Raw genomic sequence first — 144,179 nt, forward strand, 5'->3', positions numbered from 1 at the left:
ATACTAATTTGCATGCAAACTTGAAACGGCTTGTGCTCAATCAGTTTTAATCCAAATGAGCTCAAATTTTCAGAGGACACTCAGAACATGATACAGAATCAAATGAGCGCTGTGGAGCAAAATCGATTTTTTGAACCACCCTAGTACATATATCGCCTCCACTTTGGCGAACAGCGAATTTGTGCATTAATTACGATTAAAAATGAGTTATACGTATCAAAAGTATTTTTGAATGTGATATAATTTGCTTCCATGAGTCGATACCGAGCTACATCAAGAACATCGACTCATGGAGGATTGACTGTATTCCAGGTCATCCAAACTGTCTTTTACCACATGATCTACGATCTTAAGCTTTCAAAGTAGCGTTTCTTGTCACTCAATATCTCGAAATATGTTTACATCTATTGGAAAAAATACCGCTAGACTGCTCTGAGCTAGTCACTCAGATCTAAACACAAAATTTTGATACGTGTTCAACCGCACCCATTAAATCTTATGGTAGTATAACATCCAAGCTACCCTTTGTCGTATCCTTGTGATTTTAAAATGGACGCAATATAACTTCCCGCGATAAGTGTCTGCGACTACACTCCACAAAGTTCGATTACAGAATGACGCTTGGTTGCTATGACCGGCAATACATCCTTTTCACTCTCTCTCGCTCAGTTTCTCTCTCCGTTCAGCCAATCGGAAACTCACAACGGTATGCGTTTTGCGTTCTCGTGTTTCCGGTTACGATTTTCAATCACGAACGCAAACTCTGAGAATTTCACTCAGACATGAAATGACACTGTTAACTAATATCACCATGACGTAATGATTTTTATAATCTACAACAGAATTCAATAATTAAATTTAAGCTTAATTCTTCTACCAAATGATATAAAATATCTAATGCGCGGTATCCTTTAAATATTCATCATTTTTTTGATGATCATCATTATAAATTATTACTTACTTGATACTTGATGGGCTATAGCTCTTCGATGAACCTACGCCGAATGGAGTATCCTTCTCCACTGGACTCGATCCTGGGCCAATCGCTTCCAGTCGCCCTGAACATTGAGCGCCCTCAGGTCCTCTTCAACTGCAAAAAGCCATCGTGTACGCGGCCTTCCACGAAGCCTGCGACCTCTTCCGGGTTCTCTACTAAATATGATCTTCGCTTGACGTTCTTCCGGCATACGAACAACGTGACCAGCCCACCATAGTTTGTCGTGTTGTATAAGCTTAATAATATCCAGCCCTTTATACACCTGGTACAATTCGTGATTCATGCGACGCCGCCAGATACCGTTCTCCTGTTTACCGCCGAGTATTGTCCGCAGCACCTTACGCTCAAACACTTCGAGAGCTCTCCGATCAGCCTCCTTTAACGTCCATGTCTCATGGCCGTATAAAGCCACCGGAAGAATCAGAGTAGTATACAGCGCGAGTTTTGTTTTCGTTTGCAGACTACGGGACTTAAACTGGTTACGAAGTCCGTAATAAACCCTATTTGCAGCTGCAATACGCCTTTTCACCTCGCGGGTAACATCATTATCGCACGTCACTAATGTTCCAAGATACACAAATTCTTCTACCACTTCAAATTTTCCACCATCCAGCACTATTTCGCTACCACCACCACTAATGAACCCACGTTGATTGCCAGCGACCATGTACTTCGTTTTACTGGTATTGATCGTGAGTCCAATCTTCGCTATCTTCCTTTTTAAAGGCGCAAAAGCCTCTTCCACGGCACGGCGATCAATTCCGATAATATCGATATCGTCCGCAAATCCCAGGAGCATATGCGATTTTGTGATAATGCTACCGCTTCTTTGCACACCAGCTCTCCTAATCGCTCCATCGAGCGCTATATTGAACACGAACAGTAGGCTCGAGAGTGCACCACCCTGCTTTAATCCATCTAAGGTAACAAATAATGACGATATTTCATCCGCAACCCTTACCCTTGATTTCGATCCGTCCAATGTTATACGAATCAGCCGTATCAGTTTCACCGAAAAACCATGTTCAAGCATAATTTGCCATAATTCATTCCGTTTCACTGAATCGTACGCCGCCTTGAAATCAATAAACAGATGATGTGTCTGCAAGTTGTACTCCCGGAATTTATCAAGGATTTGTCTCAGGGTAAACATTTGATCCGTCGTTGATCGGCCCTCACGAAAACATGCTTGGTATTCACCGACGAAGGACTCTTCAAGCGGTCTCAATCTGATAAGAAAATTATTTTGAGCTTTTTAGTGGAATGTCTTCACTTGTCATAAGACGAGTTAGTACAATTCAATGGGATTGTACTAACTCGTCTTATGACAAGTGGGTCTCAATCTGTTGAACAGAATACGGGACATAATTTTGTACGCCGAATTAAGGAGGGTTATTCCTCGGTAATTGGCGCACTCCAGTCTGTGCCCTTTCTTAAAGAGAGGGCAAATGAGGCCGTCCAACCAGCTAGCAGGCATTTCCTCGTCTTCCCATATTTTCGACATAATATGGTGCAGAACTTCATAAAGCTGCTCACTGCCATGTTTGAGAAGTTCAGCCGGGAGCTGGCCCTTCCAGCAGCCTTATTGTTTTTCAGCTCTTTGACAGCTTTTTTAACCTCATCTAGTGTAGGTGACTCCACAGCTTGTCCATCGTCGCTAATATTTATTCTGTTCACCGTTGCACCGTCACTTTCTCCATTCAACAAAGTCTCGAAGTGTTGCTTCCACCTGCCAGCCACTTCAGTTTTTTTCTGTCAGCAAATTCCCTTGTTGGTCGTTGCACATGACGGGAGATGGCGCTGTCTTTCTCCGCACGCCATTGACAGACTCATAAACCTCCGCATATCGTTCTGCTCAATTTTTTCCTGTGCCTCACTAATAACTTGTTCTTCGTACTCTTTTTTCTTCCTGTGGTGGGTTCGTTTTTCGGCTGCTCTTGCTTCCTTGTACCGATCTCTATTCGATAGGGTACCTGACACCAACATCCGGCTTTTGCCAACGTTCTTCTCGTCTGTCACTCTCTGACACTCCACATCGAACCAACCCGTCCTGGGTCGCCTCTGTGCAGTGCCTACCACTTCTCGTGCTGTTGTGCTCATCGCTCCATGGATCGACTCCCATAGATCGTTGATGTTGTCGCTAACGTTGATTGCACTTATCCGTTCGTCGAGCGGATGATTGCACTTATCCGATTGTAACGCATCGTTCGCTGTGATCTTTCGTTCGATACAGTTGACAACCGTGATCGAATTTTACTGACAACGAGGTAGGGATCAGAGTCAATGTTCGGACCTCTGAATGTCCGCACATCGATAACATCCGAGAAATGGCGCCCATCCACCAGAACATGGTCTATCTGGTTGCAAGTTTCACCATTTGGGTGTCTCCAGGTGTGCTTTCGTGCAAAGTAGGTGCTACTGATGGCCATCCCTCTGGCAGCAGCAAAATTTACTAGCCGTAGGCCGTTAAATTTTGCTGCTGTCATTGGTAGCGGAGTGAAGGATCTCCCTACCGATTATGGGACGGAAAAAGTCCTCTGTACCGACCTGAGCGTTAGCGTCTCCGATAACAATTTTCACGTCATGCTTTGGGCACTCTCCATAGGCTTTATCAAGACATTCATAAAACGTGTCCTTCACGTCGTCGGATTTATCGTTTGTCGGTGCGTAAACGTTGATTAGGCTGTAATTGAAGAATTTTCCCCGTATCCTCAACACACAGATTCGTTCGCTAATGGGTTTCCACCGCATCACTCGCTTCATCTGCTTGCCCATCACTACGAAACCAACTCCATGCTCTGCTTTTTCACCGCCGCTGTGATAGATGTTATACTTGAATGCAGTATTGGTCGTGGGGTCCACGGCTCGGAATTCACGTTCTCCGGATCTAGGCCATCGGACGTCTTGAATAGCAGCCACGTTCACTCCAACCTTCTGCAGTTCACGAGCCAGAAGGCTCACTCGTCCAGGTTCATTTAGGGTCCTGACATTCCAGGTACCGAGTTTCCAATCATAGTCCTTATTTCGTTGCCGGGTCGGTTGCCAAAAATAACGTTCTCTTTTTCTTCTATCTCCATTTTTCGTGGTATTGGAGAGGCTTCAGTAAGCTACCTTACCGGGGTCGCGTTACCTACATCGCAATGATGGGGCCACCTTAGGTATAGCTAACGCGATACAGCATTTCGTTAATCAGCCGCTGGGTACCAGGCAGACGCTGTTTGAGCCGCACCTCCTGGTGAACAGACGCTCGAGGCGTACCTTCTCACTCTAGCTGATGTCAGAAGGACAACAGTGCCCAGGCTGCACTACCAGCTAAGTACACAACCCTTAGCTGGCGGTCTTTTGTTATCGGACGACCCGTGGAAGCGTGAGATAGGGACTTGTGGGGACCAGAGCTCTGTTGGGCGCTCCTTCCTTGATGTCAACCCACCATTTTGCAGCCCTATTATTACCCATCATTATTTTACAATCCATATTTCAATAACTTTCGAGGAACGTGTACTTATTGTCGTATAATGCGAACATAGCGCTTAGCATCTCTTTTAGTTGTTTACACTATGCTTAGGCTACGGGATTCAAGCATCTTACAAAATTATAAACAAAGAAAATGAAATCAAGACATACGTTCAGGTAATGTAAGTCTAAATGTAGGCAAAAATAGATTGAACTCTTCTATGACTTGATTTAATCTATTCAACCGTTGAGCTAAAACCTGAACTTTTTCTAAATTCCGATTGTTTCGGTATTTCCATGTGACTTTCCTCTAAATATCCGACGGAAAACTCTTTGAATTTTCCGTGAATTTTTAAAAGAATTTTCTGTGAAAATTGTTCATGTAAAATAAGGAGAATTTCCGATAAAAATTATGAACAATTTCTTGTCTTTATTCATGAGAGTTGAAACTGGAAATTCAGTATAAAATTTCTATTTAATAATTTCTGTAAAAAAAGTTATAAAAGGAATCCTTCAAAATTTAAAAGGAAAATTCATCTCGATTTCCACAACTCCCACAATAAATCCCTTTCAATTTCTACAAGAAAATTGTCTTAATTAATTTTCATAGAAAATTCTTACGAATATCGAAAAGAAATTGAAATTGTGCTGGTGTTAAATGGATATTTCTCATAATTTTCAAGGTAAATTTCTGCAGGAAAATCTCTCTGAAAGAAATTCAGAGGAAACTTGCTACACACTTTCGTTAAATTGTTCCTTGAAATCCTTCGATTATTCTTCTAGAAATATCTTTGGACATTCTTCCAGTGTTTTCTCTGCGAATTCCTCTATGAATTTCTTCAAAAAATCGTCCTGGTATTCATTCTGTAATCCCTCCAGGAAATTGTCCAGAATTTCAGGAATTTTCCGAAAAATCCTCCAGTAATTCTTCTAGGACTTTTTTCGAAAGTTTCCCCCGGGATTGCGGCGGAATCTCCACCAGGGATTCCTCCGTATGTTCCTCCTCTGGAAGATCCTTTAAGAAAGTTGTCGAATGACTCTTCAAGAATGGCTCCGGCAGTATATTATGAAATTTATCTGGTATTTCCTCCAGGATTCCTTTCGGAAATTTCTGCAGCAATACCTCAAGAAGCTCCTCCAAGAATTCATCCAGAACTACCTCCAAGAATTTCTCCAGAAGTTTCTTCAGGAATTCAACCGGAAAATCCTTCAGTTATTCCTCAGGAATATCCTTCAGATATTCATCAGGAAAATCCTTCAGTTATTCCTCCAGAATTCATCCTGAAGTTTATACAGGAATTCCTTCTTAAGTTCCTTCAAGAATTCTTCCAGAAGTTCCTTCTGAACTTTTTCCGGAAGTTTCTTCAGTAAACCTTTTGGATGTTCCAACAGGAATTCCTCGGGAAATTTCTTCAGGAGACTTCCAGAAGTAATTAGAAGCTCCATCCACAAGGAATTAGTACAAGTTATAAGAAGCTCCATCAGGAATTTATCCGGAAAATGATCTAGAAATTTTACCAGAAGTTCCTTCAGAAAATTCTCTGGATGTTTCTTCAAGTATATTCTTTAAAAAGAAATTTGGAAGAATTCCACGTGAAAATTCAGTTTAAAAATCCGACTCAGTACAAAATCCAGGGGAAACTCGTTATAAAAATATTGAAGAATTTTAAAGACTTATTGGATTTTGAAATTTCTCGTCGATAATCATAATTTTAATATTGAAGACACTTGAAGACATTTTTAAAGGACTATGAAAATATAATCTGGCATCCCTGCCCGTAATAGTAACTAGTGATTCTACACCCTTGAGGTGCAATTAACAGTTGTAGCGGTGCTTTTTTCACTGCTCGTAGGATAGACTTGGATATTCTGGATTATCCAAACTATACTTCTATTCGTGACTACAATTCAACAGTTGTAAAGAAATATTTTCTCAAAGTTGTTATATGCATGTGATTATTACAGTTGAATATATATTGGAGTTTTTAGCGACGGGAAAATGCTGCGCTTTTTATCAAAGGAAGTGTATAATGACGTAGGGCTACGCCTACGTTTTGGATATGGAATATAGAAATAAGACACCATTACGAAATATGATAGGTTTTAGAGAATATTTTCAACGGATTTCCATGATTCTTCAATCGGTTGCAAACTTATCTAAGATTCAGTAACACCAATGAAATCTAATAATGTTTTATTGTAAAATATTGATCAGTTTTCACCCATGAATTTGGTTATTTTATGGCATTTGTTTAATTACAGAATGAATTGATGGGGTAAATGGGTAAAGGGGAAGGGTCTAGCTCAGAATTTTAATCGAAGTTGTAACGACATTTCACTTTAAGACATGTAAACATTTCTTGATTGGCTGTTCTTCTAGCTCGGTGATGAAGGTTCAAAACGATACGTAAAAAAGTCACAAAAAGTCAGTTTATTTGAGTTGAAGAATAGTATGACGATGTAACCACTCATGAAACTTTTGTTGTTAAGTACAATTAATGGGCTTTACTTAGTTCTCTCTCTAAAGTTCGTAATTATGATCAAAAGGCTGTCCGCTTATAATTTTCAGCTGGAAGAAAAGAAATTTGAAGATTTTGTTCAGTATATTTACGTAATTAATGAACTTCAAACTCAGATAATGTTATATTTGGTCTTTTTTGAACTTGCTGAAATTTTCAGAATGATTCATCTCACATTTCGATGTGAGAAATGTAACACAGCCGCGCACACAATTTTCACGCCTTGCTTCAGAGTTACGCTCAATTCGTAATCACCATCCTGGATTCGGAAATTTTCATTGAACTCGAGGTTAAGTATGTTATATTTTCTTCTTCTTATTGGGCACATGTTTGGCGGCGGAGATTCCACATGCAACCACCAAGTAGTGAGCAACTGCGCCATTAGTGGGCACAATTTATTGGACCATGCGACCTGGTAAACGGAGAAACCCTTCTTTCGAATGTTGGCTTCAACGGTCAAATTGTTAGTGAGTGGATGTTTCACCTCTACGGTGCCCATCAAGCGCGTGGTTCCATCAGATCTGGCTGGGCTCTGCACTTTCAAAGAGTCGATCGTAATCCAGCTGGAGTCGCAATACGGCCTAACCTCGAAACGTTGCAATTGGTATATGTTTTTGGACTGTTTTTGAGAGGTTTGTTAGTGGAGGCATGGTGGTCATTTAATCGGATTGACTCATTGACTTACATGAACATTCGATATGGTCACCAAAGTTGTTATTAACAGAATAATAGTTAAGCTGAGCATGTTCAAAAATAGGATTGAAGCTTCCTACTGCTAACATGCAGAATGAATAGTGGAAAAAATTTGAAAATGTTGTTAGGAATAATTTGGATAATTTACTAACCGAATGTAATGATGGTTCTGTAATCGCTTTGCATGCGGAATCACCATCAGCTAAACCATTGTTCACAACTTATTTTTGTTGAATCACGAATTGATGTGCGCGATACTTCGAAGAATAGGAAAAAATCAGATCCATGAACTTTGTTTCATGTGTATATGACACTTTTTTTCACATGCGTTTATTTGAGAGGCTCAGGCGTTTATAACTCTTGACGAAGCCGCAGTGTATGATACTGGTATATATGATCATTAATATAAGATAGATCTTATTACTAGCAATTAGTGGGACGTAGACCAACACACTAGTGGTAACCAGGGCGAAAAATCAATATAAAGGGTAAAGCCCAAAACAAAAAAAAACTAGTGGTAACTCGAGATTACAAGTTTATCTTAACTCTAGGTTAAGGGTTTAGATCTTGATTTTTTAGCATCTCATCCCGGCTTTGGATTGAGCTTGTGCGGTAAAATTTGGTTCCATAGATGTTTGACCCAAATTATCAGATTATTTAGAGAACTTTACAGAGGTCTTTACGAATGTCCGCACATAAACCTGTTGGAGATATCACAGTGTCATCTGCAAGTTGTTTGAGTGTGCATTGTCCTCCCAAACAATTGTCAATATCTTTTACAAGGTACTTAGGCATGAGCCCACGGAGCTTTGTCTGGAAGTTGTCAGAATGCAGGTTGTTCAAAATGACCGGTAGACCGCTACTGAGGAGAATGTCTGATTGTACTTCTATGGAAACGGAATCAAAAGCGCCCGAAATATCGGAGAGTACTGAAGCGAATTGCTCCTAGTGACGCTAGACAATCGTTTGTTTCTTTAACTTTACAAATAAGAGTGTTTGACAGTAGTGCGATGAAATAGAAATAGATAATTCCATCATTCAGAATGGTTCACTCAAAGAATTGACATCAGCTGGTACGGACAGAGTTTTATATCCATTGATATATCAATCGATAGAAGCATCCTTTACTATTTCGTTGTTGAAAAGCGGTTCGGTATGGTTAGCGCCGTTTTTCAAAGTGTTATGATAGTCCCTCGACAACACGTGGCTAATAGTTACGAATTTTAGCCTTGAGAAGATTTTTGAGCTCGATTTACGATTTCGGCTTATACTGGTTGGAACTTGGTGTAATTGTTGACCATCCTACCGTACACTTTAACGCAATGAAAAAAAACGAAGCCCGCAAGATCGTGGTTCTTCCCAAAGATCTATAATTTCCTATTAATCTTATCTGCATCTGCTACTGCGTATCAGTGCGCTCATCCGCACACAACGGAAGGAAAAAAAAGATTCTTTGAATATATTCACGTCATTCACTGGTATTTAGATTTAATCATTTAGTGCAAGCTTTTTAGCATTTTCAAGCATCCTCGATTCTTTTCACACCGAAGTGCAACACAGCTTCGCAGAGAGTTTGGGTGCCTTGCTTCAGAGTTAGGCTCAATTGGTTGTCGCCATCCGTATATCCAAGATTTTTATCAAATTCAAGATTCAGAACTTGGTATGTTCCCTTCTTTACTGGACATCGGCTACTCATCGGAGGGAAAACCACCTGTAACCTGCACCGGTTGGACATCCGTGTAATAATTTGACACAAATTTCCGGTCCATGTTAAATAGTAAAAGCTGGCACCCTTCTTTCGAATGCCTGCTTGGAGGAATAAGTCTTGTGTCAGTGTCTGCTGCACCTCTACGGTTCCTGTCAGGCGAGGTTTCTCATTAGGTCCAACCGAGTTCTGCACTTTTAAAGAATCGATCTTAATCCAGCGGGGATTGCAAGTCGAGCCCGGTGTGAAACGTTGCAATTGGAATGAATTTTTTGGCTGTTATTGAGAGGTTTATAAATGGATACATTGTGATTGTTATGTTAAGGTCACTCCTGACAGAATCCAAGTTTCAAAGTGCTCGCGTTTTCAGGGGCACACCACTTGATAAGGAAGCAACGCACAACTGTCATTATTATTTTTTCACGCATGCTGCGACGCAGCAAAGTTGTGCGTTGCTTCCGTATCGAGTGGTGTGCCCTCGAAAACGCGAGCACTTTGAAACTTGGGTTCTGTCAGGAGTGACCTTAAATTTGCAGACTTACAAGCCCATCTGATGTGAGTACCACTGCTGCCAATACCAAAATAGTTGTGAAATCTGACATGTTTAAAAGTAGGAAGCCTTGATGGTAATGTGTTGAATGGGACAAAAAGCAAGCTTCGATAGAATAATTTAATGATATTATAATCACTAACTACAAAGAGGAATCACCAGCACAGCTGGAGAATTGTCGGTATGGAGAAATCACTATCGTAACCTTCTGATCTTATTACGAGGTACGTAGATACATGGAACATTTTGAAAAGCGGTACTTAATTCACTTGTCAGTTTGAAAATTATTATATAATCATAAGACTAGTTAAGTACTATTCCATTTAATTCCACCACATTGTAATCTTTACAGATACGTATGCCGATCTCAATTGCAAGGCCGTCTTCAGTGCCTCGTATTTGACTCGACTAAATCACTTATCAGTCAAAGACTTTTCTTATATGCTGACTATATTTTAGACTTTTCTTATTTACCTTTACTATCGCACAGGAAAGGCACTAGCACCGATATGTGGATGATTAAGGGTTTATGCGTATAATGATCTAAAAAATGTCAGTTTGTTCATAGACATGTTTTTTTTTCGGGTCCGAAGGGTCCGAAACGTGTGATGCGTGCGAATTCCCTTGTAAAGATTTGTTTATCATAGATGTTGGCTGAATGCGTGCAGCTAAGGCACCTCACTTGTTTTGGAAGTTAGCGAAAGTCGTCTCTATTCGGGAGCCTGACAAGGATACTTCTCCTCGTAAAAGCTATCGCCTCATTCTCCTTCTCTGAGCTATCGTAGATCTTTGAAAATACGATCTACCGTCGGTGACTAGAATCCGCAGAAACAAACTCAAATCTTGCTGGAGTAACAATCTGGATTGAAGCGCGGTAGTTTTGTCCACTATCTGTCCCCAATATTCTCAGACTGAAGCTTTGCAGTGGGAACCTACGGCAAAAGGTCGAGGGACAAAGGTCGAAAGGACAAAATGTCTGAATTTGGAGATTTGGTAAAATTGAAAAGATGTAGTTTAGAGAACAATACAAAGCAAAACTATAAGGCCGATACAAATATTTAAAAAAAAGGTGGTTTCATCCCCATCCCGTCAATGGGGGGCCTTTCGGAGATTAGTAGAGTAGAGTGGAGCAAAAGTGCGCGTTTTTTTTAAGTTAAAAAAAAAGATAAACTAGCAGCACTGCACTGCATCGGTTTGACAGGTATTCTGACCAACTGTTGTCATGTGTAATTGTAAACGATTTAAATAATACTATGTCCGCACTAGGGCCTTGTAACATGTTATTCGACTAACTTGATAAGCTTTCTGTTGTCCAACATTTGAATTACATTTTCTTCAGACCGTAGTGCGAACTAGAAATACTAGAATAAGAGATTGGCGAAGATGCCATCTTGTTTCCAATCGAACCGTCAAAAGCGGTTGAAATTCGACTTGTTTACTATTTGCATCCATTAGAAGCAATCTCATTAAAAAAGGCAAAAAAATCCTCTAGCATAGAACGCAATGTTTTTTTTGTTATTTATGCGAGACGAAGATGAATATATTGCTTTTGAGAAACCAATAATTTCCTTTGAAAACTGATCATCAAAACAAACTTGTCTGATCATCGTGGTTTTCAATCGCAGAATAACGAAATGCAAGTCAATAAGTTGTATCGTTTAAATGTTAAACTAAATTGGTACCTAGTGTTATGGTATTGATCTCACAAGAAACATTAAATCCAACTATCAGCTTCATATATACTAATACCAGCAAGCTGACCTTCAACATATCGATGTTGTACTTGCTAACAACTGCTTAGAACATGTGTACCCAAACTTTGGGCCGCGACTCCCAGGGAGGTCGTGGGCTGATCAATGATGGGTTGCGAATAGGGTGGTCGGTATTGGCCATTTTTGACAAATACCGGTATTTGGTGGAGTCAATACCGGTAGAATACCGATTTTTGTGAAAATTTGATGTATTAAAAGATTTTTTTTTGATTTGGACTTTTGGATGAAAATTAATATTTGTTGACAAACTTCAAATGTTAAAATCATTGCTTGTTGAGCTGGGCAAAGCGAAACTTAAGTAGATATTACGTAATAAGCGACTCATCTCCCAACTCGCATTGTATTTTGTTGGCAATGTTGCCAACTACTGAGAATGCCCTCTCTGATTCAACCGAAGTTGGACGAATGGTTCCTAGACCGTCAAAACTTAGTGTCAAATACTTGCCCTTAATCCGTTCAGATTCATAGTAGGAGAATTCCTTACGCATTGCATGCAAGTATCCTGGCGTCATCCTATTTTCCACCAGCAACGCATGTGTTTTGCTCTTCAGCCTCTTCACAAATTTTTCTTTAATCGATAAACCAGAAAAAATTATCCATAGAGGCTTCTTCGAACCGATCGTTAGGAATGGTCGATGTCTCAAGATCCCGTCCACTTGCTTAATTAAAGTAGCTCTACATGCCTCGAAGAAAATGCCAAAATCGTTTCTGTTCAATTGCTTCACGGCAAAATCATTCAAAAAGGCGTATTTGGATCGTGAGGGCTTGAATTATTTCACCAATCGCCAATCAATAATCACTGAAGTTGAATTTGGATTAAAGCTTAAACTCATGGATCCGTTTGAGCATAGCATAGATAACACGTTATTCCAGCGTGCCTTGGCATCTGCCACCAATTTGAATTCTTTTCCGAATTCAGAACGAATATATATTTGCAGAAAATCGATTTTCACGGGTGATCGCCGGAAACGAGCTACTACGGCTCGTATATTTTTCATAATTTCATACATTAATTGCGGGAAAATTCTCGAATATTTGTCTCATCTATGCTGGATTTCCTATTAATGTGGGACAGATATGCAATTACAGGCAGTTAAGCTGATACATGTAGGTTAAAATTATTCGAGATATTTTATACTGACAGCAAAATTTCGGTATTTTCCGTCTCTGAAACCGGTATTTTCGGTACCCAAAATTGGCCGGTAATACCGGTATTACCGGTTTCGGTACAACCGGTTAAACCACCCTAGTTGCGAAAGACGAATCTTGATTCATACTTTTGTCCCTATTTTTGGCAATCTATAACAGCATAAATCTAGCATAAATCTAGAACTAGCTGGCGTTGAAGAAAGGTCCTTTCTCATCCAGGACATGGAATTGTAACTAGGTGAGAAAAATTCCATTATATGTATTTACCAAATTATATTCAAACTATATGATAACATACCATAAAAAAACATCAGTGCACCCGATTGAAGCGATTTGGATAGGAAGAGTGGAATTGCCAACTTCCTATTTCTAACATCTCGTGGATAAGGGGCGGGTTCTTCTCCCCATCTATTGGGTCAATCTGGGGAACGAAGGCTAGATAATATTATTGTATGTACGAACTTTCTTCTGGAAGGAGATTCACTATTCATCCCGTGCATTCGCATAAGTGTTTCTGCCTATGGAACCACCCCACCCATTTTTGGCCCTTCATACAATAGTTTGATGAAATACAAACAATAGTATTATCATGAGCAAATCGTTTATCAGATATGGCCAGTGCTATCGGCAGGTGCCTTGCTACAATAGATGGTAGTATCATCATCATCATCACAAATCTATTACTAATCTATTACTAATCTATTAAATTTTGAGATTTTGTCAAAAACAATGAAATCCAAACAATTCAAATCCAATCCAAATTCAATCCAATTCCAATAAAAATCCAAGCCACATTCAATCCAATTCCAATCAACATCCAATCAAAAATCCTATCCAAATCAATTCCACATTCAATTCAAATCCGTTCCAAATCCGTTCCACATCCATTCCAAATCCAATCCAATCAAAATCTAATCCAAATCCGATCCAAATCCTGTCTAAATTCGTTCCAAATCCAAATCCAATCAAATGCAATCCTACTCCAAATCTAATTCAAATCCAATCCAAATCAAGACCAAATGCAATCCAAATGCAACCAAAATCTAATCCAAATCCGTTTCAAATCCATTCCAAATCCAGTTCAAATCCATTTCTAAATCCGTTGGAATTCCAAATCATTTCCAATCCATTCAAAGTAATATAATGATGGGATATGAAGCAATTCATAATGGTTTGTTCAATCTAACGCAAACTCATTTTTATCCAAATTCTAAAAGCTAATGTGGGAGGGTCGCAAGCAATATGACATTTCTGTTAGGTGGGTCGCATGTACAAGTAGTTTGGAAACATCTGGCCTAGGATGATATTTATCTAAAATTTCGCAGAGATATCATGCTTAAATGAAATAGCATACGTATATACAGTACAATGAGCCAATAACTCCAAACTTATGACTTTGTGAATGCTGGCAACGTTTTTGAGCTTCGTGAATGTTGAATATATCATTCAACGGGTAATTCAGCTACGACTACTAAGTCTGTAAATTCAAAAAAAACATTAAGATAATATATATTAAGCCTTCCAAACAACTTTGTAGCATACGATAGATCTCCATATCCCTCAGATTTCGTTAGAACTAGCTTAACTGGTAGACACACTAAAGTCATCAAGTTATACATTTCAAAATAAATTTATTTTAACCATAATCAATGCTTCCATGACCCACCTTGGGATTTTATAGATTGTCAACCATTTTCCAGCGGTCTCCCACGCTTTGTGATTTTTCAAACCACAATCCATTTTCCAGCGGTCTTCCAGACGCGCTTTGTGATTTTCCAAACCACAATCCATTTTCCAGCGATCTTCCAGACGCGCTTTGTGGTTTTCCAAACCACAATCCAATTTCCAGCGGTCTTCCAGACACGCTTTGTGATTGTCTAAGCCACAAACCTTTTTCCAGCTCTTCCAGGCGCGCTTTGTGATTTTCCATACCACAATTCATTTTCCAGCGGTCTTTCAGCCGCGCTTTGTGATTTTCTTAATCACAATCCATTTTCCAGCGATCTTCCAGACGCGCTTTTTGATTTTCCAAACCACACTCCATTTTGCAGCGGTCTTTCAGACGCGCTTTGTGATTTTCCAAACCACAATCCATTTTCCAGCGGTCTTCCAGACGCGCTTTGTGATTTTCCAAACCACAATCCATTTTGCCTTGTGTTTTTTTTTAATCGTCAAATATTTTAACACATTAGCACATTAACAAATTGAATTCAACTTACCTTTTGAAATCAGCATCAGGATCCAACAAATAACCTGGCAGGATCGCCAAAATGTGTGGCCCCAAAATGCCGGAGCAAACTGTTATGACAGCAGCTCTCCGTGGTGTGCACAGGCACCCACAGGTCTGCCCAGAATACGCCGAGTCATGGCTTGCTGCGCACTGATCGACACGCTGAGGTGTTAATGTATAATATCACGCTGATGGTAATTTACTCAAACCCCAAACCTGCCCAAGGCCAGTTTTAGGCATTAGAAGGCTTAGAAAAAATAGTTGTAAGAAAAAAATGAAAGACAAATGTGAAAAGAGCAATTGGGTAGGATTATTGATTTCCCGTGCAAGCGTTTTTTATGAATATGAGTGGGAAAAACTTGCGGATAAGAATACAGTCGCGATTCGCTGGTTGGGCCACGACCTCGGCCCAACTAACGAATTCGGTTTTTTAGTTGGGTCAACTGACAGCCATTTGAACACGTGTATTTCGACTTGAACATCACAAATGATGTCCAGTGACGCCCAATCCCGTTTTCCGTGTTTACATTGAATTTTGACGTACGGTTGCTTTTTAGTTGGGCCATTGCCCAACCAGCGGAGGCCCAACTAAAAAGTGACCCAAGTATTAAGATCCCAACCAGCGAATCCCGACTGTAACAAGAAATAACAATGATAAAATGTAATTTTATGCGCATGAGAATAAATGTCAAATCTAATCAATTCACAGTTCTTTTTGATCAAAATTGATTTAAGGTGAATCTGTCCAGAATCCAAATAAATTATACCTCGCGATTTCAGAGGCACCAATCTCGATAAACAAGCAACGAATAACTGTTATTATTTTATTTTGGCTTTGCTTCGTCGCAGCAGGCGTAGAATAAAAAGCAAAGCCCTCAGTCGACCCTGAGGGTCGTGGGTTCGAGTCCCATCGAAGGGAAAGTGGTTACCTCCAATACATTTTTCAAATCAATGTCTTCCACATAATGTACATATTCACATATGAGTTTTCAGAACAATATTTTGAAGCTTTTTAGAAAAATAAATGAAAAAACGGGACAAATTGAGGATTTTTTAGATTTTAGAAGAAAATCCCCACGGCTACCTAACCCTCTTACAGTCTGCAGTCTCTGGAACAGAATGAAATAACAATACGTGAGGGATAGTTTATACATTGTAATATTCTAAGAAATCGCAGTAAATGAATAAAATGATTGCTACACGATTGTGTTATCAAACGCTGGGATACGAAAATGACGTTTTTCTGATGCACACACATGTTTAAAGAACGTAGCGATTTTTTTGGGGTCTGTTTTCTTTGCGAAGGCCATCGGGAGAAAGTCTTTTAGAGATATTTGCCAGAGGAATGTAGCGTTTAGTTTAACTCTCTCATCTCTAGAAAATAATAGGATTTGAAATTTGTTTATACATTGATCGGAATCGGATCCACATTGTAGCGGTGTATGTATTTAACGGAAAGAGTTGGTGAATACTCGTAATTGTGCATTCAGATTGTTCTACGTAGGAGTTTCTACGCCAGTCATTATTACGCATAATGCATAATTCTCACAGACCATACAATAATTAGAGAAAATGGTACTATTAAAATTCTTCACGTAGGTATTGGTTTACTCGTTTGCTCTAGAGTGACATATCGTTTAATGATAACTAGATTGAGGAAAAGTAAACTGTCATAAGTCTAGTCCCATTAGTCTAAAAATTCATGAGATAAGCAATAACAAAATTCAAGACTATTTTACATAAATCGATCTAGAGTGCGTTGCTACATATTTTCAAATTATTCAAAAATAATACAAGCTATTATGGGCATGTAAATATAATCCTAAAACATCTTTCTGGACACCATTTATTTCATTTCAATTTCACTATTGAATATTGTCAATTGGACCATTTCAACTGTGATGCACACCACAGTACATATAAACAATAATAATATCTTTTGTTTGCGTAGAGACGAGCCAGCCTCGGGCTGCAAGTCTCTTAAATAAAGACAAAAAAAAAATATCTTTTGTTTGATTCGGAGCGGGAGAACAAGTTACGAAATATGATTTCGTGTAGCGTTTGATTTCACCTATCGATTCACTCCAATTCGTTAGTTTATTATATTTTATCATCAAATAACATAATTCCCATGGTCAAAGATGTAAATCTTGCAAATTTTTATATTTTCTCTTCTTAGCCTGGCACATGGTTCGCGACGGGGATTCCACACGCAACCACCAAGTATTGGGCAACTGCGCCATTATTATTATTATTTATTCAGACTAAGGCCGAAGTGGCCTGTGCGGTATATAAGAGTCTTCTCCATTCGGCTCGGTCCATGGCTACACGTCGCCAACCACGCAGTCTACGGAGGGTCCGCAAGTCATCTTCCACCTGATCGATCCACCTTGCCCGCTGCGCACCTCGCCTTCTTGTGCCCGTCGGATCGTTGTCGAGAACCATTTTCACCGGGTTACTGTCCGACATTCTGGCTACGTGCCCGGCCCATCGCAGTCGTCCGATTTTCGCGGTGTGAACGATGGATGGTTCTCCCAACAGCTGATGCAATTCGTGGTTCATTCGCCTCCTCCACGTACCGTCCGCCATCTGCACCCCACCATAGATGGTACGCAGCACTTTCCTTTCGAAAACTCCAAGTGCGCGTTGGTCCTCCACGAGCATCGTCCAGGTCTCGTGTCCGTAGAGGACTACCGGTCTAATTAGCGTTTTGTAGATTGTCAGTTTGGTACGGCGGCGAACTCTATTCGATCGGAGCGTCTTGCGGAGTCCGAAGTACGTACGATTTCCAGCCACTATGCGTCTCCGAATTTCTCTGCTGGTGTCATTTTCGGCAGTCACCAGTGAGCCCAAGTACACAAATTCTTCTACCACCTCGATTTCGTCACCACCGATGCAAACTCGCGGTGGGTGGCTCACATTGTCTTCTCTTGAACCTCTTCCTATCATGTACTTCGTCTTCGACGTGTTGATGACTAGTCCGATCCGCTTAGCTTCCCTCTTCAGTCTGATGTAGGCTTCCTCCATCCTCTCAAAGTTACGTGCCATAATATCTATGTCGTCGGCGAAACCAAATAGCTGGACGGACTTATTGAAAATTGTACCACTCGTGTTAATCCCTGCTCTTCGTATTACCCCTTCCAAAGCGATGTTGAATAGCAAACACGAAAGACCATCACCTTGCCGTAACCCTCTGCGGGTTTCGAAGGGACTCGAGAATGCCCCTGAAACGGCGGCGTTCAGCAGTGTGATTGCGCTGTAGTTGCTACAATCCAGCTTGTCACCCTTTTTGTAGATGGGACACACGACACCTTCCATCCACTCCTGCGGCAAAACTTCCTCCTCCCAAATCTTGGTAATGACCCAGTGCAGCGCTCTACCCAGTGCCTCACCACCGTTTTTAAATAGCTCTCCTGGTAGTTGGTCAACCCCAAGGGCTTTGTTGTTCTTGAGCCGGCCAATCTCCTCCTGGATTTCCTGGAGATCCGGAGCCGGTAGAATTATGTCCTGCGCGCGTTCTCCCAGGTCCATCACCATACCGCCATCTTCGTCTGCCACATCGCCATTCAGGTGTTCTTCGTAGTGCTGCCGCCACCTTTGGATCACCTCACGCTCGTTCGTAAGAAGGTTCCCGTTTATGTCCTTACACATATCGGGCTGTGGCACGTGGCCCTTACGTGAACGTTTTAACTTCTCCTCCGGAAAATCGAGTTTTGTCTGTTCCGCGCCTGTTTATATCGTGCCTCGTTCGCCCTCGTGCGGTGTTGCAGCAATCTCGCCCATGCTGCATTCTTCTCTTCCACTAACTGCTCACATTCGCCGTCATACCAGTCGTTTCTCTGATCCGGGGGCACCGTGCCAAGTGCAGCGGTTGCGGTGCTACCAATGGCGGATCGAATATCTCTCCAGCCATCTTCAAGAGACGCTGCTCTTCCGTTGGGAGTGCCACTTCCAGCTGCTGCGCGTATTCTTGGGCTAGTCTACCGTCTTGTAGCCGCCCAATGTTAAGCCGCGGCGTCCGACTTCGACGCGTGTTGTACACCGTCGAGAGTTTTGAGCGCAGGCATACTGCAACGAGGTAGTGGTCGGATTCAATATTCGCACTGCGGTAAGTGCGGACGTTCGTGATGTCGGAGAAGAATTTACCGTCGATTAGAACGTGGTCGATTTGGTTTTCCGTTACTTGGTTAGGTGATCTCCATGTGGCCTTATGACGATTTTAACGTCCCGCAGTGGGCATCCATCGTATGTCTGCTCCAGCTGTGCGTAGAACGCTTCTTTCTCGTCGTCGGGTCTCCTTTCGTGTGGGCAGTGCACGTTGATGATGCTATAGTTGAAGAAACGGCCTTTAATCCTCAGCTTGTACATCCTTGCGTTGATTGGCTGCCACTCAATCACGCGTTGGCGCATCTTACCCAGCACTATGAAGCCGGTTCCCAGCTCGTTGGTGGTGCCACAGCTTTGGTAGAAGGTAGCCGCTCGATGCCCGCTTTTCCACACTTTCTGTCCTGTCCAGCAAATCTCCTGCAGCGCCACGACGTCGAAGTTGTGGGGATGTAATTCATCGTAGATCATCCTGTCGCAACCTGCGAAACCTAGCGACTTGCAATTCCATGTTCCAAGCTTCCAATCGTGATCCTGTATTCGTCGCCCAGGTCTTTGCCGATTATATCGAGTCGCATTATCGCTTATATTGTTCGTAATGATTGGTTTTCTAGGCGGCTTATTGGGCCTGCGCAAACCTTCTGTCTCGTCGGAGGGCCGTCGTGTCAGGGCTGTTTAGCGTCCCACCTAACACCAGGACTTGGGCTTGTGCGCTTTGAGCGGCACACGGTCGCTTTGGCGGAGCCTACTTGCGGATACATGCAGCTTTTTATAGAGGTTTAACAGGGCCCACTGTCAAACCCCACCACATCCTAGGCAAGCCCCACAACTCGCAGATGGCCTGGGGAGGGATCGTCAAGCCCTTGGACATAGTCCCTGCTGCCCGCAATTAGTGGGCACAATTTATTGGACCATGCGACCAAGTAAACAGAGGAATCCTTCTTTCGAATGTTGGCTTCGACGGTCAAATTGTTAGTGAGTGGTTGTTTCACCTCTACGGTGCCAATCAAGCGAGTGCTTCCATCAGATCTGGCAGGTTTCTGCACTTTCAAAGAGTTGATCGTAATCCAGTTGGGGTCGCAATTAGGTCTAGCCTCAAAACGTTGAAATTGACATACATTTTGACTGTTTTGAAGAAATTTCCGTTGACTTACATATAAACATTTGATATTAGTTACGAGGCTGTTATCACCAGAATAATAGTTAAGTCGAGCATGTTCAAAAATAGGATCGAAGCTTCCTACTGTTGATGTGCTGAATGGAAAGCGAAACCGTTTTTGAAATGTTTGTTAGAAAAATTAGATAATTTTTTTATCGAATGTAATGATGGTTTTATAATTTCTTCGCTTGGAGAGGCACCAGCAAATCCATTGTTCACAACATTTATGTGGAATTGATGTGCGGGAAACTTTGATGGATGGTAAAAATAAGTGGTTACAAATTTGTTGCGATGGACTGAAATCCCCGAAAAAGTACAAACGTTATATTGATATATTATAATCCCCATTATATCCAGCGCAGCTTACAAATTAAATGAAGTTGGGATTTTGTATATGTTAGGGTTGATAAGAAAATTATTTTGAGCTTTTTAGTGGAATGTTTTCACCTCACGAGTTTTTACAATCCCATTGAATTCCACCACTTAATTGTATCTTGACAGATACGTATTTCGACCTCAACAGTAAGGCCGTCTTCAGTGTCTCGTACTTGACTCGACTTCAGTCGAGTCAAGTACGAGACACTGAAGACGGCCTTACTGTTGAGGTCGAAATACGTATCTGTCAAGATACAATTAAGTGGTGGAATTCAATGGGATTGTAAAAACTCGTGAGGTGATGTAAGGGTTCATTCAGGGCACCTATCTTCTCTATAAATAAAAATTAGTTTGTATTTTTTTTTTGGGAAAATCAAAGAAAGTTCATAAAGAATTTCAAAAAGATTCTGTAGAATTTCCAAATAAATTTCAAATGAAATTATGAAATAAAAAAGTTCCAATCAAAATACCAAAGGAACTCTAGTAGCAATTCCCACCTTTTACTAAAAGATTAAGAAGACCCCAAAGAGATTACTCAATCAAGAATCAAAAAGATAACGTGCTAGTACTACTCAAGTAACATATTCAATCAAAGTTGGTTGCAGCAGCTTGAAAAATAAGCCAATAAATCGTCGAGATTTTTGTTTGCTTCTGAATGAAAAAAAAAGGTTTCAGCAACTGCTAATTATAATCTTATTTATTCATGCTGGCAATCACAACAAGAACACAACATGTACGCTTAAGTTTAATACTTGATATAAGCATATTTTTCGATCGATAAAACACAATCCTTTATCGGTGCATGAATTACTAACACAACGACGTTAGCCTCACAACATGCACTCTTAGGTAATTGCAATTATTGATCACTGACCAATGGTCATACCGCTGTTGGTCACCTGCATTCATGTTGCACTCGTCGACAGTATTCTGTTCTTACCAGAAACGATGTCCTTACAAACGTTCCGACTGTGTCTCTGTTTCGGACTACTGGCGACGCTGTTCCAATCAGGTGAGTCATTTCGCAAAGGCCAAAATTCACGCTTTAAAACAAACATCAATCGACAGTGAACTGCCTCAAATGTATGTACTGCAAAAGTGACCTTCACGAGGAAGCGTGCGATGCCGTTGGCAAGCGGATTACCTGCACCGAGGACAACGCCTACGAACACTTTCGTTATTTGCAGCGACTGAACAAGGATTTGGTGGAACCGCGCCGTAACGAAGGCTATGCCTGTATGAAAATTAAAGTCGGCAACCACCGGCTGGTGAAGGGATGCATCTACTCCAATCTACCGATGTGTGGAGTTTTCCGAAAGCGAGCCAAACCCTGCTCAACCTGCATCGATGACGATTGCAACACAGTGAAGTATCGCGATTTCTATTTGAACTAGTTTGTGCCTAGCTGCTGATCCGATCCAAATCATTCATATGCAAATACATGCGGATGCCTGAGGAAGTGACATCAATCAGCCGTAAATCCTAACGACACGCGTCTTTCCCCTTTTCGCATATACGAGTGAAAAAAAAACACCGAAATCCCTCGCAGTTACGGATTTAGCGAAAAGCCATGAATCTTGTCTCAATATTGAGTGCACGCAACCCCAAAACAACTGTTTCCTTACTCCTTTGTCGGCGTCCGGTACTGGGGTTCTCCCTTGTGACCAATATCTTTAGCGATTCTTATCCAAATCTCCTTGAATTCCGGTGACTATAGTGGGTCAGGCAGGAGCGACTTCTTCGAAAACATGGTCGAAATCATTGCACACTGTCAGAACTCTGTAAACATGGTTTGAAATTATATTTTCCCATACCATGAGGCTTTTGACAAGATTTTGTCCCAATCATTCCTACGTGTACGATGCGCAAAAGCGGTGGATCAAACCGGAAGAAAGCGAAAACCAACCCAAGGCATTTATGGACACTGAATGGGCAATTGAGAGAAAGCGTGTGTGGTGAACAGGCGAGATCACATATCGTTTTCGTTTTCCAGCGCTCCCTCCGCCATAGGACTCCGGGTGGGAGGATATCGGAAAATCGCTTTTTTATTGCCCGGGACTGTTTGTTTGCTTGTTGGAATGCCGAACGGGGTGTTTGCTGGCCGGGGGCTTGCGATTGTGGTGTTTCTTTTTATTTTCTGGTGAATCCGTATCGAAGTGGCATTTATAAACATGTCTTGCGGCGGGTTAAGGCGAGGGTGAGTGCATATGTGGATACGTGAAAGTGGTTTATTCGTTTTCCTCTAAATAAGAGTGGAAGCATTTTTTTATGTCGGACAGGAAAAGAGCTTTTCCGGTTGGTTGCCACTGTTTTCTTTTTTTATGGAGATTTAATATATTGATATTTATCATCAATTCGTAAATAATTTGATTGTGATTTATAGGAGGATGCGGATGTGGGCAGCAGATTTCCGGGTGAAATATGATTTGAATGCATTGACAAGTGGAGAGTTATAGCAGACTTCTGGGTGAAATATTGTAGAATTATTCAAATCCACTTTGTGTCTATTGTTGTAGTATAATTTGTTTTCTTATAGGATTGGGCCATATTTGTAATTGGACGAGCCCTTAGATGAAATTAAATGTAATGATTTTTTAAATTATTAGATACAACAATCGAATAGTTTGGAGATTGAACGAGTGAAAAATTGGTTCAATGGTTTAACACCTGTATGACGAATACAGAAAACAATTATAATCAAATTTTATCCCTTCATTGACACGAATAATCTCTCTCCAATTAGCATGGAATCAAACCAACATCATATTCAATTATTCACGACTTGACACCACACTCGGTTAAGCACTGCCAAAAGCATCCATTATTGCCACAATTTTCCGATACACAGAATAGCATATGCGTCCCTTTTTACCTATATGCGTTAGGTATCGTCAAGCTTAATTTTCCAATCCGTAAAACCAATTCCGGGGATTTTAATTTAAAAGTCATAAATCATAAATCAAGTAATATCTGCTTCGGTCAGTCGATAGCGCTCGACCATCATCACTGCACTGCTCGAGGGAAGAACATTAAATATTCATTTGGCAGTGTTTGACCATCCGTTGGTGTTATTTGAATTCTGACGCATATGGTTTCGAGCTCTGAAAACCCTGCCGGTACATCCAACCAGCGGATGGCAGATTTTAATACAGTTCTGCATAAGAACCTTGCAGAAACTGTATAATAATTGGGCATATACAATTTCGGAAGATTTTTATACAATTGTTGAACTGAAATAATACAGATTTGTATTATTTTAATACAATATTTGTATAAAAAGCTCACAGAATTGTATATGCCCAGATTTTATACAATAATTGTCAGATTTGTTTTTTTTTGGGTGTAGAGGCACGGAATTACCGAGTTGGAGGTGGTGGGTTCGAAATTCCAGTTAGACAGAGAAAATCCTGAAGATTTGAAATATTTTCAACTTGCAGTGGTATCTCGTTATTGCATACAAATGTTTGCATTGGTTGGTATTGAATACCCTCAATCAGAAACTGTAGAAGTACATCTGTTTACATCACTTCTCCTTTAATGCACACACATGCCGAAATGGGCTTTCAGAAACGACGTGAACACGTCGTTTGGAAAGTTTCGCGCATTTCTGAATCGAACTGAAGCTCTCCTAGTTCGTAGAAAATGTGTTGTCGGGTCTTGAATTAGAGTACATAAGCCTATTTTTTTTGCATTTAAAAAGGATTGATGTAAGAATTGGTTGTTCTTTCCTACTGTCTCGTTTAACCCTTCCAAATTTCGTAACGTAACTTGTCTCGGCTTTTTGATTTTTGAGCTATATTTGAGTGGGTCAATGCGGTGGGTCGATAATCAAATTAATTAGGTGCGTGTTCTGCTGGACATACTTGTGACTGGGGAAGGGTCGTTTGGCCGAAACCCGTTTGACCGAAGCCCATCTGGCCGAAAGTTATTTGGCCGGAAGAGGCATCAAGCCGAATAGGACATTTGGCCGAAAAAGTCTTTTGCCCGAAAGGGTTATTTGGTCGAACGTGCCATTTGGCCGAATACGACATTTCGCCAAATGACAGAATAGATCATTTGAAAAGTGAGAAGCGCGAAATGAGTAGCGAGATGTCCCGTTACTCACTTCGCGCTTCAAACTTTTCACAGTAAGAAGTGAAAAATGAGGAGTGAGAGTGAGTAGTGAGACGTCTCACTTCGCACTACTCACTTTCCACCACAGTGAGAAGTAAGAAATAAGTAGTACGAATTGAAACCCCTCACTTTTCACACCCTATTTCTCACTTTTAAATGACCTAACTTTCGAACCATTATTGATTTATTGGCATATATGGCTGAGTACAACATTTAAAGCTCAAAGTAAAGAGGGAGAGCAACAATGAAGCGAACAGTACGAGGCGAACAGAAATTGAAATTTTAGCGGTTGTGAGAACAGCATTGATCAAATCACTGTTATTTTACCTGACGTCTACCCAAAAACGGTTTGGTGTACTACTGTAGCATGGTGACTACTCTTACCAAGCCAGGCAAAATAACAACCTGCTATTATGCTATTCGGTGCATGAGAACAGTTCTAACGATCGGTGGCTTATTTGGAGATTCATACGAAAGTCGCGCTACTTTGCTTCACGTCTCATCCCGCAGCTCGGTTGTAGGTCAAAAGGTCGAAGGTCAAAAGGACGAAGGGACAAAAGGTCGAAACAAAAAAACCGAAAGGATAAAAGGTCGAAGGGTCAAAAGGTCGAAACAAAATAAAACAAAAAAAGGTCGAAGGACAAAAGGTCGAAAGGACCAAAAATCTTTCTTTTTTCTTCCTTCTTTCTTATATCTTCTTCCTTTTTCCTTATATTCTCTTCCTTCTTCCGTTTTCCTTCTTTCAATTATATTTCCTCCTTACTTCTTTCTTACCTCTTCCTATCATATTTCATCTTCTTTATTTCCAACTTCTTTCTTTTTTCTTTTTTTTTCCTTCTTTCCACATTTTTTTGTTCCTTATTTTTTCCTTCTTTTTTCCTACTTGCTTTCTTCTTTCTTCTTTTTTTCTCCTTTCTTCTATATTTCTTCTCTCTTTCTTCTTTCTCTCTCCCCTTTTTTTTCCTGTTTTTCATCTTTTTTTTTACCTCTCTTTTTTTTCCTTCTTCACTCTTTCTTTTTACTTCTCTCTTCCTTTTTTCGTTTTTCTTCCTTTCATCCTTCTTTCTTCCTTTCTTTTTCTATTCTTCCGTTTTTCTTCTTTCTTTTTTCCTCTTTTCTTTTTTCCTTCTTTCTTTTTTCTTCCTTCGTTCCTTCTTTCTTTTGTCGTTCTTCCTTCTTCCTTTCTTTCGTTTTTCTTTTTTTTCTTCCGTCTTTAGTCCTTCTTTCCACTTTCTTTCTTCCTCGTTTTTTTCTTCTTTTTCCTTCTTTCTTCCTACTTTCTTTCTTCTTTTTTCTTCTTTCTTCTTTATTTCTTCTCTCTTCCTTCTTACTTTCTTTCTGCTTTCCTCCTTCTTTCTTTCTTCTTCCTTCTTGTTTCCTATTTTCCTTCCTACTTTATTTTTTTCTTTCTTCTTTCTATTCTTCTTTCTTCCTTCTTTCTTCCTTCTTTCATTTTTCTTTCTTACTTCTTTATTCCTTCTTCCTCTTTTCATTCTTTCAACCTTCTTATTTCTTTCTTCTCCTTTCTTCCTTATTTACCTCTTCTTTGTTCCTTATTTCTTTCATCTTTCTTCTTTATTTCCTTTTCTTCCATCTTTCTTCCTTATTTTTCTCTTCTTTGTTCCTCATTTCTTTCATCTTTCTTTTTTTCCTGTTACTTGCTTCCTCTTTCTTTCTTTTGTTTTGCTTCATTGTGTATTCTCTCCTTCTTCTTCCTTCCTTCCTTCATCTATTTTCCTTCCTTATCTTCCTTCTTTTTTCCTTCTTCTTCTTTTTCACTTTGTTCTTGTTTCCTCTTCTGTTCTTTTTCTTTATTACTATATATGTTTTCTCCTTTCTTCTTTCTTCCTTTTCGCTTCTTATTTACATCTCACTTCTTTCTTCTCTGCTACTCAATTGTCACTGTTTACTTCTCATTTCTTCCTTTCCACTTCCCACTTCTAACGTTTCACTTTTCACTTCTCACTTCTGCTCACTACTTCTATCTAGCATCTCACTTGTCACTACTCACAATCCCCATCTCATTTCTTGTCTTTGTCCTTCGACCTTTTGACCTTCGACGTTATGACGTTATGACTTTTGTCCATTCGACCTTTTGTCCTTTCGACCTTTTGACCCTTTGACCTTTTGTCCTTTCGACCTTTTGTCCTTCGACCTTTTGACCTTCGACCTTTTGACACAGATTCCGCAGCTTTTACTTTGCCCAAGATGATCTTATTCGAACTGCATTTCAATTTTGTTATTCCTTTTTGGCCAATTAGTTTTTTAATTGGAAAAGTTTTCATCAATTATTATTGATTTACTGGCATTTATCGGCATTTACCCTGAGGCCATTGAATTAAAAAGTCTCAGCATAGTTTGTTATCCCTATGATCGCGCGATCATTCAGCGTGCTGGACTAAACAAGATCAGACGTCTTAGGCTATATTTGAGAATGTTGAACAAAAATACTACTCAGTTGATAGTCGTTGTTCATTCTGACAAAACGTGTTGCGACTTTGCACCTGTGCTTCATAACGTAAAAATATGTGTGTTTGGGAAAATACTCTTGTGGTGGATTTAAATGTTCTTCTAGTACGACCTGATGTTGTCCATCAGTTTCTGGAAAACGAAATCAAGTTGAATCACGCAGACGTTGAATGCATCCAGCTCCACAACACTCGGAATTGTGTTTACATTGAAATGGTGGACAATAATACGGCGCATAATATAAAACGTGTTTTCATCAGCAACGAGACAGTGACTGTGCGAGAGCACGATCTTCCTCCTTCCACACCTCACGCCTCTGTAGGCAAATTCATGAGGAAGTTTGGTGATGTGATGTCCATTCAAAGCGAGCGCTGGAAACACTACTTCCCCGGCGTTCTAAACGGAGTACGAGTGCTGCAGATGAGGCTTAAACAACCTTTACCGTCGTACATCGTACCGTCGTACATTCGGAAAAGATGTTTGCTTGGTGACCAAACGAAAAGTATTCTCTGACGTCGATTTCCCGCCGATAAACAACAATCCCAATCCATCTACTTCTGCCCCGTGTGCACCTGCTGCGGTAGAAGACAATAACGACGATGATGACGACAACGACGAAGCATCAGCATCGAGCTCAGCGACTGAATCGGATTTCATCGAAGCAACGAACAAAAGGCGGCTATTATAACGGAGAGCAAACTTAAATAAAAAGTTTGCACAGAGCAGTGTGCCCAAATCATCAGTCTTTCAGACAACGGTTGTGGAAAAGCATAATTATGTTGTAATTAGAAATTGTAAATCCAAATTTCAAAGAAACTTGGCTCCGTAATTCCTAATGGCCAAAACAAAATTGCTATATTTGGCGAAATGGTGTTATAAAAAACTTTCTCACCGGACGGACCTTCACGGTTCTGATTGGCTGAACTGCGTCTAGAGATTTCGCCGAGGAGACCGGCGTCCCCCAAGGGTCGGTTCTTGCGGTTACCCTCTATTTGGTCGCAATGAACGGGGTTTTCGGCGTTCTACCGGCGAATGTTCACCTCTTCGTCTACGCTAAAGACATTTTCCTGGTCGTGGTGGGTAATATTCCTGAACGAACCAGAATAAAGACACAGGCAGTGGTTAGTGCCATTGGGCTGGCCGTTGGGCTGCCTCCATTATGAACGCCGGAAAATACATTCGGGGCCACGTTTGTCGGGGCCGTCACCGACTTACCGGACCTTCCATCAGACTCGGGCATGATCCCATCCCAAACCGGAAAATCGACGGGGCCTTAGAGTGGACATCGATCGCCGATTAACCTTCGTTGCACACTTCCGGGCTGTTAATGTGGCCTGTAAGTCCCGGATTAGTCTGATGAAAACCCTGGCCAAAAACATCGGAGTAACAAAACAATAGACACACCAGGTTAAGGGTGGACCAGGCGATTATAGATAGTCGTCTACTCTACGGCCTGGAGCTAACTAGCTCCGCGCGGAGTGATTTGTTGACCATCCTCTCCCCGGTTTTCAACAATTATAATCGGCTGGCCTCCGGACTGCTTTCTTCCACGACAGCAGAAGCCGCTTGCTTTGACGCTGGTATCCTCTCCTATCGACACCGAGTCCTAATGGCTATCTGAAGCAAGGCTGCTTCTTTTGCGGTTGCCACCTCAAGGGAGTGCAGGATCCCTCTCCTCGACGAGGCTGACCGGATCTTGCGAAACGTGGCCGGCACTAGTCTCCCCCAGTGGTGAGGGTCCACTGGTACGGAGCAAAAAGCTGGCTAATGACTCCTGCCATGATCGACCACACCATAGCCACCCGGTTTAAAAGTGGGGAAAATACAGACGAGTTGAGAAGATCGTTCCTGGAGCTGTTGGGAACACGATTCCAGAATCATTAAATCCGATACACCGATGGTTCAGTCTCCAGCTGCGGTATCGGTTTCGGTGTTTCCGGTTTAAATAGATCGGACAGTTTAGCTAGTCTATGCAGCATCTTCTCGGCTGAAGCTGCTGCCATCTTCGTTGCAGCCACAGCTCCAGCCAACAAACCGATCGCAATCTTTACAGATTCAGCTAGCGTCGTCGCTGTTCTCAAGATAGACACTCCTATACACCCTTGGATCCAAGGAATACTGGCGGCTATGGCACCAAATACTTGTTTCGCCTGGATCCCCTGCCATTGTGGCATCAGGGGAAACGTAGAAGCCGATGCCCTAGCAAGCGTTGGGCACGAAGATCTTCCCTACACCTGCTCCGTCCCGCTGACTGACGTTAAAAAGTGGACAAAAAGTGACATCGGCCAGAACAGGGCGCGGATTTGGAGTAGCAACCACACACAATCCCTGAGGAAGATCAAAGGCCCTACTGTGGCCCATGTAGGGAACTGAATTCCCAGAAAGAGCAGGAGGTCGTATCGATGTAACGGACAGGCCATACAACTTTGGTGGAGGCCCTTTCCGACCTCAATGTGACCTGTGTGGAGTCAGAAACAGCGTGGAGCATTTCACCTGTAGATGCCCCAAATACGAGTTCCCTAGGGAACTTTATGGGATCCCAGGCAGCATTAGAGAAGCTCAAGGCGACGACGAAGCCAGAATGGCAGCTCTCTCTTTTGTTTTTTAAGGATACCGGGCTCTATTACCAAATATAGGACCCCCGAATACCTTTTTTCGGAATCAAGGCCGTCTGCCGAGGCGAACGGGCTTTCACCGAATGTAAGCCCCACCCCCTAAGAGAACCACATACTGTTCAGCCTCCTCCTCTATTTCTTTAACCTTTATTTTACACGACACTCTACCATGTCTTCGAAATTATTTTCACCTTTTCATCAAGGTTTCAAGAGAATACCTATTCGAGCAAGATTTATTTATTTATTATCAGACTAAGGCCGGAGTGGCCTGTGCTGCACATAAAAGTCTTCTCCATTCAGCTCGGTCCATGGCTGCACTTCGCCAACCACGCAGTCTGCGGAGGGTCCGCAAATCGTCCTCCACCTGATCGATCCACCTTGCCCGCTGTGCACCTCGCCTTCTTTTTCCCGTCGGATCGTTATCAAGAACCATTTTCACCGGATTACTGTACGACATTCTGGCTACGTGCCCGGCCCACCGCAGTCTTCCGATTTTCGCGGTGCGAACGATGGATGGTTCTCCCAACAGCTGATGCAACTCGTGGTTCATTCGCCTTCTCCACGTACCGTCCGCCATCTGCACCTCACCCCACCGTTGGTCCTCCACGAGCATCGTCCAGGTCTCGTGTCCGTAGAGAACTACCGGTCTTATAAGCGTTTTGTAGATAGTCAGTTTGGTACGGCGGCGAACTCTATTCGATCGGAACGTCTTATGGAGTCCAAAGTACGTACGATTTCCAGCCACTATGCGCCTACGAATTTCTCTGCTGGTATCGTTATCGGCGGTCACCAGTGAGCCCAAGTACACGAATTCTTCAACCACCTCGATTTCGTCACCACCGATAGAAACTCGTGGTGGGTGGCTTACATTCACCTCTCTTGAGCCTCTTCCTATCATGTACTTCGTCTTCGACGTATTGGTGACTAGTCCAATCCGTTTAGCTTCGCTTTTCAGTCTGATATAGGCTTCCTCCATCCTCTCAAAGTTACGTGCCATGATATCAATGTCGTCAGCAAAACCAAATAACTGGACGGACTTCGTGAAAATCGTACCACTTGTGTCAATCCCTGCCCTTCGTATTACTCCCTCTAAAGCGATGTTGAATAGCAGACACGAAAGACCATCACCTTGCCGTAACCCTCTACGTTTCGTTTCGAAGGGACTCGAGAATGCCCCTGAAACTCGAACTACGCACATCACCCGATCCATCGTCGCCTTGATCAACCTTATCAGTTTATCCGGAAATACGTTTTCGTGCATTAGCTGTCATAGCTGGTCCCGATCGATTGTATTGTATGCGGCTTTGAAGTCAATAAATAGATGATGTGTGGGCACGTTGTATTCGCGGCATTTCTGGCATACCTGACATATGGCGAACATCTGGTCTGTGGTAGAGCGTTCACCCATAAATCCCGCCTGGTACTGCCCCACGAACTCTCTTGCAATTGGTGTTAGTCGGCGGCATAAAATCTGGGAGAGTACCTTGTAGGCGGGGTTCAGCAATGTGATTGCGCGGTAGTTGCTACAATCCAGCTTATCGCCCTTTTTGTAGATGGGACACACTACACCTTCCATCAACTCCTGAGGCAGAACCTCTCCTGAGGCAGAACCTCATCCTCCCAAACCATGGTAATCACCCAGTGCAGCGCTCTAGCCAGTACCTCACCACCGTGTTTAAACAGCTCTCCTGGTAGTTGGTCAACTCCAGGGGCTTTGTTGTTTTTCAGCCAGCCGATCTCCTCCTGGATTTCCTGGAGATACGGAGCCGGAAGTCGCATGTCCTGCGCGCGTGCTCCTAGGTTCATTACCATACCGCCACCTTTGTCTGCCATATCGCCATTCAGGTGCTCTTCGTAGTGCTGGCGCCACCTTTGGATCACCTCACGCTCGTTTGTAAGAAGGTTCCCGTTTATGTCCTTACACATATCGGGCTGTGGCCCTTACGTGAACGGTTCAACTTCTCATAGAACTTTCGTGCGTTATTAGTGCGGTACAGTTCCTCCGTCTCTTCACGGTCTCGATCTTCCTGCTGGCGCTTTGTCCTCCGGAAAATCGAGTTTTGCCTGTTCCGCGCTCGTTTGTATCGTGCCTCGTTCGCCCTCGTGCGGTGTTGCAGCAATCTCGCCCATGCTGCATTCTTCTCCTCAACTAACTGCTCACATTCGCCGTCATACCAGTCGTTTCTCTGATCCGGAGCAGGTGCTTCCAATGGCGGATCGAATATCTCTACAGCCATCTTCAAGAGATGCTGCGCCTAGCTGCTCTTCCGTTGGGAGTGCCACTTCCAGCTGCTGCGCGTAGTCTTGGGCTAGTCTACCGAAATCTTCACACAGTATTGCACACCATCCACCGTTGCTTTGATCAGTCTGGTGAGCTTCCCAGGGAAGCTGTTCTCGTCCATAATTTTCCATAGCTCTACGCGGCTTATACTGTCGTATGCCGCCTTGAAATCAACGAACAGATGGTGCGTTGGGACCTGGTATTCACGGCATTTTTGAAGGATTTGCCGCACAGTAAAGATCTGGTCCGTTGTCGAGCGGCCGTCAACGAAGCCGGCTTGCTAACTTCCCTAGAACTCATTCACTAATGGTGACGGACGACGGAAGATGATCTAGGATATCACTTTGTAGGCGGCATTAAGGATGGTGATCGCTCGGAAGTTCTCGCACTCCCGCTTGTCGCTTTTCTTGTAGATGGGGCATATAACCTCTTCCTTCCACTCCTCCGACTGCTGTTCAGTTTCCCAGATTCTGACTATCAGTTTGTGCAGACAAGTAGCGAGCTTTTCAGGGCCCATCTTGATGAGCTCAGCTCCGATACCATCCTTACCAGCTGCTTTATTGGTCTTTAGCTGTTGGATGGCATCCTTAACTTCCCTCAAGGTGGGGGCTGGTTGGCTTCCATCGTCCGCTGAACTGACGTAGTCATCTCCTCAGCTGCCTTGACTTTCACTGCCTGTACTCTCAGCATCATTTAAATTTTCCTCGTAGTGCTGCTTCCACCGATCACCACACGTTCGTCCGTCAATATGCTCCCATCCGTATCGCTACACAATGTATCATGTACAAAACGCTCATAAGCCCGGTGGTCCTCTTCGGACATGAAACTTGGACCATGCTCGAGGAGGACTTCAAAACACTTGGAGTATTTGAAAGATGCGTGCTTTGTCAGTGTGCAAGAGAAAGATGCGTGGCGGCGTGAATGAACCGCGAGCTCGCTTAACTCTACGGCGAACCCAGTATCCAGAAGGTAGCTAAAGGGGAAAGAATACGATGGAACTGTGGCTGTTCGGCCACATTGAGAGTTGACGTAAAGTCAATGTCAACTTCTCTCCACGAACAGCCTAGATAGCCGTGTGGTGTCGGCAGCTGGTTATCTGGCTAAGAATAACATTACGGATTGCCTGTTCCAGTGGTAAAAGTCCACCATACAGGTGACCCCTAATTTTCGGTGTGATGCGGCTTTATGCTTACCGTGCCTACGAATGAATGGTTAGGGGGGTCTAATAAGAACCTAACCGCAAACGGAGCCTGTGAAGCACCAGGGCCCCCTTCACAGTACATATTTTAGCCCTCGCTGCGCTAACCGGAGCTATGGCGTAGTTGACTTTTTACTTCTCCGAGATAATCGGCTACTCTTATTCAACCTCATCGTGAGGTTAAATAAGAGTAGGGTTATGAATATGTGTTTTAATTAGTTTTCAACAAATTGTCACCTATATGGATTCGCATTATGCGTTTTTTACAATGTGCTTTGTGTATGTTACCTATATGGATTCGCATTATGCGTTTTTTCACAGTGTACTCTGTGTCTCGTCCTTGACGTTTGGCTTCGGCTACTCTTGTTCAATCTCAACGTGAGTGTGGGGTTATGAATATGTGTTTTACTTAGTTTTTCAACAAACTTCCACCTATATGGATTCGCATTATGCATTTTTTTACAATGTACTTTGTGTTTGTCACCTATATGGATTCGCATTATGCGCTTTTCACAGTGTACTCTGTGTTTCGTCTTTGACTTCCACCTATATGGATTCGCATTATGCGTTTTTAACAATTTACTTTGTGTTTGTCACCAATAAGGATTCGCATGATGCGCTTTTCACAGTGTACTCTGTGTTTCGTCTTTGACGTTTGGCTTCAGCTACTCTTGTTTAATCTCAACTTGAGGTTGAATAAGGGTAGGGTTATGAAAATGTTTTTTTTTTTTTTACTTAGTTTTTTTTCAACAAATTGTCACCTATATGGATTCGCATTATGCGTTTTGTTTTTTTTACAATGTACTTTGTGTATGTTACCTTTATGGATTCGCATTTTGCGTTTTTCACAGTGTATTCTGTGTCTCGTTCTTGGCGTTTGGCTTCGGCTACTCTTGTTCAATCTCAACGTGAGGTTAAATAAGAGTGGGGTTATGAATATGTGTTTTACTTAGTTTTCAACAAATTGCCACCTATATGGATTCGCATTATGCGATTTTTACAATGTACTTTGTGATTGTCACCTATATGGATTCGCATTATGCGTTTTTCACAGTGCACTCTGTGTTTCGTCTTTGACGTTCGTCCATTGTTACGTCCTCTATGTTTTTGTGACACCTCTCTTTAGTCCCTAGCTGAATGCGTGTGAGTCTACATAATTGACTTTCCTATAAATGGTTCCATTCTCCTTTCCAACTTCACTTCCTCTTCCTTTCCCCTTTTCACTTCCTTTTCCGTCAGGTAAATGATGAGAAAGGCCAGTGAAAGCGATGGCACAAATCTCCCAAATTGAGGGGAACGTGCCTCCTGAGCCGACGTTCTGATACCTGATACCTGATGCTCGAGGAGGACTTCAAAACACTTGGAGTATTTGAAAGATGCGTGCTTTGTCAGTGTGCAAGAGAAAGATGTGTGGCGGCGTGAATAAACCGTGAGCTCGCTTAACTCCACGGCGAACCTAGTATCCAGAAGGTAGCTAAAGGGTAAAGAATACGATGGAACTGTGAAGAACTGTGAGCGCAGCGAACTGGGTGGGCGGACCAGCTTGAAAGGATTTGGCGAGCGTGGAGTGCATCCGAGGATGGAGAGATGTGGCCAAGAACCGTGTATTGTGGTGTCAAATTGTTGATTCAGTGTTATCTGTTGTAAACTAAATAATTGAAATAAAGAGAAACAAGAACACCTTTCCTTTTTGTACTGCTTCACAGCTTAACGATCATTAAGCTATATTACAATATATGCATTACTTAGTACATCACGACATAAATAGATCAAGGGAATCGATTGAATTTCTATACCCGAAAGGTTTAAGGCCGTTTTTGGATACGCACCTAGAAAGCTTTAGTTTTACAGACGCTCATGTTACCACTGATCTACATCAGGACACTTAAACTGGAACAATCACCATAATTTGGGAACATCATCTCAATCGGCTGGCTCGACCCCACTTGCTAACAATCGACACGCCAAAAAAAGACTGCCAAAGACAGCACTGCCTATATTTTCACATCCGACAGCCAAACACTTCATTACTATTTCAAGTGTGACGAAGAAGCTCCTCCGAAGATATCCGCACATGCTTCACGGCCTCATACAGAATGTTCAGCCTTACACCCTGTCCAACGATGTGTGGCTCCACCAACCTGTCAAAGGAGATTTTCTCGCACGCCACCCCACATCTCTCCAATAACAATCGTCTTTCACGCGATTCGAATTCGGAAAACGCGTCGCGTTCGCTTTCGCTTGCGTCTCCCGTGCCTGAAATTCCGATGATATATGGCCAGGCGATAGGGTAAATGATATATTTTGGACATGTACATATTTTGGACAAGCCTGAGCTTCTTCGATCAATTTTAGATAATGTGTAAGAAAATTTTTATCGAAAGTATGATCATTGCATACTTTTACCTCAACTCTAGCGGCTCCTATTGAGAATTCACAAATCAACTATTATTTATCTTTAAAATTACCTAAAATGTAAAGCTTTCTACCAAAGTGCCTGCTGGACGCCAGTATGCAGGAGAACATGCATTATAGGACTCTTCGTAACATGCACCTGAAACACGTTTAAATTGGTTCAAACGGCAATCTTGAGGTCTTGCGGCCAAAGTTTGATTGTAATTGAGATACTAACATATTCCAATCGCTTAACATGAACTTGAGACGGATGAAAAAGGAGTGACCAAAATGAAGTTATGTTTTTATGCATCAGACATTTATTGGTCACCCCATGTACACCTACATGGATGAACCATTAATTGCCAACTTTCAGGCTGTTTTCAATGATATCGATAGGATTGCGAAACAATGTAAATTTCTGGTTTAATCTATGTCAGTTAAGCAAATAAATGCATTTAAATGAATGTGGATACGTGTAGGTAAGTCATACCATTGAGATCTGTAGGTGGCCATTTTTAAATTAGGAGAAAATGACCCTGTCCAAAATATATGCATTTTCCATGTCGAAATTATATATTTGATGTCCAAAAAGAAAATATTTTAGTTCGCAGTATATCACTGTTTACACTTAGTAAACGTAATTTACTCAAAAATTGGGCAATGGAATCACAAGACTAATCATAGGTTATGTATTTGGATGAACCTAGTGGTTTTCAATTGTTTTATACTATTCAATCTCGATATATTTTCTAATGAATGTCCTGCGCTTGTCCAAGATACATCATTTACCCTACGCGTACGTTAATATTTTGCGGCGGGGAGGTGGCGAGGGAAGCAATAGGATTCCTTCTTCTTATTGTTGATTTATTATCTGTGAAGGATATTTATTTCGATTGTCCCGCGTGCGTGTCGGAAGAGGATTTGCTCGAACAGTCATACATAGTGACGAGGAGGAATTGGGTAGAGCCCGTTGCAGATGACAGCTGAAAAATGTTTAAGGAACTTTTGAATGAGCATCAGTTTGAAGTTGTTTGCAAAATATAGTGATTGGTTCAATAGCAACGAACAACAGCTTTATTGAAAATTGAAATGTAATTAAGATCCATGTAGGTAAAATTCATATCAATTAAAATTTTCATTTCCGAGACCTTGACATTCAGCACTTCAACATTAAGGTGTTCAATCATCATTGTCTGTCTTACTGGAATTAATCGATTCCACAAAAAATAAAGCATTTTTATGATATTGGTCAAGAAATGTGGCTTAAAACTTTGGACTAACCCTACTAATATTAAAATTTCAACTCCTTAGCCCGATATCCTCCTTTATTGAATGGTCCTTTTTAAACAGCTGATGTGGGCATATTACTCCTAGTCTTTCTTTATTTTTAGGTGAGCTCTTTTTTGTAATTTTATTTCGGAAAAGTTAGTTGAGATAGGAATTTGTTTCGTTCCTTATATTCCAACATGCCTGCCGATTCACCAAGAAAATGACTTTCAGAGCTTCATTAGACCAAGAAAATTCAAGATCTGGTTATCAGAATGATTTGGAAAACATAATTTATACTCTAAACTCTCATATCCTATTTTATGGTCACTTTCAATTTATAACCGCCCTTAATCTGCCCACTCAGCACCATTTGAACCGTCAGAGTGTATTGTCCCGGTGGTAACATCGGTGGGATCTGCGACTCGTCCAGCTGGTACTTGTCGACGTAGTACTTTCCCTTGGGATATGGGCAGGTGCCCTTTGGCGGGAGATTTGACACTTGGCGCAATTTGGTCAGGACGACGCCATCACCGTTGATCGACTCGCAAAATCCAATGTTTCCCGAGAACATCGGCTGGCTTTGACTTCCATAGACAATTTGGTAAACGATCTGTTGTTTTTGTGGATAAATGATCACTGTAAAGCTGTCCAGATGATGATGGATATTGTATTTTTATTTACCCTGACTTCGTCACCCCCGTTTTGGAACAGCTCGTATTTGCCATCTATGACGAAAAGGTTGCGACTTTTCTTCGATACTCGTAGCGTTCCGTAATCGATGAAGTTGGGATCGGTTCCTGAGTATGGCTCGAATGAATCTAGCGTTATGTCGTACAACTGCGTGGGAGAAATAGAATTATGTGAATACTGCTTAGTGAAACGAATTATATCACCAACATACCGCTGATTCAACCAGCTGGAAGGCAAGCAACGCTGCAATTAGAAAATGTGTAGCCTGGTGATGCATTGTAATAACTGAAATGGGATGACAATTCTTTATTCGTTTTATGCGTCCATTGCATGTTTTGAAGCTGATAAGCACATCGGTATCGATGCTTTCAAATATGTTTAATGGCTCATAATCAAAGTTGCTACCAATTAGCCTTAACTGAAGCAAACAGTCACATTTGTGACTAGCATCGATGCAACTTTTTCCACGTGATTTCAGGAAGCTCGTGTCAACAACAGCATGACTTGAATCACGAATTTTGATGTCCGATACACGATTAGGACCAATTTGTTACAGAAGCTCATTTGTGATAGAATTTGATCGTATTCGAGTAAACAAACATCACGTGTTTTGCTTGGAAAAAAAGTGCAAGTGGAATTATACAAAATAGTAACTAACATCTTTTTCAAGACACTGTTTTGAGTTTTGAGTGCTTTTGACCTGGCCAATATTTTTTTTTACAGTTCATTGTCACAGATGATAAAATTATTCTCAAATTGATTAAATGTTGTTAAAATTATTCTTAAATCCATGCATGGAGCTTTCACGCACGAGCAAACTGGGCTGGTGCAAACATCGTCGGCGGAGACGGTTGTTCTTATTTGACTTGGTGGCGTGCCATTATTTTGATGTAGTACTACGTTTTCTGAACCGGGGTACACTTTGCGATTGCGAAAATCAAAGAGCGTCGACCAAGAAGAGTCTATGCTTCTATATAGCCTGAAATATTAATTTTAAATTATTTGTCATAGATAATTGTTAAAAAGTTTGAAAATAGGTAAACCCACCAATCCCGTTTGTGCATCGTAAGAACAGACATCAAAATCGAGCAACTTGAGGGTTTGGCTCCTCAGTTCGTACAAGATTTTGCAGAAAGCAGACACAGCAGCGCAACAAACGGAGTGCCTTCAGCATCGGTGGTGATGGTCGGATGGCTCAAGGATAACGCTTGTTGCAGTTTAGCGGTAAATTATCGTGTGGTAGGCTAGAAGCCGCACTTGAGTGAAATTTTCTCGCGACTTTTGAACCAATTGTTGGCTGCTGATGAGTTAGTGACAAAGACACATGATTTAAAGTCGTCTTTAGGGGCAAGAACAGAAATAGTAGAGTCGAAACGACAAGAGCTTGAGCTTGATTGACTGCTCGTAGTTGCTACTCCATTATGACCAGATCAGCTGCTCTTGCACAGGGAACCAACAGATGTTTGCTTGGGACTAGCTCACATCTTCAATGTACAAGTACTGGTGATCTCATTTGTTAGGTCATACTGGCGCCTGCCACGTCAGAATGCAAGTCAATGTAGGGAAGGGGGAGGAAATGATGATACAATCACTCGCCCACTGCAAGCCGAATATACCTCTGCACTTGCCACGAGTTCATGCGGAATTTGTTGGAATTTTGGGTTAGGTTCGAGAGGCAGAGGTCCGTCTTGGTTAACGAGCTGCCAATGTGATAGATAGGAGAAAGCAACTGATGGAATTTCTAATTGGATGTTTGGAAACGCGCTTTATAGTTCATTTCCAATTCTAGCAGATTACTGTTAGAATATTCAAGTTGAAGGTATAGGAATTGAGATGGAAACGATATGGAAGTCCATTTCCAGTTCTAGCGATTGCTAGAACATGAGAAATATAGAGAAAGATACAAAGTAGGAGAATGGAACGGACCTGGGATTGAACCCACGACCTCCTGCGTATGAGGCAGAAGCAGTAGCCATATGACTACCAAGCCCGCTATAAAAAACCTCTGAACGGCACGTGGCCACCGAAGATGTTCCGGGTTTTTCGAGGGTAGCTTGAGCTTGAGCTTGAGCTTGATTGACTGTTCGTAGTTGCTACTCCATTATGACCAGATCAGCTGCTCTTGCACAGGGAACCAACAGATGTTTGCTTGGGACTAGCTCACATCTTCAATGTACAAGTACTGGTGATCTCATTTGTTAGGTCATACTGGCTCCTGCCACGTCAGAATGCAAGTCAATGTAGGGAAGGGGGAGGAAATGATGATGCAATCACTCGCCCACTGCAAGCCGAATATACCTCTGCACTTGCCACGAGTTCATGCGGAATTTGTTTGAATTTTTGGGTTAGGTTCGAGAGGCAGAGGTCCATCTTGGTTAACGAGCTGCCAATGTGATAGATAGGAGGAGACAACTGATGGAATTTCTAATTGGATGTAGGAAACGAGCTCTATAGTTCATTTCCAATTCTAGCAGATTACTGTTAGAATACTCAAGTTGAAGGTATAGGAATAGTAATGGAAACGGTAAGGAAGCCCATTTCCAGTTCTAGCGATTGCTAGGACATGAGAAATAAAGAGAAAGATACAAAGTAGGAGAATGGAACGGACCTGGGATTGAACCCACGACCTCCTGCGTATGAGGCAGAAGCAGTAGCCATATGACTACCAAGCCCGCTTGGAGATAATAAAGACAAAGGTCCGAAAAAAATTGTCAGCAACAAAAAGGAAGAAAATACTGTTGCTAATATTTCTTCTCGTTATTTTGCATTATCCCGTTAGCAAATTTCAGTTTTATGTTATTCTAGATTCTGTTTTTATGGAAATATTCGATAATCCAACCTTGATTAATAAATAACTACCATCGTATTTTCGGAAATATCGGAACATGCAAGGCAAATGATTCTTGTCATATAGTGTTCGTGCTGTGATAAAGGCTTGTTGCAGGATGTGTTTGTCAGTAACCAGCTCGGGTGATGACAAAGGGTATATTGTAAGGCGCTGCTCGATTATTGATTCCCAGGTAAGGTTATACTTCAAACTGTATGTTATCTGAATCAAATGTCTTAATTTTTAGGTGAATATAAGTTTATCCATTTGTTCCGGTTGTGGAGATCTGCTCAAGGCGATCTCAAAGAGAAGGCCCAATGTATAACGAAATAAATAATTATTCGCTATTCCTTGGACGATATTCCTGGCATTCGATCGGATATACAAAAATGTGCTTACGATTTGAGTCAATATTAAAAAAAAATGTGGGAAAAGCATGGCCGCAAGGAAGACAATCTTTTGAAGCTGGCTTATTTTGATCAAACTTTCATTTTGCCATAGTCTGTACTTATTCATCTTCCATCCACTTCTGGTTTGAGGAGGGGCAGAAAAAAGCTTTCATTTAGTGAAAGCTCTGATTGCGTAAAGAGGCGCAAAATTGCTGAGTTAAGGTCAGACCATAGCGCAGATGAATTGGCTTTTGCATCTGCGATGAAGTTTCGTGAAGAAGGCAGACCTGCTGCGGCTTCACTAGTTAAAAATGCAACTCAATCAACACCTTCCCGAGCAACTCGTATGTTGAAATCTTTGAAGAGATCCAAACCTGTTGTTTGTGTTCCATACTCTCCGGACGAAGCATTGGCTTTGATTTTCGATGCACAACTTACGGTAGCACAGTACGAAAAATTGCGGAAAGGAGCGAAGATTCGAAATGCAAGTTTGTACCCTGTGTACAAAAAGGTTTTGGACGCAAAAATCAGATGCTATCCCGATATTGATTCAATAAAAATATCGGAAACGGACATGGAAATTAAGCTTCAAGCCTTGCTGGATCACACAGCTACGCGTATCCTTCTCACCAAAGAAGAAATAATGATGAAGTTTTCGGATCAAGAGCTGCAGAATCTGGTTTTGACAGTCAAATACGGATGTGATGGTAGTGGAGATCACGCTCAGTACAAACAAAAGTTTGTAGCTGACGATGGAACCGCAACTGACAGCCTGCTTTTTGCGACATCTATGGTGCCCATCAGGATTGCGGCGAACGAGAAAATTCTTTTTGAAAATCCACGTCCTTCGTCTACAAAATATTGTAGACCAGTACACTTGCAATTTGCTAAAGAAACCAAAGATCTCATCGCTGATGAAAAATCTAATTTGGATAATCAAATAGCTGGTCTTCAGCCTTTGATCCTAAGGTGCTGTGGTCGTTCCGTACAGGTCGTTTACAAGATGCTGATGACGATGGTAGATGGCAAAGTGTGCAACGCTTTAACTTCTACGTCTTCGCAGTGTTGCTACATTTGTGGAGCAAAACCGTCACAAATGAATGATTTGAGAAAATTGCGAGAAAGAACTGAAAATGAGGAAGCGTTTCAGTTTGGCTTGTCGGTGCTCCATGCTTATATTCGCTTCTTCGAGTACATCCTGCACCTATCATATCGGCTTGAAATAAGACATTGGCAAGCAAGAACACCAGAGCACAAGCAATCGGTGATGAGAAGGAAATGCTACATACAGCGAAAAGTTAAGAAGGAAATGGGTCTGATTGTTGACAAGCCCCGGCAATAGCAACGATGGGAACACTGCTCGTAAATTTTTCCGTAAGTGGGAGCATTCAGCGAGGATTACAGGAATCGATGCCAAGGCTATCTACCGCTGCAAAATTATCCTGGAAACCTTAGCTTCTGGTATAATTAATTTTCCGAGTGTTTCGTTCTTTATTAAACTGCTTTGTTGTTTTTGTACAGGATGTGAAATCGACAGCGAGAAATTTGGGGAGTATGCATTTTGCACCGCCCAACAATTCGTTGATTTGTATGGGTGGTACCAGATGCCCGCATCGGTTCATAAAATTCTTGTTCATGGCGGTAAGGTGATTTCATCGTTCCTTGTTCCTATTGGACAATTGACGGAAGAAGCACAAGAGTCGCTAAACAAAGACATCCGGAAATACAGAAAGGATCATACCAGGAAATTCTCGAGAACCGAAACCAATACCGATCTTTTGCACCGATTGCTGGAAACATCAGATCCGTCGATTACGGCAATCAGAGGATTTCCAAAGAAACCTGAACATCCATTGTCCGACGACGCGAAGCGACTTTTGGTCAAAACCGATGACGATGATGGTGAAGAAAGCGAATTGAGCGACATTGACAATCATTGATGGTAACGGATTTCAAGGTAATAAAAAAAACTAAAATTATCCACAATCGCGTTATTTTGTTCAAGTTCACAATTTCGAAATACAAATTTGATACGTTAGAATGTTTATTGCAAATTTGGTACATTTGGTTCTCCTTAATGGTCAAGGTAAGTGATGCTTCAGTCTGACGGAACGGCTAGCTGAATTAACGTTATGTGAGCAGTGTTGCCAGATATTCTGTGAAAACAATCATATTCGAGTGAAAAAGTTTTTCATTCAATCTTATTTTTTCAAATGCAAGGGAAAGCGACGGAAAGATAATTTTATGTGGATTGTATAGAGTTTGTTTCATAGTTTTAGGTGTGAAAATCTCAGACTGCGCAAACGTGCGCGTAGGAAGATATGCAATGTCATAGTCATGCATTTTTTAAAGTCAATTTCTCAATTACTCAGTCATTTTAGAAGATATTTTTTTAAATGAAATTGTGTATTTTTTCATGACGCACAAAACTCTAGAACATTTGAGAATTGTAGAAAATCTCTTGAAAAAGATATATTGAAAAAACTGGTTTCTGAGGGGTTTCCATAAAAAAACAAAATCCATTCAAACGAAGAGATAGACATATAATGTCTTCCGCAAAGCTTTTTCTAAAGAATTTATCTGCAACTTGATCGAATAAAATATTTTTTTAATAAAATTATAAGAAAAGTCAATTTTGGTTCTCACTTGTAGGGGGATTAATCACCAATGTGACACTTCCATAAGAAAGGTAAAATTTTACAGATTTTTTGTCCTGAAGACACCATAGCAAAAAAATGACGTTTTCGAGGTCAAAACAATTTCGATCACGTTTTTCACGAATTTTCAACAGTTTGCACCGCACCAAATGTGTCATGTACAAGACGCTAGTAAGACCGGTTGTCCTCAACGGACATGGACAATGCTCGAAGGAGGACTTGCAAGCACTCGGAGTATTTGAGAGACGGGTGCTTATGACCATCTTTGGCGAGGTGCAAGAAAACGGTGTGTGGCGGCGAAGAATGAACCACGAGCTCGCCCAACTCTACGGCGAACCCAGTATCCAGAAGGTAGTCAAAGCCGGAAGAGTACGATGGGCAGGGCATGTTGCAAGAATGCCGGACAGCAACCCTGCAAAGATGGTGTTCGCTTCCGATCTGGCAGGTACGAGACGGACAGCACAGCGAACAAGGTGGGCAGACCAGGTGCAAAACGACTTGGCGAGCGTGGGGCGTATTCGAGGATGGAGAGATGCGGCCTCGAACCCTGTATTGTGGCGTCAAATTGTTGATTCAGTGTTATCTGTTTAGATGAAAACTAGATGTACCAGTGGTGGCTACAGCACCAGTTGTCGCACTAGTGCTTTATGTGCCAAATGGCCAATCAAATCAACGCAAACCAAGTTCATATCGATAAAGCATATTCATATGATACGATAACACCTTTGATCTTCTCCAAAACAAGCAAAACGTAATTGTAAAATTGATTTTCACTAATTTTTGACGTCCTTTGTACCAGTTATCGCACTAGTGGCCCCAATTTGGCCAGTCCCATAAGAAAACAATGGGATTTGCCAAATAAGGAACCTGATCGGTCACAAACGATCATAAATGAATATAGTCATGCATTTTTTAAAGGTGGTGGTGGTGGATTGGTGGAGATTGTAACCATTGAATCATCGTGGCTGAGTCTGTCCAGAAGAAGACGTGACTAGGCGTTTTGATCGATTGTTCAACTTTCCCCCAAGCCGGTGGAAAACATTCGTTGCGAATCGTGTCTCCACCATACAATCTGCCACCGAAATTTCCCTTTGGAGGCACGTTCCAGGAAATGAAAACCCGGCTGATGAACTTTCCCGAGGCATGCTGCCCACAGACCTCAGCAATCAAGCCAGATGATGGAGCGGTCCTCCATGGTTATCAGAATTTCCCAGCCGTTGGCCTTCACCTGGTCTAGATGTACCCCAAACAGAATTCACCACGCAAGAAACCCGTACGGTTACACTTCACCACATTCATTGCTCCCAATGATCAATTAGCAGATCAATTGTTTGCACGTTTTTCAAGCTACACCAAACTCCGTCGTGTTGTAGCGTATTGCTTGAAGTACATCGATGCCCTGCGTGCAAAAATACAAGGAATAACAAAAACGACCACCAACGTGCTCCTGACGACTGATCTAGAAGCCGCTGATTGTACACTTGCTCGCCTTGCCCAGGCACAGCTCTACTCGGAAGAGTTATCATCCAACGACCAAACCATAAAATCGTCCCCACTCAAGTTTTTGAAGCCTCGCCTCGATGATAATGGAATCCTCCGTGTAGGCGGACGCCTTTCGAATGCTGAGATTCCGGAGAACATAAAGCATCCAGTCATCTTATCTGCAAAGCATCCACTGTCACTATTACTCGCCGAACATTACCACAAGGTTTTATTACATGCCGGGCCACAATTAATGATGGCTACAATGCGCCAGAAGTACTGGGTAATCGGTGGGAGGAATCTTCTTCGCCATACGTATCACCGCTGCGTGAAATGTTTTCGAAACAAGCCGGTCTTGATCCAGCAGAGCACTGCAGATCTTCCCAAGTCTCGTGTCACCCCGGCACGGCCATTCGCTATCTCAGGAATAGACTACTGTGGGCCAATTTACGTCAAATCACCGGTGCGGAATCGAGGGCCAAACAAGGCATATATTGGCATATTCGTTTGTTTTGCTACAAAGGCTGTTCACATTGAGTTGATCACAGATCTATCCACGCAGGCCTTTCTATCGGCTCTCCGCCGGTTCGTCGCTCGCCGCGGTTTTGTTAGGGAGCTTCACTCGGACAATGGAACCGCATTCAAAGGAGCATCCAACGTCCTCCATCGAATATATGAGATGCTAAAATCCAACCATGACGACCGAAACCAAATTCAAACCTGGTGCGCCGAAAATCAAATTCAGTGGAAATTCATCCCACCCCGCGCCGCACACTTTGGGGGCTTATGGGAAGCTGCGGTCAAGTCTGCGAAGCATCACCTTCTTCGTGAAGTCGGTAACACTAATCTGTGTTACGATGATATGATCACTCTATTGGCCCAGATAGAAATGTGTTTAAACTCAAGGCCATTGACTCCAATTCCGTCAGACCCTGATGGCCTGGATGTACTGACACCTGGCCATTTTTGGTCGGCTCCAATTTGCAAACTGTTCCGGAGCCAAGCTACATCAACACTCCAGACAACCGTCTTGACCACTGGAAGCTCACTCAAAAGTTGTTCCAAAACATTTGGGCTCGGTGGTATCCGGAGTACCTTGCTCAACTTCAGTCACGAGCAACAAAGGGTTGCAAGTCACCGGTCCTGGTCCAGTTAAATCAAATCGTCATCGTCAAGAATGAGAACGCACCTCCTATGCAATGGCCGCTCGGGAGAATAACAAAACTTCATCCAGGGAAGGATGGAATCGTTCGCGTTGTCACGCTAAAGACCGCTGAGGCTGATACCGTCGTGAGGCCAGTTGCGAAGATCGCAATTCTGCCCATTGCAAACCACGAAGGTAGCAGTAGTTCCTGAATCTACAAAGACCGGTAGAGCAGACCGAATCTGACTCAACGCGCAAACGGAGCGCAATCAGGTGATTAGCGTTCCATCAACTTTAACCGAGTCAGTTCGATCTACCGGGTCTTTTTTTGTTCACAGGACATTCCTCACCCTTCCCATGAAATAAACAGCAGTTCCTGGCCCTTCAAAGACCGGTAGAGCAGACCGAATCTGGCTCAACGCGCATTTAAGGCGCAATCAGGTGATTAGCGTTCCTTCATTTCTATCCGAGTCAGTTCGATCTACCGGGTCTTCTCTCGTTCATAGATAATCCTGTATTCCATCTGTTGCCTCATCATGTCTACATCTCTCGTTCATCCAATCTATTCTACGGCATCATCGCACCATTTTCCGGAAGCTACAAAGATCGGACGAGCAGTCCGAAACTGCTCAATGCGCAAACGAAGCGCAATCAGGTGATTGACGCTCCAATAATCGTAAGGTAATCTGTTCGATCTACCGGATCCTTTATAGTTCCAGAATTCGATCATCAATGTTCGCCGTCGACATCAATTTACTATCGCCTCCCATGGATTGAGCTGATGAACCGCCCATTGAAGAGATGCACCATTCACTATTTTCGATTAATCGGACCTCACAAGCGAGTTACGAAAGAGAGAGAGAGAGAGTCATAGGACGATCCATCTTTTTGTTTGAAAATTTGAAACTTTATGTTTCAAGGTGGCCGGAATGATCGGTCACAAACGATCATAAATGAATATTTAAAAAATAATTTGCTTGTAAATATTGTATATAATCTTAATTGTAAGTCTGAATTCGCTGAAACAAACAAATGAACTAGTCTAAGGCATAGCATAAGTTCTCGCTGAATTGAAATTCTCTCAGCGCGCTCTGGAACCATCATCACATGCAAATGAAATTAGTTCAACATAAACACCAGTAGCGTGCAGATGTAGTACGGTCGTTTTGTGTTGTGCGTTTCCAACCACGTTCGTTCGGTCGACCATTCAATAAAGTGCTATTCCTGAGACTGTTGGTTTCTGTGTGCCGTTCTGAGGAACGGATAGCAAACTCCTCCGATTTCCGGCATTCTCGAGCCTGGCGGCTCGAACAGAACCAAAATTAAGAATAGTGCCACAACTGGTGCATGCGTTCCTATTATGGATTAATTAATTATGAGGATAATAACAAATTTTATTGTGGTTTTCACAGCTGCTCTAAGGAGCAGGAAGTAAAACCTTTCCCTTGATATATAAAGTTCACCCACATGCCTTTTACTTATTTTTTTAAAAATAGTTGTTCTTATGTATGGCGACAATTGGTACACCCACCCTAGACTAAATGAATTAATTAATCATTATCCTTGGTTTTGCGGATGTCATCCAGATCTTTAATGATGTATAAGCAGATCAGCGGAAGAGGCTTGCGTGCCTTTTGAACGGCAAATTGAAATGCATGTAATGTTCCATGAAAATTTCCCTTTGAGCTTGAGCTTGAGCTTGATTGACTGCTCGTAGTTGCTACTCCATTATGACCAGATCAGCTGTTCTTGCACAGGGAACCAACAGATGTTTGCTTGGGACTAGCACACATCTTCAATGTACAAGCACTGGTGATCTCATTTGTTAGGTCATACTGGCGCCTGCCACGTCAGAATGCAAGTCAATGTAGGGAAGGGGGAGGAAATGATGATGCAATCACTCGCCCACTGCAAGCCGAATATACCTCTGCACTTGCCACGAGTTCATGCGGAATTTGTTGGAATTTCTGGGTTAGGTTGGACAGGCAGAGGTCCGTCTTGGTTAACGAGCTGCCAATGTGATAGGTAGGAGAAGGTAACTAATGGAATTTCTAATTGGATGTAGGAAACGAGCTCTATATATAGTTCATTTCCAATTCTAGCAGATTACTGTTAGAATACTCAAATTGAAGGTATAGGAATAGTAATGGAAATGGTATAGAAGTCCATTTCCAGTTCTAGCGATTGCTAGAACATGAGAAATAAAGAGAAAGATACAAAGTAGGAGAATGGAACGGACCTGGGATTGAACCCACGACCTCCTGCGTATGAGGCAGAAGCAGTAGCCATATGACTACCAAGCCCGCTAGTTCCATGAAAATTTCCCTTTTATTGCAAATACATTTATCCATTTTATAAACATGATGTAGTTTTTCTGAATATTTTGCGTCAAATTTAGAAAATATTTAGGTTCTATTTTGGTTCAGAAATATTGCTTTGCACAAATTGATCATTTTTAGGGTGTTTTTTTTTTAGAAAAATTCACCTGGTAAAAACTTTAGATCAGTCATATTTTCATTGGAAGTGCATAGGAATGTCTAGAAGTGGTTGCAAATATGTAGCAAAATTTAAAAAAAAACTTTAAAAAAATGCAAAACTTTATCTAGTTAAATAATAAAAAAATGGTATCAACGTGACATGAAAACACAATTACTTTGGTATTCGATATATGTTGGGGTTCATTAAAAATCTTGGTCATAAACCAACACTGGTCAAATAAAGCAAAAAACATGGTAAATAGGTGAAAACAAAGGTTTGACATTTATTTGACGTTTTTTCGGAGCGGTTCCCTGTGCCTTGAATTCTCCTTCGGTTGCAATATTTTAATTTTTGACACTTGTTATGCTTGGTAAATAAGTATAATGACCATATGCAATGGATTTTATGTTCAGATTGATGCGAAATTCCGAAATCCTAAAATGTGACTTATATTTCATAAAATCGGCAAAACTCGACACTAGAAGAAAGTAGACAAGATAATAAACTATACAAAGGAAAAAACCTGTAAAAAAATTGAAAACAAATCGAAATATTTAAAAACCCACACAGCAAATAATTTTGAAAATTCAACGACGTGTAAAATTGCAGCTCACCCCATCAAACGAATTAACATTCGATATTCAATTAAATTTGACTGAATTTTACAAGCAAGCAGCGTTTAAATTTATTTCGATTTAAAAGAATAGTGGGATCGATTGAATGTTACGTTTATTTGCATGCTCCAAATATGTGCATGAAAATACATTTAAAATCACAACATATTTTTATCTGTGCAAGTGTGCTTATAATTTCTGGAACGGTATACAATGGTAAAAAATGTATTGCATTTAAGAAATGCACAAAATTTAGCAATTTGTTTTGTGATAGCCACCTGATAGTAACACAGTTTATGCATTGCAAATCTCAACAACCTTGTTTTATTTAGGTAATCATTCACAGTGTGGCAAAATTTGTCAAGCAAATACGCTCGGTATGTTTGTATGCATAATTTTTCAATTTTGAGTTTTAATTTTTTCATCGAACCAGAATAAGTTAAAATGAAAGATGGACGCGATTACATCCAACCATCCGCTTATAGAATTATTTTGTTTTATAGCTCCGCCCGTACCGATTCAACTGAAGAAAGTCAGCAAATTATCCGCTGGATAATATTTCTCCGGAGGCGGCAAACTAATTTACTCGCTCTGAATGAATTAATGCCGTCTCACGTGTCACATCGAGATCCCAAACCCAAACTGGTCGTGTACAAAAGAACACGAATCGTAAACATCGTGATGCTGCCGGTTCTGCCACCGTCCACGGCGTCGTCCATTCAGTTCCATCCCGAATGCACCCTCACACGCCAAAAGGCCGTTGAAAAGGCGTAAAGTTCTTAAGTGAAAGCTAACGAGTAGTTAAACCGTCGTAAACCACCATGCATCATGCACCTTAAGAAACGCTGGCCAACCATCCAGCCGATGCGGCAGCCAGCAAGTTCCGTTTTACGATTTCGGTATCTGTCCCGGTGCACCACGGCGGAGGCATCAATTGCCCATGCGAGGGTTTCTTTTTATTGGCGGGTATGCACGGTTTCTTCCTATACAAGTCGAAGCCAGCACAGAGGGATCCTAGTTGGAGATGAGCTCTACTCCTAGATGGTGCAGTTAAAACAAAATAAAAGTCGAGTTTGACATCATGTGATGTGTAATGCGACCGTGCCACGAGACGGAGAGGTTATACGAATATTGGAGAATTTGATTGAGTCCGATTCTAATTTTATTTCGTAGTTTGTTTGCAATGGGCGAAAACACCATTTTCGATAATCACATTGATACATAACGTTAGAAGTAATTTTAAACACTAACCTGCGAAGTGGCCATGGTGGCAAACGCAATTCCGGTAGAAGAAATGAACCACAGCCTGTTACTGTAGAAAGTCTGTCGAATGTTCTCCCCATCTCTGATTGTTGATGAGTTGACAAAATTGAAGAACTGTGAATTTAAAACTCGTTCTGGAGCAATACATTTTTTGACTAGGGTAACCGTACCTTAGTGGAGGTAGTGGGGTTTTATTTATTTATTTATTTATTTATTTATTTATTTATTTATTAACAAACTCCATATAGTAACACAAATAATCATCTACTGATTTTCAAAGCTTATACTACTATGCAACATCTAATACCAATGACTATACACTATACCCAGTAAACCACATATCGTATAACAAACAGCAAATAAAGTCGCATTTGCGTCCATCAAAAATCTGAATCGCATTGTATATCAAACTTTGTCAGATTATTGTCAAAGGATGTTGTATTGAATGCATCGTATACGATAGTTTTTACCGTAGTGAAAATCAATCGTAATTGTGTGAATAAAAACTCGTAATGACTTATACTCCTTGCAATATCCTATATGAGTGCGAATGAATGCCTATGTGAATCGTAATACAATCGAAACCACTTCAGTCCAAACGGCTTGTTGAAGTTTCAAGCAGTTGTAAAGATATAAATTGTGTAGTTTATGTTGGACAAAAATCCGAATCAGTTCAAGATCTGCAGTATGGTGCAGTGGTAGAGTATCCGCCTGCAAATCCAAAGATCGCATGTTCGAGACTTGGTGCTGGTAAGATTTTTTTTAATTTTTCATATTTTTATGTATAATCGTAATACTGTTCTCATTATGTCAGAAAAAATCGTATAAAAAAACTCGTATGTACCTATATCGCTTCCACTTTGGTACGTATATAGCCAATCTGTGCATTATATACGATTAAGTTGGTTCTTATATAATAACCTATATCAAGAGATATAGGTACCAAAATGTTGACTGGGTATCTAGTGACTGCATTGAACACATGGTTAAGTTTTCTTGAATTTTTCTTAGTTACAAGGCTAAACAAAATATCTCCATAATCAAACAATGGAACTAAGAGAGACCTAACCAATTGAACCCGGATATGTTAGGGAGTACAATGTCTCAGTAAGACAAGCGAATGTAAGGCATTATAAATTTGACTGCAAACGGCATTAACCTGGGATGTCCAGTTTAAGTTACAATCCATCATTAACCCAAAATTTATGACTACATTAGAATATTCAATGATATCGTTACCCACTCTTATTGATGGTACATTAACAAGAACGGCACGTTTATTGTGAAAAATAATCGTTTGAGTTTTTCTTCCGTTGAGTATCAGTCCGTTATTATCGCACCATAGCAAGATACTCTGAATGTCAGAATTATTTCGATTTACCGTTTCAGATATTGTATCAGGCACTCCTGATATGTATAATTGACAGTCATCTGCATATAGATGAAATCTACAATATGACAGATTTAAAGGTCCAAGAATTGAACCTTGTGGCACCCCACGTAGGACATGAATCAGTTCGGATTGATGGTTGTTGAAATCAACGTATTGCATTCGGTCGGATAGATACGACTTAATTAATTTTATGGAAAATTGATCTAAGTGGAAATTAAGGCTCTTCCAGACCTAAGCGATTCCTTCGCCGCGACGGCGACAACTAGTCGCCGCGATTATATCGTTGGGTCGCTGCAGGCAATGTTTCATTTACGCTGGTGTGTAGTGAGCAACAAAGAATGAGTTGAGGGTATCTGCATCAACATCCCTTCCACCTATATTATTATTTGTTTGTTTTAAGCCTAATCGTTTATTGTTTTTCCAAAGTTGCTTAGCAGGAAGGTCAGCGTTTAGTTGGGAGGAGAAATATTCTCGTTTCGTACGTTTGACCTCTCGATTTGTTAAGTTGCGAAGACAGGTGAAATTTCTCCATTTACTCTGACTCTCTCTATCGTGTTTCCAACATTCATAAGCTTTGGACCGATTTTTAATCAATCGATGGATACGAGTGTTGATCCAAGGAGTGCTTGGATATTTGACCGTTTTTTTCCTGAGCGGGGCATGCTCATCAAGAATGGCGAAAAATAGATCATTGAAGCATTTTAGTTTCACATTAATCTCTGCATAGTTGAGTACAGCATCAAAATCTACGCAGCGCAAATCTGCCAAGAAAGAGGATTGATCTATTTTGTGATAATCATGTGTCCAGTAAACATCAGCACAAGTTTTAGGAAACTTAAATTTGTAATCAATGCAAATGAAATCGTGATCACTGATTCCACCCACAGACGATTGATAAACGTTGTTCAAGTTCTGAGTGCAATTACCTGTAAATATATCAATGGTTGATGCAGAACCGGGCCTGTGGCAAGTTGGATGAGTGGGAATTAGCTTGAATGATACTGTCTTCAAAAACTCGATCAGTTTCAATGTATTGTTAGAATTTTCCATCTTCAAATTTATGTTAAAATCGCCTGTCATCAGAATGTTGGGTTCTGTAGCTGCAATTTCAGAAACAATGCTAAAAATTGCATCGAGTTTCGTTATTGCAACGTCTGGGGGCTTATACACGACTCCACAGACTAAGTTAGCCTGTTTTAATTTGATAAACAAATAGTCAATTTCGCTTTCTTTTTCAGATTTTGTGATTACAGAGTATTTGATGTTTTTCCTCAAATAAAAGGCGACTCCACCTCCTCTTGATTTTTTTCCTATTTTGACGATCAGATCTGATAATCTTGTAGCCCTCAAGCTCTACTGACATGCTGGTGCACAGCCTTATGTGCCGACACCTTCCTAAAACAATTTTAAATACTGATGGCAGTGAGATATTGTAAAAACAAGGCCGAATATATTCAATTACTCAACGCAAAGTAATTTAAGCAATCAACATAAATTAAAAATGTTTTCATCAATTTAAAAGTTATGTGAAATATCGCATACCCTTATCACGGTTTGGCGAAACCGTCGAAAACAGCTTAGTCAGATTTACTTAACTGGAGCGCGGTGGATTGACATGTTCAAACGTGCTCACATATTGGACAGTGTACGATATAGCGGTACATGGTTGCGATCGTCATTGATGATGATGCATTGGCGCATATGTATAGGACACTAAGGAAAGAATTTGTTTGGGTGAGGAGCGCGGAATAATAACTTAGCCAAAATGATAGAGACAATAAGAGTCTACATACACGTATACAGGTGTATTGATATAAAGGGGTTTGTTGCCCAGTATGAAAAACAGAGAGAACATGATTTTGTTCTTACCAATATGAACTTGAAAGGAAATATTGATATTGGGGTCTGAGTGATTCGGAAAAGGAAGAGCCGACCCGAAGGGGTAATGATTCTTTAGGGAAAGGGGAATTTAATTCAAAGCCCAGTCATTTTATACAAAAGATATATGAATTAATACATTAGTAAATTGAAGTAGCCACTTGAATGTGTGTTCGAAATAAGAGAGTTTTAGAGAGTGGAAAGAGAACAGAATTTTTCCAAGAGAATTTCAAAGGGGACATCCAAAAAAGCGGGCAAAGTTTCGTAAAGTATGGAAGTCCAATATTAAGGTTGAATTAGCTAATTTATGACAAGAAATTAAATAACTATTGTAAAAATTTGGAATAAAAAGGAAGATGTTTCGGAATTTATGGATTTTTCAAATATGTAAGCTGATTAAGCATTTCGTGCAAGAGAACTTTAGGGAGCATCCATATAGAATGCAAAGTTGGGTAATGAATGGATGCTAAAAAAATTGAGGATATTTACGAAGTTGAAATTAAAACCACATAGTCTGAACAGATAAATGTGGGATGAGGAAAATGGTTACGTTATTTAAGGATTCTCGGACCTTTCGTGGGGTCCAAAGTCCAGTCTGATGCAACTCATGAAATCATTATGAAATTCAGAACTCGGATTGACTATAAATACCGTGCGCTTTTCCAAGCTCGGGGTCAGTCCCAAATATTCAGCAGCACCTTTATTGGAATTTGGCGCTTTCTAGGTTTCCCTAGCCGGCCTAACGAAGACTCCAATTGAATCAGGGTTGTCCCTTAGACACCTCGACTAGCGCACGAATCAAGATCTATGTTTAAATTAATTAACTTTTTGAAAAAACATATGTGAACAGTTAAATAGTCCGTCGCGGTAAAATCGAAAATCGGTGTTAGAGTCTCAGAATAAGTATCGATAAACAAAAAGTGTTAGTATCTCTGGAAAAGACATTGTCATACGGTAAATAGTGCAAAAGTTTGTAAAAAGGAAAATATTCGAGTTCATAATTATACGAAAAGTGTTAATTGTAATAATTGTAATAAATAAGTGCTAAAATGTAAAAGAAGTTTATAATTGTACAAACAAGTGATACATAAATAATAAAGTTTTATTCTAACCGTAGTTGAGTGTTTGAACTAGAAAAACCGAAAGACCAGTGCCGCGCCTTCGGCATAGACTGCTCAACACATCGTGGAACGGTGATTATTAACATTTGAGCGTGAACAATACATCGTAAAAAAAAGAAGTTCGCTTCACTGGTATTAGAAGGTTTGAGCCAGGTTTCCACTACAGATAAAACATCTAGTTTTGAATTTACTACTAATGAGCGATAGTTTTCAATGTTGCTATTTAAACTCCTTGCATTATGGAGTGCTATTTTTATAAAATTACTAGTTGACCCGGCAGACGTTGTCCTGCATAGTAGGCGAAAATGCGCCTTGCGAACTGCCCATTCGAAATTCCCATACGATTCTTTATTTTAGTTTTTCACGATTTACTCAACTTCACTAATGATTTTCGACTGAGGAAATATCATATAAACCCGTCGGAAACTATAACGAAAATATCTGCTTAGGGAATGAATAAAATCCTTCCAACCATTTTCGAGTTATGCGGATACGAACACAGACCATTTCATTTTTATTATATAGACTAGTCGACCCGGCAGACGTTGTCCTGCGTAGTAGGCGAAAATGCCCATGTGAAATTTCCATACGAATCCTAATTTTAGTTTTTCACGATTTGCACAACCTTAAGTGTAATTTTCGCATGAGGAAATGTCATATAAACCCGTCGGAAACGGTAACGAACATATCTGCTGAAGAAATGAAGAAAATCCATCCAGCCGTTTTCGAGTTATGCGGATACGAACACAGACCATTTCATTTTTATATATATAGACTAGTCGACCCGGCAGACGTTGTCCTGCATAGTAGGCGAAAATGCGCGTTGTGAATCCCCATGTGAAATTTCCATACGAATCTAAATTTTGGTTTTTGACGGTTTCCTCAACCTAACTCGTGATTTTCTTATAAGGAAATATCATATAAACCCGTCGGAAACGATAACGAACATATTTGCCGAAAGAATGAAGTAAATCCATCCAGCCGTTTTCGAGTTATGCGGATACGAACACAGACCATTTCATTTATATATATATAGATTAGAATGTTTCTCCACAATAGTTTTCATTTTCAAATAATCGAGTGAATGGAGCTTAATTTTCGATTCGTATATAGGCGCATCGAACAACAAAGGAGCTAAAGAAGTATTTGAATCAGTTTGTGCATTGGTATTACGAAGTGCATTACTTACGCTAATCATTTCGGAACTAGCCGGCTTGGTACGCTCACGTTTTTTGGCTGAAACTCGCGAATTTCTACACCTTCTGGCCAAAAAAACGGATCGTTATTTACAGCGACAAGGTCTTCAGAAACAGAGAGTTTAAATGATACGAATGATAGTTCGTTAATATCCTTATTTCGTGGCACTAGCTTAACACAATTTAGCGTAGAACGGTCGACGTTGATGGTTTCTCGCAGATACTCGATGATATCATCTTCCGTTTGTTCGATGTGAAAAGGTGTGACGTAGAACGATTTCATCAGTTCTACGTTTGGTGTCTGACGCACTGGTAGAGGCAGTCTATTTACCACTTACAGTCGGCGATCTTGATTTGATGGCGGTGCAATAGAGCGGGTGAAATTCAAGCCTACTGTTAGTTGGAACACGATTCGAAACAGCAGCAACAGCGTTAGATCCTGAGGCGACAGTGGCGTAGGTGGTAGCAGCGGTGGATGGAGCGATGACAGTAGCGACGGGATTGATGCTAGAAGTGGTGACAGAGGAGGCAGCGAAGGAGGAAACGGTGGCAGTATTGATAGTTCTCGTGGTTACTTCAACATTCGTTCCCGTAGTTGAGACGACAGGCAACATGACGTCGGCAGCATTCGGCGGTACATTCAATTCACGATTGTTACTATCATCATTATCCAGAGTTACATCTAGATCTCCCAAGTCTGCAAGTGTGTTGTTGGCAGCATTAGACCGTAGCGACTGATCGAGGTTGAAACGATCGATACTGGTGTGAAATTCAGTAGGATCGTGCATTGCCGGACCCGACATCGCGAACTGTTGAACAATCTCGTTGAAAAGTTTGAGTCACGTCTGACTGATGCGGAGATTGACATTAGCCCATTCAGCGTTTTCAGATTTTCGCCAAACTGACCAACACACAAAACCAAAGCAAACCAACATTCGCTGCCCATGCTTTGAAGTTTGTAGCATTCAGACCAACACAGCCAGGATGAAAAATCCTTCCACACGACCCACTGCACAAAACAATCCTATCAGACCGCACAAAATTCCTAGCGCACGCCTTGCATGCGTCCATGTTTACAAATTATCTTCTATCCAAAGAAAATACACCCCAAAATGTATTTCCCTACGACAACCAAAATAAAGTGATATCGTGTAGGCAGTATAAATCCACCTTGTGTCCAAGTGTGTACAGCGTGTTCCTAAAAATCCTCCCTTATCGTTACGCTTTGCCTTCACTCAAGCCGTCGTTGAACCAGAGCATGCACGTCGATTTAATGCTTCGGCTTTTGATACCACCGATCGCATCAAGACACACTTTTCTATCCAATTTTCACCGCCGCAAATGAATCGTGTAGATGCGCACTGAATGGACCTCCATCAAAGCCGTTGTCACGCGCGTCAACTGTAATGTTTTTTTAGACTGCCGAACGCACCAGGACCTGCTGCTCTAATCGAAACAACAACACCGTTTCGGGCGTGGGAATGCACAGAGCAAAACAAACCGGGTGATTTAGTATACTAATCGACTGAGTGACTAGATCACGGGAATGAGTGTGAAGATGTAACGCCACCACGATAGCACTATTACCTTTGTTGTTTTTGGTACTTACTTCGATTTTGGGATGGATTCTGCTGGGATGAAAATAATTTTCAAATCACAATTGCACTTCGGTTAGCGTAGAAACAGCTTAGCCTTCAGTCGTGTTCCGTTTAGGAGTAATGTTTCAAGGTTTTCCAGGCACAGTGTAACCGAATGAACGTGGAAAACTTGATAAAAAATAGCCGAAAACAGGATCACCAAAAATCGTTGCGAATAGATAACAAGCGTTACGTTACGTTCTTAACTACTTTAACTACTACTTCTAATGAGATTTTAATGAGATTTACCATATTTATAGACTTTACGATGGTTTCTGTTGATGCTAAAGATGGGCAAAACGTATCACTTCGGTGAGCGGATCAGATCTGGTTCATTCAGTCTAATGATCCGCATCTTTCATACGCATCGGATCTTTAGATCAAAATGTAAGGAGAATGCAAAATGGTGAAACGGTTGTCATTCAGGACCACACTTCTAACCCGTACAAATAATAATTCTATGACCAGAAAAGCCAAAACAGAGGGATTATTTGTTATCTACCCTGGTCGTTCCCAATATAAATAATAATTTCACTCCTCTTTCGCTCACAAGCGTATAAACCATGTATAGAGAATAAAGGTGTAAAGGTGAGTCAGCCTAGGGCAGAAAACCACTCAAATAAAGACAAAAAAATGTATAGAGAACCTACAATAAACATTTAATTTTGCCATTCCCTTACAAAAGGTTAGATAATTTACTGATCTGGTGAACCGGATCTTTCAAAAAGTGAGCCTCGAATCATTCACTCACTTCAAAGATCCGGATCATTTTAACGGTTCCGGATCTGAACGCCTATCTCTATTGATGCGTCGTGCTTTAATATCCTGTTAAATGCAACTTACCTTAAGATTTCGCTTGAAAAACTATTGAAAACAATGATTTTCCTTAACAAAATTGACTCCCTTGCACCTATAATAGTGGTGCAACTGTACCAATAGTGGTGAGTCTCATAAGAAACCAATGGATAACACCACTATAGGACCCATTTTTACCGCCACTAAAGGAACAGTGGTGCAAGCAATATTTGGTAATTGTTTATGTTGAATGACATCTATTTAATTTTTGTTAGCAAATTTATTAGTTAATCTAATGATTAAGATAATAAAGCAGTAAATTTCCCATAATTATCAATTTTTAAAAAACATTTTCTTTTCTGGATCTACTAATACCTCCACTATTGGTACCGTTATCCTATAACTTCAATTTGGAGGGCTGTTTTATTTTAATTTAAGTTCAAATGGAATTGACTTGAAAAGAAGCACAAGTTGAGAACATTGTTTTTCGTTTTATTTTAGTTTTTCAAGTAAAATTTTGGCAATGGGCCACTTCTTATAAACCAAGTGCAACTATTTATAATCAAAATCTATGATGCTTTTTGACGTCTTCAATTGATGGTTGCATATACCTTGTAGGAAATGATCTGCGTACCTTCGGGAGTGTCCATCTTGGCATGCAGCACGTACTGACCCTTCGGCAGCATTAATGGCAGCATTCGCTCCGTTATCTCAAAGTTAGTGACGTTGTATTTTCCCTTCGGCAATGGACAAATTTTCTGCGGTGGGAGATCAGACGAAGCACGAATTTGTTTAACTACCTCGTCGTCCATGTTGAAAACATCGCAAAACCCGTTTCTTCCCGACACCACCGGCGGTGCTCGGTCATCGGCTTTCTTGATCGTGTAGTAGACAATGTTCTGGTTGCCCCAGTTTTGACGGATGTCAAATGATCCGGCAATGACGTAGGAGTTCCGTTGCTTGCGTGTCACGCGAATGGTGTCCAGAACAATGTAATCTTTATCTATGTCGGGATCCGGCTCAAACGCATCGATGACCGCATCGTACATCTAGAAGTTAACAATTTTAGGTTAGTACATTTGTGATTTAGTTTCCGAATATGACACTTAGGCACACGCATTGTATAACATGAGCTACACTGGTTATTCAGAACACTATCGCAAATGTGAGTTGCAATCCGAGCATTGGCCAAGTATGGAGATACACCTTTAGAACCATATGCGATCTTTCATCGAACCATGTCTAACTTGCACTTATTTTTCTAATCTCAGAACGCAATTTGAGGAATAAATTATTTGCGGGAGAGGGGTGGGCATGCTTACAACAGAAGAGCTGCCAATATGCTGTTTGGGTAATGAACTTACCGAATCTCATGAGGTGAACCGGTCTAGGGCCGAAAACCTCGTTAATAAAGACAATAAAAATGAACTTACCGCCCCTGATGCAACCAAAAAGCTCATGAATAGCAGGACCAGACTGGAAGCAAACTTCATTGTATGTCGTTAATTACTAGTTACGGACTAATCCAAACTATGCGTCTGGCAGTCGTTTTATTGTAAATTATATGATCTTTATTATTAAATCACACGCAATTCATACATGATGTATGACTTTGTCTAAATACATTTAAATAGAGAACAAATTATAAATGAGCTGATATCGTTGAACATGACATCAAGGCTTTGCATTAAGTGGGCCCGGATTAAGGCCACTGTTAGGTCATTCATATGGTTGTTGTGATTAGTGTTTAGAAAAAAATCGATGTCAGCTTTACTGCCCATGATCGCGTACCTGCAACATTTGCATTTTTGTCGATTTTGAATCGTATCTAAATTGTTAGTTCTTCAAGCTGACTAAGTGAAACCAGAATGTTTGTTCAAGGAAGCCCGAAAAAACTACACGGAACCAGAAAACAACTCACGGTTATGGTTCATTTCGCTCAAATCCGCCCTTGCGTGGGCTTCTTCCAGTGAGTGAGTAAAATGCAAAAAATCCAGTGAGTACTTGACCTTTACTTCCGTGTAGGCTTAGCTTTAGCTGATTACACATATCTATGGTTGCTACTTCGTGATTGACCAGAATCAGTAAAATTTCACAAATAATTAACTGAATGAAATAATTGACTGGGATTGGTCAAGCATTCTCAGTGTGCAAGTTTCAGTGTTTCATAATTTCAAATGATCAATAACGGCACTGGAATCGTCTTTGTAGTCAGTTAAGAAGGGGGAAGGAATATTAGTAGGAGTTTTTTTTGCAATTGAAGACCGTGTTTACCTCTGCGTCTCCACGAAAACCACAGAAAAGATAACCAGTTAAGCGGTAGGCATCGTTGGATCTGGAATCACTCTGATAAGGGATGCGACCGTGTCTTTTTTTTTACACAACGATTTTATCTAACTATGATTCGGTCGCATAAAGCAGAACAAACTATTACTACCTGCACACCGAGCAGGAACACGATCAAATGCATATCATTTGATTTACTTCTCGACCACACAAAGCACAACGATACCAGATCGTTCGAAGTGTCTATGAACCGAGCATGAACACTCCTCACCATGCATGCCAAACGGCATATGCAAACTGTGGAGGATCGCATTTTGGACGAACGAAATGACGCGCAGCACTCTGTACTTACTTGCTTGATGCCTACTGCAAGCTATGGAAGATCGCACTTGTCTCGACCGGAGCAAGGCGCAATACGAGCGCATGATCCGCCGGATACCAAATAGATATTTTAACGTAAGCTACGTTTAAGTGGAAGACTCGGATACATGATGTAAATTTCCAAATTCTAGACCGTCACGAAATTAGGAGAGATTTCAAACGCTAATAGCGTCTTTATCTTTCGATGAATTTTCGAGATTTTCTGATCAATCAATTCAATTTGGCAATTCCATCGATACTATTGATTATCAACGTTAAACTATTGAAAATGTTATTTCTTCCCTAACCCGATAAAAAAGTCAGAATTAATCAATCCCGTTCATCCAATGTTCATCCCGTGTTCCAATCAACATTTTCGGTGGATATGGCAATCAACGTCCGAATCATCGGATGACGGTTGCGTGGTCCAGTGGTTGCTGTTAGTGAGGCACATAAGTGGAATTGTATCGACTTTTTTCAGGACCATCATTATATTTAAGGATTAAGGGGTTAAGTTGAATGGATAACGGTGCAACAACTCGCCGACGATCATCACCGATAACTATGCTGGGGTCACTCTCCGCTCTTCGCGACATCTCGAACACAATGGCTCGCGCGCGCGTGAAAGTACCTTTCTTGTAATCAATAATGTAAGCCCATTAGTCCCGCCTCTTTGTTATCGGTATGGGTGCAAATATTATTTGAAGCCATAACACTCTTTGAAAGAAAGTTCGGGACGGCAGTAGAGATGGTCGGGTTTCACATTTTGTAAACCCGAACCCGACCCGAACCCGATTTACAAATTCCTTCCAAACCCGGACCCGACCCGAACCCGAAATGAAAAATCTTATCAAACCCGAACCCGACCCGTACCCGACAGTTTTTGCAGTCTTAAACCCGAGCTGGACCCGAATTAATTTTTTGGCGGAAAACACAAACTAGATATTTTATTTTTCTCTTTACACTCAAAAGGGTATAGGCCCAAACAACGAACAAGCCTTAAAATTACCAGAAACGAATAAAAAAATATTCAATACTTTATTTCTCAATCTCGTACCCGACCCAGACCCGACATTTTATAATCTCACAAACCCGTACCCGACCCGAACCCGACATTGTTTCAATTTTCCAAACCCGAACCCGACCCGAACCCGTCGGGTTCGGGTTCGGGTCGGGTTTCGGGTTTTCATCTCTAGACGGCAGCACGTACGGACGTGCTTTTTGCTCGTGCATTTTTTCCAAGTGTTTTTCTCGTTCGTTCGCTGTTTACGTCCTTGCTTCTTCGCGTTGGCGTTATTTTCTCCCGGACCCATCATGGGAGACTCGATGGCCGATTCGGTCGCGGGAAAAGTGCCTAAGCGCACTGCTCTTAGAGGCGCGGGTAACCCCTCCAAGCAGCTTTTGCAGAGCAACGTGTTCTCGCCTTTGCTGCTTGATGACGCTTGCAACCCGCCGAAATAGAGGAAGAAGCAGCAATCGCAGGTGCAACCGGAGCGGAAGGAGAAGTGCCCGCCCGTGTTTGTGAAGGGCGATCCGCCGGACTTACGCCCAAAAATTCGCCAGCTGATCGCTAAGGGGCTGAAATGTACTTTTCGGCTCTGCAGCGAGGGCGTGAAGGTGATGCCGGCAAACAAGAACCATCATCAATCCGTCGTGGAGTTCCTCGAGGTCCACAAGTATGAGTACTACACTCATGACCACCCCGGCACGAAGCCGCTCAAGACTTTGCTGGGAGGGCTCCACGACATGAAGGAAGAAGAGCTCAAAGCAGAGCTTGAAAGTTGCGGACTGAAGCTATTAGCCGTGCACAAGATCGTTCGTCACGACAAGGCGAGAAGATATCGCGACCAGCTTTACGTGATCCATCTGGAGCACGGCTCCACTACCTGGAAGGACCTGAAGCTGGTTGGCGTTATAAATTACACCGTTGTTGACTGGGAGCAATATCGGCCAGTGCAGCGCGACGTCACGCAATGCACCAACTGCTTCAATTTCGGGCACGGCACCAGGAACTGCGGCATGAAGCCGCGCTGCAACAAGTGTGGCGAGCCCCATCCGACTGACGAGTGTGACAAAATGAAAGTGGCCGATCCCAAGTGTGCTAACTGTGGCGACAATCATCGGGCCATAAAAGGCTGCCAAAATCAAGCCGAGTTCCTGGAAATCCGGAAAAAGGCTTCCACCAGGACAATTCCGAAGAAGAACCGTGTTCCTGTAATCAAGGAGGTGAAGTTTCCAGCCATTCCGGCTTCCCGTCGTGTGATTCCAATGCTCCCACCGCTACAACCGCACAAGCGACTGGCAACGGCAGCTGCATCGACCCAAGCTCCAGCATCGTCGGCACAATCCACCAGCGAATGGCCCCCGCTTCCTCCTCCTGGGTTCCGTTGGCAGTCGAAGAACGAAGCCGTCCCACCGGAAGAATCTGTTCCGCTCTACACTACGGAGCAACTGATGCCGATTTTCGCGCAGCTCGCCACTCGGCTGCGCTGCTGCAAAACCCGTTTCGACCAGGTCTTCACTCTTGGCATGTTCATTATTGAAAATGGCTACTAAGGTGGGCCTGGTCAACTGGAACGCTTGCTCGCTTAAAAGCAAAAGCATCGAACTGGCTGATTTCCTCGACGAGAAGGAGATCAACGTGTGGCGTTCATCACTGAAACGCACCTAAAACCGGAGGTGAGCGTTCACATACCGGACTTCCGAATCGTGCAACTCTACCGGCCGACCAGGGCAGGTAGTGTGGCCATCGCACTTCGATATAACATCAACAGTCGCCTGCTGCCAAGCTTCCAGCTGAGCTTCATCGAGGCCATAGGTGTCGAAGTAACTGCCTCCGTCGGCACAATCACACTCATCGCGGCGTACTGCCCAACTCAAGCTAAAGCTGGTGATGGTTCATCGGCCGCCCTTCGGAGGGACATCGTCAAGCTAACGCGGAAACAAGGACAGTACATCATTGCCGGCGACCTGAATGCCAAGCACCAAGCCTGGGGCAACAGTCGCTGCAATCGAAACGGAACCATATTGAGCAACGACATGGAGGAAGGTCACTATACGATCCTGAGCCCGGATTCCCCCACTCGGCTGAGTCGGTCCGGCGTCCATTCCACAATCGACTTGTACATCACAAACATGAACGACCACATCTCCCAGCCGGTCGTCTACCAGGAGCTCAGTTCATATCACAACCCGGTGGTGGCGGAAGTGGGCTCCTCGGTCGATCGGCATTAGCAGTTCCGGCGAAACTACCATCGTGTCGAATGGAGACGGTTCCAAAGGTGTGTGAACGAAAACATCAACTACCAGCGACATCCGGTCTCACCGGAGGAAATCGACGACCAGCTCCACTCCATCCAAGAGGTGATCTCCCAGGCCCGCGAACAACATGTGCCAACTGCTCAACTGGTTAGCACCCTAAACATTGATATACTCACCAATGATTTGATCCGTCTGCGAAATGTCACTCGCAGGCAGTACCAACGTATTGGGCTGCCTGCGTTCAAGACCCGGTGCAATCGCATGACCAAAATTATCCAGGTCAGAATGGTGGACCTCAGAAAAAGTGATTTTTCCAATCAGATCCGCGTGCTCCCAGGACCCAGACTGTGCTCAGCCGTCCTGGAAGCTAACAAAAATTCTAAAATCTAAGCCTCGACCCATTTCACCTTTGATCCCACTAGACAGCAATGGCTCTAAGGATCGCTTGATAACTCCTGCAGAGAAGGTTTCTGAAATAGGTCGTCACTTGGTTAGCTCACACAATCTTGGACAGAACATCGTTAGTCCACACGAAGCAGCCGTTAATGAGCATGCCAACAACATCCATATTATTCCCAGCGACTTCTCGGAGGAGTTGGAGATCTCATCTGGCGAATCGACGGACTATATCAACTCATCGAAAGCATTAAGGCATCAGGTTTCGACAGCATCCTGAAGCTACAACTCAAACATATGAGTGCTCCGTTCTTCGAACACCTTTCGCTGATCTTTAATCAGTGTCTCCGGCTCAGCTACTTTCCATCGTCCTGGAGGTCAGCAAAAGTCAACCTCATCTGTAATCCTGGGAAGGAACCTTCCTTATCGTCCCATCAGTCTTCTGTCAGGGTTATCCAAGCTGTTTGAAAAAGCGATTCACAGCCGGTTACTTGAGTCTGCCGAACACCACAACATCTTGCTCGAGGAACAGTTTGGTTTCCGACGCGGTCGATCAACCGTACACCAACTGACCCGAGTTACCAACGTCCTCAGACGGAATAAGTCTGTCTCTAAAACATCCGCCATGGCCTTACTCGATGTCGAGAAGCCATTCGACAATGTATTTAATGATGGCCTGATGTATAAACTACAATGCTACAATCTTCCCAGCTGCCTGTTGAAAATCATCAACAACAACATGTCGGCAAGGACATTCCGGGTCTCAATCAGCGGAGCGAGTTCCAATGCGGACAACATTGCCGTGGGCCCCTGCTTTTCAATCTTTTCACCTCCGACATGCCAGAACCTCCAGAAAGCGGCATTCTGTCTCTGTTCGCAGATGACACCTCCATCGTTTACAACGGTAGAGTGATCAGAGCACTAGTGGCAAAACTTCAACGAGGGCTGGATGCCCTAACAGAGTACCTCACCAGCTGGAAGATCTGTATCAACGCGGCGAAGACTCAGGTCTTCAGTTTCCTCCACTCTAAATCCGCTAAACATGTTCCTGCTGAGGACAGTAAAATCATGCTCAATGGCACGACTATGGAATGGGCCAACGAGGCCGACTACCTTGGCTTAACTCTCGACTCGACAGTAAGCTTATTTTCCGCCAACAGGTTGACAAGACGGTGACGAAGTGTAACGTTTTGTTGAAACTACTGTACCCTTTGATCAACCTTCGGTCATCATTGTCCCTGAAGAATAATCTTGCTGTCTACAAGCAAATCATCCTCCCTGTGATCGAATACGGCATGCTGGTCTGGGAGAACTGTGCGAAAACTCATCATCTGAAACTTCAACGAGTGCAAAACAAGTTCCTGAGGATGATTCTCAACACTCCTCCCAGGACAAGAACACACGAGGTCCACCGTCGGGCTTGGATCAAAACATTACATGAACGCTTTGATGAGTGCAAAGAAAAGCTTAGGATCCGTTGCGCCTTTTCGGACCAGATAGCGATCACCAGATAGCATCGTAAGCTGCCAGTGATTCGAAAGGTGCATTGCTCGAAATTAGTCGGTTTTTCTCACGAACATTAATGCATATAAAAGAAGATTGAGGCGAGACAAATTTTATTTTAATTTGAAAATGACCGCTTGGCAACGCCAGAAAGTTGCCGTCCGTAGCAGAATCATGAGCGCGGGTATAATTTGAACTACAATGCGTATTGTGTTCCAATAATACCCCTACGTTGTCCAACGTCTACCTTGCGGTCGTGTCTTGTACACAAACCATCGGATTTTTTTTCTCTCTGTTGGGTATTTCAATCACTGCGACCATTTGTTAGATCTGTTGAGATATACGCTCCATTTGATGTAGCATTTTCAGTTTGACGCATTGTGCATTACTATGTAGAGAAATCGCATCACCTTGTCTACTAGTGTTTTCCTAATGCGGTATTATGGTTCTGATGAATCGTACCGCCGTATTGGGACTTGTTGTCTAAACTTCAAAGGGTGGAGTTGCGAATTATGTCGTTTCTGACATTTCTGGCATGATTTTGTCGATAAGCACTCTCTGGAACCATGTCCTTTGCGAAGACAGTTGAAGCAGACAGAATGTAACAGCTATTGGCAATAACCTGTGTGCTCGCGCGAAAGCAACAAGCGCACAGTGACACATTACGCGTCAGTTTAGCTGCGTTAGATTTCTAACGCTACGCTAGGCAAGTACCTTTCTCGCGCGAGTGGCTGCCGCCCAGCGTAAATAAACTGTTATACACTTGTTTATCAGTAATCCAGCTCATCACCAAGTAACAAGTGATGCACGATCCGATGAGGCCCTTCCAGTTTTGGAAGGTTTCCTCCTTAGTTTGACAGATCAATCTATTCTTTTTAACTTTGGTCGTCGTTGAAAGTGGTAGTTCAGAGTGAAGAGAGTGACTAAGTGGAAAAATTATAAAGGCTGATCAAATTAGAAAATCAGGTAGGCAAGAAAAACAAGTGAATTGTGGCTTGTGGCTAGGTAATAATAGGTGAAAACCGTTTGAAGAATTATCCTTCAAACGAAGGTTTCTTTATTGGAAACAGAAAAGGCAGCGAGTACCGAAAGCCGAACCACGCGGAGGAAAGGCCGCCATCGCCTTATTGGCGTCGCGAACATCAGGTGCATAGGGCAAGCTACAAAACCGTGCGTTCTCACATCATACTCCTTGAGTGTGTTGGCGCTGAAGTGGGAAACGTTTTTCTATGTAGCAGGGAAGGTGTTAAGCCGATCGCAACCGAAGGGTAGTTGCACTTGCGATAGTTTTTTGGTAATTTCCAGTTAGTTTGTTGCGATAATCGCTAGCGCACTACAAAGGTTGTCATAGTTGTAACGAAGCAACCTTGGTCGAGGCAATACATATTCTTGCGTTTTTTTGGTATCGTTCCGTTTGGCCTAAACCAGGGTGACATTTCGTTACAAAACTGGCGCCCAACTCAAAAGCTCATCTACGATTCACTTTTGTAAAATTCTAGTTATTTTGGTTTGTTTATACGTTTCGTTTAGTTTTTCATCTCAAATACTCACAAGTTAGCAAGCACTAGAAAATTTTTTTTGTTACATAATACAATTCAGTTTAGCTCGCCTGTCAGAATGGCTCACTTTGACTATTACGCGGACGATCTCGATGAAAGTGAAGTTGACTACGAACTCGCGATTCGCGGCGCGCATACGAACGGCTCAATTGAAGTAAAGCGACGAGAATTACGTTTGCTCTTGAAGGAAGACCGGAAAAATCCTAGAAATTATAATTCTAACGTCTCTCTTGAGGAAGAAATTCCGTTTATCTTGCAAAGCATTACGACAATCAACTCCGAACTTCAAAGGCAGGTTACTTCGCGACTACGGTCTAAATTAATTTCGTTAGGAAATCGAATAGATAGAGCACCGACGAACGACCAAAAATCAAAACAAATATTTTTAGAAAAAATCAGTCTGCTATTGGAAACATATTTCAGCATAAGCGAAGCACAAGGCTATATTCAACTAAATCAAGGTTCGAGTTCGAACGACAATCTTCGCAGTCAAACATTGCCATTGAACCCTACAGCACAAGAATTCCAGCTTAACCCAATGATTAGTTTCAATCAACCGACACCCCACGTAACACCGAACACTTCATTCACACAACCACATGTAACATCATCTCCAGGTAATAATGTGTATGAAACCCGTAGAAATGATGTACTAAATCAGTTTGAAAAAACAAATGTAGTCGTACAAGGGGAAATTGACATGGCTAGAACAGAGGCAACTAGGAAATCGAATCCACAAATAGATGTCCAACGGAACCCAACACAAGAACCAAATAACCTTCATCAAATTTCCAGTCTATTGACGACTGAGCTTAAAGATTTCATCAAAAACACAATAGGTGAGGCTGTAAAAAATTATATGGACGAATGTGCCAGTTATCCTACACCAAGTTTTTCTTCAATTTTACGAAATCCAACACATAACGTGGCTACAAACACTACTGTAAATAATGTACCATTAGCTCACCAAGTTGAGCAGGTGCAGAACCGAAATGATAGAATGTCTCCCAGAATACCTAACAATCAAATTCAAACGCCACCGCCGCTCCATTATAGTAATAACTTACGCATCAAAATTGAAAAATGGCAAATTTTTTTCAGTGGTGAAGTAGGTCCAAGATCGCTTTCAGTGGCAGAGTTTATTCGGCAAGTAACAATCTTGGCAAAGGCCAACCGAGTAAACGAAGAAGATTTGCTACAACAAGCTTACATTTTTTTTACCGGAGAAGCTCGAAAGTGGTATTTCACATACTGGGAAAAGTTTTTAACGTGGGATCATTTGGTGCATTATCTTACCATGAGCTTTGAAAATCCTAATAAGGATAAAGCGGTTGAAGACGAAATGCGAGAAAGAAAACAACGCTCAAATGAGCGATTTATCGCCTATTTAGCAGACATGGAGCGCTTATCCCAAAGCTTAACACACAAAATGAGCGAGGATCAAAAACTTAAACTTATTTTTGATAATACGAAAATATCGTATAGAAGACGGTTGGCGTTAATTCGAGTAAAATCTATTAATGAATTGGCACATTATTGTTACCAATTTGATGCGTTAGAGCCTAGTCTTTACTCATCAACAATCACGAGGGGACACTTTCAAAACGTTAACCAAATCGATTTAGAACAGTTTGAAGATCTCACTCTGAATGATGAAGAGAACGAAGAAATAAACGCAATCCACGGTGTGAAATCCAACTTTAGAAATAGAGATTTCAGGAGAGACACAGTTCACGGCTGTACCAAAGCCTCCCACACAAATCCTAATAATGCTGCCGAAGAATCTATAGTTCTGATTAACTGTTGGAACTGCAGAAAATCGGGTCACGTCGCTCGAGACTGCCAGGAACAGAAACGTGTTTACTGTTACGTTTGTGGTGAACCAAATGTTACAAAAAGCAGTTGCCCAAAACAACACGGTCAGAATAACGAGGAAAAAAACTAAGCAGCGAAGAAGTCACTAGGGATCCACCTTCTTCCGAGCTCAAAGTACCTGAGATCCCACTGCAATACAACTATTTCAATCAAATCTTTATAATCAACCTCAGTCTAGTTACTTGTCCCCACGTCGAAGTTGAAATTTTAGGCACAAAACTCGTTGGTCTTTTAGATTCAGGCGCGAGCATTTCCGTAATCAGCTCGCTTGACCTGGTCAGGCAGTGGAACCTAAAAATGCAAAAACCAAATTTAAAGGTCCACACAGCTAATGGTGAGAGACTAAACTGTCATGGTTTCGTGAACTTGCCATTTACGTTCGATGGTAAAACCAAATTAATACCAACAGTAGTGATACCAGAAATATCAAAAGACCTAATCTGCGGTTATGACTTCTGGAAAGCGTTTGATATTCGACCTACAACTGAAAGTGGTTCCGATATCATAACAAACCCAAAAATTAAATACAAAGATGAATCCAAGCAATTAGGTCAAGTTAAGCCAAACACAGTTTATTGTCTGACTATTGATACTGATAAACCGGTAACAGAATCAGAACCCGAAATTGACGAAAGTTTAAATATTCCATTCCCTGAAGAACCAGATGTCAGTGAAATAACACCAGAATCTATTAGTACAGAGCATGAACTGACACATTCAGAAAAAATAATATTAGTTGATGTGATTCGCAAATTCCCTAGATCGTATAATGGAAAAATAGGGCGTACAAGTTTAATTCAGCACACAATCGAATTAACACCAGATGCCAAAACTAAAAAAATGCCGACCTATAAATATTCTCCAAAAATAGAACAAGAAGTGGACAGAGAAATTGAGCGCCTGATAAGCATGGAAGCAATAGAGGAATGTACGAGTGATTTCGTGAATCCACTACTTCCGGTCAAAAAGCCCAATGGTAATTGGCGTTTGTGCCTCGATGCTAGACGCCTAAACCAAATGACTAAGCGAGACGAATATCCGTTTCCAAATATGGTCAATATACTGGAACGTCTTGAGAATTCAAAATATTTTACGATTATAGATCTGAAAGATGCGTATCACCAGGTAATTTTGGACCCTAAATGCCGGGACTACACGGCATTTAGGACTAACAAAGGTTTGTTCAGGTACAGAACCATGCCTTTCGGCCTACTGAATAGTGGCGCCACTCTCTGTAGACTAATGAATAAGGTCCTCAAATTTGATTTACAACCGCGAGTGTTCGTTTATCTAGATGATATAATCATCACATCCCGAACGCTTGACGAACATTTTCAGCTTTTAGAAATTGTTGCAAAAAGGCTACGAGCTGCAAATTTAACTATCAGCATAGAGAAGTCAAAGTTTTGCCAAAAATCTGTACGCTACCTTGGATATATTTTAAGCGAGGCTGGAATCTCAACCGACAGTTCCAAAATCGAGGCGATATTAAATTACCAGAACCCTAAAAACGTAAAAGATGTTAGGAGAGTACTGGGGTTAGCAGGTTTTTACCAGCGATTTATTGAAGGATACAGCGATATCGTTGCGCCTATATCCGATTTATTAAAAAAGGGCAAATCGAAATTCACGTGGACGAAAGCCGCCGATGAGGCTTTGCTCCGTCTAAAATCGGCGATGACCTCGCCGCCCATTTTGGCGAATCCAGATTTTTCACTTCCATTCGCGATCGAAACAGACAGTTCCGATGTTGCCATGGGAGCTGTTTTAACACAACAGATAACAGGAGAACGCAGATGCATTGCTTATTTTTCTAAAAAGCTTTCATCGACGCAACGCAAGTACAGCGCAACCGAACGTGAATGTTTAGCCATGTTGATGGCTATCGAACACTTCAGGCATTTCGTGGAGGGGACTAGATTCACAATCTTGACAGACGCAATGAGTCTGACCTTCCTCAAATCAATGTCGATCAACAGCAAAAGTCCACGCATAGCCAGATGGGCAATGAAGGTACAAGGATACGACATTGACTTTGTTTATAAAAAAGGCAAGGACAATATAAGCGCAGATGCACTATCTAGGTCAATCAATGCGATCGACAGCAAAGCACTGATTGATACGCCATACGAAAACTTAAAAAAATTAATTATCCAGTTTCCAGACAAATATAAAGATTTCAAGGTTAGCAATGACAAGATTTACAAATTTGTTACTAATGCTGCCAAGGTTGATGATCCAACATTCCGTTGGAAATATATGCCTCGATGTTTCGAAAGAACAAATTGCATTCAAAATATACACGATACTGCTCATTTCGGCTATGAAAAAACGCTTCAAGCAGTCGCTGAAAGATACTCATGGCCAAGAATGAGCGGTGATATTCTTCGTTATTGTAAAACATGCCTCACCTGCCGCAGAGCGAAAACGGATAATGTCAATCCCAACCCTGCGTGTGGAAAACCAAAAATGTGCGACAGACCGTGGGAAATGATCTCAGTCGATTTTCTTGGTCCGTATACTCGAACACGAGCTGGAAATTCATGGGTGTTAGTAGTCACAGACCATTTTTCAAAATTTACGATGGTCCAGGTACTGCGACAAGCTAAAACTTCTTCTCTCATCACGTTTTTAGAAAATAATATATTCTTGCTCTTTGGAGTCCCAGCGGTGTTAATATCAGATAACGGCCCACAATTTAAGGCTAAGGAATTTGAAAGTTTCCTCGCCAAGTACAATGTGCAGCACTGGAATTTAGCAGCTTATCACCCGGCTCCAAATCCGACGGAGAGGGCTAATCGAGTTATTACCTCGGCAATCCGCGCTTCCCTTATTGATAAGTCGCAAAAAGATTGGGACAAAGGGGTCCAACATATTGCTTGCGCAATTAGAAACAGTGTCCATAACTCAACTGGATATTCTCCTTACTTCACCAATTTTGGAAGGAACAGAATTAGTTCCGGGGAAGAATACACTAGACTTCGCGCTACGAACAAGGATTTGAATCAATCAAATGCCTCAGCACATTCAATCGAACAAAAACAGCTGCACGAAGCAGTCAAAATAAATCTCCAAAAAGCGTATGACAGGTACTCCGCCAGCTATAATTCCCGTTCGAATAATCAAAACGTATTTGAAGAGGGAGAAGTTGTACTTAAGAAAAACTTTCACTTGTCAAATAAAGCAAATGATTTCACCGCTAAATTGGCACCACGGTATGACGAAGCTATTGTCACTAAAAAAGTTGGAACCTGCTGTTATGAACTCAAAGATTTAGTTTCGAATAAAATCCTTGGTGTTTATCACGCATCAAAACTAAAAAAACGAAATGCAAAATAAAAGCAAACACATAGCAAATTCTTGCTTAGTTTGGAGATAAATATCTCCTGCAACAAAACATTGACAATTTTTGTCGTTTTACAGCTATGTCTGCCTCTCGTTCTAGAGGCGAACGAAAACAAAAAAAAACTGTTCGAATTACCTCCTCTAAGTAGGGTTGAGTCGTAGGAAATAACATACACACATACCTCCTCACCCGAAAATTGAGTTGCAGGAACATCGCCACGCAAATCCGTTTGCGTTTGTGACGAGCTATGTACGCCGACGCTTTGCGGTAGGCCAACAAGAAATAATAAAAACACACCATCGTGGATGCAGTGAAGATGATGCCATGCAGCACACACACTTGGAGCTGATTCTTTTGCACCAACTCGATGATTATACCACCTGAATACATAACAAATCCGTTAGTTTTGGGTCGTAGAATATATAATTTTTCACAATTACCAATACATGCAAGAGATTCCGTTTCGTATATCGTCAGCCATTTTCGTTTTTCAAACAGCCGGTCAAATTTTGTCAATTTTTTATTAATATCTCACACTATACATAACAAATTCACTACAACGGAACAATAATTGTCTTTAAATTCACATCAGTTTTTTAGTTACAGCTTCAGAAAGATAGACAGTTTTTTTTTTCACCACGAATTCACTCGCGTACACTGCGTATAGATTCGCGACGACAACTAATAGTTTCGTTCAGTTTGTTTCGTGACAGGTTGGTTGAGCGAACCCACCAGAAAGAGAATCGGTTTTCAATCCAACACCGACCAACAGAGGGTGGTCATGTAGATTATTAGCAGTAGGATTTTGGTAGTGAAATAATCAGACAAAAAAATTTGCTAGCAATGTTTTTGCATGCTTGTTAGTTTTCTCTTTGTTTATGACTCGAATAAGCATATGAATGACATATTTTCGTTTAGCATCATTGATCACCTAGATTAACTATTAGTATAGATGAGAAGATTATCATTAAGCACGATCAGTCTAAATGACCCATTTTTTTTTGTTTCCCCAGTCGAAATAAAAAATCTTCCAGCACTGTAAGTTTAGGTAGATTCTACAGTAGAAGTAGAACGGTAAAAGCGGACAGCATAATATAGGACCGATAGTTTCCGTTGATCCTCTTTCGCAAGCGGTCGCTTGTGGTTTTTCGTACCGTCGGTTCAGTTTCGTCAGTTTTTGCAATAATTTATGATTCAACGGGAAATCGGCATACAATTTCGCGAGTTCAAAAATGAGTCGGGGAGTGAAAACCCAACAACCTTTCCAAATATATTTGGAGTATTATCGTTCCGTATCGATGCGTAAAATTAAACCCCGCGCGTGCCCAAATATTTTTGGGGTGAAAAAAAAAATTAGATTCGAATAAGTTTTTCGACGGCCATGATGGATTATTATAGTTTCGAACTTCGTCGTATATAACATAGAGAAGAAAATGTGTGCGTGAGTAATATCGAGTAAGAGAAAGTTAAAGAGAAAAATCAAAGCGAATAAGTGTATATGATCCAAATCGTAAGTGTATTATGTAGTGGTGAAAGCACCTATCTGCGTAGAACGAGCGACATTGAGTAAATAGAACAAAAATGAAACAACACCAGAAAAAGCTGAAGAATGTAAAAGAAAATTTTAATAAAATTCATGAACTTGAATTTTATTAAAATTTTCTAGGCCAAGATAGAGGGTGATATGTAACAGCAATTGGCAATAACCTGTGTGCTCGCGCGAAAGCAACAAGCGCACAGTGACACATTACGCGTCAGTTTAGCTGCGTTAGATTTCTAACGCTACGCTAGGCAAGTACCTTTCTCGCGCGAGTGGCTGCCGCCCAGCGTAAATAAACTGTTATACACTTGTTTATCAGTAATCCAGCTCATCACCAAGTAACAAGTGATGCACGATCCGATGAGGCCCTTCCAGTTTTGGAAGGTTTCCTCCTTAGTTTGACAGATCAATCTATTCTTTTTAACTTTGGTCGTCGTTGAAAGTGGTAGTTCAGAGTGAAGAGAGTGACTAAGTGGAAAAATTATAAAGGCTGATCAAATTAGAAAATCAGGTAGGCAAGAAAAACAAGTGAATTGTGGCTTGTGGCTAGGTAATAATAGGTGAAAACCGTTTGAAGAATTATCCTTCAAACGAAGGTTTCTTTATTGGAAACAGAAAAGGCAGCGAGTACCGAAAGCCGAACCACGCGGAGGCAAGGCCGCCATCGCCTTATTGGCGTCGCGAACATCAGGTGCACAGGGCAAGCTACAAAACCGTGCGTTCCCACATCCCACTCCTTGAGTGTGTTGGCGCTAAAGTGAGAAACGTTTTTCTATGTAGCAGGGAAGGTGTTAAGCCGATCGCAACCGAAGGGTAGTTGCACTCACGATATTTTTTTTTTGTAATTTCCAGTTAGTTGGTTGCGATAATCGATAGCGCACTACAAAGGTTGTCATAGTTGTAACGAAGCAACCTTGGTCGAGGCAATACATATTCTTGTGTTTCTTTTGGTATCGTTCCGTTTGGCATAAACCAGGGTGAAATTCTGTTACAAGAAGAGGGACATACCATTTCCATTCTCTTGTCAAACGGCAATCCACTAAATATATTACACTTCGGTAGTTAAGATGTGGACATTAACTAAACATAAATCTCTTTTTGGATCTGTTGCTGCTGCGTAAACTGTTATATTGATTGGCAGTTTAGGATTCAGTTTGGGTTCCAAAACGCAGTTTTTACAATTTTTCAGGGTCTGACATCTTTTTGAATGAACGTGATTGTTTGTGCATATTTTTGATATATCATGACAAGTATATCCATTCGAGTACATCCGGTTCGTACGGGAAGCTCTATCCATTGGCTGTTGAAAAATCATTGCGTGTTGGGATGCTATCGAGTACCGTACAGCTAATTATACAGATCGCATGTTTAAGCTTTACAAATATTGTTAATCCACGAATACTTTGTGTCATTTGTTTCTGGTACATCGATGGACATAGACTGTTGACCATGCGGTACACCATATTTGTTTCCCTAATATATGTGGTTTTTTACATTGAGAAAACACAGGTAAGAAGTACCCACGTCTGTTTGCATGTTCTTGTTTCAACTAAATATTTCGTAGACCTACGAAGTCACCATCGAATCCATGATGCCGGACCCAAGCTCAGATCCAGACGCGGTTGACTTTGGTACACTCCGGATCACGCGAGCCGGTCGAAACACTTTCACAATATCCGGTACATTTAGTATTCTCCGAGTAATGGGCAACGAAGCAAGAATTCGATTGGAAGTTTTATCGAAGGACATCACAGGGCCAGGTTACAATCAGCGTATCTTTCGGAATGAACGAGTTTTCTGCGAATACCTTGATACAGAAGATATGTTTATTCCTCCACTTCGAAAGGTATCAAATTTTCCCAATCGAGGCACGTGTCCCTTCCCGAAGCTGGATGTTACCATCAAGGACTTTCAGCTGGACGAGAAAATGCTGCCGCGAATGATCCCCAAAGGGTCCTATATGTTGCGTACTCAAATTCTAGAAGAGAATCGCTTAATAATGGGAATTTCTGCCACCATATCTGTGCACTGACAAACTCAATTTTTCCATTAAGGAGTTTGTCAATTATCATCTCAACATCAAAACTTCGACGACGACCGAAATTGCTGCAGCCACTAAATCGAACTGTCACGAAGTTCCACATATCCACCATGTAATGATACCCTTTGTTTGAAAATAAAAATATAAATCCAATTTCTGCTCTGCATACAGTTCAGGAAACGGCTAATTAAATTAGTTCGAGACCAACGTTTGCGGCAAACGAAAAAAATGCCCATGCTTGATTTTTTTATTGGTGGCGGCAGCCAAAATGGGGTGCAACAGCGAGTGGCAAAAGTTTTCCTCGCGCTCTCCAATAAACGGGTAAACGGAAATTAACCTCCTTTTGGGAGGGGCGGGGAGATAGTTACCTTATTTCACCCTGGCTTTGCACTTCTCGCAGAACATGCAATCTTTTTCGTTCGCCACAGCAGACGATGCGGTTGTCTGACTGAATCATATCCGCTCTCTTCTAGTTAGGGACTGAGTCATATGAAAATTGCAACAAACACGATCGAAAATTGGCTTCCTGACAAACTGTTTCCTCTGGGGCTTAAGAAAAAAAAAACCGAACAAAAAATTAAGCGGCTCATAATAGCGCAGATCAGGAACAGATTTCATTCGAACAGCAAAAAAAAATGTCATGACAAGAAAATCCTCAAAGAAAGCGAAAGCCGACCCTCGCTCATCCGCGTCTTTTCGCATTCAGCCATTCGCTCCGTGCGGATTTACTTCGTTTGACACCGGTTGAGCCCGTCACTTTTCAATCACATCAAAGCAACCTGGCATAATTGTGGAAAATTCATTTTGTTTTCCCCTACATTTTTCGTTTTTTTTTTTCTTTCAGCCCCGGTGAACCCCAATGGAGGGGATTGTTTCTGTGGTTTCAGTTTTGTTATCCATTAGCTGAAAATTTCTCAGATATCAGTCGGGATCAATCTATTTTATCTCTGGACTTCCATCGGGACTTCACTACCGGTTGATTCCACCGTTGATAGATCAGTTACCTATCTATCTATTGAACATTAATTAATTATTGGATCCGCATATATGTGCAAGAGAAAATCAATGTCTGAATCTCCTTTTGCACTCAATTAATCAAAGAATTCCAATATTTGAGCGAAATTTCGTAGCATTCTGTTCGCTTTAAAATGGAATATTGCATTTGTTGGATATTCTCAAGTTGACCTTTCCAATAGGCTCTCAACGAGGCGCTTTCATTGGTCCTCATTCATCCGACCGTTGACAAATAAGAAGACTAACGCAGTTGAAGGAAAAAAAAAGTTACAACAATCCACTCCTACCGTACTATCCGGAAAACATCTTGTAAGTTTTCGGTTTCGGTTTTTATTGTCGAAGTTTTCCTCATGGACTTCCCCGCCTGTGGTCCGCCTGCACTTCCATAGATTTTAAGAAGCCAGACACTGCGATATTAGCAGTTGCTGGTTGAAAAAGGGGTTCCACGTGAACGAGCGTGCATCGGTAAGAAAGTCCGGGGAACTACGCTGTTTATTAAGGTTTCCTATGTGTTAATGAAAATCCTACTTCTTTGTGGGGATATTGTTCTTGTAACACAGACCGATTGAGATTTGCTCCTGTTTTGCGAGTGCCAAAGTGGGACTTTTGTGGGGGATGGCAAAGTACAACTGTTTTGCTAATGAAAAGACGTTTTTGTCCTCATCTGTTGTAGCCGATATTAGCGGCTGTTGGTAATGACAAAAAGCTAATTTCCTACTCGGTCTCAATTTTTGCCGTCGACGTCTGGAAAAATCCTTCGATTGGTTGAGTGCGGACGAAAAGTGGTTACTTGGGCTGAAATCAATTGGTTGTCGTATTGAAAATTAATGACTCATAACGGAAAGGGATAAAAGTTAGTAAAACCCTGTATCTAATGGCTTTTACGAGTTGTTGATTGAGAGTTTTCAAACTAACTCTGTGTGTAGATGAGATTTTTTTCTGTTTAACTGGTGTCAGTGAAAAAGCAAGATAAAGCATCTTTCAACCACGAAAAAAAATGACCCAACACAAACCGTATCAACCGCTTGGGATCATAATTTATGCTCTTCGATAGCAGCAGATGAAAGAAGCCAGCGAGTGAACCCAGTCTTCAGATTGTAAACTGGCAAAAAAAAAAACGGGAGAAGGAAAAATAACATAAATTAATTAATGAAATTAACAATAAATCATGAAAATTTAATTTAAAAAATCCACAAATTTTCAGTTGGTTTGGGCCAAGCTTTTTTTTTCGGATGATAGCCATGCACACAATATCAGAGTAGGTACTCAGTTTTTTTGTTTTTATACCCTTTTAATATCATCAAGATTGGTGAAACGGAAAGCTGATTTGCCTTGGTGACGGGGGATCTTTTACATCTACCACTTCCCTCGCGCCCATAGAGCTTCTTATAGGCCGTCACTTTTTTTTTTCATTTTTCTCACTCCTTATAACTGTTACCCCTTTTCCAAACTCGAAGATTTGTGCGGTTAAAGGAAATATCAAATATTTACTTTTAATTCAGATTTTTTCCTTTCTTATCCCAAGCCACTTTATCATTTGCAAGACGCATTTTTTGCTGGTCTCTTAGAACTTCGACGATAGGTTTTCTTTTTTACACTCGATACGAAATATAATGCGGCAGTTTAATGGCAACGGGCGTCTTCTGGCTGTAGGATGCGGATTGCATTAAACTTCTCCATACTTCGTGCTGCAGAGAGGATATGCGATATTTCGAACCATTGTAAATTAAAGATCTTATCCGGTGTACCTTTTTTGAAGCTCGGCCATTGATATAAAAAACGTCAGTTTCTCCCAGAAAATTAAAGCAATCAATGTGGCGAGGAATTGAATGTGGCAGATATGTTGTAAAAATTGATTAATAGTGAGAATGGATCTGATACAACTACGATTAAAATAATGTTATCGGATTGCGACTAAGTCTCATAGCGTTTACCCTCATGATATGGTGACCGGTGGGTATCAAAAAACTTTTTTTTTGTTATTGAACACCTCGAGGCAGTTGGATCCTTTTTCCCTACCACTGGACGTCATCCAAAGAAAGTCTTTTTTGTTTTTCAAGGAAAACAAGTCTTTGTAATTTTTATTTTTTATTGCTTCATCAACCTTCAACAGTCGAGCTTCATTGTCCCACTTGCAATAAGGGGCACCTTTATCAATCGTACATAACGTCAATGGTTTTTTTTCTCTGTAAACTCGGTGGAAACTAGAATCAATTGCTCTTTGGCTCTTTGATGTCGTCAGCGCTACGCTACTTAATGCTATCAAAAAATCCTAATACTCACTCATAAATGGCACGATTCGCTCACTTCTATCCGTGGTTGGCTGTGGGCCACTTTCCGGCGTCGTCGCCGGTCCAGAATGCGGGTGATAAAGGGCGAGAATAGTTTGGAGTTCATTTCGTCCGGATTGTTCGCTCCTGTCAGGAAGGAAATGATCACGGCAATGACGATGGTGATCAATGCTCCCATCAGCGTGTACCATAGGTAGGAGATGTGATACAAGGCGAATTCGGGTTCACTGGAATAAGATTAAGATATGACAATAAGATCCGAGACTAATCTTTCACACGATGATGGCATCTCTCTAGATTTATTAGCATCAAATATTTATAATTGATATTTCAAGATATGTACATTTTGAAATCATGACAATGAAACAACTCTTGCTCCGGAAGTTCCTCCAGGAACTCCTCTCCGGAAGTTTCTCCAGAAGCTCCTTCTCCGGAAGTTCCTCCAGGAACTCCTCCTCCGGAAGTTCCTCCAGGAACTCATCCGGAAGTTCCTCCAGGAACTCCTCCGGAAGTTCCTCCTGGAACTCCTCCGGAAGTTCCTCCTGGAACTCCTCCGGAAGTTCCTCCAGGAACTCCTCCGGAAGTTCCTTCAGAAACTTCTTCGGAAGTTCCTCCAGGAACTCCTTCGGAAGTTCCTCCGGAAGTTCCTCCGAAGTTCCTCCTGGAACTCCTTCGGAAGTTCCTCCTGGAACTCCTCCGGAATTTCCTCCAGGAATTCCGCCGGAATTTTCTCCAGTAGCTCCTCCGGAATTTCCTCCAGGAGTTCCTCCGGAATTTCCTCCAGGAGTTCCTCCAGAATTTCCTCCAGGGACTTCTCCGGAAGTTCCTCCAGGAACTCTTCCGGAAGTTCCTCCAGGAACTCTTCTGGAAGTTCCTCCAGGAATTCCTCCAAAAGTTCCTCCAGGAGCTCCTCCGGAAGTTCCTCCAGGAACTCCTCCGGAAGTTCTTCCAGGACTCCTCCGGAAGTTCCTCCAGGAACTCCTCCGGAAGTTCCTCCAGGTTCCTCCTTCAGGAACTCCTCCGGAAGTTCCTCCAGGAACTCCTCCGGAAGTTCCTCCAGCTTGACTTTAGCTTCGCTTTAGCCTCGCTTTAGCTTCGCTTTAGCTTCGCTTTAGCTTCGCTTTAGCTTCGCTTTAGCTTCGCTTTAGCTTCGCTTTAGCTTCGCTTTAGCTTCGCTTTAGCTTCGCTTTAGCTTCGCTTTAGCTTCGCTTTAGCTTGCTTAGCTCGCTGCTTTGCCTTTAGCTTCGCTTTAGCTCGCTTTAGCTTTGCTTTAGCTGCTTTAGCTGCTTTAGCTTAGCTCTGCTTTAGCTTCGCTTTAGCTTCGCTTTAGCTTGCTTTAGCTTGCTTTTAGCTTTGCTTTAGCTTTGCTTTAGCTTCCGCTTTAGCTTGCTTAGCTTTCTGCTTTAGCTTCTGCTTTAGCTTCTGCTTTAGCTTCTGCTTTAGCTTCTGCTTTAGCTTCTGCTTTAGCTTCTGCTTTAGCTTCTGCTTTAGCTTCTGCTTTAGCTTCTGCTTTAGCTTCTGCTTTAGCTTCTGCTTTAGCTTCTGCTTTAGCTTCAGCTTTAGCTTCAGCTTTAGCTTCAGCTTTAGCTTCAGCTTTAGCTTCAGCTTTAGCTTAGCTTTAGCTTAGCTTTAGCTTAGCTGTAGCTTAGCTTTAGCTTAGCTTTAGCTTAGCTTTAGCTTAGCTTTAGCTTAGCTTAGCTTTAGCTTAGCTTAGCTAGCTTTTAGCTTAGCTTTAGCTTAGCTTTAGCTTAGCTTTTAGCTTAGCTTTAGCTTAGCTTTAGCTTAGCTTTTAGCTTAGCTTAGCTTAGCTTTAGCTAGCTTAGTTCCCACCCCACCACCACCCCACCTGTTCCAGCTCCCAGCCCCACTGTTCCCAGCTCCCCACTGTTCCCAGCCCAGCTCCACCTGTTCCCACTCCAGCCTCAGCCCCTGTTCCACCTGCCCCACTCCACCCCACTGTTCCCCAGCCCTGTTCCACCCCACCCAGCCCTGTTCCTGTTCCCAGCCCCCACCTGTTCCAGCCCCACCTGCCCCACCACTCCAGCCCTGTTCAAACCCCTGTTCCCACCCAGCCCCTGTTCCCAGCTGTTCCTGCCACCCCAGCTCCAGCTCCCTGTTCCCACCCCACTCCTGTTCAGCCCCAGCCCACCCTGTTCCAGCCCCACCTGTTCCTGTTCACCCCACCCCAGCCCCCCACCCAGTTCACTCCACCCCACTCCCAGCCTGTTCCCCAGCCTCCCCAGCCCTGTTCCAGCTCCCAGCCCCTGTCTCAGCCCCACCTCACTCCCAGCCTCCACTCCACCCCTGTTCCCAGCCCCAGCTCCACCCCACTCACCCTGTTCCCAGCCCCCAGCCTGTTCCCAGCCCCAGCCCCTCAGCCTCCACCCTGTTCACCTGTTCCTGCCTCACTCCCAGCTCCCCAGCCTCCACTCCCATCCAGCCACCAGCCTCCACCAGCCCAGCCTCCCAGCCCAGCCTCCACCCCACTCACTCACCAGCCCAGCCTCACTCAGCCCACTGTTCCCAGCTCCACCTGTTCAGTTCCAGCACCTGTTCCCAGTTCCCACCCCCCACCCCACCTGTTCCCCAGCCCCACCCTGTTCCCAGCCCCACCCCACCACCTGTCTGTTCACTCCACCCCACCTGTTCCTGTTCAGCCCATCTGTTCCTGTTCCTGTTCCCACCCCCTGTTCCCACCACCTGTTCTCCTGTTCCCCACCACACCCATCTGTTCCTGTTCCTGTTCCACCCTGTTCCCACCCTGTTCCCACCTGTTCCACCCTGTTCCAGCCCCACTCCACCTGTTCCCAGCCCCTGTTCCACCCTGTTCTGTTCCCACCCCACCTGTTCCTGTTCCCACCCCCTGTCTCCCACCCCACCTGTTCCTGTTCCACCCTGTTCCCAGCCCTGTTCCACTGTTCCCACCTCCACCTGTTCCACCCTGTTCCCACCTCAGCTCCCAGCCTCACCTCAGCCCACCTCAGTCCCACCCCAGCCTCAGCTCCCACTGTTCCCAGCCTCCCAGCCTCCCAGCCCCAGCCTCACCACTCCCAGCCTCCCAGCCTCAGCCTCACCAGCCCCAGCCAGCCCACCTCACCACCCCACTCACTCCAGCCTTACTTAGCTTTAGCCTTACTTTAGCTTTAGCTTAGCTTTAGCTTTAGCTTAGCTTTTAGCTTAGCTTTAGCTTAGCTTTAGCTTAGCTTTAGCTTAGCTTTAGCTTAGCTTTAGCTTAGCTTTAGCTTAGCTTTAGCTTAGCTTTAGCTTAGCTTTAGCTTAGCTTTAGCTTAGATTTAGCTTAGCTTTAGCTTAGCTTTAGCTTAGCTTTAGCTTAGCTTTAGCTTAGCTTTAGCTTAGCTTTAGCTTAGCTTTAGCTTAGCTTTAGCTTAGCTTTAGCTTAGCTTTAGCTTAGCTTTAGCTTAGCTAAAGTGGTGATTCGTGGCATTTTCCCAAATCACGAAGTGGTAATTTCCAAACTTCGAATTATTGGTTGGGCACTTCGTCGCCTGGCTAGAATCGTGGGAAAGGGTGGTTTGGCCGAAACCAATTTGGCCGAATGTCACTAGTCACTGTTGACCGAAAGGGTCGTTTGGCCGAAAGGGTCATTTGGTCGAAAGGGTCATTTGAAAAGTGAGAAATTATGAGTAAGAAGAGAGACTTCGAGTTCTCGTTCACTTCTCACTGTAAAAAAAAGAGGAGCGCGAATTGAGAGGTGAGACGTCTCACTACTCACTTTATGCTTCTCCCTTTTTACAGACAGAAGTGATAAATGAGGAGTGAGAAGTGAAACGTTCTCATTTCTCACTGTAAAAAAGAGGAGCGCGAAGTGAGTAAAGAGACGTCTCACTGCTCACTTTGCGCTTCTCAATTTTCATAACGAGAAGGGATAAATGAGGTGTGAGAAGTGAGACGTCTCACTTTTCACTCTTAATTTTTCTCTTCCCACTGTAAAAAGTGAGAAGCGTGAAGTGAGTAGTGCGAAGTGGGTAGTGAAACGTCTTTCTACTAATTTCACGCTTGTTACTTTTGACAGTGAGAAGAGAAAAATGAAGAGAGAGAAGTGATACGTCTCTCTTTTCATTCCTAAATTCTCACTTTTCAAATGACCTATTCGGTCAAATGTTCTATTCGGCCAAATGACCCTTTCGGGCGAATGACTCTTTCGGCCAAATGACCCTTTCGGCGACATGACCTTTTCGGCCGAAAGACCCTTTCGGCCAAATGACCCTTTCGGCCAAACTACCTTTTCGGCCAAACAACCCTTTCGGCCAAATGACCGTTTCGGCAAAACGACCCATTCGGCCAAACAACCCTTTCGGCCAAATGACCCTTTCGGCCTAATGGTTTGTTCGGCCTAGTGGCATTCGGCGCAATGGCTTTCGGCCGAATGGGTTTCAGCCAAACGACCCTTCTCCTATGCTACCGGCTTAACAGCTCACTGACCACCTCTTCGTCCAAGCCGCTGTTGGCCCTACTATCGCCCGGCCACCAGTCTGCCAATTCTCCTTCCGGCCGTTCGTCAGCCACACTACCAACGCATCGCAGTATTGTCGCCTGGCCACCTGTCGGCCAATTCTCCGTCCAGCCGTCCGTCAGCCATATCACCGACGCATCGCAGCCCTTCGGCTGTATAATCAACCGGCCAGTCATCAGTTATTGTATCACCATCACCCACACTGTTTTTTATCCGGCCAACCACGAGATCGTTCAACAACCACCCGTCGATTGCTTCAACGGCCAACTACCCGTTTTTCGACACCGAAAGCCATTCCTGCTTGCAGCCCGCTTGCCGAATCATCATCCGACATACTATCGGCCGCATCATTGCACAAATTTTCTCTGGCTGATCGGCATCACCGCATCATTACCAACCGCCTGTAGGTGTTATTTTTTTTTAATTAAAAACCTCTAAGTAGATTATTCAATTCCATGGTTACATGTTCCACATAGGCTACTGCAACTCATATGTGACCACATTAAGTCACAATCGAGTTGCTGTAACCATTTTTGTCTGACTTGTGCTGCTCGGGTAGGTCCTTCACGCCCCCGAAAGCTTCCCCACCCTGTGAACCTGAGACCCGGAACAAAATAGGTCTTCTGCGCCCGCCCCAGACAGCTGCCGTGGCTAGACCAGCAGCTAGGGGTTCAGGCCAGTTCCCTTCTGAAACTGAGCGGTTCCGGGACCACAAAATTAGAGTCTTATAACGTTAAGTCTAGAGTGGATTGGACGTTACGCTCCATCTGGTTTTCCGGTCACGCTGTTTGTTTGAAATTCAGCTGGGATGAGGCTGATCCCGCCGATAATTTCGTTTCCCTACAAAAGTCGGGTTCCAGGAAAAAATGTCAGAAATGCCCATTAAGACTACGGAGTTGGGATAGCAGAAAGCGGATGGATGACAGGAAATGCTTTTTATGAGTATCTGAAAAAAAATTCTTCCCTGGCTGAAAGAGCAATAGATCTCGTTTCCTGTTCTATTGTTCGCTGATGGTCATAAGAGTCACGTGACGCTAATGAGCATTGATTTTTGCATCTGCAATCAAATTGTTGATTGCTTTCTATTCGAATTCCAGGCAAATTACTCAACCGCTTGACGTCAGCTTTTTCGGTCCGTTGAAGAAACACTGGGAAGAGACGATCCTCGATGAGCGTAGTCAGCGTGGAGTTTAGACAACCGCAAAAGCGGAGTTCTGTCCGATAATGAAACGGGAAAGTCATTTATCGGCAATCAGGAATGGCTTCAGGAAGAGTGGAATTTAGCCATGAATCCAGATGCGGGGGACTACCAATGGCTTCTCTCCAGTGCTGGTAAATTGCCTGTTTCTGCAAATGGTGACAACGAATCTGAACACCTGGAACCAGAAGAGGTAAAGCTCTTGGAGGAGCTTGAAGGTCGCTTGACTGTTAAGCAGTTTTCTGAGTTTCAGAAGGCCAAGAACGATGTGTTCTGGAAAAGAAATGTGGCGGATACTTAATCTCATCTACTTGTTACAAGGAATGAAGAAATCGCTGTGAGTGGAGCTTCAGTTCCAATGAGCTCGCTACCAATTGAGCGTAAAGATAGATTGCCAGATTCTTAGGATGATGCGTTTCAAAAGTCTTTTTCCGTACCATCGTTTGAGGCAGCTGGTTGTGGATAGAAAAAGCAAGACATTGTTCACCCTCCTTCAGTAGCCACCAGTAAAGCATTTGTAGAGTTTATGGAAACAAAAGAACGTGAAAAGAAAGCGTTGCTTGAAAAGTACAAAAACGAAAGGAAAGGGAACAGAAACAGTCAATAAAAAACCGAGGCAATGCTGAAGAAACAGGAACAGGATAAGAAAAGAAAAAATAAGACTGAACTTTTGAAAAAGGCTTCAAATGCAAATGAGCTCCAAGATCATTGTTTCTGTGCAGAAAGAGTTCCAGTTCAAAGTACAAAGTAAAATGCTTTTTTGAAACAAATAATTGTGCGAACCCCATTAACTTATTGCTTTAATAGCCATCAGCGTGGTTAAAAATATTCGGTGGCGTGATCAATTTTAGAACGGCGGCGCGACGATTCATTTTTGACGGCAGAGGCCGCGCAAAGGTCTAAATAAAAGCTTGTACGTAGACTGAAGTTGCTTTTTACGCGTGACTTCTTTTACGTGTACCTACAAAGTATTTTTTACGCAGTCGGGGAACAATGGCTACTTAGAAATCTTTTCCAAACGAATTGACCTGTGCGAATGGAGTGCGAGGCACATCTCTTCGGAGGTCCTGAAACGGTCACAGATCCCGCCCATACCCAGCCGGTCCCCGTCGCGAGATTGAGGAGAAATCCATCATAGCACAATCGGCCTACAAGATGAATAGCAAATAGGTGTCGGTTACCAAGTGTTGCGACGTTCATACCACTTCAGCGTACATGAATGTGCTATGCAATAGCCCTACCACCTTCTCTTTCTCCTGAAACTGGAAAACGGACCTCAACGATCATCGTCATCATTCCGTCGTCTACCTAAATTTAGTATAATTAAAAAAAATCCACCAAGAAAAAAACTTGTTTAATCAGATAAAAAATCTAACATAGTGTTCTATTTTTTTCATTCTACCGTGAAGTACCCTAATTTCGCGCACTTAAGATCTGACAAAGTTAAAACGTTCATTAAAAAACATGTAGTGGCCATTTGGAAACATTTGCTACTGCATCACGTAGTAGAAGGATTCTAGGTTCTCAAAAAAATGTTCCTTGCAAATTTTGCTGCTATTTAAAAAAAAATTGGAGTATGAATCCGAGACCGTTGTATGCTCCTTAATTTCGCGCAAGAAAGTAGGATAGTTCCTAATTGTGTGTTCCTTACTTCGCTCATGTTTGGAATTGAATATCGTTATTGGTTTGATGAAATATAATCAATTGACCAATAGAAGCATGCATCCATTGTTCAAAATATGCAGATAACGGTATCAGACAGCCGTCATGGACCCATTCTTTAGTCGAAATGGTACGTGCCTATATTTCGACCCTGGAGCTTTGCTTAGATTTTACTTCATGCATTTTAGTTGACACAAGTCATAATTCCTAAAATATCGTTTGCTTCTGAAATATAAATCATATTTTAAGAAAAAAGGCATTGCATGAGCAATGTCTAGCTGGTGTATAAAAAAAGTTTAAATTTTCGAGACGTCATGAAAGAAAGTCTTAAATTCCGCTATCTCTTACATAGGACACCTTCAAATATGTGTTTTATTCAAGACATCTTCAATATTATACCTACACATTATCGAAAAAGCTGCTTAAGTTTAGCATCATTTTACACATCGCACATTTTAGCATCATTTTACTGATCTAGCACTGATCTATAAAATTTTTCAAGTCAACATTAGTCGATGTCGGTCTGATTCGCCTGAAAATTAGATAAAAAGCGTATGGGAATGAATTTTTCGGGTTCTATTCAGTGTAAAACTGTCCTGTGTATTATATTGCTTTTGTTTCATTAGAATGTTGCAAATGAAACTACGCAACAACAATAAACGAAATTAGGCACCATAATTACTCTCATATACCTAATTTCGCTCACAAAGCGAAAGTCTAAATAAACACAAAATACATAAAATTTTACACTTTTCAATAGTAATGACGAATAAACATATCCAACAGAGCATAATGGATACAAATATTTCCAAAAAGTAGCCAGTTTGGTACAGTAAAATCATTTGTTTACTTGGGTCATGTTCTTCGTCGCTGTGCTAAGCACAAGCAAATATGGCGGTCGATGGGAGGATCAAATTGAAATAATTTTATTTGGTGTACTAAACCAAGTTTGTTTTTCAAATTTTTCGTGAAAAACATTCAACAACAATGATATTTTGTAATCCTCCAGATTTTTCAATTTTGACTGGTACCTAAAAATTGAAAAAAATAAATGATTTTATAATGCGCGAAGTTAGGGCGCGCGCGAAATTAGGGCACATCACGGTATATTAAAATTTATTTTCTACATGTTCCGTGTTGATTTTTCTTCATCGTCACTCAAACACTAAACAGTTTTCAGATGCCGCGTCGGAGCCTTGACCTACCGAATTATTTGCTCATTCGATTAGCGTCAAATGTTACACATATCGGTTACGATGAAGGGAATAGTTGACCACACAGACATCATCTTAATTCATCGTACTGAATCAAGCGATATGCGGAACTTATCTTTTAGATATTTCCATAGAAAACCATTTTCTCAGTAAATAAATAGCCGTTGTTTAAATTTCCCAGTGAAAGGATACTCAACTTCCTCATGAAAGTCATCATCTCGGAATCTTAGTGAGAACAAGAATCGTTTGTTTACCTTGGAATGGAATGCTGAGGCGGAGCCGTCACATTGATAGCCAACATACTCATTGGTTCCGATGGTATAAAATGATAACTGCATCCCTGGGTATCGACCGGCTTTGTTTCGAATTGCAGCTCCCCAGTCGCAATGGCCATCTGTGCCCTGAAGCAGATCCAAGACATGACGACCAGTCCCACGGTGCCTCCAATAATAGCTCCCTAAATGGATATGAAGAAAGTTAGGCATCAAATCCTGCTAATGCGCACAATATCTCACCGTTCCAGTAGCCCACGGAACGAGCACTCCTAAAGTGAAGATGCCCAGTAGCGGCCCATTGCTTACGCTACCAAGACTCATCGAGAGCTGCAGCACAGCACCAAGCTTCTCCACCACGGAAACCAAAACTACACAAATAACACCGAAAACTCCCACTACCGAACGCATGATTATTCTGTAAAAATGACAATTATTGAAAGCCAAAAATATGAACCATTCGACCCCTTACACTGTTGCCCGTTCACTGAGTGGTCTGTTGGAGAATGGTTTGAAGAAATCCTCCAAAACCACGGCCGACATCGAGTTCAATCCCGTAGAAAGTGAACTTAGCGCTGCAGAGAATACTCCCGCTACGAATAGCCCCGGCAGTCCTGGATAGTCTCCGAGAGTGTCCATCACCAACAGCGGCAGCAGCTGGTCCTTTGCCTTCGCCAGTTTAGTTGTCAATGGGTCACAGTCGTGGTACTTGGCGTAGATCAACAATCCGCTATAGCAGCAGAGTCCCAGCAGGAACAATGTCCCAAAAATAAACGTCCAAAGCGCGTGTTTGGCAGCCTTCAGTGTGGGAAGCGAGAGGTACCGCTGGATCATATTCTGGCTAACCGCGTTCGTCTTCAACCAGTAGATCACACCACCGATAACACACGAATACACATTGTGCCTGGTGGTCATGTCGAATCGGAAATCCGGCGCCTCGATTCGACCACTTTTACTGGCCCGGTCCATCACCACCGACAAACCTCCCACGTCGTGAGTTCCCTTGATGATGATTAGCATCATCGCACCGAACATCAGCACCGTCTGGACAACGTCGGTCCAAACTACCGCCTTCAGTCCACCCACGCACGTATAGAAGATACAGATGATGCAAACAAGCGGTGTGATGAGGTGGACATTGACTCCGGTGACTTGGTTGAACGCCAGTGCCGGAACGTAAATGACGATCGGTAGCCACGCCATCTGCGAAATAGATTAATTGACCCGTATCAAAACATGCCGACAAAGCTCAGCAAACAATCTGATCCGCACTGATGACACGAAGCGTGATTTTCTCACGACACAAAGCAAAGCTAATTGGAAGAACTGCGTCTTCCGGTGACGACGTTTCATTTCCTAGGTTGACATTGACCTTAGAGCTGGGCATACTTACCGTGGCGAAAGTGAACAGAACGGATCCGAACAGGCGCATTCGTTTGTCGAACCGAGTTTGGAGGTACTTGAAATGGAAGAATAGGTTAGATGAGCGGGATGTGATATCCGAATAGGCTAAATAGTTACAAAGTACCTGATACGTGGAAGTCAGCTGGAGATTGTGAAACACCGGCAGATAGATGTACATCATAATGAAACCCATCGTGATGACACCGCCGACGATATACATGTACTGAACACCGTAGACGTAGATCTCCGTGGGCGTCCCGAGGAGGGATATACCGGAGATAAAACTGTCGGAATACAGAAAAGGTACAAATTGATTTTTTTTTTGCGGTAAAGTGACATACAATATTAAAAACATATGTGATCAATACAGTCTTCATTATTGTTTCATACAAATTGAGGTTTTGATAACTCTGTACTACAGCATCCACCGTATTGAAGGTTGGGGTTACGTCGGCCAAAAATTCAAAGCATTTCTAACGAAAATATTTTACTTGCAATATCAAGTCAAGGTAAAAAAATGTATGTGTCGGATTGAGCCTCCCACCTTTTTCGAGAGGAGGTAGCCTTAGCGGCTCTTCCATTGGCAGTGCCACTGGTGAGCTTAGTTCTGGGCATGTCTACCGTCCTGCAGTAACCACTTTTCGACTTCAGTCCGTGCCGTAAACCGTCAACCTACGAAGAAGTATTTACCGTCGATTAGAAGGTGGTCAACTTGATTTTCTGTTATGGATTCAATTATCTGGCGTTCCTCAAGGAAGCAACTTAGTACTTAGTACTTAGTGTTTTTAAAAGTCTAACCCCTTCCACCAATATTCTTTTGAAAAACATTTTAAACTTTTGTTAAATAAAAAAAATACTTCATTTGCTTTACCACACCGTGTGAAATTTCAAATTTTGCTCTCGATGACAGCAGGCGGTCTTCTCCTCCCCTATAGTATCGCCGCAAGCCACGAATCGTCCACTTGGAAGCCCACGAAGGCGAGTTTGTGACTCGTACTCATCAACTCGTTGACATACTCTTCCACACTAGAACAATTCACCAGCCGCACGGATGTAAGTTTTCGTAGTAAGCCAATCCTTCAAGTCAAGTCACTGCCTTTAAATGCGGACTTTTCCGATGCTTCCTTTGCTGTTGTCACGCTTGTGCCAGACAAAAATTGTAGCCTTCTATACTTAGGCAGATCGTTGCCAAAGTCTGCAGCTTCACCTCCCCAGAAACGTCGCCATTTTCGTCAACGGCCGACCGGCTTCCTTCGCGGATCAGAATCATCCGCATTGAAAACGCCCATGTTGAATAATTTTCTCCTCCTTTCAGTTTTTCAATGGCACACCTCTTTCGTCGCTGGAACCTCCATTAACTTGCTGACTTGAACTTCTGGACATTTCTCAACTATTTTTTTTAGATGCTGGGCCCATACCCTATGGTAAAGTACGTCTGGTTTGGGTAACGTTTAACAAGGGAATGAATATTTATTTCTTTTATGCGACTCGAATTATAAGGGTTACTATGATTTACAATAAAAATGTTGCAGTCATTCATAGATTTTCTATTCGCGAAGTCGAAGCAAAATTCTTCACACAACCAATGACAGTTCTTTATGGGTTTTTACAGTAGAGCAGCGGTTGTTAACCTGGGGTACATGTACCCCTGGGGGTACCTTCGCCGGACCTAGGAGGTACTTCGGACAAAAATGCATAATGGTGTATTTTAATCAATTTTAATCAAAACTTATAGATAAAGTTTTGATATATGTATATTTTTTCAAAATTTTGTACTTAACATGCATGGCGAACAGTAACTTAAATACTATTGCATTCTTCTCTCCAGTGCAGTGGATGGAGGGCTGTGGGACAAAAGATCAAAAGGACAGAAAGACTGATGAATACATTTTAAAAATCTTCTATGCAATCTACCTGATATAAACAAAATGCTGAATAACATGTTAGGAATATGCTTCTGAACTAAAATATAGGCCCTACACGTTCGGAAGCCTAAATTTGAGTGACATGAAGGTTTTTTTTTTCGAAAAGCTCAGTTGCTTCGTTGCAAGAGGATTGGAAACATCCTTCTTCAGCTCGGAGGACTACTTTCATGAGGATCAGAAGAATCCTTTCAAGAGGCTTGGAAGCCTACTTTCAAAAGCCTCGGAAACCTACTTCCAAGAGGTTTAGAGGCCTCCTTTCAAGAGGCCCGGAAGCCTCCGTTTAAGAAGCCCGGAAACCGTCTTTCAAAATCCTCGGAACAGACTCGAATAACATTTTAAAGAGTTTTTAATAAATAAATAAAAGCCTCGGAAGCCTCCTTTTAAAAGGTTAGGAAAACTTATTTTAAGAGGCTGGGGAGCCTACTTTCGATTAGCTCGGAAACCTCTTCTCAAGTGGTTCGGAAGTCTCATTTCAAGAGGCCCGGAAGCCTGCTTTCAAGAGGCCCGAAGGCCTCCTTTCAAAAAATTCGGAAGCCTTCTTTCAAGAAGCCCGGAAGGCCCGAAAGTCTCCTTTCAAGAGGGCCGGAAGCCTCCTTTCAGAGGCCCAGAAGCCTTCTTTCGAGATGCTCGGAAGCTTTCTTTCAAAAGGTTCGGAAGCCTGTCTTTATGGGGCTCGGAATTCATCTTTCTAAAGGATTGGAAGTCAACGTTCAAGATGCTTAGAAGCTTACCTTTAAGTGGCTCGAAAGCCGCTTTTCAAGGGGATCGGAAGATTCTCTTCAAGAGTTCGATATAATGAAAATTTCAGCCAACTTTATGAACTATTTTCTTCTTATTGGCATTACATCCTCTATTGGTTGGCATTGTCACCTCGCTGCTTAGTGTTCATTCAGCAATTCACAGCTATTAACAACAGCGAAGTTTCTAAGCCAAGTTACCACTACCACACGATGATACTTTCATGCCCAAGTAAATCGAGACATTCTCCAATCCGAAAATTGCCTAGACCGGCACTGGGAATCGAACCCAGTCACCCTCAGCATGGTCTTGCTTTAAAGCAGCGCGTCTTACCGCTAGGCTTTGGAGGGCCCCGCATATGAAAAGCCATATATCCCGTTAATGTTCAGTACCATTTTTCATATATCTTATGAGTTACACTTATTTTCATTTGAAGCAATAAGATAGGGGGTACCTCAATTGATGCAAAAGTTCCAAAGGGTACCTCGCAAGATAAAAGTTGAGAAGGAAGAATCCTTTCAAGAGGCCTACTTTCAAAAGCCTCGGAAACCTACTTCGAAGAGGTTCAGAGGCCTCCTTTTAAGAGGCTCAGAAGCCTCTTTTTAAGAAGCCCGGAAACCTTCTTTCAAAAGCCTCGGAACCTCAATTGATGCAAAAGTCCGAAGGGGTACCTCGCAAGAAAAAGGTTGAGAACCGCTGCAGTAGAGCAACAGAGAGGAAGAGATTGCGGCAATGTTTCACTCAAACTCTGACAGATAGCAATGGGGTTTCCCATAGGAGGGAAGAGCAGAATTTGCTTCGACTTCGCGAATTCGCATGGGACAAATATGCGATTGTGGGCAGTAAAGGGTGTATTCGATAAAAATGGCACACACATATTTACTCACCAAATTAAACCGATTATCGGATTTTCTTGAAATTTTCAGAGAATGTAAAACTTTTAATTAGTTATGATTTACAACATTTGTTTTATTCTATTTAATTGCCCATCCCAAATGCGCGCACCTTTTTTGTCACTCAAATTCATAAAATTTTGTTCAATCGATTTTTCCAATGTTTTTGTTGTTTTTACCCAAATTGTCTTCATCTCCAGATTTGTTTTAATAATTGTGAAATGTTTCCAAAGTTTCGTCTTCACAATTGCCCAGAATTTACCAATTGAGCGAAGTTCTGTTGATTTTGTTGGATTCATATATTTTGGCACACATTTAACTCCGTTCGCTCGGTACCACTCCAACAACGTGTTGGCGTAGTTCAAGACACCAGATCAGGCCAAAACATAGTTGATACTTTGTGTTTTCTTATAAATGGCAAAAGACGCTTCTTGAGACACTCTTCGGTGTAAATCGTACCGTTGAATGTTCCGGAAGTAATGAAGGGAGCGCTTACTTCACCACATCTGCAAATTGCCTGACTTCTTTGCAAATTTTAATAACTTCTTCGTTCGGACATCCTTCGGAATATCGAACTTAGACTTGGCAACGAAATATTCTTGCCCAGGAAGTTGACGGAATCAGCCTTGACGTAGGTTTCATTATCTACCACGATGCAACAGGATTTGATGAACAACTTCGTGTGAAGTTTCCGTGCGTGGGTTTTTGCAGTGGTGTTATGCTTTTCATTTCGGTTTGGGGGTTTTTGCAACATGCAACCCAGCACGTGGTGGTTTTTATGCACGAAACCAACCGACACCTTGAACTTGCTAGAGGCGTCTTGAATAGACATGTTTGGAAACTTCTTGAGCTGTTGGTCCACTCCTGGTCATTTTTCTGTCCATTGAACCACTTCTACAACCACTCTCTCCCTTCCTTTGCAGACTCAGATGCTCCTTGAAGGTTCTTATTACACGAGATACAGTTGAATTTACAATCCTATGCGTTTTGCGAGTGATCGGTGGGACGCTTTCGGATTTTGATTGTAAGTGCACATATTTTTTTCACTGGCAATTTCTTGATCCGACGACATAATTGGAACCACTGTATGAATAACTATGAAACTTTGCAGATGTAAGCAATACACTATGAATAAGATTTACTCATATTTTCAGGTGTTTTACTCATACGGTTCAAAAGTTACAGGAGATTTTCGGTGTGCCATTTTTATCGAATATACTCTTTACCTGAGTTCTCGCTGATAAAATCTTTGAAGTAAGGCTTAAGAGTCTACACGCCTAACCAAAGGATTATCAACCAGCTTCAAATATATTACATGCTCGTTGCGCTGCTTTGAAAAGTCGGTGTTCACAGTATATATTCTGGGTCTCCAATAACCCCTAAAGTAAGGCCTCAGCCATTCAAAAAATCCCTGGAATAAGATCTTGAGGTCTGCTAACATAACCAAAGGTCTATCGTGCAAATTCAAAAACGGCACATGCTCTTTTTGGTGTTTAGCATATGCTTTCACACTACATGTTCCGGGTCATCCAATAAATCTCATCCAATGCATTCCAAGTAGTTCTTGTTGTTGTCATTGATTCCAGGTAGTCTCCATATAGTCAAGGTCTGTGGATCAACCTCAGTAATGAAATCAGTTATTGAAAAATAATTGTTAAACTAGTTGCATGACCCTTCTTGGTATATGTTTGAATTCTTGTTGTCATTGGTTCAGATAGTCTACGAACTCCATAGAGTCAATGTCTGTGAATCAATCTCCGTAATGGAGGCAGGCTTGCCATAAACTCCTCGCCGAGTGGAAAGAATAAACAAGTTTTGTGACCCCTTCTTGATATATGTTCGTATTCCAAGTAGTTCTAGTTGTTGTCGTGAGCTCCAGGTAGTCTACGAACTCCATAGATTCAAGGTCTGTGGATCAACCTTCGTAATGGAGGCAGTTATTTGAAAATAAACAAGTTGTGAGACCCCTTCTTGGTTTATGTTTGTATTTTAAGTAGTTATTTTTATTGTCATGGGCTACGTAATGAAGGCAGTTATTGAACATTACATACTTTGTATGAACCCTTCTGAACTATTCAATTGAACTGACATTTAAGTGCTTGAATATTTAAGTATATTAATATTTCTTTATTTTCACCGTCATCGTCTTCGTCTTCACCGTCTTCGACCATAGATCACACAGACTGAATACTTAACACCTAAGCATTAAACAACGAACAGGACTACGCAAAACTCAATGGGCCAGCAGAGAAGTTTCCGCTTTACAAAAAAGTTTTCTGCTTACTGGGTTGGGAATCGCACCCACACTCAACGGCACGCAAATGCGCTTAGACAACTGACGCCGTCAACCACACAGTCACGAAGCCCACATGAAACTCTTGGAAAGTGCGATATAATATGATATTTTATATATTATATTAGTAGGGAAAGCACCTGTCATGCGAACTGGGGTCGTGGGATCAAACCCCACCGAAGGGGCGGTTACCCTCCAATACCTTTTCCGAACTAAATCTATCACATGTTGTACATATGCATAATCAAGTTTCAGACATAGTAATTAATTTCCACTCCGGGTGGCCTAATACCCGGCATAGGGGAACTGGGGGTAGGACGCCCACGTTAAGGAAAATGCCATTTTTATCAATGAAAACCACCATTTCAGCCAGTTTTCATCAGCGCATACTAAAGAACAGCATATCTGCGACTGACTACCGATGACAGATATCTAATTGTACATTTTATTGCACAGAAATTTGATTTTGAAACCATGCGGGGTGAGATGCGCCAGTGGATGGGTTAAAACGCGCATGTGTTTATCGTACTGATTTTCATTTTAATTGCCTACATTAAGGCAATTAACCGAATGTTTCAGCTGTTTCGGTCATACGAAATGAGCATGGGCGTACTGCCCCACACCGACCTCAGAAGTTTGAAGGCCCATAAAATCGTTTCAAGACCAATTTTGACGACGATTTCGTGTGGAACATAAAGAACACGAGTAAGCACCATGGCTCATGGCTCAATTTTCAATTTACCAATGAATAACAGCGATAGAAAGACTAAATTTCACCGAGCTAGAATTGCATCAAAACACGCAAAAATCATTTTTTCGAGTTTTTCATGTGTAACTAGAGAAAAATCATGAAATATATGTATCCAATGGCAATATTTTTCATTGATTCATCGTATAGACTATTTAAAATAATCACAATGGGGATATTTAACCTTATTCAGGGGTGGCGCGTTTTAACCCCTATGGGCGTGTTACCCCCACTTCCCCTATAGGCAATTAACTTTGAATGTAGGGGAAGTGGGGGTAGCACGCCCATAGGGGTTAAAACGCGCCACCCCTGAATAAGGTTAAATATCCCCACTTTGATTATTTTCAATAGTCTATACCAGAGGTTCCCAAACTGTGGGTCGCGACCCCCAGGGGGGTCGTGGTCTGTTCAGTGGTGGGTCGCGAAAGACAAATCTTAATTCATAATTTTGTTACTATTTTGTCCCACAAATCTATTCCGTATTTTGATTTAGAATCTAACTAAGGCTGATACAAATATTTAAAAACATTTATGTCCCCCCCCTCGGATTTTTTTGCCCAAAATTATATTTTGAGGGGGCAACAACAAAAAATTTGAATGATTTTGAAGATTTTCAAAACATTCTTTAACAAATCCGATGATTTATTGATTTTTTCCATTCCCTGACCTTTCGGGGACCAGTAGGACATAATTTAAATTGAATATTTGTAATGATTGGATGATTAAAGAATAACAAACCTGACGAGGTTAATCGCCTTTTTTTGTTATACGATATTTGGGCAAGTAGAAAGAAGTCCTATTCAATCCAAATGTAAGCCCCGAACCCAATCCAAAACCAATCCTAAGCCAATTCGAATCCGATCTAAATCAAATCCAAATCTATTTTAAATCCAATCCAAATCTAATTCAAATCCAATCCAAATCTAATTAAAATCCAATCCTAATCAAATCGAAATCCAATTCAAAATCATTCTGAATAAAATCCCAAATCCAACCCAAATTCAATTCAAATTGCATCCAAATCCAATCCACATCCAATACAAAAAAATTGACGAATTTTTGACAAATACAATGATGGGGTATAAAGCAATTTATTATAATTTGTCCAATACAGTGGCGTAGCCAGAAAATTGGTCTGGGGGGAGGGGGGGTTTTCTGAACATAATTTTTTTCGAAAAAAAAATTTTCTTCCAAAAATTTTGTCTTGGGGGGGGGGGGGGGGGTATACCCAAAACCACCCCCGTGGCTACGCCACTGGTCCAATATAACGCGAACTCATTTTTATCTAATTTCACAAAATCAATGCATTTGGTACCTGGTGGGTCGCAAGCAATATAGGATTCTGCTAGGTGGGTCGCATATCCAAAAGTTTGGGAACCTCTGGTCTATACGATAAAGCAATGAAAAATATTGCCATTGGATACATATATTTCATGATTTTTCTCTAGTTATACATGAAAAACTCGAAAAAACGATTTTTGCGTGTTTTGATGCAATTCTAGCTTGGTGGAATTTAGTCTTTCTGTCGCTGTTATACATTGATAAATTAATAATTGAGCCATGAGCCATGCTGCTTACTCGTGTTCTTTATGTTCCACACGAAATCGTCGTCAAAATGGTTTTAAAACGATTTTATGGGCCTTCAAACTTCTGAGGTCGGTGTGGGGCATTACGCCCATGCTCATTTCGTATGACCGAAACAGCTGAAACATTCGGTTAATTGCCTTAATGTAGGCAATTAAAATGAAAATCAGTACGATAAGCACATGCGCGTTTTAACCCATCCACTGGCGCATCTCACCCCGCATGGTTTCAAAATCATTTTTTCGGGTGCTTTTTAAAAATCAAATTTCTGTGCAATAAAATGGACAATTAGATATCTATTATCGGTAGTCAGTCGCAGATATGCTGTTCTTCAGTATGCGCTGATGAAAACTGGCTGAAATGGTGGTTTTCATTGATAAAAATGGCATTTTCCTTAACGTGGGCGTCCTACCCCCAGTTCCCCTAATGATATTTTCCGTTTTAAAACTGTGATTCCATCAATAAAATAAACTATTTCAAAGAAAAATTTCGTTTGGGGAAGAAACAAATTTGAACTAATGTGTATTTGTATTCTTCATATCGCCTTTTAATATTCAAGACCAATATTCCAAAACGACATTATACACAGAAAAAAATAATGAAAACTAATAAGCGCGTAAAAAATAAAGACGTGGAAAATTACACTATTCTAGGCGTGCATGGATCTTTTGCAACAAGTTCCCCCTAAATGTATGCAATTTCTATAGCATTATGTCAATTTCTATAGTACACCCGATTCTTTTTTTACACGGGGGATGCGTGCCGTGTGAAAAAAATCCATGTAAAAATAATCCGTGTTATTTCGAGAAACCGTGTAAAAATAAATCCGTGTTATTTCGAGAATCCGTGTAAAAAAAATCCGTGCTATTTCGAGAAACCGTGCAAAAAAAATCCGTGTTATTTCAAGAATCCGTGTAAAAAAAATCCGTGTGAAAATAATCCGTGTAAAAAAAGAATCGGGTGTACTAGTAGTATAGTTTATTTTCATGCTCCAAATATGTGCATGAAAATAATCGTAAATTTACAGGAAAATCAATACTGTGCATATGTAGTGATCACATTTGATTTCAAGGAGCACAAAGAGCATGTACCACTTTTGAGACAAGTCCATAGACCCGTGGTTACGAGTGTAGACCTCAAGGCCTTTCTCCAGAGATTTCTTGGATGATTCGGAACATATATTGTGAACGCATTCTACGCTAAGTACCACAAAGAGCATGTACCGTATTTGAATCTGGATAATAGACCTTTGGTTACGCGAGTAGATCCTTAGGCTTTACTCCAGAGATTTCTCGGATGACTAAGACCTCACTTCAGGTATTTTTTGCATTACCCGAAGCATATACTGTGAACACCTCCAATCCTAAGAAGCGCAAAGAGCTTGTAGCATATTTGAAACTGGTTGAATTGCCTTTAGTTACGCGTGTAGACTCTTATGCCTTACTTTAAAGATTTCTTGTATAACTATGGACATAAGCTGTAAACCTTGACAATTAGTATATGAGTTTCTGTTTCCAAAACTGTCAAAATTATCCAAATCGGTTGAAAATTGTTGAAGTTATGAGAATATAAATAAATAGGAACACGGGTACCCTGTCGGCCATCCACGTGTGTTTTGACGTAGGACTTACGTCTTTCATTACTATACTGGGTGTCATTTAGATTTTTAGAAATCCAGAGCGTTACGCTGAAAGGGAAGATTTTGAACCTTACTAGCGCCTTTATCTTTCGATGGATTTTTAAGATTTATACATCAATCGACTCGGACACTCTCCAGCAATTTTTCAACTTCATTGAAACTTAATATTGTTTACGATAAGCTATTGAAAATTTCAATTCTTGTCAAGGCCAATAAAAATTTCATATATAATAAATCTCGTGCATTCCTAACACGGACATCAGAATGCACTGCCACGTGCCATCGGATCCACCGCAAGATTTTATTTGTGCGTAAAAGAAGCAGTGCCTTCCGTGTGCGAGTCATTACCGTTAGTGACAGCAGCGCGTACTGACGTGCTTTATGCTCGCGCATTTTTTCTCGCATTTTTTTACCTACACGGCATGCAGTCGCCAGTGGGAGAGCTCCCGGTGGGTTTGCGAGTGTGTGTGAAAGAAGAGGGCGCATTTTTTTGCCATTCTATGCATGATGAATATGATGGTCGGATGCAGTGGTGTCGGTTACGATCGATGCAATCGCCCATCGCATCGCTCGGAGCTCACGGCTAGACACCGATGATGGCTGACGCTGCGAGGGCAGCGGTGGTGGATGAAGAATAATAAAAATAGCCCAGGGAAAGTGATTGGTTTAATAATCCACATCATTCCGGGATGGGAATGAGTCATGGCATATGACTGACCATATGTTAAGTTGTGGTTGGTACTAAACGACAAGTACATTAAAACAGGGTTATACCATTACAGTTCTGATTCCTTAGCAAAAAAATCAACTACAATACTGATCAACTGAATACAGAAATTTGATTAAAAATAATTATTTTCATTCATTCGCAGAAGGCATTGGCAATTAAATGATACACATTTGCTTGAGTTCATAAGGGTTTCTCTCTCTTCTCTCTTCATTGGCATTACACCCCCCACTGGGACATTGCCGCCTCGCAGCTTAGTGTTCATTAAGCACTTCCCCAGTTATTAACTGCGAGGTTTCTAAGCCAAGTTACCATTTCTGCATTCGTATATCATGAGGCTAACACGATGATACTTTGATGCCCAGAGAAGTCGAGATAATTTCATAAGGGTTTAATAGTTAGAAATAAAGCGAAGCTAATTATGTATTTAAATGTTGGTTTTATTTCTAGAAGTTTTGAAAAAACAAATCGCTAATTATTCTACATAGTATGAATGTTGTCGTTTCCAATACCTATACTAATCAAACCTCATTAATTCAAAAGTTAAATGTAAATACGTTACGATTATTCAAGTCCTACGTCTACTCGCGGTTATGTTTAAAACATTACCCATTACTTTTTTTTTTGTTGGCCGCATAAGGGGTAAAGTCCACTTCTACTACACCAATACAGTTGTCGGAGAGATGCTCTGTCCATTGCGAGATGCTATTCAAAGGAATTGTTTGTCTCATGGCCGAATAAGAAATAATCAGTGTACTGATTTTCGGTTAAATCTAGATGGCAAATCTCTCCATTTAATTTCTAAAACGTAGTGGAATTAAATGTAGAGTACTAAACTCGCCTTAGACGGTTGAATACATTCCACTAAAAAGAGCTTAAAATATTTTTTCTAAATCGTAAAACAAATTTCTGGTTCGTCTCAGTAAAAAGATTTATTTCATTCAAAATTTATGAAACATTCTAGACATATATCCGGTAAAATAGATTGTTCTGCATATAAAGTACCTAATATACAAAATGTGGTGGCACTCTTCATCGCAAGCCAGTACATATTTACTCAAAAGTAGGGTCCAATGATGCCATTCGAATGTCTGAATTTCCCCAAGAAATTCATGCAGCAAGAGAGACTTGATCCCCTTTTCTCATTCCGATGTATCACAGCCAAAAATGAATAAACTTACGCGGTTTTAGCACAGACTCTCTGAGAAATATAGTATTTAACTTTACTGATGTATGACAGTCCTTAAATTATTGTTGTTATTGATACACAATCGATTTTTTGGAGTGCTGTCAAAAATCGACTTTTAAAATATCCGGGGGAAATTGATCCCTCTCCGAAAACTTGCTTTTCAACTTGGTTGTCAATCCAAAAAATAACTCACCACATAAAGGTCATTTGTCTAGAGGATCTTTACTAAAAAATACGCTAAAGGAAAACTACTTTAGTTCTCGATAAAACAGGGGGTGATCAAGTCTCCCCGGGGGTCAAGTCTACCCACCTTCCCCTACTGATGTGTGACAGTCTGTAAATCGTTTTTGTTATTGAAATACAATCGATTGTCAAAAATCGATTTTAAAAATTGGGGGAAGGGGGTTAATTTCTCTCCAAGAACTTGCTTTGATAATAGTAGAAGGTGCTCTCTGATTTTCAAATATTTTTCCTCCAAAATACGCAGATTTTTCGATCAAATGTCCCCATATTGACGCCACAACTTGAATTCCAAATATCTTGAATTTGTGATGGGATGTTGGCATTTTAACCTGTACAGATCCTTTAGCATATTCATGACTTTGTGCCGTGAAAAAATTATAGCATTTGGTCATTGTTAGGAGAAGTTGTTGTATGGACATGGAGATGTGTTTGAAGTTGTTAAAGAATTTGTTTACCTTGGAACGCTTGTGACATGTGACAATGACGTTTCCTGTGAAGTTAAAAGACGTATTGCTGCTGCGAATAGGGCCTTCTATGGATTACGTAACCAGCTGAGGTCCCGCAACCTGCAGACGGAAACGAAATTTGTTCTATATATAACTCTGATTCTGCCAGTGGCCCTTTATGGACATGATGCATGGACGTTAAAAGAGCCGGACCGGAGAAGCGAAAAGTGCTGTGTACAATACTTGGAGGGAAACTATAAAATGGTGTGTGGCGCAGACGCATGAAGCATGAGCTGTATCAAGTATGCAGAAGAAGAAAATATTGTGAATCTTATGAAATATGGCAGACTTCAGTGGACTAGTCACTTAGTGCAAATATCGGAAGAAAGAAAAGCGAAAACAATATTCAACAGAGAACCAGATAGAGTCCGGTGACTTCGTGGAAGGCCATGAACACGCTGGTTGCACGCGGTGTAATCGGACATGGGGACCCTACATGTTCGGGGAAACTGGAGGAACATCACCCACGACCGACGATTATGGAGCTCTACAATACGCCAGGCATAGGTGTATAGACGTTGTAGCTAACCAGGTATCCAGGTAGGAGAAGTTGTTCAAATTTTGCATGGCCACTAAATAAATCTTTAGGAGGATCAAAACAAGCAAACCGTCTTGCAGAATCAATACGGTCGTCAATCCAACATATAACTCATCACAAAACGATCATTTGTCAAGAGGATCTATGCTAAAGAATACACTAGAACAAAACTACTCTGGCTCGCAGTAAAACAGGGTAGATCAAGTCTCCCAAGGGATCAAGTCTCCCCACCTTCCCCTACTGATGATCCGCGCATAAGGTCTAGCTGTTTAGTGAGTAAACTTAGCGAAATTCCGAATGTATGCAATAAAATTGGTACTTTCTTCAGAAAAAGAACCTTTATTTGCTTTTGCATGTAACCACCGACATTTGTGTTTCTACCGAAACCCCACAAATCAGTTGCACAGTGCACCGCATAGCATAGCTAGTCGGTGGATTGTGAATATTTACATCTCATGTGCGGCTAAATGGTCACGTTCGGTCAGCAAAATACCACAACTTTTACGTTCCAACACGTGAACAAATTGCTAAGAATTGTCGCGTTTCTCGATCGTCACCACAGACAACAGTTATTACTGACCGCAACCAAGCCGAACCGCTAGCTGATAGATTAATTTCCGCTAAGGTATAAAACAGAATGATTTGATGGAGGATGCAATCTTACCTGGCAATCAACGAAAGGGAGACCGGAATTACTCCCATCTTACGTCCACCCACTAAGTAATCTGCCTCCACATCTCCCTTCTGGGATTTCTTCTTGATAAACCCGAAATAAACACCGATCATGGCACAGCTCGCCAACATGATCACGAATACCACATAGTCGTACAGTCCAAATCTCTGCAGAGACACTTTCACCTCATCGACACTGAGGCCTTCCATTTTCACAGAGATTCCAGTCCTTGATCACTTTAAAATTGCAACTGCACTAGTTTTCGCACAATCAAAAATCTTCATGTGCACCTCATGGCATAACCAAGAATCGATCGCGCAACACGCTGGATCACTGTGAATTTCTTTACGAACTAAGTCACCACCAACGAAACCTCCAGCACAAATTCACCACCGAAGAAGATGATCTCGATTTCGATTCGAGCGCGCTTTCGCGAATGCGATCCACAGCCGCCAAGATCCAGTGCTCGACTGACCGGACTGATAAAAGATAACACTGCATTAAGAGGGTCTGCGAAATTGCGCCTTGTTAGTGCGCGCGCGGGAAGTTTAGATCAGATGCTGTTCTTCGTCGTCGCTTTTGTCGCGGGAACGGGGCCGCGGTGGTTTGAGGTGGAAGTGAGTACCGCCTGCACCGAGAGATCATTACTGGCCAGAACGATCAATTCGGTAAGTCACCTCGGTGCGGTAGTTCGGCGCGGGGTTTTCTCACCGTGTGCGCTGGGAAGTCCGTCGTCGTCCAGCTGAACAGAACCCATGTGCCAGCGCGCTGACCGGCGTTCGCTCCAGGTTAAGTAGGTAGGGCAGATTATCCAATCAAGTTCGGTTGGGTTCTTTCGCTCCAAGTGGAAAATTGTCGCGTTCGAGGTTGCTCGCGAATTGATCATGATGAGGATCGTTGCGCGTAAATTGGTGGTTATTTTTGAAACATTCCGAAATTATCTGCGTTTTATGGGGTGCGAAACGAGGGATCAAGACGTGATAAGACGTCGGTTGAGCGTGATACGAAGTTGTCGACTTAGTGCGACTGAAGTAGCTTAAGGGGTCAAGTACGGTTAGGGTGTTATAGTTTTGGTTTGTTGTGGAATGTGTTCGCATGGGCCCATTTATTTGTAAACGGAGTTGTTGGCTAAATAAGCTTTTGTGTGACGATTTATTTTGGCTTTGGTTCGGTGACGTTGATTCAGCCAGTTTTTTCTGGCACCAAGTGGGCATATCAAATGCTATAGAAAGACGCACTTAGGGAGTAGAACGAATCTGCTATGCTAATGTATGAAATATGACTGAAATGAGGAAGCAATCTGGCCTAACGTTTAAAATTTATATTGGCAACAGTTGACTGTTTTGCCTGAAGAATGAAGATGAGACATACACACAGCGATAATTTGGAATTATTTCAACAGTTATATATTCTAAATTATCGCTGTGTGTCATAAAACTCAGCAAAACGTCACCATTTGCTCTAAATACTTCTAATATCTTCTCTATACCTCTTCTTGTCCTTCGTCTTCTCTTAATTCTTCTTATTTATTTAAATCTTTATCATTTTCCTCTTTAATGGTTCTACAACCCAACTGGAACTTTTAATGGTATTTCCACAGTTATCAATTGAAAGGTTTTCTATACCTGCCATTTGTTTTAGCGTGACAAACTTTTGGTTGAGGGTGAGGGTTGAGGGTTCGAGTCCCTCCAAGACACATGGATTAATTTTTCTGTGATGACTTATACGTCGCCTTTTTCAATATTCCACGATATCGAATTCTGTCGGCAAATTGTACATACGAACTTTGGGCCGCGGTTCCAGCTCTTTTATCTGTTGCAATATTTCATCATCAACAGGAAGCATGTGCCCAAGAGCTCCAAAAATATCTCTTCCAAAATATTTGTTAAGTATTGCTCCACGAAGTCATTACTGTCATTACGATTAGATTGGACGGATAGGTCCTCAATATCTATGCCTTCAAGCCCATTCAGTCGTTTCCAAATTCGAGTAAGTAATTCCGAAAAAGAAGATTGATTTATACGATCCAGCCAGGGATTTTTTTTTCGATAAAAATACTTACCTGAGCACTTTCCTTCTCAGCAAGAGACATTCGATTCGACTCAATATAATTGAAGCGAGGATCGATGTACGGACTAGCTTTGAATTGGGGCGTCTCCGTTAGCTTATGTAACCGTTTCTCCATGGCGTTGCGTAGCTTCTTGGCCAGGTGATTTGTCGTTAGGGAATTCAGTTTCATTCTGTGTAGAATTCCGAAAGGGGAATATGATCCTTTTGGGGCTCATTCACAAATTACATAACGCATTAAGGGGTGGGTGGGTACATAATATTGCGTTACAAAATGTTACAGTTTGTCTAGGGGGTGGGTGGGTTTGTTTAGTTCTGTTACGGGTAACATTTATGATAATAAAATAATATAAAAAAAGAAATTTTAAATTAAATTCAAATTTGTCAGTATTATTATGTACTATGAAGGAAGTTAAGGAAGAGTTCACTAAAAATATTATCAATTCAGTGCAAACCCGAATCATATCCGCTAACGAAGTTGGATTTTTCTCACAATCCATACGTTAAACCTAACTTCGGAAGTGGTGCGCTGTTTTCATTTTGTGATGTGCTATACAGCGCACCACTTCCGAAATTAGGTTTAACGTATGGATTGTGAGAAAAATCCAATTTTGATAGCGGCTATAATTCGATTTTCTACTGAATTTATAATAACAATTTATCATTTTTGTAAAATTTTAATAAGACGTTATACGTCACAGGTGGGGGTGGGTGGGTATGACGGAAATGTTACAAACAAGTCACGGAGGGGTGGGTGGGGGTTCAAATCTGTGTTTTTTTGCGTTATGTAATTTGTGAATGAGCCCTTGTAATATATCAGTCAAAAACAACTTAATTATGTTAAGAAAATTATTTTGAGCTTTTTAGTGGAATGTCTTTACTTGTCATAAGACGAGTTTGTACAGTCCCATTGAATTCTCCCACTTAAGTCGAGTCAAGTACGAGACACTGAAGACGGCCTTACTGTTGAGGTCGAAATACGTATCTGTCAAGATACAATTAAGTGGTGGAATTCAATGGGATTGTACAAACTCGTCTTAGTCGAGTCAAGTCGAGTCAAGTACGAGACACTGAAGACGGCCTTACTTTTGAGGTCGAAATACGTATCTGTCAAGATACAATTAAGTGGTGGAATTCAATGGGATTGTATAAACTCGTCTTATGACAGGTGTTAGTCCTGGAATTGGTGGAAGATGGGCCTAATGGGTAGCAAATGATGCCCTGTGCTTTACAAGCCAGTAAAGGCAGAGTTTCTTAATATTTTCAATTTGCTTTGTGTACTTCTTCAAAACATCCTGCACAGCCAACTTACATGTATGGGCAGCACAGCGAGTGCTTGTAATAGACAGAACGTCATATGCCACATCATCTGAATATCTAACGTCGTCATCGTTGTCGTCTTGCTCGGTATAATAAGCCCAAATTGTGCTTATTCTACGAGTGGAGTGACGTGAGATTGCTCGAATGACGTGAGAAGAGTCGTATAGCCCCATTTAAATAACATGGTCACCTCACGTGAGAATTGCTAAAATCAACTCACCTCACGTCACTCGACTCGTAGAATAAGCCCATGTCTTCAAGGTTCTCCTGTTCGTTCTCTTTGTGTGGTTCTTCCTCTATTTCTGCGTCATCCTGAGCAGCTTTTAGCTCTTTTGTAAGTAGGTTCGGACTGCTATCTCTTAGAGCATCATTAACGGGCGCGAGCATTTTAATCACCTGCGCGGCGCTGTCATTTTAGTATAGTCACTCTTTTTCGTATCGGTAGCTAGTAATTTCGGCTATTAATATGGTTGCTGTGTTTCATACCGGTGGAACAACAAACAAGTAAACAAGTTTGACAGTTCACATATTACGTGTTGAGAATCGTTCAGTGAAAAATAAATCTGGACCACTTTTCGATGCTTTTGTCGGATTCCAGCGACGACGATATGGATTTAGCAAGCCAGATGCTACAGACACAAGCTATGGCAGTTATTTGTTCTCGAGAATGTGAAATCCGGGCACGCTTAGGTAGGCGACCCAATATTGATAGATCAGCTCAAGAAGGCGCTGAACGGCTAATGGCCGATTACTTCCTGGAGAGGCCAACATATTCGGACGAGCAGTTTCGAAGACGGTTCCGTATGAGCCGCGTATTGTGGACCAGGTACAAGCAGCCAATTTCTATTTTGTACAAAGACCAGATGCAACCGGCAAAGTAGGGTTGACTACACTGCAGAAGTGTACCGCAGCTATTCGCCAGTTGGCATATGGAATTCCGGCAGATGCAGTGGACGAATACCTTCGATTGTCAGAGTCAACAGCTCGCAACTGCTTATTGGAATTCTGCCGAACGGTTGTACGTATATTTTCGGTACAATATCTGCGATCTCCGAACGAACAAGATTTAACGCGCTTGCTGGATGAAGGTCGAAGAAAAGGATTCCCAGGAATCAAAGAAAGTAAAGTACAAGATAGTCCACTCTTGGAAATCCCATACGAGTCATTTACGAACCATTTTTTCTGATAGTCGCGCTAACTGGTGAGCAAAAGTCGAACCATTTCAATAAAAACGATCAAGGTAACATTGATTTTTCATTGGTTATCAAATGTCACAACCCCAGGTCAAAACATAACAAACCGATACCATCATGTAATGCTTGTGATCTGTTCATTTCAGGTGACGATACACGTCCATTGCTGCATCCAGTGCATCCACATTTTTAATTTATTAAATTACTTAGTAGGTATCCTCTGGAAGAAGGTACGTTTTGTGAGCGAAAATTTTCTGCAGTTTGTCTGACGATTCGTTAACCGGCAGCTTCCACTGAGTTCCAGCATTACAACCCTACCACAGGAGACACCACCAGAAGCTATTCAAACTCGAACTGGTTCCGACTTTCCATTCCATAGCAGATGATGCCCAACGCGATTTCGCAGTAGTTAAAGGCATCTGGCAAGTTATGTTCGCTATTCAATCCTGTGGACGATTTAAGCGACGTTTCCGGTGAATGGTTCTATTTTCTAAGACGGTCAGTGTTGTAAAATGTCATTTGCATTCGTTTGTATAATTTTCACAGAACTTTTTTCAGAAGGTAGCTATCGATTCATGTTGTATGACGAGCTTATAGCGCTTAAATGGACCTACAACTTTGTCTAACAAGACTTTGCTGTAAATATGTAATCTGGGGCTTGGGAGGCAAAATGTCATTCAAATGACATTATGTCAAATGACACGTGACATTTTGGAGAGTTTTCACTCTCCAGCCTCAGATGTTATACTTAGAGCAATGTACCCTTGGACAAAAATATAGCCCTACTCAAGCGTTATGACTACATTCAAAATTATGGAATAAATTTGGCTTCTAAAGAAAGTTATGAACAAATTAGTTAAATGACACGCAGATGACATTTTACAAGCCTGAAGACGGTATTGATCAACAAGTATTTAAAATCTGCTATCTGCCATTGGACTACTGCGGAAGAGCTATCGCGTCAAAGCAAATTTCCAAAGCCTTTTCTAAAACCGAATTCCGGTCGTCCGGTGCAGTCGGGGGATCATAATGCATGCTGCTTCGAACGCAATAATAACTTTCCTCTCTACGATATGTGTTTCATCCAATAAATGTTTAAAATTAATTGTGTTCTGGTAGTCAACTTGAGTTAATGAATTATGTTTTTGTCCTTATTGTCCACTTTAAATCGGAAAATTTGTGCCTTACTCTTACTTGTTAATTAATCTACGCAGAGCCAGGAAAAAATAACTCTGAGCTAGCTCGTCACATTTCTTTCAAGTCTATTGCAATATTGGATTATGCCTTTTATCTGTTACTGTACCATCGCACAGCTACATTTTTTACCTTAGCAGAATACTTTCATCATATTTAAAAGATTTAAAAACATGGGGGACTGTCGCTGGAGAAATAGGTGAAAGTTTTGAACTTTTATCTGAGTCAAACAATATTCAAATTGCTATGGGAAGAAAGGGATCTCAGATGTGTAATAAGTGTCAAACTATACAATGATGCGCAGCGTTGAGTGAAAACAAAGCATTGACGCGCGTCTACGCGTTTACTGCGACGAGTACAAAATAGTTTGACCGCCATCCGTTGTAGCGCTTCAACAGCGTGTTCGCCTGTTTTACGCAAGGTGGACTATATTGTTAATATATAATATTTGCAGGAATGTTGGGATCGCTTGATTGATGCCACTGGTAGTGGAAAAACTGTCCCACAGCCTGGGCTGGAGGCAGTAGCGTCCAACGATCTCTGGATCTGGCATGCCTTCTTTGGTATGCCAGGGTCTATGAATGACATTAATGTGCTGGAACGTTCGCCGTTATTTGTTGACCTCTACTGCGGCAGATCTCCTGTGGTAGAGTTTGAAATAAATGGAAGATCGTACCACTCGGGGTATTACTTGGCAGATGGGATTTACCCTCCCCTAGCAACTATCGTTCAAACGATTCCTTCACCATATGGACAAAAACGCAAGGTGAGTAGAACCGAATTTCATTGTTAAATTAATACCTGAAAGGCCGAGGTCCTTCGAAAGACAATTCCTAAAGTGGAAAACATTAATATTGCTCTCTTTAAACAATGTATATGAAATTTTGATATAAGATTCTGTTTATTCTATAGCTTTAATTCCATTGCAATAATATTACTAATAAAAATGGCTGGATGTCTTATTAAAAATTAAAAGTTTGTATTATAAGAGCTCTGCATAAACTCCGTGCGTACTCTTCCCCCACACTACACTATCAATCGATTAAGGATTGTATGGATTTTGCAAATCCTTTATTTTTGTTCAGCCCATCCCAGCCAGCATATAATGATCTGAACAGTGACGACAGCTACAATCTTTCTGTGGTTTGGTTTATAACCTCTTTTGTATGAACGAATGTAGAACATAGGAGCTATCCATCTATCAGTGATATTTAAGGCTTTTCCTTTGTCTCTTTCAACCCACTGCTAAATGAATTTATTAGGGTTTCTATGGATTGGTTCAGTAGGTTATGCGTTTCAAATTTCATAAATTTGTTTTATTTGCAGCACTTCGCAAAACAGCAGGAAGCAGCCAGAAAGGACGTGGAACGTGCCTTTGGTGTTTTGATGGCACGATTCGCCATTCTTAAGAATCCTGGAAGACTGTGGTACCAGCAAGATCTCGCAGCAATCATGCGCACATGTATCATTTTGCACAATATGATCGTTGAACATCAGCGAGAAGCTGTGACCGAAGGGGAGCACGATTTCTGGAACAACGGCGAAACAATTAGAATGGATTCAGGTGGTTTCAATTTTACCGATTTCCTCGGACGGTACGAACAAGTTCATAATGCTGCAATACATCTCAGTTACAGGAGGATTTAATTGAACATCTGTGGAAAGTTAAAGAAGAAGAAGAGGAGTAACATACATCTACACACGTTCAAGAAGCACATGAATACAATCAAACACACACACACTTACGAGATTGATTCAAAAGATTAACAAAATTAAAACGTTTATTATTCTCTGTTTTATCATTTTTTGATAAAAGATGGTTAAAATATAGAAAATATGTTACTTAACAGTAACACTTTTTTTCTTCATTCGTCAATACCGATTTCCAAATATTCTTCCAAGAAATCAACAACCTCGGTATCTTCCTCTTTCTCTTCTGGATACTCCAAATCTTCGTTGCCAGCGTCGGATGAATTTTGTTTTGATGCGCTTTGATTCAAAATTCTTTGTTGTTCCATTTCATAATATATCTTGGCGGTATCGCTGATAGTGGAGAAGTTGACGGACATCACGGCGTGATCCACCATCCTGTTAATGGCCAATGTCCTGTCTTTTGTTAGCGCCACCTTCTCCTTAGCTGCTTCTGCGAGTGAGCTACCCACCCGCCTTTGCCATTTGCATTCCTGCGAGCGTGAAATGTCCTTGGTTCTGTTTATGATGTTTTGATGCTTTTTGACCCACTGGCCGGATAGTTGATGATGTAGATGGTCTAGCAGTCTACATGAATGTCTTAGATAACTAATTTAGTCTTCCGGACCTTTCTACCCTACTAAATGATCCCCCTGTCGAAGTCGACACCTAAAAAATAAAAACATGTTCAATTTCAAAGTGATACATCTCCTGTCAATGAATAAGTGGCGCTCGGGATTTTTTGCAAATGTGCATGCAGCGTTATGAAATTAAATTTCGGTGGTACAGTTCTTAGCAAATTAGCAATAAAGATCCTATGATATTTGAATTTATTCATTAATTTTCATGGGCATGAGCAGCATTACAATTCGTAATTGCTACCCTTTTAAATTATTTATCAATAATTGACAATTATAGCACAGAGAACAGACATGGAGGCTCGAACAAAATTTCTTGCAAAACATGTGTAAATAAACAAACCGAACCTCAACGCCATCGACGTCGACATTGCAACTCACAAGCTCATTTTGACAACACGATGGCGCTGGTATGCTCTTGCATGCATAACGACACTAGCGCACAGTGGCATTTTTTGATGACGCTAGCGCTGATTCTGCACGGAATAACGTCGACATTCCAAAGTTATTTCAAAATGAACAGTAAAAAGTTATCACAACATAGCGAGTACAGCTTGTGTACTGACTGTCTGTACTGTCTGTTCTCTGTGATTATAGTCACATGCACAAATTACATTCTAATTTCAAATGGTTCACTGAGTTGAAGCAGTGATTAGATCATTGGGAATACTATGTTATAATTTAGTTTAACTGTGTATTATGTAATTTTTCGTTAACATTAATTGAACATCTATTACCTTCGTATCATGATAGTTCTACCATTTCGGAGCTTTTTCCAGAATTTTGTACGCGTGTACTTCCGGAGGAATTCCTGGAGGAACTTCCGGAGGAATTCCTGGAGGAACTTCCGGAGGAATTCCTGGAGGAACTTCCGGAGGAATTCTTAGAGGAACTTCCGGAGGAATTCTTAGAGGAACTTCCGGAGGAATTCTTAGAGGAACTTCCGGAGAAATTCCTGGAGGAACTTCCGGAGGAATCCCTGGAGGAACTGGTGAAGGAGTTGCGGAGGAATTCCTGGAGGAACTTACGGAGGAATTCTTGGAGGAACTTCCAGAGAAATTCCTGGAGGAACTGGTGAAGGAGTTCCGGAGGAATTCCTGGAGCAACTTCCGAAGGAATTCCTGGATCAACTTCCGAAGGAATTCCTGAAGCAACTTCCGAAGGAATTCCTGGAGCAACTTCCGGAGGAATTCCTGGAGCAACTTCCGAAGGAATTCCTGGAGCAACTTCCGGAGGAATTCCTGAAGCAATTTTCGGAGGAATTCCTGGAGCAAATTCCGGAGGAATCCCTGGAAGAACTTCCGGAGAAATTCCTGGAGGAACTTCCGGAGGAATTCTTGGAGGAACTTCCGGAGGAATTTCTGGAGGAACTTCCGGAGGAATTTCTGAAGGACATTCCGGAGGAACATTTGAAGGGATTGCTTGAGGAAAATTTGAATGGATTGGAGGTACTTTTAAAGGAATTCATGGAGGAACTTGTAATGAATTTGCTGGAGGAACTTTCGGAAAATTATTGCAGGAACCTCCGAAGGAATTCTGGGAGGAACTTTCGAAGGAATTACCGGATGAACTATTAAAGGAATTCTCGAAGGAACATTCGAAGGAATTCCCCTAGTTGATTAATTTGATCTTTGGGTTAAAAAGATATGACGAAAAAGGCGTACCGATCCAGTTTTTGGAGGAGGTAGGCATTTTTTTGTAGGTGGATTACCACAGAATCTTCTGAATATCCAAAGAAAATTCTTCAGAATTTACACGGGAATCAATTCTAGGAGGGAGAGTGTTTTGAATAGAAAATTCTCGCGCTCGGATTGTGCTAAACAAAATTGTGGAATGAGCTTTAAGATTGAAAATGATTGCTGTATCAACTTTCCGGTAGAAGATAACAGATCTTGTTAATAACTGATGAGTTTTTTTCCGAACTACATCGAACAAAGTATACGACTAATTTGTCTGAAAATCAAATTATTGTTTGTACAATAACATGATTGGAAATTTGCATCAGCTGATTACCATTTAGATAGGGTATTCAATCACAACATAAAAGGAGTCTTACAAAATCGACTGAGGATTCGACTTAGGATTCGATAATTATTTTTCAATTAATAAATCAATTTCCACTTCCACCACCGGTAACACGCACTGTTGGTCATTGAGAAAACCAACAAGAACCGAAACTTCAATACAATTTCGATTCCACAAACCGAACCCCAACCTCGAGAAACGGTCTCAATAAATGGTTAGTTTTGGTACTTTTTTTTTTTTTTTTTTTTTTTTTTTTGTCTTTATTAAGGAGACTTTCAGCCCGAGGCTGGCTCGTCTCCGAGTTTTGGTACTTTACCAAACAGCAATATTCATCACAACCAATCACTAATCGTATCGTCAAAAATACTAAAATGGTAACTTGGCTTCAGAAAACCCGCTGTTTATGTCCTAGTGGGAATGCCATGATAACAAAGTAGATAGAACTTGCCTCTGGCAAATTCAAACCTGGTGGCCTCAAAATTGGTTCTCCTTTGCAGAGATCCAGCAAGATTGGTGCCGAGAAGATTTATGAATATTTGCAGAAACCAACTCTATGGTCATAATATGACCGGATGTCGTCCGGTGACCTACTACCAATAAATAAAACAGCTAAATACATGCTGGTTGTACCAAAGAATAAAGCAATCGGATCGATCTGTAGACGTGAATTGTTCGAAACAAGTGGATGTACAGTATGTAGCGCCCCAGCCCCCCAAAATATGAATTCCTGATCTCATCGACTACCCCAGATCACAACGGTACCTAGGTTTAATATTTATGTTTACATAATGTAATCATATTCCGTAGTTCCAGCGGTGGAATTCAATTGCAACATCGATGAAATAAAGTCATAATATTCATGTAGTGAGTGAATTCTAAATGACCCAGCACAAGTTTCACATAAATTGAATCCAATAAATTAAATATTCCACCGAGAAATTAGTTGTTGATGTAATTAATTTAACTTACCAGTATGTATTACAAACAATAAACTATTAACATACGATGAAAACTTAAGAGATAAAAAAGCAATGAAATTCAATGTTGATTCTATATTTACATACCTACACATGTTTGACGTTTTGTCGAATAGCAGCGCTGTTACCGCGCTGCCAAATTTGATCACCCGATGCTCCCCGAAAGTCGCGCTACTAGGTTCTGCAGCGTCTGTATCTAACCTCAAACTGATGATTGATTAGTAGTACTTCGCGTTGGACTCGGGGGCAGCCAACCAATCACGAACTCGATCCTTGTCGGAGTCAGTGGAAAGTACTACTGAACTGTCAAAAAAGTTCATTCGACGAGGACCGAATTCATTCGTGACGTCATGCTGCAGAACCTAACTGTTATAGAAGCGCGTTTAGTAGCGGCCGTTAAAGTGTCAAGTAATGATACAGCGCTGCCAAACGGCTTATATTCACCACCGGTAATCTTGCTCTTATTAGGTTCTGCAGCATGACGTCACGAATGAATTCGGTCCTCGTCGAATGAACTTTTTTGACAGTTCAGTAGTACTTTCCACTGACTCCGACAAGGTTCGAGTTCGTGATTGGTTGGCTGCCCCCGAGGCCAACGCGAAGTACTACTAATCTGTCATCAGTTTGAGGTTAGATACAGACGCTGCAGAACCTAATACAGCGCCGCAGGCTAGTAACTGAAGCATGTTTGCACCGTTGTCGTGAGCAATGGTCAATATTTGCTCTGGAAGTATTCCAAACTTTTGTATAACTTCCTCGACCATCGTTAGACACAAATTCGACGCGGCATGATGAAAAAGATAAATGGAATGTCAACATTAGTAGTTACCTAGAGAACGAGTTACAATTTGGTCATCGTTGTAGAAAGCCACGTTGGCTGCAAACTAGTGATGGCTCCTTCTAGATGCACTGTTCATTTTAAGATGAAGAGGTCGACCTCAAGACACTAGCTTTCATTGTTAACTTTCACTGTTAAATTAGCAGCTATTCAAAGCGGACCAACTAGTGTTTTGATCCCGACCCACTCCGGATAACTGAACGGTAGAGCATTGTTAGTGGTGAGCTGGAGAGTTTCCAGCGGTCTTTTTTCGTCCAGCTTATCCGGATAATTCGCCACTCGAATGTGGCGGATGAAGTATCCATGATAAACTTTGCCTTTCTGCACGTAATCACAATTGGGTACGGCAATACACTGGAATTTGTTGTTATCGATAGCTTCAATAGCTACCTCGATCTTCCATTTAAGCGTGACGTATTGTTCCATTTTGCACTTTTCCGGATCAAAGCTGCCTGCAACTGGCGAAAACAAACAAGCTGAGAGAAAACTGACACTCGACAAGTTTGTACCAGAACCAGAGTCTATTATATATAGAGTTACGCAAAGAGTGAAGCCAAATCTACCTATTGACTGTCAAACCATCTACCTATCGAGCAAAGTAAACAAATGATTGTTGGTAAGGCGGAAGTATTGTTATCGCCTGATGATTATTATGGCGAATTAAAACTCATGAATTGAAATGTATTAGATTTGTTCTAGAAACAGCTTCAAAAAATTTCAATACACTTCCCAATAAAGTTGCAACAAGAAACTCACGTGTTTGCACTCTGTAGGTGACTTTGGTTATCGAATTAAAAAGCTTTAGAAGTGATCACTCCCGTGAAGTCACTTGAAGGGTTGAACAAAAATGAAAGTTTTCAACATAATAACAAGAGCATCATTCAGAATAAGAGTAAGAAGATCCTCTTTGCGCAACTCTATATCCAGCTTTCCACGCTCGGTAATGGCGGCTTGTCGGTGTGTAAAAATCAATCAGTCACTGTACTTTTTGACACTAGCTGGAGGAAAACTCACTGGCGAAAAGGCCTTTTTCCCTTCCCCTCACCCAGGAACGCCAGTGAGCTTTCCTCCAGCTAGTGTCAAACAGTACAGTGACCGATTGATTTTTACACAGCGGCAAGCCGCCATTACCGAGCGTGGAAAGCTGGATAATAGACTCTGGTTTGTACCACTCACTTTTGTTTGATTGCTTTTGAAACTGAGTGCAGCGAAAATGGCAATCCAAGATCTCAGCTGATTTGTTTTCGTGAGCGACTTATTTTCGTTAACGATTTATTTTCACTTTATCTAGCGAGTGTTAATCGTCTGAATTTCTGGATGAATATACAGTCAAACCTCCATGAGTCGATATTGAAGGGACCATCGACTCACGGAAATATCGAGTTGTGGAATAGAAAATTCATCAGAATCGGTTTCACGGGACCATCAAAAAAAATCTTTTTGATATGGCATAATTTGCTTCCACGAGTCGATATTGAGTCATAGAACATCGACTCATGGAGGTTTGACGGTAATCGTTTGTACATGGAACTCACATTTGAAAGCAATTTGATCACGATCGTGACAACATTGGACTCAAAATTGCACTTTAAGGAGATAGATTAAATCCATCAATTCACATTTATTTGCATTCATTTGAATGCGTGGCAGTTGTTTTTATTTTAAAACGATTTTTTCCAAGGAGAAATGGAGAACAATAAAATTTTTTTTAATAAATTGGAAAAATTTAAAAAATTCAAAATAGCGAATAATAAGGCAAAACTCCGCGTCGAACGCAACCAATCGTGGAATGCAAGCAAATCGGATGAGGCAAATTACAATAAAGGGTGTCTCACATTTTTTTGAAGAAACATACAAACTTTCAAATACATCCGATTCTTTTTTTACACGGGGGATGCGTTCCGTGTAAAAAAGTTCTCAGTTCAAAATTTGAAAATCCGTGTAAAAAAAGTTTTATGATTTCTCGACGAGCCATGCGCATATGAAGCAACTTTGCAAAAATTTTGTATGGGATTTTTTTTACACGGCCGTTTTTACAATCCGTGTAATAACAGAATCGGGTATATCACCTTAATTCGTTTACTCCCTCGTGGCGCTGACCGGGATACGAGCAACCTTAGGGAAGATCGGATATCCAACCCCGGTCGTTTGCTGACAGGGACTGACTCCTATCCGGAGGAACAAACCTGATCGAGCGTCTCTTCCCCATGTTAGGGGCGGCTGATAATCGTCCGAGTGCCAGCGAGGGACTCTAAACTGTGCACACCATGCTACATCGTGTCAGCATCGAGAAGGCAGTCCCTTCAACGCGATGTAGGAAGCGCAACCCTGGTAAGGTAGCCTACCGAAGATTCTACAGCTACCAAGAAAAGCAAAAGTAGAGCAAATGGATTGATTCAACGGCAACGAATAAAGGACAATGATTGGAAAGTCGGATTTTGGAACGTGAAAATTTGGAATGAACCAGCACGTGTTGTGCTCCTGGCTCGTAAGCTGCAAAAGGTCGGCGTGAGTGTGGCAGCAATCCAGGAAATACAGTGGCCCAAAACTGGACAACGTGGATTCCGGGCGGTGGATCCCACAGCGAACACTTCGTCCAAGTACCACATTTACTATAACGGCGGTGACAGAGCAGAACGAGTAGTTGGCTTCATGGTGATCGGGAAGCATATGAAGCGTGTTATCCGGGGGTAGCCAATAAGTGGCCGCATTTGCGTGTTGAGAATGGAGGACAAATTCTTCAACTTTTGCCTGATCGACTTCTATGCACCAACGAACGATAAACCTGATGAAGTGAAGGATGAGTTCTATGAGAGCCTTAATACGGAGAGTGCCCAACACACGATGTAAAGATTGTCATAGGGGATGCAAATACGCAAAATACGCAAGACAAAGTTTCTTTCGCCCTGTCATTGGAAAGCCGGAAAGCCTTTATTCCGCTACCAATGATAATGGTCTGCGACTTGTGCCCTTCGCTGCTACTAAAAGGATGGCAATCAGCACACTTGGCAACATTTGAGTTGAGACACTTTCTCACAGATAGACCACGTTCTGATCGACGGACGACATTTCTCGGATATTATAGATGTAAGGTCCTTCAAAGGTCCGAACATTGACTCGGATCACTACCTTGTAGTTGAAGAAATTCGGGCGCGACTTTCCAGCGTCACAAATTCACAGAACGATGCGTTTCAATATCCAACGCTTGTCAGTTGAAGAAGGTGCTGAACAGTACCACCAGAAGCTGGATGAGCGGATGGGAAATGCCACCGGATCTGGCGACGTCAACAGATTGTGGGAAAATATCCACGAAGCTGTGACTACAACAGCGCAGGAAGTGTTAGACACTGCACAGTGACGCCAACGAAATGGTTGGTTTGATGAGGAGTGCCAGCGAGTGACGGACGAGAAAAATGTTGCTAGGAGTCGAATGCTAGTGGCTCGTACCCGTTCCAACAGAGAGCGGTACAGTGCAGCAAGGGCAGAAGAGAAACGAATCCACCGCAGAAAAAAGGCTACACGAAGAGAGTGTGATAGCTGAAGCGCAGGAGAACATGGATAGAAACGATATGCGGAGGTTTTACGCAACTGTCAATGGTGCGCGGCATAAGACTGCGCCAGTGCCCGCCATGTGCAATGACCGAGAGGGGAATTTTCTGACAGACAAGACTATGGTGGCAGCCATGTGCAAGGAGCACTTCGAAGATTTGTTGAAGGGTGAAAATGAATATGTATTGAGGAGCAGGATGGACATAGACGGCGACGGTAAGGCTGTGGAACAACCAACGCTGGACGAGGTTAAGAAGGCTCTAAAGGAGCTGAAAAACAGTAACAGTGCTGGGAAGGACGAGACCCCAGTCGAGCTTCTCAAACACGGTAGTAAGCAGTTGCATCAATCGATCCACCACATTATCTAGTAAATATGGGAGGATGAAGAACTGTCTACCTACCTGCCTGCCTAGGATGACCTTATATGTCCAATCCATAAGAAAGGGCACAGGTAAGAGTGTGCCAATTACAGAGGGATCACCCTTTTGAACTCGGCGTACAAAATCCTGTCGCGTATCCTGTTTAACAGACTGAGACCGCTTGAGGAGTCCTTCGTCGGTGAATACTAGGCAGGTTTTCGTGAGAGCCGTTCAACGACGGATCAGATGTTTAGCCTGCGGATGATTCTTCATAAATTCTGGGAGTACAACTTGCAGACTCATCATCCGTTCATTGATTTCAAAGCAGCGTACGATTCAGTGCAAAAAAATGAGCTGTGGCAAATAATGTCCAAACATGGGTTTCCGGCGAAACTGCTTAGACAGATATGTGCAACGCTGGATGGCTCTAAATCAAGAATTCGGATTGCAGACGAAGTGTCAACCTCGTTTGTGACCTTAGACGGATTGAAGCAGGGTGATGCACTTTCGAATTTATTGTTTAACGTTGCACTCGATGGCGCTATTAGGAGATCTGGCGTGCAGAGGAACGACACTATTATTACAAGGGTCGCATATGCTCCTGGACTTTGTGGACGACATCGACCTTATTGGAATCAATCGCAGAGCAGTAGTGAGTGGAGGCTTTTGTCCCACTGAAGAGGGAGACGGCGAGGATAGACTTAACCATTAACTCTACCAAGACAAAGTACATGGTGGCAGGTAGAGATAGGAGAAGACCTAGTGGTGTTGGTGCAGAGGTAGTACTTGATGGGGATGTGTTTGAAGTTGTTGAAGAATTTGTTTACCTTGGAACACTTGTGACATGTGACAATGACGTTTCCCGTGAAGTGAAAAGACGTATTGCTGCTGCGAATATGGTCTTCTACCGATTACGTAACCAGCTTAGGTCCCGCAACATGCAGACGGAAACGAAATTTGCTCTTTACAAAACTATGATTCTACCAGTGGTCTTTTATGGACATGAACCATGGACATTAAAAGAGAGCTTTCGGGTTAAGAAAATTTTGTTGAGCTTTTTAGTGGAATGTCTTCACTTGTCATAAGACGAGTTTGAACAATCCCATTTAATGGCTGCACGCGGTGGAATCGGACCTGGGGACCCTAAACGTTCAGGGAAACTGGAGGAACATCGCCCAAGACCGACGATTATGAAGCTCTAGCATACGCCAGGCATAGGTGTATCGACGCTGTAGCTAAGCAGGATCCTGATAGGTAACGAAAAAATAGTCCAAAAATAAATCCAAGATGGCGGTCAAATTCAATATGGCAGCCTACAATTTTTATTATTGCAAATTGAAACTACACTCTTCCTCATCCCTAACAATATGCTAACCTCTTAGATCGATTGAGAAATGTTGAAGTTATGACAGTTTTGGTGAAGAATTAACAAAAATCGAGGGGTCCATAAAAATGAATTCATCTATAACTAACGAGAGTCCATCGTTCTGATGAATTTAACTCGGACCCTTTATATACACGAGGAAAGCTTTCAAATGAACATAAATTTAGGCATTTTGAGAGCCTCGTGCAAATAGTGACCCGGGCTCAGCGAGAATTAACCAAGATATTCTTCGACGGACACTAAGTTTCCCATGGCCTTCAATTCATTCAAAAACAGAAAAAAGGTTCAAGAAAGCATCTCGTCGAGGACAAACGAATTGATACTTGGTAATGGAATTCCATTATTAATTTACATTGAAACCATATGAACACTATATAATTGTATAAGTAGCCATCAGAACACCCAATTGAAGTTATTTGGAAGAATGAGATTGCCAACTTCCTATTGTTAACATTTCGTGGATAAAGGGCGGGCTCTCTTCCCATCTATTGGGTCAATCTGGGAAACGAGAGCTTGATTATATTAGTGACTGTACAAACTTTTATTTTGGACGGCGATTTTTTACTTTGAATTTCGCATAAGTGTCCCTGATTATGGAACCATCCCACCCATGTTTGACCCTTCGAACAGGAGTTTGATGAAAGGCATCAAATGCAAACAATAATGTAAACAGGATCAAATCGTTTCCCACCAGGTTAATGAGAATAATTTACAATTATTCATGGAAAGTTAATATTTCTACCTTCAAAACAAAATTCTCATTTAGATTCGATGGAAATTTCTTCAAAAAAATCATAGCACGGAAAATATATTCTCAACTGCACCTTTGATATTTATAAGGTACACTGGGGAAGTGGAAAAAGGGGTAAGTGTAAAAATCGACTCGAAAAATTTGAATTGTACATACTTTTCAGTTTTTACCACATCATAACATTATGCAAGAATATACTTTGATGCTCACACTAATACTATGTTGGAATTTGTATAATACATACACTAACACGGTTAACGCTTGAACTGTAATTTAAGGTTTCGCGAAAAGTTGATTTTTGCATTCATAAAATCAATTCTTTTTTGCACCAATTGTCCCTTTTTCAAGTGAATTTATATCACAGGTTGCTATTACAATACAATTAAACTAATCCCATTCAATTGGTAGTGGTTTGTACCAAGAAAGCAAATAATTCAAAGATTTTACACTTACCCCAGGTATCAAACACAGCGGGGGAAGTGGATAATGTTCTAATAACGAAATTTTCTTCTTCCCTCCAGGGTTTATTTCGATAGCTGTGAATCTTAATATGTTCATTCTTTGTTATCATTGTGATTCCAGTGGTGATTGGACTCATATAAATGAGAAAATGCCTGATTAATCCACATATCGATATTGATGCCTTTCACATGTTTTACATATGAAAAAAATGTATAAGAATGTTAAAAATAGCACTGATAGGTAAATATGTTGTATAATTCACATTAGTTTTTATTCATAACAAGTTTCGCCGTAGAATGCATTTTTTTTTGCGAACAAATTGGTTAAGGACAAGTGCTTAAGAATAGCTGATAATTTTGTACGTGCTTTGCGCACACACATACATACAAGTACGCACATACAGTCATCTCAATTTGTTAAACTAAGTTGATTAGTTTATAACCCTGTAAGTCCCATTTTTCCTTTAAAAAGTTCATCTTTGGGGCGAACATATAGACTTTACGTACACTTAGTGTTCGAGAAGGCAAAACCAGTCCTCCCCTAGCTATTACGAGAATTCCATGAGGATCTTTTCCTTTAAGGCAATGAAATTTCTCCACAAAAGATACTCGGAGCAATTGGGTTTTCCACTTACCCCATCCCACTAGGGTAAGTGGAAAAACAACTCCTAATTTTAAAATCTATTTCCATAAATTTCAAGCGACCAAAATGGTATGAATTACCGCACAGTTGGTGCAAAATTGACTGTTTTTGATAGCCCATTTTGATTGAACGCATTAAGATCATTTAAACTGGTTTTACATTAATTCAAACATGCACTTTCGATTTTTCCTTTTCCACTTCCCCCAGTGTACCTTATTCAAATAAAGCTATGAGTAAGTAGTGGCTGTAGAGTGGCAGAGTATATTTATTTATTTATTTATCATCAGACTAAGGCCGGAGTGGCCTGTGCTGCACATAAAAGACTTCTCCATTCAGCTCGGTCCATGGCTGCACTTCGCCAACCACGCAGTCTACGGAGGGTCCGCAAGTCATCTTCCACCTGATCGATCCACCTTGCCCGCTGTGCACCTCGCCTTCTTGTTCCCGTCGAATCGTTGTCGAGAACCATTTTCACCGGATTACTGTCCGACATTCTGGCTACGTGCCCGGCCCACCGCAGTCTTCCGATTTTCGCGGTGTGAACGATGGATGGTTCTCCCAACAGCTGATGCAACTCGTGGTTCATTCGCCTCCTCCACGTATCGTCCGCCATCTGCAACCCACCATAGATGGTACGCAACACTTTCCTTTCGAAAACTCCCAGTGCGCGTTGGTCCTCCACGAGCATCGTCCAGGTCTCGTGTCCGTAGAGAACTACCGGTCTTATAAGCATTTTGTAGATAGTCAGTTTGGTACGGCGGCGAACTCTATTCGATCGGAGCGTCTTGCGGAGTCCAAAGTACGTACGATTTCCAGCCACTATGCGTCTCCGAATTTCTCTGCTGGTATCGTTATCGACGGTCACCAGTGAGCCCAAGTACACGAATTCTTCAACCATCTCGATTTCGTCACCACCGATAGAAACTCGTGGTGGGTGGCTTACATTGACCTCTCTTGAGCCTCTTCCTATCATGTACTTCGTCTTCGACGTGTTTATGACTAGTTAAATCAGTTTAGCTTCGCTTTTCAGTCTAATATAGGCTTCCTCCATCCTCTCAAAGTTACGTGCCATGATATCAATGTCGTCGGCGAAACCAAATAACTGGACGGACTTCGTGAAAATCGTACCACTCGTGTTAATCCCTGCCCTTCGTATTACTCCTTCCAAAGCGATGTTGAATAGCAGACACGAAGGACCATCACCTTGCCGTAACCCTCTACGCATTTCGAAGGGACTCGAGAAAGGCCCTGAAACTCGAACTACGCACATCACCCGATCCATCGTCGCCTTGATCAACCGTATCAGTTTATTCGGAAATCCGTTTTCGTGCATTAGCTGCCATAGCTGGTCCCGATCGATTGTATCATATGCGGCTTTGAAGTCGATAAATAGATGATGTGTGGGCACGTTGTATTCGCGGCATTTCTGCAATACCTGACGTATGGCGAACACCTGGTCTGTGGTAGAGCGTTCACCCATAAATCCCGCCTGGTACTGCCCCACGAACTCTCTTGCAATTGGTGTTAGTCGACGGCATAAAATTTGGGAGAGTACCTTGTAGGCGGCGTTCAGCAATGTGATTGCGCGGTAGTTGCTACAATCCAGCTTATCGCCCTTTTTGTAGATTGGACACGACACCTTCCATCCACTCCTGCGGCAGAACCTCATCCTCCCAAACCTCTGTAATCACCCAGTGCAGCACTCTAGCCAGTGCTTCACCACCGTGTTTAAACAGCTCTCCTGGTAGTTGGTCAACTCCAGGGGCTTTGTTGTTTTCAGCCGGCCGATCTCCTCCTGGATTTCCTGGAGATTCGGAGCCGGAAGTCGCATGTCCTGCGCGCGTGCTCCTAGGTTCATTACCATACCGCCACCGTTGTCTGCCATATCGCCATTCAGGTGCTCTTCGTAGTGCTGCCGTCACCTTTGGATCACCTCACGCTCGTTCGTAAGAAGGTTCCCGTTTATGTCCTTACATATCGGGCTGTGGCACGTGGCCCTTACGTGAACGGTTCAACTTCTCATAGAACTTTCGTGCGTTATTAGCGCGGTACAGTTCCTCCGTCTCTTCACGGTCTCGATCTTCCTGCTGGCGCTTTTTCCTCCGGAAAATCGAGTTTTGTCTGTTCCGCGCCCGTTTGTATCGTGCCTCGTTCGCCCTCGTGCGGTGTTGCAGCAATCTCGCCCATGCTGCATTCTTCTCCTCAACTAACTGCTCACATTCGCCGTCATACCAGTCGTTTCTCTGATTCGGAGCCACCGTGCCTAGTGCAGCGGTTGCGGTGCTGCCAATGGCGGATCTAATATATCTCCAGGCATCTTCAAGAGATGCTGCGCCTAGCTGCTCTTCCGTTGGGAGTGCCAATTCCAGCTGCTGCGCGTAGTCTTGGGCTAGTCTACTGTCTTGTAGCCGCCCAATGTTAAGCCGCGGCGGACGACTCCGACGCGTGTTGATCACCGTCGAGAGTTTTGAGCGCAGACGTACTGCGACGAGGTAGTGGTCGGATTCAATATACGCACTGCGATAAGTGCGAACGTTCGTGATGTCGGAGAAGAATTTACCGTCGATTAGAACGTGGTCGATTTGGTTTTCCGTTACTTGATTAGGTGATTTCCATGTGGCCTTGGGGATATTCTTGCGGGGGAAGAAAGTGCTTCGGACTATAGAGTATATCAAAATGATTAAAAGAAATGTGTTGATGTTGATGATCAAAATGCCGGATGAAATCATTATTTCATTTCATTGGACAATTCACATTTGAAATCAAACTCAAGTTTTTGATTCCAAACGTGTAGAATATTTGTATACCACTATAGTCTGAAGACTCTGGAGAAAACTCATTTTTATAAAAATCATTTGGGTTTATTTCAAATATTGTTTCTGACATTCATAAAATTAGCTTTGCGGTGAGTCAAGTACGAGACACTGAAGACGACCTTACTGTTGAGGACGAAATAAGTATCTGTCAAGGTACAACTAAGTGGTGGAATTAAATGGAATTGTACAAGCTCGTCTTATGACAAGTGAAGACATTCCACTAAAAAGCTCAAAATAATTTTCTTAGCAAAATGGAATAGTACAAACTCGTCTTATGACAAGTGTTTGCGGTAGTGTTTTTCCGAGGCAGGAATATAATATTCGTTTGACTAATACCGCATCATAGTCCGCTAAATACTTGATTTGTTGAATATCTCATGCATTATTTATTTAATTTTCTTGTTCGTGTGAACGAAGTGGTTAAGTAAAAATGCGATCACTTGAGGGAACGATCCTTCAGATGGTCTGTTATTATCTTTATTACCGAGATTTTACTAAGAGCAAAACGTCATTCCCGGGGAATCCTCAGTGCCCTATGACAGATATGAGAAAAAGATAATTTTTCAGCTGGGACCATAAAATGTCGTCTGATGGAGACATCACCAAACGCAAGACTGCGTTAAAATCCGAGTAGTACAACTCACATTGACTTGGTTGCGACAACTTGAACATGACTCAATTTAGTTGTATACAACAGCTCTGTAACTCGTGCTGGTTTGAATTATCATGTTACAATTATTCAATTATGCATAGACTGTAAATTTGATCACCATTCGATTTCCTCAATTTTGTAAATCACCGCCGAAAATCGGGAAAAGTCCCTCACAGGCCAAGGCGTGGTTTAATCATTGTCATCCTCATCATCATACCCCACTGTCATCGAATGTGGGGCCAGAACGGGACAACCGTAGTGCGACCGGGTTGGCTCACGACACGCGATTGATCCCTTTGGCAAAGAGCACACGGGAGAACGCGGTCGCTGCTCACTCTCCTTGAATTCCTGGCGCCAAAACACGTGCTACTCGCAGTGTGAACGAACAAAAAATGCCTCTTGGAAACCCTATCCAGAACCGCGTGGCGTACGAGCTCGATGTGGTTCTCCCGAATTTATAATTATATCTCGCGCTCACACCGCGGCCTAGTTGAGCTGCTACCGCGATGCGATGATTAGAAGCGTCATCAACTGTAGGGTGTGAAGTCTTTACTGTTGTTGCCTAGCTGTTGATAACATTTTAATTTTATGGATCTTTCAGAATTCTAATGTTAGTAAAATTCAATTCCATGAAGTTTCAAACATGGATTTATTTGTAATGGAAAATAGAAACTTACTTTATTGTATATGAAAGAACTTTATCGTTACCGGAGACGAGCTAGCCTCGGGCTGAAAGTCTCCTTAATAAAGACACAAAAAAAAAACTATCGTTATTATAATAAATTATGTAAAATGTCTAAGATAATTCTTGTTTGTTTAACTAAACAAAAGCTCAAATAGAAGCTTATTAAAACCAATTGTGAACCAATTTATAGAAATGAGCTAAAACCAATAATAATAAAACCAATTCATAGAACTTAAAAAACACATTTTCCATGAGCATTTTCCTAATTTATTTGTAATTTAATAACACGTTGTTGTTATTTTTTGAATTTAAAACACTGCCGCATGTATTTGTATTTGAATTTCGGTTTATTATTAATGGCGGATGTTGATATTATATTGATTTTACCAAATATGGAAATTACGAAAAAAAAATAGATACAAGAATTTATACATAGAAGAATCGAAATTTTATATTTTGGCTGTTACGCCCACTTCAAATGTTGATCTAGATTGAAAACAAAATGACATGACATTGTTTTTCTTGTACTTGATTGTAAAATCTTGGCTGGTCTGTTTGAATTCAATAATATACATTTCAGCCATTGAATGTGAATAATTATGATTGTAGCTTTCTCATGCATATGCTTTTACTGCTCCCAATCATAAATGTATGCAGCATTATCCGTTTCAGTCAAAAATAGTTCAACAATTGAAACACCCTATCGCTATCGGGGGGAACTGCATTCACGCTGCCATATACCCACAATTGATTGCAGTTGCAAACGCTGATGAGCGAGCGGTGGAGTTGTCGAGAGAAAAATGTTCGTGCACCCGGTACCTACACTACACTGATTGCGGTGTTGATGATGTGGATCAATAATTAATGAGAATGAGCTACGCGGTGATATGGAGTAAGGTGAGAGTGCGAGCGATTTTGTCAGTGAGTAGGCGACTGTGGAATGAGCTTTCAGCGTGAGAAAATCGCGAAGCTCGCCCCAAACGAGAAAGGGTTTCGGTGAGTTTTGTGTTTTTGTAGGCTGAGTTCTACACTGCGTGAAACACATATTAGGAGCGAAATGGCCCACTTTTGCCGACATGCGATTAGGTTCTCGAGTGGGGTCACTGGTGAGGCCAAAGTGTAGCATATGGACTATAATAAGTGAGATCCATTTTGAAGCAGGCAGAGAAATTTGCATAATTTACTTGGTTAGGTTAGATTGATACAAAAAATAGCTTAGAAAAATCCAGGAATAAAAGGTAAAATGAAAATTACTAGCATAAGATATGCCTTTTCTGATTTGACCTTAGAAATTATAATACGCATATAATTACAACAGTTTCGTTTTTGCTTGGATTGTTGGTCTTGGTTACATATTCAGTAATTAATTTGCAGCCAGGTTTAAGTGGACTTTGGGAAAATTTTATAGTGTATAACATTTATAAATCATTTAATGATTTGTATTACTATGTCGTTTGATGCGGTAAATTGAATTCCAATAACACCTCGGCAGTCGTCACTTAAATAACTTGAACATTTTCGACGACGATTTCCTGTGGTTGAGGTGATTCACTAAGTTGAAGTAGATATTCCGTGACCGTGATGGGATATTGATCTCAGTTATCTATCTGCTCAACAAACAAAGTACACAGGATTTTATTTTTACACGATTTTTTTTCGCTCGTATTTTTGACCGTGTGACTTCAATTTACCACCAAACTCTTTGCAACATGTTTCAAAAAATCCAGAATAAATCGAAGAAAAATCACATGATAATTAATATGCGTTAAACATTTGGGATGAGTGAAAAATTGAGAAAATGTTAATCGCGTAAAAACAAAATCCAGTGTACAATGCATGGTACATTATTAGTCATGCAGACATGTTTTGGCGGCTTTTGTTGTAGCATTCCTTTGCAACGTGTATAAAACCCGAACTGCGTTGGCAATTAGGACCATTATCAAATGCTCAAAAGAAAAGACCCAATAGTGGAGGTATTTATTACGCATCATCACTGTGTTAACGCTTACTCCTAACGAAACTGTATTTCACTTACACAATGGCGTAGCCACGGGGGTGGTTTTGGACATAAAACCCCTCCCAGAGACATAATTTTTAGAAGAACTTTTTTTCAATTTTTTTTTTCACCGCAAATTCTATTAAAAATACCATCGTAAGTTCCTGTAAGAACTCCTTTGCAAAATCTATCCAAAAATCTTTCTGGCATCCTCTGGAAATTTCTTCAAGAATTCTTTTTGAAAAAAAAAATTGAAATTTCTCCAGTAACGTATTCGAAAATTTCTTCTGAATATCCTTCAGAATTGTTTTCCACTCCAGGATTTCCCTACAGGAAACATTTAGAAGATATAAATAGGCTATCCTAAAGGAATTTTCGGAAGGTATTTTCAGATGAATTTTTCGAGGAACTGTTGAAGTAATTTCTAAATGATTCACAATAGAATTTTTCAATGAATTTCTGAGGAGATAATCGAGAGATTTTATACATAAATATCCAAAAGTGTTGAGGATTTTCAATTTAAATTTTCGGGTGAATGTTCGAAGGTAAGGTACACCGGGGCAAGTTGAAATGCGGGGTAAGTTGAAACGGAAGCTGTAAGTTGGATCGGAAATGACCTAATGCCCTGATTATTTTTTACAACAAACTACTCCCCTGAACGCACCTTCTGACTGCCATTCCCGGAAGATTGCAGCTACAAAAACGCAATCCCTGCCTATGTTTATTTTTCGCCCTTCGCAAAATTTTAACCAACTTTTTGACGTGCCAATAAAACAGGTCTCAAAATGATGTTTGGAAGAGTGCTTTCCTCAAATTTTTACAGTAGATAATCATTCAATGTTGAACAAGCATAATGATAATGAAAAATCGATGGGAGATCCGTTTTAATTTTTGTTTTTCGGTCGTTTGAAATTGCTCCGCAATTTAAACCCATCGGGGCAAATAGAAATGTGTGGGGCGGGGCAAGTTGAATCAACGATTCAAAACGTCTCCCTCGCAATTATTTTTTTCTTCAAAAATTCAGATACCTACTTGATAGTAAGCTTTTAGGGCACTGAAATGAAAATTAGGCTTTGAAATTAAACCAACAAAAGTCAAAAACAAGTCGCCATCCACATAACGCGGAGTTTCTGCCGCCATTGTTCTACGGGTAGAGCATAATTGCACCAGAAGTAACTGTGTTTTAATTGCTAATTGCGAATCATTACGTAAGATAAGCGGACTACAAATCGAAGGGATCGCTTTTCAAGGTGCGTATTGAACTATTTACAATGGTAGTTTGTTTAATCAGTCTGCTTCAATTTAAATATTTTGTTTAAAAATAGCTGTACGGATTATGATCCTTTGATTCGAAATCCGTGCGCGGTGGACGGATTTCGATTCAGGAGTAGTTGATTTAATTCATATTTTTCTCATGTTTTTCGTAGTTTTTATGTGTAAATGTGAAACACTTCAAAAGTAGAAGCCTTCATGTCCCCTTGTCAATGACAAACGTTTCATTTGCATTCGATTTCTATAGTCTAGTCTAGAGTAAGGATTTCGATGTCCCACGGTATATATTGATATGAGACAATTGAATGGACCATATTTAGGTTTATTTTTTGAATAAAAGAATATCAATATCTGGAATGTGACTTTTATGCGACTAAATATCAAGATGAGGCAACACAATTTGGGATTTGGTTTTAAAATTTTTAGAACAAAACCTGCTATGTTATCAGTTTTTCTTAAACAGGAGACAATTTTAAGCTAGTTTCTAGAAAGAAAATCAAAATTATCAAAAAATTACATGGGACTCTTATGCGAATTTAGTCACCATTACAACCTCGTGCATCTTGAGTCTCACTGAGTACATATATTGTGATTTTAATACGGAAAAATAGCTTATCTCTGTATGTAGCGCAGTGTTTCAACTTGCCCCGATACGCGGGGCAAGTTAAAACGATGCACATAAAAAAGTAATTTCAATATACAAAATATTTATAAAAAATTTAGGTGAGGTTGCTTATTTTTTATGTATAATCTTTGGCCTGAACTAGCAAACACCGCAAATGGATTCAAAATTTATTAAAAAGCGATTTTTTTATAGCACTTCAAAGTTCAACTTTGAAAAAACCGTTTCAACTTGCCCCGGTGTACCTTATTCCTAAATTAAATTTTAAAAGAATTCCTGGATGAAGTTCTGAATAAATTCTCAAGTGAAATTTCAAAGGAATTCCAAAAATTTCTTCCTAGAGTTTCGGAACGGATTTCTTGAGGAATTCTTGGAAGCATTTGTTCTAATTCTAATTTGTTCTCTTGAGAGGAGGCTTCCGAGCCTTTTGAAAGGAGGCTTCCGAGCCTCTTGAAAGGAGGCTTCCTAGCCTCTTGAAAGGAGGCTTCCGAGCCTCTTGAAAGGAGGCTTCCGAGCCTCTTGAAAGGAGGCTTCCGAGCCTCTTGAAAGGAGGCTTCCGAGCCTCTTGAAAGAGGCTTCTGAGCCTCTTGAAAGGAGGCTTCTGAGCCTCTTGAAAGCAGGCTTCTGAGCCTCTTGAAAGGACGCTTCGAGCCTCTTGAAAGGAGGCTTGAGCCTCTTGAAAGGAGGCTTCCGAGCCTCTTGAGAGGAGGCTTCTGAGCCTCTTGAAAGGAGGCTTCTGAGCCTCTTGAAAGGAGTCTCCCAGCCCCCTTGAAAGGAGGCTTCCGAGCCGCTTGAAAGGAGGCTTCTGAGCCTCTTGAAAGGAGGCTTCCAAGCCTCTTGAAAGGAGGCTTCCGAGCCTCTTGAAAGGAGGCTTCCGAGCCTCTTGAAAGGAGGCTTCCGAGCCTCTTGAAAGGAGGCTTCCGAGCCTCTTGAAAGGAGGCTTCCGAGCCTCTAGAAAGGAGGCTTCTGAGCCTCTTGAAAGGAAGCTTCCGAGCCTTTTGAAAGGAGGCTTCCGAGCCTCTTGAAAGGAGGCTTCCGAGCCTCTTAAAAGGAGGCTTCCGAGCCTCTTGAAAGAGGCTTCCAAGCCTCTTGAAAGGAGGCTTCCGAGCCTCTTGAAAGGAGGCTTCCGAGCCTCTTGAAAGGAGGCTTCCGAGCCTCTTGAAAGGAGGCTTTCGAGCCTCTTGAAAGGAGGTTTCCAAGCCAAGATAGGAGGCTTCCGAGCCTCTTGGAAGGAGGCTTCTGAGCTTCTTAAAAGGAGGCTTCCGAGCCTCTTGAAAGGAGGCTTCCGAGCCTCTTGAAAGGAGGCTTCCGAGCCTCTTGAAAGGAGGCTTCCGAGCCTCTTGAAAGGAGGCTTCCGAGCCTCTTGAAAGGAGGCTTCCGAGCCTCTTGAAAGGAAGCCTGAGCCTCTTGAAAGGAGGCTTCCTGAGCCTCTTGAAAGGAGGCTTCTGAGTCTCTTGAAAGGAAGCTTCTGAGGCCTTTTGAAAGGAGGCTTCTGAGCCTCTTGAAAGGAGGCTTCTGAGCCTCTTAAAGGAGGCTTCTGAGCCTCTTGAAAGAGGCTTCTGAGCCTCTTGAAAGGAGGCTTGAGCCTCTTGAAAGGAGGCTTCTGAGCCTCTTGAAAGGAGGCTTCTGAGCCTCTTGAAAGGAGGCTTCTGAGCCTCTTGAAAGGAGGCTTCTGAGCCTCTTGAAAGGAGGCTTCTGAGCCTCTTGAAAGGAGGCTTCTGAGCCTCTTGAAAGGAGGCTTCTGAGCCTCTTGAAAGGAGGCTTCTGAGCCTCTTGAAAGGAGGCTTCTGAGCCTCTTGAAAGGAGGCTTCCGTGCCTCTTGAAAGGAGGCTTCCGAGCCTCTTGAAAGGAGGCTTCCGAGCCTCTTGAAAGGAGGCTTCCGAGCCTCTTGAAAGGAGGCTTCCGAGCCTCTTGAAAGGAGGCTTCCGAGCCTCTTGAAAGAAGGCTTCCGAGCCTCTTGAAAGGAAGCCTTCAAGCTGCTTGGAAGAAGGCTTCCGAAACCGTAAAAGGATGCTTCTAATCCTCTTGCAACGAAGTAACCAAGTTTTAGTGAGAAAAAAATTATTTTGTTCATTCGACGTTTTGTTCGTTTGATCTTTTGTTCCGCAGCCCTTCATACATTGGGCTGGTTGTGGAAGGTGGAAGGTTTATTGATCGCATTACATATTATGTACAATATAAATTTTTGAAATAGGAAATACACAATTATCAAAACTTTATCAATGAATTTTGATTGAAATTGTAATATGTCCGCCATTACGCATTTTTGTCCGAGGTACCCCCTAGGGCCAGCGAAGGTACACCCCCAGGGGTATGTCCATGTTTCTTTTCAAGAGGATGTAATAAACTTTTATTACATCACCAACATTGCCAGGACCAACGGCAGGCAGTTGATCCTGCCTGTGAAGAAACATGGAAATGAGAAAACAGAGAGAACGATCGCTACCCACTTGAGGGTAAGCAATCGTTCTCATGAGTTTAGGTTAAGTCGTTTTCCTAATAATAAAGATTAGTCTCACCAGAACCATTGACGTGTACGTTAATGTATATCACAGCCACCGCGGACTGGCATCCTTTTGGGTGCTAGTCCGGCCACGTTTACTACAATACTGTAATAAATTTCCTGAAAAAAATAATACAACATTAATTCCAGAATAATTACTAGGGGAAAGGCACCGGTTTTGGCCAACTTAGTGCCTATTTTGGCCAACCCTGAAAAATACATATTTTTCCCAAATAATCGATCAGTTAAAAGCAGCGTTGAATCGTGAGGGATATATCTCTTGTTGGAACTAATAAAACCCTCCCGAATTGCTTTATTTTTGGAGTTATTCGAAAAATTGTCCAAATGAGGAGCATGGCCAAAACCGGTACAGTTCCCCTACATGAGTTTCCGAAGAAAATCCTAAACTAAAAGGATTCCCGAAGGATTTCCTGGAGGAAGTTTCTAAGGAATTTCCGAAGAAATTTTCAAAGGCCTTTCCAGAGATTTTTCAGAAGGAATTTCTGACGAATGTCAAAAGGAGGTCCTAGCGTAATTTTCCTAATTGTTCCTCCAGTGTTCTCAGAAGAATTTCTGAAGGATTTCCTAAGACATACCCCGAAGAAATTGCTAAATCAATTATCGAACAAATTCCCAAAGGAATTTTCAAATGAATTTCCCAAGGGTTTCTCCTAAAGTAATTTTCGAAGGTATTCCTTAAACAATTTCTGTAGATATTCCTTAAGAAATATCCGAAGGATTTTGCTGAGGTATTTCGGAAGAAATTTTCAAAAGAATGAAGAATTTCTGGGGAAATTAATGAAAGATTTCGTAAAAGATTTTCCGAAAAAATTTCTTTGGAATTCTTCTTTGAATTTTCAAAGAAATTGCTGGATATATCTTCGAATTTATTTTCGGAGGATTCTTGAAATGCTTTAGAAAAATTCTTGAGAACGGAAAAAATCTGGTCAGTAGTAAAACCCGGTATTGACTCTGGAATTGCTTGCTAGAAAACACCCCAAACTGTCACAATAGTAGCCTATCCATTATCACACAGGAATTGGAATTTTTTGGAAAAATATTCCAAAAGAATCCTAATGACCTTTTCAATTACAGACGATAAATGCACTAAAATTTCGTTATACTTGAAACTGCCTGACATTTTTAAATTGATTTATCACTTGACTGATAAACGCCTTCATTTATAGTTCTTACTACTAATGCCAAGCTTTTAATGAACCAATTTCGTCAAACATGCTGGAGTCCCAACATTATCAGAACTCTGGTGCCGCCAGTGAAACGCAACTATTGGTGCAAAAGGCAGTAAAAAATAAGGTATTTGAGGATAAATAATCGATTTTTTCTCTTCAAGTTCGTTTATTTGGTAGGCTCAAATGTGTATGACACATTACGGAGCCATGTTTTTTGTGATATGAACAATCAATATCATTATGAAATTAGTAACAGAGGGGTAGAAGCCAACATACTCCTGGTGACTCGAGGTTAGGTTTACAATGCTTAAGGATGGAAGCGTATTAAATGACCAATTTCGAGGGTATTCCTGGGTTGTTTTCGCTTGTTTTGTATAATGATTGATCAACAATGTGGGTCTCACTACCTCACTACCACAACCGTATTTTGATTATGTTTTTGCTCTCACTCATTCAGTTTTTAACCGATTCGTTGTAAACTTTCAAATACAAACCGAAAATTATCATACACCGTGATAAATAATTTCGGATACACTTTCAAAATGCAAAATAATAACACAAAAAAAGTCTTTAAGAATTTCTGAAGAAATTCATAAAAAAATTCTCAAAGGATTTTCCGAATAAATTCAACTGCTACTGATGCCATCCATGCGAATTAATTTTTGCAGTGTCTCCCTCTGATGCGCGCTCGTGATTCTGCTACCGACGGAAACTTCTGCCGTCGCTGAGTGATTAATTTGCACTTTGAACAAAACACGTCTCGGCTCAACCTTCCCTTGTATAGAATGGTGGTCCTGAGAAGAACCGATTTATTTCCAATAATGCGCCTTCCTAATCACTAGCAGTCACTCAACTGTATGGATTTACAAGAAAATTGTGGCTTGCAACTATAAGCAACTATAAACTGATTGCCAGTCGAGGGTTACTTCAGATGTAGCCGTTGCAGAAATGTACTCCACCGCATTTCTGCCACGACCGCTATCGAAGCGAAACACGCAACCAATACATAGATCAAATGTTGCGAGTAAATTTCGCTTGAGGGCTGCTGGTGCTGACGACGGCGACTACACGACCCACGCCGTCGGAGGGTACAAAATGTCCTTCCTTTCTGATGCTAGGACCGCTCTCTGCTGAAACAGATTCGTAGTATCGAGCTTCTAAAGTTATTTTCTAGAAAACTCGTCAAGTGTGTATCGATCATTTATACTGTGATCAAAAATAATATGCAAATAATTTTCTATCAGATCGATTTCCATCTATAATGAACATTCTCAAAAGCACGTTCGAACTTTCCGTTTTACTTAGGATTGGTTATTGTAGATGGTGCCCAGGTAAACATCTTTTCTTTGCTTGACTCCCTGTAAGGACTTGTTTACGACAGACTAAAACGTTTATAAAGATCTGTCCAGTTAGACTCCGGAATCATTTATTGTATTGCAGCGGAACGGAAAGTGACCGCTGCAAGACTTATTTTACAGCGGTATGTCTACCTAGGCCCCCACTTTCTGTGGTATAAATTTCATGGTGTTTCGTGCAGCAAGTCAAAAATTATTCCAGATGGAAGCCGAGCAGAGAAAAAAAATTCTGCGCAGCCCCGTTGATAATAATCCTGCTCATTGACGGTGGAACCTACGTCATAATGGATTTAGGATAGCTTCCTGGCCAAAAAAATCTGCATGGCGACGGCACGAGGAGTTGTTCCTGTGAGATTAAATTTGCTTTTATGAAAAAAAATTGCCAAAAAAACTGATGATTTGGCGAGGGATATGCAGCTACAGAGCAAAGACCAAAGTGTTCGTGACGAATAAGACGATGGACTCTAAGCTGTACAAGGAAGAATGTTTCAAAAACCGCGTACTAAGTTTCATGAAAGCCCATGAATGTCCCGTAAAGTTTTGATCAGATTTGGCGAGTTGCCACTACAGCCGGGAAGTCATTCAGTTGTACCGCGATAATAACGTAGATTTCAACAATAAAAACATAATCCACCCAACTACCCGCAGTTCTGGCCCATCGAGACATTTTGGGCAATAATGAAGCGGAAGCTTAAGAAAAGTGGATAAACAGCTCGAGACGCGATTCAGATGACCAAAATATGGAACAAATGTGCCAAGGAAGTTGTCTCCGGAGGTGTGCAGCGTTTGATGAGAGGAATCAAGAAGAAAGTGCGAATTATCACTAGAAAACTAGAAATGATTTGCATTTATTTTCATTAAAGTACAATAAATTACCTTTGTTTTGATGTATTAACCTTATTTGTATGTCAATCCAATACATAGATACAAATGTTTTATTATTCCGGATTCTAAATGGACATAACTTTATTGTTGATATTGGGTTTAATTCGTATGATCGTCCTACAAAACGCAGTTCATTAATCAAAATCAAAGATACATTTTGAGATTATCTAAGCAATTGAATATTTTTTTGAATTTTTTAATTATTTTGTGGGATATTAGGGGAACGGTTCAGCACTTCAACAAACAAAGCAATGAAAAGGTATTTGATTTGTTATTTATTTTTGTGATTTTTTTCAGCAGTGAGCATGCATGTTAGCAAAAAGAAGGGACAAGATTGGTGCTGTATTTCTCTGGTTTGCGATGAGATGAATATATGTACAGTGAGATGGAAAACGGAACAGTTCCCCTATATGAAAATATGGGAAACGCGAGATGTTTCGCAGGATATTTTTCAGTGCGGGACAGATGATAAAAATGCGAAACTGTTCCGCAAAATGTGGTACATCTATCAGACGAGAATAAACCATAAAATCTGTTTTCAATTTACAATCTTCATTTTTATTACTAAAAATGACAAATAACTGTTGCTACTTTCGAGAATGACGCACGCTTTTTTTTCGTAACCCATGCGATGGCATTGTTTTCCTTCCATTTCCATTTTGCCTATCAATTTAACCCATATGCCAACCATCTTTACCGTTTAATAAACCACCACGAAAAAAGTTAACTGTAAGGCTTCGCCCAGCTTTTTTTTTGTTCCTTCAATAATTAACCAACTGGAATCGCGCCAACTCATCGTTGTCATTCGACAAAACTATGCAAACATCATGATTTTTATTTATGACCCTTTATGAGACGCACATGCATGCCGACAGGAACGTCAGTGTACTTCGTTCGTTACGTATTGCTAAGCTCGATTGTGTATTCACCTTACGTGATATTTAATTTTGGGACCTTTTGGTAGTTGAAAGTGAACGTTATAAGTCATGTTTTAATACATTATCAACATTATGTTGACAATCAATAAAGTTTTGAATTATTTGTATATATATGAAATTAACATTTGTGTTGAATATTTCAGAAGCTGTGAGAATAGAACGTTGGCATCTTCTATGAAGTTGTTCAGAAGGGTAAAATCATAATATGAATCAATAAAGTTCGGAACTCTTTCGTTGGCAGCCCTAGCTCATATGAAATAAACATTTGTGTTGGAAATCTAAGAACCTGTAAGAGATAAAAGTTGGCATTTACTATAAAGTTGTTCAGAAGGTTAGAACCATTATTTGGAAATCAATCAGGTTTACAATTCTTTCGCATGATTGCGCTAGTGTACATTAAATAACAATTGTGTGGATATTTCGAACCTGTAGAAATAGAGATTGGCAATATAAAGAAAGGTGTTCAAAAGTGTTTGAGAATATTTATGATTTGATAAGATTGATTTTCTAGAGCCTGCAAGCTCTACCCATGACTGCATGACAGGATAATTGTAGCCATGTATATAGCGTTAGAAAGTGTGAACTTCGATGATAGAGAATATTGTCAGATTAGAGTGAAAACGATAAAGAAATCCAATCTCCGAGTGGGTTGCTGCGTCTCTGAGAGGACGTTTGATCCGGGTGGATCACAGGTGAGAAAGTCCAATCTCTGAGTGGGTTAGTGCGTCTTAGAGAGGACGTTTGATCCGAGTGGATCACATGGAAGACTGCATGAACAAGATCAGTTGTAGCCATGTATATAGCGTTAGAAAGTGTAAGCTGAGTTGAATTGAGAATATTATTGACATTTTTCTGGTTTTGATGCAATATTGATCTTCTAGAGCCTGGAAAGCTCTACCCATGACTGCATGAACAAGATCAGTTGTTTTCATGTGTATAGTGTTAGAAAATTAAGCTGTGTGAATATTGTCAGATTAGAGTGAAAACTATGAAGAAATCCAATTTCCTAGTGGTTTGGTGCGTCTCTGAGGACGTTTGACCTGGTGGATCACATGGAAGACTGCATGAACAAGATCAGTTGTTGCCATGTGTATTTTGTTAGAAAGTGTAAGCAGAGTTTAATTGAGTATTGTTGGAACTTTTCTGGTTTTGATGCAAGATTGCTGTTTAAGAGCCTGGTAAGCTCTACCCTGACTGCATGAACAATATCAGTTGCTGCCATGTGTATAGTATTGATAATGTAAACTGAGAATAATTGAAAATATTGTGGGCTTGACGTTTTCTTGGTTGTGAATTTTGCATTTGTATAGAGCATGGTAGGCTCTATGACATTATTGTGGCTTTCTCTTGTGATTTTCAAAGCACGAATTGAGAGATCCATAATGCACATAGTGGTGGCAGATTAAACAATGGCAGATCATTTGCTTACTTATACTGAACAATCGACTTAAAATTCAGCACTGTACGATTACATCATATTAGATATAAGCTCTAAATGGGAGAGGATAGATTCAGTAGTTTGAAATCCTTTACAGGCTCAATTGTGTATTCACTTTACGTGATATTCAATTTTGGGATCTTTTGGTAGTTGAAAGTGAACTACGTTATAGATCATGTTTTGAATCTAATCTATTCAGTTGTTTTAGTTTTTGTTTTTATTTTTGGTTTCCTATCACTATCCAGCGAGTACGAAATTTTCGCTCATTACTGTTGATCAAGCGTATTTATGGTAAGTATTATAAAACATTGTACTTTTTATTAAAGAATTATTTTAGGCTCATCTCTTGGATTGTCTTGTAGCACACACAAATGGAGCAGAGTACAACAATGTTGTTGTCCCCACTTTGAAAATCAGCAAAATACACAAGTTTATTATGTGAATGTTATGTGAATTTGATTTTATTAGTATTATTGATGTTATTAAAAGAATTATTTGAGATGAAATAGAATAAATTTTAATAATTGTTTTAATTTGAAATATTTATTACATTATACAGTGTATCAATAATTGCCCTATCTACGATGAGCGCAATGTCAAAAATGAGAATCAGGATTGTTTGAAAGAAGAAAGAGGGAAGAAATGGAAAACCGAGAACGGAGAGTCATAGAAACGAGTGACAGAAGAGTTACAGTTTTAAAGAGATGTTGTTGATAGTGGAAGTGCGGAGTATTGGAAGAACTATATTTTAAAGAAAAAAAGAAAATCTGTGTAGTTTATTTGAAGGACATTGACATGCTCCTCCACCAACTGCTCACATTCATCATCACCAATCGTTTCTCTGATCCGTAGTCATCATGCCTAGTGCAGCCGTTGCGTGGCGGCTTCCAATGGCGGAACGAATATCTCCAGCCATCTTCAAGAGATGCTGCGCCTAGCTGCACTTCCGTTGGCTGCTTCCAGCTGCTGCGCGTAGTCTTGGGCTGTCTACCGTCTAGTAGCCGCCCAATGTTTAGCCGGACGATACCGATGCGTGTTGTACACCGTCAAGAGTTTTGAGCGCAGGCATACTGCAACGAGGTAGTGGTCGGATTCAATATTCGCACTGCGGAAAGTGCGTACGTTCGTGATGTCGGAGAAGAATTTACCGTTGATTAGAACGTAGTCGTTGGTTTTCTTACTTAATAAGATGATTTCCAGCCTTGTGGATATTTTTGCGGGAAGAAAGTGCTTCGGACTACCTTCCACGGGAGGCTGCAAAGTTTATGCATCTGGCCGTTGCCGTTCGATACGGTATGCAGAGTATCTGGTCCGATGACCGGCTATACATTTCCTCCTTCCTACCTGAGCGTTCATGTCACCGATGACGATTTTGGCGTCCCCAGTGGGCACCATCTATGTCTGCTCCACCTGTCCATAGAACGCTTGTTTCTAGTCGTCGGTATCCTTTTAGCTGTGCACGTTAATGATGCTATAGTTGAAGAATCGACCTTTTATCGCTTGCACTACTTGCGTTGATTGGCTGCCAAATCACTCGTTCGCATCTTTCCCAGCACTATGAAGCCGGTTCCCAGCTCGTTAGGGGTGAAAAGCTTTGGTAGAAGGTAGCCGCTCGATTCCGCTTTTCCACACTTTCTGTTCTGTCCAGCAGATTTCCTGCAGCGCTACGACATCGAAGTTGCGGGGATGTAATTAATCAGTGTATCATGTCGCAACCAGTGAAGCCTAGCGACTTGCAGTTCAATGTTCCAACTTCAATGGTGATCCTTTATTCGTCGCCTGGGTCGTTGACTAAGCGCCCAATTATAACGGAAAAATAAAGAATACTTTCTGCTATTCGCTTTTATTTTACAAATTATTTAAAAAAGTTTGCATCACAATCACGAGAAAAAGAAACAAAAAATAATGTCCATAGTTGACATGCTTTCCTTTAGGATTTAGGTAAATCTTCTCAGGATTGGGTAAAATCTTTGATTTTTTGTGAGAAGTCCTTCAAGTTCCTTCGAAATTCCATTCCTCCAGGTTTCTTTCAAAACTTCAGCAAAGAATCCTTTGGAGATTAATTTAGGACTTGCTCTGAAAATTTCTTTAGGAATTCTTTTGGAAATACCTCGAATTCATTCAAAATGACTTTGAAATTCCTTCCTTCCCAGGATTTTCAGGAAAAATGATTTTTTTCGAAATTTCGAAAGAAATTTACGTAGGAAGATTTTAATAGATTTTCTGTAGAAAGGTCTAAAGAATTTCCAAAGGACCCTAATAAAATGTCTTCAAAAATCTTAGGAATATCCGTATAAATTCTTTAAGGAATTCCATGAAATTTTACAAACGAATTTCTCAGTCGCGAAGGAATTCATGAGGAAATTCTAGATTCTCCTGATGGAAATCTAGACATGATTCCTGGAATATCTTCCGCAATTCCTTTGGAGAATTTTTGAAATCCTAAAATAATTCTTTGTCATTGCAATGTGGGCAATCAAACAAGTCCAAGCACGAAGAGAGAACTAGAAAAAAGATCTGCACTGAAAGTTTCCATTGACCAATTTCAGTTCAGGTTCCATATTCTATAAATAGTTACTGTGATCTATGTACAACATGTGTGCTGCTCGGGATGCAACTCACCGTTTCAGCTGCTAGACAAATAGTTGAAACAGTGATCTCGCTGAAGATAACCGACTAATTTCAAGTATCCACTCCTTATGTACGCACCGATCAGAATTACATCCAAACACCACTTTTTCCATTTTGTTTTCTGGTTTTGTTTTGAAGCAACATGTTCTTTTGAAACTTGCATTGTAGGGTGGTGCCACATAAAGCTACGGTCCGTAATAAGTTTTAATTTTATAATTTCCAAAATTCATTAAAATTGACTTTTGAAAACTAGAAGTATTTGTAATTTGTTATGCTAAATGCTTTTCTTCTGCTTATATAGATGGAAATCTGAAACAAAAATATATTGGGAATGGAAATTACATACAAATTTCATTGCAGGGAGCCCCAAAATGCTAACCTCAAACCCTCCCCCTTTTCTCAAAGCTTGAGTGATAAAGAACAAGGATGGATAGTGTGCAGAACTGTGTAAAAATTCCTGGCGAACACTTCAGTTCGTTAATCTCGTCGGAGACTACGAAAATGTGATGGACTTTCTGCCTGTTGTTCAACATTGCGCTAGAAGGTGTCATGCGGAGAGCCAGGTGTACCACCGGGGACGATTTTCTACAAATCAATGAATTTTTGTTTCACAAATGATATGCACACTAGCGCCATATGTTGCACAATCCATCTAAATGGCAGCCATGATGCATTTCCTTTGACATTCCGCTTCTAGAAGCTGCGCCTCGATCACTTTCTTAGGTCACTCTGACGAATCAATTTTCAAGTACTCGCGTTTCAGCAACATTCGATACGGAAGCAACGCACACTGTCATTTTATTTTTCACGCATGCTGCGACGCAGCAAAGCTGAAAAAAATAAAATGACTGATTACGTTAACCCTGAAACGAGTACTTTAATTGAAATGAATAAATCAAACTACGCTCGAAATCATCAATTACTATGGTGATTCGTTGTTAATGTTTATTTCATGACAGCAGGCTGAGAGAGAAATTTCAACGCTTCAAGAAAAAAATAATCCGTCGTTTAAAGTTCATTAGCGATTATGGTGATAATAGAGCGATAGCGACACCAGCGAACTTGGGAGATCCAATGTAATTTAATAACCCACTTTGTCACAGCATGCTGCTATAGGGTGGCTCAAATTAGTATGGAAAACTTTTTCAATTTTTGATGGGCGCCTTCTTATTCGGTTTTATTTGATGCCCTGTGCTCTGGACAAATTTCAGCAAATTGGTCAACGTTTGGGAGGTGCTAAACTCGTTGGAAGTTTATATGCAAAATGTATGCAGAAACATCCAAAACAGTGAATTCAGTTGACATACAACTTACGATGAAGAACTATGATACTAATGTAGATCTTGAAGAATTTAATACAGAATGTTATTCAGAAAACCGCGAGGAGATTAAAGTTTGCCTGAAGTTATTAGCATTTTCTGTGGAGTTTGAGCAAATTTCGTTTCTTTTACCTTTGAAAAGAAATAAATTCACCCTATAACACTCCAGTGAAATGCTAACATATTTGCCTAATGAACTCTAATCTTCTCGCGGTTTTAGTATAACATTCTGTATTTAATTCTACAAGAACTGAGTATATCATGTTCTTGATCAAGTAATTCAACTGTTTTTGGATGTTTCTACATTTTATAACCCAACAATTAACCCAAAGCCGATGACATTTAATGTCCAGATCATCAGGCATCAAATCAAACAATAAGCAGCCCATCATAAAATTGAAAAGTGATTTTGAGCCACTCTATATCTGTAGATAGTATAGGCTCACAAAGAAAGAGATTTTGCGAACTTTGTTATAAGTATTATATGCGGTATATTTTTAGTTTTCCTTGCCAACATTTCGTAAATCTAGTACCTTCAAATGCACAATTTTTCCCAAATTGTGGAGAAGTTTCCGGAAGCGTAAAGCTGCATATATAACGGCGATATAGCGAAGCAAAATCCTACCAAAGAATTACGCAAATGACATTAGATTGTTTATTGATTCCACCTCTTCAAGCAGCGCATGCTATGATGTGCAATAAAGCGTCGCTTTGGGTATTTGATTTCTCACGCATGCCAAGTGTATGAGTTATGCGCCTCTGGTCGGAATCGCGCAAAATGGAAT

At 41.3% G+C, this 144,179-nt stretch overlaps 5 protein-coding genes across 8 annotated transcripts; 3 read left to right on the top strand and 2 right to left on the bottom strand.

Annotated features, from left to right (window-relative positions):
* The first annotated feature begins 21,611 nt into the window (after window positions 1–21,611).
* On the top strand, window positions 21,612–22,175 carry LOC134227162 (uncharacterized). The gene is made up of 2 exons (XM_062708469.1): window positions 21,612–21,718; window positions 21,775–22,175. Exons 1-2 carry the CDS (start codon window positions 21,655–21,657, stop codon window positions 22,098–22,100), a joined length of 390 nt encoding a protein of 129 aa, XP_062564453.1. The 5' UTR covers window positions 21,612–21,654; the 3' UTR covers window positions 22,101–22,175.
* A 15,093-nt stretch (window positions 22,176–37,268) lies between these two features.
* Window positions 37,269–73,866, bottom strand: LOC134219980 (uncharacterized). 4 transcript variants are annotated; one of them, XM_062698900.1, is made up of 5 exons: window positions 73,639–73,866; window positions 73,388–73,578; window positions 37,950–38,023; window positions 37,730–37,885; window positions 37,269–37,658 (listed from the first exon to the last, which is right to left on the bottom strand). In XM_062698900.1, exons 1-5 carry the CDS (start codon window positions 73,677–73,679, stop codon window positions 37,362–37,364), a joined length of 759 nt encoding a protein of 252 aa, XP_062554884.1. In that variant the 5' UTR covers window positions 73,680–73,866; the 3' UTR covers window positions 37,269–37,361. The 4 variants fall into 4 exon arrangements, with proteins under 4 accessions (XP_062554884.1, XP_062554886.1, XP_062554887.1 ...); XM_062698902.1 differs by lacking the exon at window positions 37,950–38,023 and having other exon boundaries at window positions 73,380–73,578; XM_062698903.1 differs by lacking the exons at window positions 73,388–73,578; window positions 73,639–73,866 and adding an exon at window positions 58,067–58,114.
* A 2,302-nt stretch (window positions 73,867–76,168) lies between these two features.
* On the top strand, window positions 76,169–76,932 carry LOC134225570 (uncharacterized). Its single transcript, XM_062705753.1, has 2 exons — window positions 76,169–76,247; window positions 76,303–76,932. The coding sequence occupies exons 1-2, from the start codon at window positions 76,188–76,190 to the stop codon at window positions 76,768–76,770; spliced, it is 528 nt and encodes a 175-aa protein (XP_062561737.1). The 5' UTR covers window positions 76,169–76,187; the 3' UTR covers window positions 76,771–76,932.
* Window positions 76,933–79,862: 2,930 nt separating this feature from the next.
* On the bottom strand, window positions 79,863–104,491 carry LOC134220233 (sodium-coupled monocarboxylate transporter 1). The gene is made up of 7 exons (XM_062699230.1): window positions 103,996–104,491; window positions 90,433–90,592; window positions 90,298–90,363; window positions 89,377–90,107; window positions 89,148–89,322; window positions 88,887–89,089; window positions 79,863–80,311 (listed from the first exon to the last, which is right to left on the bottom strand). The coding sequence occupies exons 1-7, from the start codon at window positions 104,211–104,213 to the stop codon at window positions 80,077–80,079; spliced, it is 1,788 nt and encodes a 595-aa protein (XP_062555214.1). The 5' UTR covers window positions 104,214–104,491; the 3' UTR covers window positions 79,863–80,076.
* A 5,803-nt stretch (window positions 104,492–110,294) lies between these two features.
* LOC134220234 (uncharacterized) lies at window positions 110,295–111,958 on the top strand. The gene is made up of 2 exons (XM_062699231.1): window positions 110,295–110,544; window positions 111,105–111,958. The coding sequence occupies exons 1-2, from the start codon at window positions 110,344–110,346 to the stop codon at window positions 111,423–111,425; spliced, it is 522 nt and encodes a 173-aa protein (XP_062555215.1). The 5' UTR covers window positions 110,295–110,343; the 3' UTR covers window positions 111,426–111,958.
* Window positions 111,959–144,179: the final 32,221 nt, after the last annotated feature.

Source organism: Armigeres subalbatus, chromosome 3, assembly GCF_024139115.2.
Source record: "Armigeres subalbatus isolate Guangzhou_Male chromosome 3, GZ_Asu_2, whole genome shotgun sequence".
NCBI classification, from domain to species: Eukaryota; Metazoa; Arthropoda; class Insecta; order Diptera; family Culicidae; genus Armigeres; species Armigeres subalbatus.

Bases quoted from the DNA above. Each gene is read 5' to 3' on its own strand.
- LOC134227162 (XM_062708469.1), top strand. From the start codon at position 21,655: ATGTCCTTACAAACGTTCCGACTGTGTCTCTGTTTCGGACTACTGGCG. The intron at 21,719-21,774 runs GTGAGTCATTTC...ATCAATCGACAG, and splicing joins GGCGACGCTGTTCCAATCAG to TGAACTGCCTCAAATGTATG.
- LOC134225570 (XM_062705753.1), top strand. From the start codon at position 76,188: ATGCGGTACACCATATTTGTTTCCCTAATATATGTGGTTTTTTACATT. The intron at 76,248-76,302 runs GTAAGAAGTACC...AATATTTCGTAG, and splicing joins TTTACATTGAGAAAACACAG to ACCTACGAAGTCACCATCGA.
- LOC134220233 (XM_062699230.1), bottom strand. From the start codon at position 104,213: ATGGAAGGCCTCAGTGTCGATGAGGTGAAAGTGTCTCTGCAGAGATTT. The intron at 90,593-103,995 runs GTAAGATTGCAT...GTATTCCGACAG, and splicing joins TCCCTTTCGTTGATTGCCAG to TTTTATCTCCGGTATATCCC. The intron at 89,323-89,376 runs GTAAGGGGTCGA...TCATTTTTACAG, and splicing joins CTCAGTGAACGGGCAACAGT to AATAATCATGCGTTCGGTAG.
- LOC134219980 (XM_062698900.1), bottom strand. From the start codon at position 73,679: ATGGCTGACGATATACGAAACGGAATCTCTTGCATGTATTG. The intron at 38,024-73,387 runs GTGAGGAGGTAT...ATCCCATTTCAG, and splicing joins TCCTGCAACTCAATTTTCGG to TTATTACAATGCATCACCAG. The intron at 37,659-37,729 runs GTAAATAAAAAT...CAAAAACAACAG, and splicing joins ACGGGGGTGACGAAGTCAGG to ATCGTTTACCAAATTGTCTA.
- LOC134220234 (XM_062699231.1), top strand. From the start codon at position 110,344: ATGCCAGGGTCTATGAATGACATTAATGTGCTGGAACGTTCGCCGTTA. The intron at 110,545-111,104 runs GTGAGTAGAACC...TTTTATTTGCAG, and splicing joins CATATGGACAAAAACGCAAG to CACTTCGCAAAACAGCAGGA.